General features: G+C 40.7%; 20 protein-coding genes across 29 annotated transcripts; 6 read left to right on the top strand and 14 right to left on the bottom strand.

Annotated features, from left to right (window-relative positions):
* The first annotated feature begins 4923 nt into the window (after nt 1-4923).
* Nucleotides 4924-6917, top strand: LOC108090631. Its single transcript, XM_017189410.2, has 4 exons — nt 4924-5202; nt 5269-5821; nt 5882-6348; nt 6408-6917. Exons 1-4 carry the CDS (start codon nt 5042-5044, stop codon nt 6754-6756), a joined length of 1530 nt encoding a protein of 509 aa, XP_017044899.1. The 5' UTR covers nt 4924-5041; the 3' UTR covers nt 6757-6917.
* Nucleotides 6918-6988: 71 nt separating this feature from the next.
* Nucleotides 6989-7584, bottom strand: LOC108090590. Its single transcript, XM_017189341.1, has 3 exons — nt 7426-7584; nt 7201-7365; nt 6989-7144 (listed from the first exon to the last, which is right to left on the bottom strand). Exons 1-3 carry the CDS (start codon nt 7582-7584, stop codon nt 6989-6991), a joined length of 480 nt encoding a protein of 159 aa, XP_017044830.1.
* Nucleotides 7585-7924: 340 nt separating this feature from the next.
* LOC122320866 (GATA zinc finger domain-containing protein 10-like) lies at nt 7925-10836 on the bottom strand. Its single transcript, XM_043209417.1, has 4 exons — nt 10695-10836; nt 9445-9507; nt 8711-9303; nt 7925-8432 (listed from the first exon to the last, which is right to left on the bottom strand). The coding sequence occupies exons 1-4, from the start codon at nt 10834-10836 to the stop codon at nt 8151-8153; spliced, it is 1080 nt and encodes a 359-aa protein (XP_043065352.1). The 3' UTR covers nt 7925-8150.
* Nucleotides 10837-11258: 422 nt separating this feature from the next.
* LOC108090617 (embryonic polarity protein dorsal) lies at nt 11259-21841 on the bottom strand. Its single transcript, XM_017189392.2, is given in 7 exon segments — nt 11259-12557; nt 12559-13350; nt 13418-13809; nt 13877-14055; nt 14378-14757; nt 20845-20918; nt 21734-21841. Coding segments are annotated over 5 exon segments (3006 nt in total). The 5' UTR covers nt 14740-14757; nt 20845-20918; nt 21734-21841; the 3' UTR covers nt 11259-11276.
* Nucleotides 21842-25008: 3167 nt separating this feature from the next.
* On the top strand, nt 25009-46311 carry LOC108090612 (outer dense fiber protein 2). Of its 5 annotated transcripts, XM_043209406.1 has the most exons (5): nt 25009-25401; nt 25455-25664; nt 25818-26107; nt 37655-37799; nt 39924-40030. In XM_043209406.1, the coding sequence occupies exons 1-4, from the start codon at nt 25171-25173 to the stop codon at nt 37761-37763; spliced, it is 840 nt and encodes a 279-aa protein (XP_043065341.1). In that variant the 5' UTR covers nt 25009-25170; the 3' UTR covers nt 37764-37799; nt 39924-40030. The 5 variants fall into 5 exon arrangements, with proteins under 5 accessions (XP_043065341.1, XP_043065342.1, XP_043065343.1 ...); XM_043209407.1 differs by lacking the exons at nt 37655-37799; nt 39924-40030 and adding an exon at nt 45230-46311; XM_043209408.1 differs by lacking the exon at nt 37655-37799 and having other exon boundaries at nt 39924-40009.
* Nucleotides 26100-27760, bottom strand: LOC108090611 (phenoloxidase-activating factor 2-like). Its single transcript, XM_017189381.2, has 2 exons — nt 27476-27760; nt 26100-27412 (listed from the first exon to the last, which is right to left on the bottom strand). The coding sequence occupies exons 1-2, from the start codon at nt 27644-27646 to the stop codon at nt 26267-26269; spliced, it is 1317 nt and encodes a 438-aa protein (XP_017044870.2). The 5' UTR covers nt 27647-27760; the 3' UTR covers nt 26100-26266.
* On the bottom strand, nt 39091-51964 carry LOC108090610 (protein bicaudal D). 2 transcript variants are annotated; one of them, XM_017189380.2, is made up of 8 exons: nt 50903-51963; nt 42427-42792; nt 42224-42361; nt 41241-42091; nt 40965-41182; nt 40654-40908; nt 40424-40598; nt 39091-40115 (listed from the first exon to the last, which is right to left on the bottom strand). In XM_017189380.2, exons 1-8 carry the CDS (start codon nt 51110-51112, stop codon nt 39998-40000), a joined length of 2331 nt encoding a protein of 776 aa, XP_017044869.2. In that variant the 5' UTR covers nt 51113-51963; the 3' UTR covers nt 39091-39997. The 2 variants fall into 2 exon arrangements, 1 of the variants encoding a protein (XP_017044869.2); XR_001771355.2 differs by having other exon boundaries at nt 40024-40115; nt 40286-40598; nt 50903-51964.
* A 1167-nt stretch (nt 51965-53131) lies between these two features.
* On the top strand, nt 53132-54486 carry LOC108090618 (small glutamine-rich tetratricopeptide repeat-containing protein beta). The gene has a single exon (XM_017189395.2). It carries the CDS (start codon nt 53241-53243, stop codon nt 54303-54305), a length of 1065 nt encoding a protein of 354 aa, XP_017044884.1. The 5' UTR covers nt 53132-53240; the 3' UTR covers nt 54306-54486.
* A 143-nt stretch (nt 54487-54629) lies between these two features.
* On the bottom strand, nt 54630-57611 carry LOC108090592 (apoptosis inhibitor 5 homolog). 2 transcript variants are annotated; one of them, XM_043209437.1, is made up of 8 exons: nt 57406-57611; nt 57151-57312; nt 56425-56958; nt 56161-56361; nt 55893-56095; nt 55647-55833; nt 55343-55582; nt 54630-55277 (listed from the first exon to the last, which is right to left on the bottom strand). In XM_043209437.1, the coding sequence occupies exons 1-7, from the start codon at nt 57472-57474 to the stop codon at nt 55343-55345; spliced, it is 1596 nt and encodes a 531-aa protein (XP_043065372.1). In that variant the 5' UTR covers nt 57475-57611; the 3' UTR covers nt 54630-55277. The 2 variants fall into 2 exon arrangements, with proteins under 2 accessions (XP_043065372.1, XP_043065371.1); XM_043209436.1 differs by having other exon boundaries at nt 54630-55582.
* Nucleotides 57612-57837: 226 nt separating this feature from the next.
* On the bottom strand, nt 57838-60434 carry LOC108090624 (conserved oligomeric Golgi complex subunit 5). Its single transcript, XM_017189401.2, has 4 exons — nt 60351-60434; nt 59663-60283; nt 58536-59606; nt 57838-58475 (listed from the first exon to the last, which is right to left on the bottom strand). The coding sequence occupies exons 2-4, from the start codon at nt 60263-60265 to the stop codon at nt 57897-57899; spliced, it is 2253 nt and encodes a 750-aa protein (XP_017044890.1). The 5' UTR covers nt 60266-60283; nt 60351-60434; the 3' UTR covers nt 57838-57896.
* Nucleotides 60435-60601: 167 nt separating this feature from the next.
* LOC108090623 (ragulator complex protein LAMTOR3 homolog) lies at nt 60602-61209 on the top strand. Its single transcript, XM_017189400.2, has 2 exons — nt 60602-60747; nt 60815-61209. Exons 1-2 carry the CDS (start codon nt 60704-60706, stop codon nt 61143-61145), a joined length of 375 nt encoding a protein of 124 aa, XP_017044889.1. The 5' UTR covers nt 60602-60703; the 3' UTR covers nt 61146-61209.
* Nucleotides 61210-61345: 136 nt separating this feature from the next.
* Nucleotides 61346-63906, bottom strand: LOC108090622 (glucosidase 2 subunit beta). Its single transcript, XM_017189399.2, has 2 exons — nt 62761-63906; nt 61346-62551 (listed from the first exon to the last, which is right to left on the bottom strand). The coding sequence occupies exons 1-2, from the start codon at nt 63776-63778 to the stop codon at nt 61908-61910; spliced, it is 1662 nt and encodes a 553-aa protein (XP_017044888.1). The 5' UTR covers nt 63779-63906; the 3' UTR covers nt 61346-61907.
* Nucleotides 63907-64101: 195 nt separating this feature from the next.
* On the top strand, nt 64102-65170 carry LOC108090593 (mitochondrial inner membrane protease ATP23 homolog). The gene is given in 3 exon segments (XM_017189345.2): nt 64102-64286; nt 64288-64828; nt 64907-65170. Coding segments are annotated over 3 exon segments (849 nt in total). The 5' UTR covers nt 64102-64179; the 3' UTR covers nt 65108-65170.
* A 1216-nt stretch (nt 65171-66386) lies between these two features.
* LOC108090620 (villin-like protein quail) lies at nt 66387-76608 on the bottom strand. Of its 2 annotated transcripts, none has more exons than XM_017189397.2 (7): nt 76122-76608; nt 69318-69527; nt 69050-69252; nt 68062-68974; nt 66996-68000; nt 66734-66931; nt 66387-66666 (listed from the first exon to the last, which is right to left on the bottom strand). In XM_017189397.2, the coding sequence occupies exons 1-7, from the start codon at nt 76146-76148 to the stop codon at nt 66553-66555; spliced, it is 2670 nt and encodes an 889-aa protein (XP_017044886.1). In that variant the 5' UTR covers nt 76149-76608; the 3' UTR covers nt 66387-66552. The 2 variants fall into 2 exon arrangements, with proteins under 2 accessions (XP_017044886.1, XP_017044885.1); XM_017189396.2 differs by lacking the exon at nt 76122-76608 and adding an exon at nt 71290-71812.
* Nucleotides 76609-77378: 770 nt separating this feature from the next.
* On the bottom strand, nt 77379-78273 carry LOC108090621. Its single transcript, XM_017189398.2, has 2 exons — nt 77835-78273; nt 77379-77713 (listed from the first exon to the last, which is right to left on the bottom strand). The coding sequence occupies exons 1-2, from the start codon at nt 78232-78234 to the stop codon at nt 77475-77477; spliced, it is 639 nt and encodes a 212-aa protein (XP_017044887.2). The 5' UTR covers nt 78235-78273; the 3' UTR covers nt 77379-77474.
* A 598-nt stretch (nt 78274-78871) lies between these two features.
* LOC108090616 (elongation factor Ts, mitochondrial) lies at nt 78872-80745 on the bottom strand. The gene is made up of 3 exons (XM_017189391.2): nt 80153-80745; nt 79684-79932; nt 78872-79540 (listed from the first exon to the last, which is right to left on the bottom strand). The coding sequence occupies exons 1-3, from the start codon at nt 80327-80329 to the stop codon at nt 79010-79012; spliced, it is 957 nt and encodes a 318-aa protein (XP_017044880.1). The 5' UTR covers nt 80330-80745; the 3' UTR covers nt 78872-79009.
* Nucleotides 79918-107149, top strand: LOC108090614 (dynein axonemal heavy chain 7). 2 transcript variants are annotated; one of them, XM_017189388.2, is made up of 27 exons: nt 79918-79953; nt 81102-81645; nt 81721-81945; nt 83772-83934; nt 84296-84529; nt 84587-86166; nt 86235-86357; nt 86638-86791; nt 87099-87845; nt 87909-88457; nt 88635-89081; nt 89141-89254; nt 89312-90825; nt 90965-91751; nt 91831-92013; nt 92217-92563; nt 92633-93472; nt 93543-93908; nt 98116-98403; nt 98465-98880; nt 98978-99156; nt 100316-101692; nt 101803-101811; nt 101895-101912; nt 101994-102366; nt 106385-106536; nt 106600-107149. In XM_017189388.2, the coding sequence occupies exons 2-27, from the start codon at nt 81110-81112 to the stop codon at nt 107104-107106; spliced, it is 12228 nt and encodes a 4075-aa protein (XP_017044877.1). In that variant the 5' UTR covers nt 79918-79953; nt 81102-81109; the 3' UTR covers nt 107107-107149. The 2 variants fall into 2 exon arrangements, with proteins under 2 accessions (XP_017044877.1, XP_017044878.1); XM_017189389.2 differs by lacking the exons at nt 101803-101811; nt 101895-101912 and having other exon boundaries at nt 102117-102366.
* Nucleotides 102391-106251, bottom strand: LOC108090615. Its single transcript, XM_017189390.2, is given in 4 exon segments — nt 102391-103735; nt 103738-105572; nt 105630-105867; nt 105944-106251. Coding segments are annotated over 4 exon segments (3603 nt in total). The 5' UTR covers nt 106176-106251; the 3' UTR covers nt 102391-102437.
* An 86-nt stretch (nt 107150-107235) lies between the features above and the next one.
* Nucleotides 107236-110822, bottom strand: LOC108090630. Of its 2 annotated transcripts, XM_017189409.1 has the most exons (5): nt 110768-110822; nt 110409-110687; nt 110256-110345; nt 109949-110183; nt 107236-109889 (listed from the first exon to the last, which is right to left on the bottom strand). In XM_017189409.1, the coding sequence occupies exons 2-5, from the start codon at nt 110683-110685 to the stop codon at nt 107360-107362; spliced, it is 3132 nt and encodes a 1043-aa protein (XP_017044898.1). In that variant the 5' UTR covers nt 110686-110687; nt 110768-110822; the 3' UTR covers nt 107236-107359. The 2 variants fall into 2 exon arrangements, with proteins under 2 accessions (XP_017044898.1, XP_017044897.1); XM_017189408.1 differs by lacking the exon at nt 110768-110822 and having other exon boundaries at nt 110409-110742.
* A 263-nt stretch (nt 110823-111085) lies between these two features.
* Nucleotides 111086-114078, bottom strand: LOC108090596 (cilia- and flagella-associated protein 91). Its single transcript, XM_017189348.2, has 3 exons — nt 113783-114078; nt 113493-113730; nt 111086-113439 (listed from the first exon to the last, which is right to left on the bottom strand). Exons 1-3 carry the CDS (start codon nt 114006-114008, stop codon nt 111186-111188), a joined length of 2718 nt encoding a protein of 905 aa, XP_017044837.2. The 5' UTR covers nt 114009-114078; the 3' UTR covers nt 111086-111185.
* Nucleotides 114079-120859: the final 6781 nt, after the last annotated feature.

Below are 120859 nucleotides of genomic sequence, written 5' to 3'. Positions count from 1 at the left end.
ATCTTTATAACGTTTGCACCGAAAAAAGATTCGACAACGTCTAAGGTCAAACTGAGTTATTAACTCAATTTTTGGCTTCTGTTCCATCGTCAGATTTTAGTCATTTAAATAAACACAAGTGCAAGCCAAACATATTGAGCAAAAATATTTGCAGTTAACATTGCCAATCGGCTGGAAATATTTCAATATTGTTGTGCATGAATGAAAATAGTATAATTTATTTCTGTTGGCTCACAGATTTCTGAACTAATAACAAAGTTTGGGTACCGCGTGGGCCGGTCTGGACCCGAAATGCATTTTGTGAGAAAATTGGCTGGCCACGATTTATGTCTATATAGAATTCCCAAAAAAAAATCAGCACCTGCTGACAAGGCAACAATAGTAAGTCAATGGGCTTATTATTAAGTCTTGATTTGTGTATCCTGTTTTCTAATCAATAGAAAAACATCAATGAAATTTCTCAAATTTAGTTAAATTTTATAATATTGCAACTATTAATATGATGCAGTATATAATACCATACAAATATGGTTTAGTTTTTGTATGCATAAATTTGCAATCATTTATTTTAGCTTAGGTTTTTCTATACTATTAATAGAAAATTATGCATTCGCGATCGTTACATTAATCACACTCTATTCTGTGGGGTAAATATGCTTACCCCATGACGTAGTAAGCTGCTCCAAAAAGACCAGCAGACGTCACAAAAATCCAACCTCTTTATTAAGCTTGTTTTATTCGCTCGCAGAAAAAGAGAAAAAGTGGAGAGAAGTCAAAAACCCGATGACCACTCTCCCCCAAACCCACTCCACCACCACATCCAAACAACACAGCCTGCAATTCTGGCACATGTGTGATTCAAGGTCATACGCGTAAGCGGGACATCGAAAGAGAGAGGGAGAATGGGAAAAAGAGAGAGAATGCAGACAAACAAAGCCAAGCCCCAAAGAAATCGAGGGTCTGATGGGGAAGGGAGAGAGGTGTCGTAAAGGCGGAGCGCATAGTTAAGCAACCACTTGTTGTTGCTGCCGCTTTTATTGCTCCTCTTCAGTCAGCCCCAGTTAAAGGCCAACATTTATGCACAGAGCAAAAATTATTATCGAGTTTTTATCTTCAAATTTCTTTGGTGTTTGATCTGTAAATAAAATAAAGATATTGACAGTTGCACTAATAGTATATATAGTATAACTTTTGAAGCATGTTTCTGTCTGTAGATAATCATTTGTTATATTTATTTACAACTGAAAATTTTTCAGAAGTTTCGAAATATTGTACTAAGCCCTGGCCTAGTATAAATTCAAATAACAAAAATGTTCATTTCTAAGTGATATTCTTTTTCTTCGGAATTGTTCGATAATAGAGTAAAGCCAAAAGGTCGTCTCTGCCCTCAAAAGACAGGAAAACAAAGCGTGTACAGCATTAAGATTCAAAGCATTCGGCTGGGGAACAATGGTGATAAGAAGCGAACGGAGGGGAGGCGTATCAATAACACGAGCAGAAAAAAATTACCAACGAGCTCGAAATGTTTGCCCAGCAGCAAAAACATGATAAAAGACGAAACAAAAAAAAAAACTGTCTTAACTTGCTACACCGAATTAAAAATGCTTTACTCTAAACAAGTGTTTCCAATTGCCCTCTTAGGAATTTAATGCATCCTTTCCTTATCAGTATTAATTATGGTATCTTTAGTTTGTGCATATAAGGTCGAAGAAGTCATAAAAATCAGACCAAACTAGATTCTTTGATTCCTGTTAAACAGGTTTATAGGTAAGAAAATAAACAATAAATATTTTAAAAGTTTATTGCCCTTTTAAAAGGATCACCTCTTAAAGTATTTCAGCAATCAAAATTAGGATTAATAATCATTTAAGTTGATGAACTTTTCCGAGAGTAGGAAAATACTCTTTGGACTCGCAAACTTTGGCGTGACACAAAAAGAAAACGTTAAGGTGAAATAAAAACCTGTCCGTCTGCCTTGTCTTGGTTTTTGGTTTTGCGGCACTTGATTGGCTTTTGGATTCCCCGAATCGTCGATGAATCATCGCCTTGCACACATGCGTATACGTAATATTAGCGGCTCACCAAACACAATTGTACCTCTCGCACACAAGCACTTTCAATTGGGGGCCTTAAACAGTGTGTGTTTTGGTGTTTGCCCATGCGGAAATCTGCTGAGAGCAAAACGATGAAAGAGATCACCAACTCCGAAGAGTGGGGAAATTATGGGGATTTTGTGATGCGGGGAGCATGGTTGCCATTCCAGTTCCCAGTCACTTTGCTTTGCCACATTACATAATTGGTAACTGCAGGAGTTCCGTGTGGCATGCAGTTTTTTGTTACCGATGATGTGGCTGGTGTTACTGTTGCATTTTGTACACTGGCAAAAATGGGATAAAATATTGGTCTACAAAACTTTAAATCACTTAACAAAAATATTAAAAATTATTAAAATATATTAAACTTCAGTTATGAATTTGGTGGACCCTAAACTGCCAAATGGTTGGTGATTAATATACAATGTTAAATTGAATTGCTGTTTATTAATATGTTTCCAAGAAAACACTTCTTCTCCCAGTGTACTCTTCTTTTTGTGACCATATCAAGGTTGTCTGATCCCAAGTCGCGGAGACAGTGACTCCACCATTTCACAAGTTAAGGTAACTCAGACGCAAATGGAGATAGACGGCACTTATTTTTTCTTTTGCTTTGCCATTTTCGAGAATAAAAAACAACATGGGCAAGCCGCGGCCACAAAATAACAAAAGCATACAGCGCAAACAACTTTTAATTAATTAATGTCTGAGCGAATTGTAAGGCGAGAGAAGCGAGTGGGTGGAACCGGGATTAAACTTATTGGCATTCTCACTGGAAGTGAGACTGGAACCGAGTCGCCAATTGCCGGTGCAATTGCAAGTTTTACTATTATTTGCCTTTGTGTACCTATGTCTGTTTTTTTTTTCCCCGGTCGCGGAATGTGAATTTGTTGTTCAAAGGTCAGGTTATGGCGCCTACTAGACTAATGGTGTTGCCTTTTTTTGTAAATGTAGTACTCAGTTTAAATCAAGTTTAAGCTAAAAAGTTGAAACTGTGGAACTTAATGGAATTCAAAGAATAATATAATGTAATAAAAATTTCCAAATTCCAAAATTCTACGAAATTGTTAAAAAAAACTTTCCAAAAATTATAATCTTGAAAAAATTTAAACCTTATTGTCTGTTCTACTTTAATCTGGGCGATAAGATACAAAACAACGATACTTTAAGCACACACACTTACTTTTTAAAATTTTTTCTTGGTAAAACTATATATATATTTATTTATAGTTAGGTAATTACAATTCTAAATGCCAATACTGTAACTAAATTGGTGCACTTTTTACCCACTCAATAATTCAATCACTTTCCCGGAATAATAGCAGTTCTAAACAGATTTTTTTATAATGACAGCCAGAATGAATTCTCGGAAGGGGAGGCGCGCGCCATTTCGATAAACTTGATTCCCGTTAACACGTCATTCTTTTCTAACTGGGCTTACAAGTAGGTCTTAACCGCAAAACAGGTCACCAGTTAATGACGTTGATTTGGTAAATAATCAGCGATGATTTAATTTTTGTAATTAGATAACTTTTTCCCCAAGACGTAAGCACCTGGGAACGGAGATCTGAATATGAGTAAGATCCCCAGAGACCTGTTTGGGCTTTAATGGATCTGCTGGGAGAAACCCAATTTCATTGATGTTCTGGCTTACGCGAATACGCTCTTAATTATTTATAAACAATTCGAAATTTTGTAATCGAACAGCACGATATTATTTATAGGAGGAACTTACCTAAATCAGAATTTCCAGCCGCGGCAATAATTCAATATGTTTTGTTTGTTTTTCGATATTTAGCTGAAATTTTCGAATTTTATGTTCGTTTGGAAATTTTTGTAATCACACACACACTCTCAAACAAACGCACTGAAACACTATTGGTATTTGATTTTTAAATTAATTTATTTAGTCTTATTTGTTAAAGATTTTATGAGCATATTCCGATTTTTATTTGACGTTACTTTAAAAAATTTGAAGAGGTGGATTTTCCGGTGGTTTTTGCCGAGGAGGCGAAGAACCGTTAGCCAGCAGCGACGAACCGTTAATGAAGCCGCCGACGCCTTGGCCAACTCGCAGAGTAGTCTTTCCCCCACCCCCCCTGCGTACCGCCCACCCAGCCACCCAAACACCCCCAAAAAAGCAACAACAATAGCATACAAAGTTGTCGTAGGGCCAAAAGCTTTTACCGCCTGCGCATATTCCCCCAGCGTGGTGAGATTCTTCGTAAAAAGCTCCGAGTGGTTAATTCCGTTTGAACGGACATTTGGCGCCCAATCTAGCGGAAATTGCGGTCCAGGGGCAAAAAAGCCACACAATGATAAAGCGGATGCCGCTACCGCATCCTCATATAAACGACGTGTGAGAATCCAACCGGATGTGTTGACTAAGTGGTTGGGGGTCAGACCGCGCAGCAGGTTATCTTTTTCTTTGATCCCAGTGTCTTCTTCTGGACGGAAATTAGTCATGCAGCAAGTCAAATGACTTCCGAAAATGATTTACTGAAACATTTTAAAAGAAACTTGATACGAATAAATATTTTCATATGTTTTAGACAAGAAATTTGAAAAACAATTAGTTTGAAATATTTCATATATGTATGTTTACTATATCCTTGCAGAGAAGAAACCGTTTTATGATGCAACCCTGTTCCAAAATGGGTTCGCTAAAAGTTCACCAAAGTTCACTAGTTTTAGGTCCAAAACATTTCTAATTATGATCCGATTTTAAAGTGGCATACCTCTAAAAGTTTGTATCTTTCATTGTAGTATCTTATATTTTACCTGTTAATTTTCAGTAGGCCTTCTCCTTGACTTCATTGGTTACTTGCTTGCTTCTTGTGCCAGAATTCAGTTGCCATATTGATTTCTGTACGTTTTCAACAAAATACAAAAGTTATTGTTGTTCCTTTATTGTTACCTTTCGAGTTGAACTATTCATTTTAATCACAATGTGGCCAAAAAGTCCTCGCATTCGTCAGGGAAACCAGACTGGCTTAACCGCAGTCCCCCAAAAGGGTTCGCCAAGAGCACTCTACGCAAAAAATCTTATTTCGGGGCAGGCAAAGAAACGTCGCATTTTGGGGCAGCGAAACTTGAAAAAGGAAAATGCGTGAGCTTAAGGATCAAGGATCTTTCTTGTTTTTAAGTAATATTAAAGCGTTAAATCTCCTTTTAGGTTGGCAGACAAGGAGAACAACAAGCAGTTGCTGAATAAATTACCCAATGCGGTGCTGCTGACTCCTTCGTCCTCTGACAACTCGCTGACACCCACAGTTTCCAGTTCGGGTCAGTCCAACTACACGGTCATGTCAAAGGCCAGTTTGCTCCGACAGCCCTCGTCCTTGGCCCCCTATTTAACCCTCAAGCGTCAGCAGACCTCGGCCTTAATCAACTTCCGGGTGCGCAAGTCTGTTTCCCAAATGGACTTCAAGGAGGCTCGTCGCACAGGAAACTATCGACTGGTTGCCCACGTCCCCTCGCCCACAAAGCAAATAAAGGAGCAGCCGCAGCAAAAAGCTGGAATCGCTGGATTGGAGGGCAATATGGCCAAGTTGGTGCTACAGGAGAATGGCCTCATTGAGGGACAAATGAGCTTCGTTGTTGGCCCAGATCAGGATGCTCGGGTAGCCAGCTTGAGGATCTTCAACACCATTATGTTGCACGCATGGCGCAGAAGGCGAGAAGAAGTGCGTCACCTCACCGATCAGGTGGAGGATTATAAGAAGAGTGTAGGTATTATCTAATACATTCAAAAACAATTTTAAATGATTTGCATTATTTATTAACAGTTTGTCAAAAATCGCAACCAGTTGCATGTCTACAACTCCCTCTTCTCCGTGGAAAAGCGTCGCAATGAAACACTCAACGATCAACTGAGGCAATCCTATCGTGATAATGCCCAAACTAAGCTCTCCTACGAGGAACTTAGCCTTATGCTAGTGCAAGTCAGAGCAGAAAAGGATAAACTGGCAGAGGAAATGGCAAGCAAAGATCAGGACATTGAGAACCTACAGGAGATTCAGCAGTCCCTCAAAAGCGAACTCTTTCACGTGAACAGTCAACAGCGTGAGCAACTGGAGCAATTAACCCAACTGCAAAGGGACTACCAGGAAAGCCAGTCTGCCCAGGATGAGCTGGTCCGTCAGCTGGATCTGCTCCAAATTGACTTGGCTCTCAAGAGGGACTTCATCGAAAAGCTGCGTGAAAATATGGTTAAGCTGGAGGATCTTAAAAGAGTATCCGATGATCAGTACAGGTATGAGAACCAGAATCATTTAATTAATTTCCATTTAAATATTATTCAATATTTTTTAGCGAACTGCTCGAACAGACTTTGAAACTGGAACGTTCGCTTGAAGAAAAAGAAGAGCAACTTGTAACGCTCCAGAATTGTTTGGCTGCCACTCTTGGCCAAAGGATCCGCCAGTGCTTCGCCCAAAGTCAAGTCTACCAACATGCCACCTATCGCATGCTGCACTTTGTGGCCCATTATATGCTGCCTGCCACCCCACCACCGCCCCCTTCTCTTCCAGGAGCGGTCAACAGGTTGAAAGGATTCTTCTCAAAGACCTCTTATAACGATTGTGAAAATGTTGTTGGGGTTGAAGATTTAAAGGGAGTTGATAAGGTCATAGAAACAGAGGATCAGGAGAACTCTATTTAATCCTTACCCCAAGTTAATTGTTCATTTGTTTATAGTTCCATTTACTATATACTTGATTTATAATATTTTTCTTTGTTTACAGTTGCTTCTCAAATCATTGTTTTCAGTATTGTTAAAAAAGTATTAATAAATAAACATTTTAGCACTACATAAAAGCAGGAACTGTAAGATAGTTAATCCCTTCCCAACTAAAAAACTTTAAAATATTCAAACTCAAACTTTGTCGCAGAAATTACCCATACGACAAGTGAACCCTCACATTGGCTCGAATTACGCCCGAAGATATCCAATTGCTGTTAAAGATATAATCGCCTTCAGGAAAGGGAAAGAATTTGGCGAACTGTTGTTGCAAGAAGTAAGTGGGCAACTTATCCACAATAATGTCGTGCTGAAAATAAACGGAGAATTGCTAAAAAAATAAAGAATTGATTATCGAAAACTCACATCAAAGGGACACGAATGGTTTATGTTTGAGTGCGGCTTAAGCAGGCCAAAAAGAAATGCAATCCAGGGATTTCCGATATCTGCTACCATTTTGCATCCATCAAAAGTCAAATTGTATTTAAACGGCAATATGCCATTCGATCGCTTAGTAAATGCGGCATTTATCTGCAGTTATTAGTACGTTATTATTAAGGTACGAATAATACGAATAAGGTCATTTCGCACCGAAAACTGATTAACTGGAACCTTATAGAGGTTATTTCTCACGGACAAATGCTTATAGGTGCGGTTCGTGGCTTTTATAAAGCAATATTGGAATTCGCAAAATTTCTTATCCATAGAAGTGCACTTTATATTTGTAAACTCCAAAAAACGACATTCCATCTTAAAATTTTAGAAGAAATGTTCAATATATTGTTAAATGTAAGGAATCTGTACTCACCGAATTCATTAGAAATACAATCAATAATATTGCACCTACCAGCTTAGTATATTGTGAAATCATTTTTGCTTTCGTTTCAACGGCTTAGATCAAAGTTTTAACTAGAACTGAAAACCAAATATCGAAAACAATTACAATGCCATTAGTTTCCAGTTCATTACTCGCAATTATGTTTCGTATGGTTTTTTCAATTTTACTATAATTGAGCAGTTAAGTTAAGCATACCCTCATTATATATTTCAATTAAAAAAAAGAGGGTTTCAAAAATAAAATTGTTTTAAATATACTGCTAAAACGATTAATTTATTCATATTTAAAAAGCTTACTTCATACAAAACACACATATTACATTTCGACTTAAGACTAGGCATTACAACACTAAAACAATCAATTAGACGACGACCAGGTCGATAGGCTTTAATTCTACATCATCATCATTGTGTTCATCCTACTGCCTCCTCAGTTTGCTCTGTTTGTATTGGGTTAGTTTCAGTTTTTAATAAAGGTATTACGTGGATATGGATAGGTTCGATATCTGCAGATCTTCCGAGTTGAGGCGCAGTATCTGCTGATCCTCTGAGTTTATGCGCACCAACTGTTCGCTGTCGAAACTTAGCAGATTGCTGATCGTGGGACCATTATCCGCTTGGTTGCCAGCGGCATTATTATTGTTATTATTGTTGTTGGTGTTGGGGTTTGTGTTGCTAGTCGCATTGTTGTCATACTGATGCATGGGCGGGACGTGTTGCTGCTGTAGTTGCTGCTGCTGGTGCAACGTGTGCTGATTGTGCTGTAATAAAAGAAATATAAAAATATATAATAAAGAACTAGGGATTTACTCGTACGGTTAAAACAAATACAAATGAAATTAACAAGATTTAATGTTGGCTATATTTCAAATTGAAGAAATATATTGAAAATTGAGTAAGCATTCTCAGTTCAGTTCATAATTGCAAACGTGCAGTAAATTAATATTTATAAATTGAAAAATGAACTACAATTTAATTTAAGAATGTTTTCAGAAATCTTATTACTCTGGGATTGGAAAAATTCCATAGGTAAACCCACCAGATGGTTTGTGGTCAGGTTCCACTGCAGATTGCTGCCGTTGCCAGGACCTCCGCCCGATGTGAGCAGGTTGTGCATGGTGAAGGGATTGTTGAGATTGCTAAGATTATTGCTGTTTGCATTGTTGCCGCCGTTGGCGGGTGTTGCTCCTGCCGCAGCTGCTGCTGCCACAGCTGCCACAGAGAACTTGCTCTCCCAGTGACTGGCTCCTGCATTGCCAAACGGATTGGCATGGAATTGCAATGCCTGTTGCTGTTGCTGCTGGTGTTGCTGATGTTGCTGCTGGGCAAGGACCTGTTGGGCAAACGGATTGTAATTGCTGCCCAGTTCGGTTGCCCCATATTGCTGTTGCTGCTGCTGTTGTTGCTGCTGTTGCTGCTGGTGGTGCTGTTGCTGCTGCTGTTGCTGCTGTGGGTGGTTGGGCGACATCATCTGCTGCTGCTGGGCGTTGGTGGGCGTGACCGAGGCGGCCATATTGTAGGGCGAGGGCGTACTGTTGTGATTGTAGTTGCTTGACGGCGACAACGGCTGCGGCGAGGGAGTGAGTTCAGGAGGCGCTCGATAGGAAAGGCCAAAGGGTTGAGGTGAGGTATCTACAATAAGGTTTAATACGTTTAAAGAAATACAATTACCAATTATATTACATATATGAACATTTTAAATTTAAAGTTCTATTTTTTAATTTAAATATTAATTTAAATATCAAACTAACCGTATAAATTTATAACACTCACCTCTTGGTTCCGTTTTGATGGGCGGTATGTTCTGTGCATTCCAGCAACTCATATTTGTTTGTCCTGCAAGCAGATCAAAAGCCAAATTTTAAAATAAATAAATATATAAAATAAAGAAAATAGCAAGTAAATAAACATTAAAATAAACAGTTAGGAGAATCATTTCACATATGCACCATTTAGTTTGATGCCTTTGAAAGGATTATCATCACCACTGTTTTTTTTAATTAAGCAAGTAACACAAAGCAACACACAAAGTTTAATAAAGCAATAAGCAACAAACGAAAAATTCAGCACACCAACAAGGCCTCAATTCAATAAACAAAAAAATAACAATCAATAACAAATATTAATTAATAATAGCTGGCAAAAAAACTAAAGAAATAAAGAAGGGGTTAAAATTTTGTAGCCAGGAAAATCCTACCTCTTAATAATATTTGAACAAAAAAATTTACCGAATAAACAAATCTTTCCAAGTCTATTAATTCTTTAAATAAACAAAATGTCATGCAGAAAATAAAAAATAAATCGACGTTAAAATATTTAGTAGAAACTTACTCAGAACTATCACAAAACTTCTTGGATGGAAAAGTCCTAGAGCAAAACTTACTTAAACCTATATAATTTCCATTTGAGTAAAATACTTTTCCAACAATTATTTTCTTTTAAACTTGGTTTTTCTGTTTTATTAAGCTACTATAGTTTATACAAAATATTTTTCCAAACTTGTAATTTATCATTATATAAAAATATCAAATATTCTTCGCATGTAAACGAGTAGAAAAGCGACAAAAATTTCATGTTGATTTCAAATCAATCTCTCATCCTTGACTATAATTTCGCCTATAGATGTAAATCAATATATAAATATATAGTTGGGGACTTCCTTCCCTATAGTAATCTCTTTGTGTTTTTTTTTTTTGGTGAGTGTGTGCATTGAGTGAGTGCTACATAATAGTTGCTAAGAGTCTATTCGATTAATACATCATCTGGGCCGATGACTTGTTAATTTAAGTCTTTGGTATACCGAAAAAAAGATCAAATATCAAGATACTTGACTAGGTAGGATTCAGTTAGATGGCTTGCATCTCAAAACAAGTTACCCAAGTGGATCCAAACACCCACGGGCACAAATATAATATCGACTCGGGGCCGAACGACACAATAGGGGATGGACAAATAGGTAGATAGATTGGGAGGAGACCGACACCAGTTTTTTTTTTTGTAGGAAATATCAACAGTCAACTTACTGCCACCTTGGTGGTCATTTTGCAATTGCTGTTTCTGTTGCTGTTGGAGCAGCAGGTGCATGGGATCACCGCCAGTCTTCTGACGTTTCCGCCTCAGGTGCGCTGGATCTATAAGACAAAATATACACACCGTGTTGTACATATAATCGGTTTTATGTTCGATTTCAATTTAAACAATATTCGATTCCATTTGGGGGAAATCTTACTCTACTCTGAAAATTGAGTGATTTCGCTTAAATACAATAGAGATATAGGTTGGCCCTTTTAATCGGCCACCTGGACAATAACAAATCTGGTTTGACCCATTTCGTGGGTTCTTTTTTGCCTGGTATCGCTTACAAAATATTCGGGGATACTTTTAGCACAATTATCAAATAGAAAACAAATACAAATTCTGGAGGCACCAAAGAGCAATCGCTTTGGTTTCCCCCACACAAGTGGCAACAGAATGGATTCTGGAAGGTAATTGCTTCCATTTTCCTCTGGCTTTCAGCCAACTTGCTTCGTTTTTTTTTTTTTGGGATTCGGTTTGAAGGATTCGTTCCCTCGGTTCGTTTGCCTAAAATAACAATTGAAACAAATTTAGAGGCCATTTGCCGCCGCCAGTCGCTTGGCCACCTCGTCGGGCGTCAGGATCTCGCCGGCATCCACGGGTGCATAGTAGGCGGAGGTCTCATCGAATTCACTGGCCGCCGCAAGTGGCGGAATACTCGTGTACAGGGCAAAGTGCTCGGCCTCGGTGAGATCCAGATTGGGATCGAGCTGGACATTGAAGTGGCCCTCGATGGAGCTGACCAAATTGTGCAGACTCTGGCGATCGGCGATGGCCACCAGTTCCATTCCACCTTCGCTGATTGGTATGTCAGCCAGTTGCAAAGCGGATGCAGTGCGTCTATCCAGTCCAGCTCCCACCGAAATCGTACTGGATTGCGAGTAGCCCTCGTTCCTCTGTGGCAAACTGTTGGCACTGTCACCTTTCAGCGGTATGTGCACCACATCGGCGTTCAGGTAAGCTGGTCTCTTTCCGGAAACACTGCTCACACTCCGGCCCACTGGCTTGGTTAACTTGGATCCGGGTTTCTTGGCCTTCACCGGACTGGACTTGGCCGGTGCCGGGGTGGAGATGAAGGGTGCCGCCGACTTGGAGGAGCGCAGGGAGGCCCGCATCGGATCCTGCATGTTGAAGTGCCCAATGCTCGGCTCCCGGCTGTTCGCCTTGGAGTCCAGCTGGGAGCTGCTCTCCTGTCCATGTCCCTGGGCCAAGTCCGGTTTGCTCTTGCGCCGCGAGAAGAGCTTCGAGAAGAATCCCGGCTTCTTCTGCCGCGGCAGCGTATTGAAGTTCGGATTCTTGGGACTCGGAGCGGGCGGGAGTCGCTTATTGAGCGGCGATTCAGCCGTCGATGGCCGGGATTGAACGGTATTGGCCTCAATCGAGCGATTCTCCGCATTGCTGTCCTGCTTGCGAATCCTCTTCGGCGGCAACGGCGGCAGCTTCTCCTCCTCCGGCGGAAATGGAACGGTGAGAATTGCCGGCGGCACTGGCGGAACTGGTCGCATTGGAGTCTCCGGCTTTTGGGATTGTGAGTTAACCTCAACGGGATCGTAATGCTGATGGGCATCTTCGGGTGCGCATTGCGACATGGGCGGCGTTGGTGGCATTATATCATCCATGGGTATGAGAACGGGATTCTTGAAGGCAATCTGCAGGCTGGTGTAGGTGGCAGCATCATCGAAGCTATCCTCCACCTGCAGAGGAGCACGTCCCTCGACGCCAGCCAACTCGTTTTGAATCGTATTATTGTACGTATCGCGTTGCACTTTAAAGTCCGTGTAGATCTCATCCAACTCGGCCACCGTTTCCAAAAAGTTCATCAAGGGTTTTATCGGTCTTGGATATCTCAAGGGCAGAATCCAAAACATCTTCTTCGGCCGTGGGACTTGGTTCATGGACCTGCTGTTCAATCTCGCTGGACTTCATCCACTCGGTGATCTTGTCGTTGGCCGTCAGGGGACGTGGCTCCAAGTGCTGACCAAGTTCCAGCTGCTCCAGCTCCCGCACCTTCTCATCGATTATGTGATCGATCTCTTTCTCCTGCTCGGATCGCAGGCGATGAGCCTCGGCTTCTGCCACGGCATCGGCCGCCTCCATATCCTCGGGAATGTGATCCGAGGTGTGATCGGGCAAATGATCCGAGGCCTGATCCAAGGATTGCTGTTTCTGCAGTTCCTGATGCACAAACTGCTCCTGCTGCATGGGTTCATCCAGCTGGAAAGATTGCTCTTGTTCCTGCTGCAAATATTGCTCTTGTTGCAAAGATTGTTCTTGTGGATATTGCTCCTGCTGTAAAGATTGCTCTGGCTGAAAAACTATATTCTCTGGCTGAGATTCCTGTTGATTGTAGTCCGCATTTACGGGCAGCTGATGCTGCACCTCCAACTTCGGTGTATCCAAATCGATGACCTCAATCGTTGGCGCCGGCGTCTCCCGCTTGGCGTCCAACCTGAGGACCTGCTGAAATAGATCTTCGTCGGGCTTCCGTTTGAGGTGCCGATGAAGATTCCAGAACGTGTGTTTACCTGAATCCAATGGCACGTACTCGAAGGGCAACGCCTCGCTGGTAACCCCGTCCGAAGGACGACGCAGTTGGACAAACACCTGATTGAATAAAACCATTTATGAGTGTTAAAATTTGTTAAAGTATATATAATAGTTAGCCCGTTACCTTTGCGGGTTCCGTGATGTCCAGGGTGTGATAACGGGGCGTCTTAAAGGTAATGGCAGTCTGCTTGTGCACATCGGTGTGCTGAAAGTCACCAAAGCCCTCCCAAACACTTTGGCCGTTCTTCTCCTCAAAGAATCGCACGGAGATGTCCTCCTTGGCCACTTTCTCGCACAGCAGGATGATCTGTGTGTTTCCCAGGACGGAGGCCGAGCAGCTGCACAGCCGGCAAATGACCAAATCGGACATGGCCTTCTTGTCGAATATTGGCTCGGAAACCACCGGTGGCAAAGGCGAGGTGAAGCGACCCTTCTCGGTCTCCATAAATACTTGAAAACACAATCGCACCGAGTTCAAATCAATACTCGAGGGCTGGAAACGATGCGAGAAGCCAGCTGCAGTTTGATAAAACAAAAATAGATTAATACTTTAATTGGTTAATCTGAAAGCAGATTGACTTACTCTTAAAAGGATCCACGCGGATCTGCTCGCGCGCCTTGAGCGCTGCCTCAATGTCCTTCTTCTTGACGCACTGGATTCCCAGATTGCTGAACACGGCTCGCATCGTCTCGCTGTTGATCTCCAGTGTGCAGACGCCCTTCTTGCAGCCCTCCTTGCCCACCAAATTGTGCGGATGGGGACTGAAAAAGGAGAACATATATTACATTCAAAACAAAAAATGTATAAAAGAAAAATATTCCAATTTAGTGCCATTTATGGCTAAAAAATTGCATACTGATGAGGTTTGTTCACTTTATTCATAGTTTGTTTTTAAATTTAATAAAAAATAAACTTTTTAATAATAATAAAATTTTTGTAATAAAGATACTGTTAACGTTTGTTCACTTTGTTCGAAGTTTGTTTTTAAATTTAATAAAAATATATATTTTTTTAATAATAATATAATTTTTGTAATAGAGAAAATGGTATCCAAAGTATATATATAAAATAAAGTCTACTCACCGATGCGGCGTATCCTTGGTGACACAGGAGACGACCACCACGGCGCGTCCCTTGTAGCCCACAATCTCGATGGTCGGATAGGTCTTGTTCTCCGAGGTGGAGTTCACACCCGGAATGGAACCCGCCGAGCGACCCTCGCACTCGTAGCGGAATCGCAGGGCCTTTCCGGCCGGCTGCTCGGTGATCTTCACATACATTTTCTTTCGCACATTTTTCGTGGACTGTGACAATTGCTGCTGCTGTTGTTGTTGCTGCTGCTGCTGTTGCTGCTGGGCGGGCAGTCCGTTGTAGTTGAGGCTCTGTTGGCCATCAGCCGCTGGATTCGACCCAGAAGCGGCTACGTTGTTCTGGTTGGGAAACATTTCGTGGCCAAATATTAACTGAAAGATTAAACCAAAAAAGATTTTCAAAAAAGGTTTCAAACACTTTATAAAAATTATTTAATATAAATCTTAAAATATTATTCATTTTTAATAAGCTTCTTGAAAAAAACTCTATGTTGCACTAGGATCTCTTAAAAGTATATATTTCTCTAAATAAAGATTTCTCGAAAGTACAAATATTTTTATTATTTTCGTTCTTTAAAAAAATCTATTTTACAAAATATCCTATCCATATGCTTTTTAATTAAGTTAATGCACTAAAATAGAATGTCTTCGAACATTTGCTGCACCTTTTTCAGATTTAAAGTTATGCCAAGCAAGAACAAATCCTTGGCAAGCAAATCGAAGGCCCCAGACAACGCCAGACGATGACGATGCTGATCAAAAATAAAGCCTCAGACTCGTGCTCTTGTTCGAACCACAAGCAGTTCGAAGTGATCTGCTATATGAGTAAGACTCTCCTAACCACTGACTATGACGAACCGAACAATGAAGCGTCTGGCAGAAAACTGAGCAAGTAGAAGACTCTGCCGAAGACCGATCGCAATCTGTTTATCCCCCTTATTTTTCTATGTGGGTGGGCGATTTTCGTGCTCGATGGACAGCCTTAATTGCACACTATTTAGGGGTCATTAGGCGAAATGTATATTTTCACAATTTATACCGGGATCTGATGCAGCTGCAGTGCAGTGGGTGTGCTGCATGTCCGTCTGCATCTGCGTCTGCGTATGTTTCCTTTTTGGCCGGGTCCGGCGGCCCCGGTCTGGTCCGGTATAGTCCGGCTAAAGCTCCGGACGCCTTGTTTAAAAATAACATTTTGCGTAACGCGGCCACAAAGCGACAAAAACTCTGCCTCCCATATATCAGGTAGTATACATATATATAGGTTGCCATATATATATATAGATCGCCTCGCAGACTGGCCTCCCCGGAGATGCGAGAAGCTTTTTATTTTGTTTCTTTTTTTTGGCGAGTTTGGAGCAATCCAAACAAAACATTTTTATCAATGATGGCGCGCATTGTCAACGATTCGTTTGCCGATCTTTGAAATGCGTACCGACCCATAAGATATAGACGGAGACTAAGTAGCTGTATGACCTCAGAGTTTATTCTCTGATCGTGTCTAGACATCGGTCTGCCGTGGGTAAAATACGTCAATGGCTGACAAAACTAACTAATGCCCATGCATTGGTCCGATCTGAACCGATTTGATCAGTGGGGGTAAAAAGCGGAAACCAGAAAACGTGTGCCAAATTTGTTTTTAAAAGATATACACACACAACCGCTAAAGGAAGAAATAAATAGCCTTACAAGAAAATATTCCCGAGCAAAGGTTGAACGACTTTCCACACTTGTACTTTATTCTACTAAATTATTTCCCACTTAATGGTTTTCCAACTAAACAGCTTAACAATATCTTTATAGAAATAGTCAGCATTGCTTCACAATTATTATCCCTGCGGTTTTCTAAGAATATGATGAAATAAGTCGACAGTTTCTTTATTACTATACTCATCAGCTGTTTAATCTTTAAGACGAATTTGTAAATACATATGTTGATTCAACCAACCAAAACAAATTGACTGACAACTAAGAATATTATAATGAGTATCAAAACATTTTTTTATTTTTGCGGTGAACGAACTTGATCGAAACAATTTATGTACATTGAAAAAGACAATAATCGTTGTAATTTATTAAAGCAAATCAATTTCAAGGACACACTTTTAGAAAAGCTGCCTCAAATTTGTTTAACATTTGTTTTAGCTTATCAAAGAATATATGTACACCAAAGACATCTGTTTTTTTTTCTTCTAGAGGAATTAAATTTCGCGATCGAAGTTTTCACAGCTGCCAAATGCCTTTTGTGCGTCAACTATAAATATGTCGATTATAAATCATGTTCAATGAACAATATTGAAAATTAAGTTAGGCAAAACGAATTCTATATCCTTTGAAGAAGCACAACAAGTAGAATAAATCAAAAGACATTCGCATGTAGTGTCAGTCCAAAATATATATTTAACAGAAAAATTCTTATTCGGTTTAACTCAGAACTATTCTACTTTTTGAATATTGGGGAAGAATTACGTCATGAAATAATTCGAATTTGGCAAATATGAAAACAGAATTGGGAAAAAGCCAACAAATGTAATGCGAATGTATCTTAGTTACTATATATATTACTCATACGTATTTATCTTGTTAGAGAATCGAGCGATAAATCACCTTTCACTTATCACGGCCAAACTTTGACGGAAAATGGTTCACAACACAGATAATGAATTTGAATAGGTTTTATTTTTTAATCAATTATAATGTCTTCTCTTCGATAACGGCACATAAAACGACCTCTTTAATAGTTCGTAGCTTGGTTTTTGAAACGATTTTCTATGTATTTCGTATCTATAGATTATTGTCGAGAGAAAATTTTCAATTTGGCGATACCGACGAAAACACACTCGAAAGCGTCTTGAGTACTCGGCTAATGTCTGAACACTGAACCGAGAAAAATGTTTTTGAGAAAAAAAAAACACAAAATTCTTTATGCACGCCTGCCAGCAAAAGTTTTGTCGTCGAGCTTTCTGCTATTTTTATTTTTCTTAATATTTTAAAAATGTATTTTCTTTAGAATCTTAGGTACAATGTACACCCGTACATGTATTTGTATCATGTCATGAATTTATTGCTTTTGCTTTCAAGGAATTTTCATTTTCGTCGAGTCAGTTGTCCCACTTTTCAGGAACCAATAAAACGGATAATGTGTTTACCGATGTCAATAAACTTTACTGGCAATTGTGTAAATACATTGAATTGATTGAAATCTAACCCTTTTTTATAAATGTATTGTAAATAGAAACTAATTACCTCAGTTCGTAATACAATAAACTTAAAAGCATTTACGATGCCGTATTTTAGTAATTTTTCTTTTGTACAAATAGGTTAAAAGCAAAGTTTTGTAACACTATTAAACATAATATTATAACTTATTTAATTATATAAATAACTTTTATTATTAACTTTTTATTGATACAATTTATTATCCATCACATTCAACGGTTATATTATATATTCAACCATGAAAAACTGAGTCACCTTTTATAAAGGGAAAAAAATCTAAGCAAAAGATGCAAAGGTATCTACAAATTACCATAAAATGCATCAACACAGGATTGTTTGTTGTCAGTGAATATAAACACATTTTTCAAGTACATTAGTATGCATTGAGAATATATAGTAGGCATATGGCTAAAGGCTTTAGGTTTTATTGGCATTTCCGTTTCCATATCCACGGCAAAAAAAAAAATAACTCGCCACTTGTCACCGTTCAATCCGCCTTGAGTATTTGGCGCCAGTTCAGAAAGCTCTCTAATGAGTTTGCCAGAACCCAAGTATACGATCTATGCTGGGCAGAGGATATATACGCTGTATGCCTCTGCCAAATGAATGGATGCAATATACTCGTAGAAAGAGATCTTTAATAACAAAATATTTCAATTTTGACTGGGCCACGAATTTCCACGAAATACAATGACTCACAATACAAATTTCTGGCTATATAGAACAAAATATTTGAGGAATTCGCTCGTGTGCCACCCACTGTTGGCGAAAATCATTCACCAACTACGTGACTTTCTCATTCAGAATAAAGAAAACAGAACGGGAATAGGTCAGTTACCTGAGTGATACAATCTCCTTATTTGAGGATATCAACACACTGGAAATTCCCATAATTATAATCGGTTAACCAATTGAAAAAGTCAGTGAGCGTAAAAGAGAAAACCTCTGCGCCAGAATCAATTTGTGTTCCTAGTTTATTGACGATTATATCATCGCCAACTAAGGTGCGATTAAAACCATTTTTAGGCAACCAAATTTGCTGCCATTAACGCCCATCAGATAGGACCTGCATACCGAAACGTTCAGACTGATAGCGCACAGGTGGGGAGCGTAGAAAAACCGAAACAATACTTTCAGATAACCAAAAATAAGATTAGAAACATAAAAATAGAACTCAATGACGGTAGCCCAAGAGTGAATTAATAGTTTGCCAAACTTTTCTACCGAAATCGGAATAACAGAGGAATTTCCGATACTTACTATATACTTTAAAAAATTTCAGATTATAAAACGCCGCCGGACAAACCCCCAATGGGCAATAAAATAGTTTTTTTGCAAGTATAAAATTGATTAATAAAAGAACGTTGTTCTTCTATGGGCTTCGTCGCTTTTCTGCCAGTTATGACTTTTTTTGGCAAATAATAAAAAGGTAAATAAACAGAAAAAAAATAAAAACGTTTCGTTTCGATCATTTAAAATGCTAATTTTATGCAATTTCCAATAGCTAAGACACACAGAAAAAAGTTCTTTTGGCGCCAGCACCACAAATTAAGATTAAGATCAACATCAAAGCAGCAGAAGCAGCCAAAAATTCCTTAGGCAAACGGGTTCCGCAAAACTCCAGACAGACAAATGTTTTTTAACGATCGTTGGCGTCAAGCAATTTACAGCTCAAATAAAAATAAATAACCGATATGCTGACAAATCGATGGAACTAGTTCCAAATATATTGTATATAGAAAATTTATTTTTTTAATTTTTACAAATATTATATTCTTATTGAGGATTACCAAATTTTTTTTAACACAATTACGATTTAACGCACGCATGTGACTACCTGCCAAAACGCCTATGATTTTCTTTACTATACTGATAGTATTCACGCTTTTATATCATTCGGTTCAAATCACTTTTCGTAGAATCAGAATCCATATTGATTGATGATTTGCATAAAGGGCCTTACCCAACGGTAGATCGTATCAATCATGACTTTGGTCAGGCATGCCGGGAAACTACCACTGGATATAAGGAATATCATCTATTGACTTGGCCTTAGATCTTTGTTAGCACACAAATCTCCACTCGAGCTTTGTATATCGCAGATGACTTGCTTAAAACTGGCGATATTTGCGCTTTGTTTTTCTTTGGCCCGAGACTCTCGATATTATGAGTCAGCAGCCGGTTTGCATTTAACTTGGCTGCAGTTTTTTGAAATTACACCGCATTATCTAAAAGCCTTTTTTCATAATTACCTGCGAATTAAACCAAGGACCAGTTAGCACGCATGACTAACTGATTTCATTATTTCATTCAGCGCACTCACAAAACACAATGACCGTTCTTTGTTGCTTAAAAATGTTACTTCACGGTAAAATAGTTTAATAGTTTCGCGACAAAAAATAGGAGACCGCAGGTCGAATCGAAAAAATATAAATAAAAATAAAATATTTTCAGCGCGAACACGTCCGCAAGCGCATCGATTCGATCTTAGAATGAAACAATTGAAAACCTCTCCGGCGTATTTGAACGGACGCAAAAATACAAAAAAAAAGTAAAACAAATGCAAGTGGCAAAAGCTTTTCCCCGAGCACCACCCCCTCTGACACCTACCCCCTCCGCAGCCCACTTGCTCCCAAGAAACTTTCATTTATGGCGACGTCGAAAAAGCCACTGCGACTGCGCTGCCATGTACACAGGTGTTTTGGCTATATTATTTAAGTTTATCGTTTGCATTCGCCGTATTATTTAATACGCAGGTGGATAATTGCCACCCGAAAAAATGGGGTTACACTGTAAAAGGAGTGGTCCTCAAAAATATTTCAATGAAATCGTATCCTGAAGAATTTTTCATTACTGAGTTTAATACTCTGGGAGCTACACACTTTCAGAAGGAAAAGTTTTTATAAGCAAAAGCCGGACTTTCTTGGAAACTGATAAAGGTTAAAAGTAGGAGAAAATATTGTAAGGTTATGTTTGATAAAAAAATAATATCAACGAGTGTTTTATAAAACACTTTCTTGTATATACATATGTACATAGATATTATTCCAATTAACGTCTAAGAGAAATTATAAGATATGTTTATTATATTAATAAGACTTTAAGATCGCAAACAAAGACTAAAATATAAAAACCCTTCTGGAAAGCTTAGGTTAGTCATTAGGATTTTCCACCGTATTAACTAAGATCATTCTATCAGAGTTTAGAATCAATAAATAAAGCAAGACTTCATAGGGGACTTACCTAAGTCAAGGAGTGATCTGAAAACGTTCTATATGTATGCATTGATCACCCGGTTTGCTAATAAAAACAGGCACCTGAAATTTAACGCGAACCAATTAATACACTTTGCATTAGCATTTGTTTTGTATTGTGTTATTTGGAAAATGGTGCCGTTATGTAAATTAGTTAAATGCGAAGCGATCGCAATAAGCCATTTATTTTTAGTTGAAAAAATGGCATTTTTAGAGTTAATGTTAACACACACAGTCACAAGCCATAGCAGAAACCGGTTTATTTATTATTTTTATATATAAATAATGTTTTCTTCTCTTTCTTTTGATTCTTTTTCTCTTTTTATTTTTGCGCGCGCACAAAGCGGGTGCGATAATATCGATAATAACAACAAAAACAGGCGATTGGGGGAGAACGGTTCGAACAGAAATTAATGAAAAGCTAAGAAATCGAAGACCGACGAAAGAGAGAGTGGGCAGAGCGAGAGAAAGAGAGAGCGAGGGCGCCGTGACGTCGTTTTGTTATAGGGAATTCCGGGCTTTATGCTGCTATGCGATCATCGCTTAGCTTTTGTTTTTGTTACTCGGTTTTTTAACTTTGGTAATTTGTTATAGCGCTCTTTCTCTCTCTATTTCTTTTTTTTTGGGTTTTCTCGATAGTACTACGATGTCTTTTGGCTAAATGGTCGATGTGCCGTGTAATCTAATCGGTAAAACGTTCAAGCGACATTATCAATACGTGCGCCGTGTTTTTCTCCGTTATAAAGGTATATAGACTCTTTTTTTTGTGTCACCCGTAATACCAAAGCAAGTGAAACTTGCTTGGCTCAATTGAATTTATGCGTTTTTATGCAGCTCTTTTACTTTTCGTTTTTATTTTTATCTACTGGTATTCCAACCTGCCTTTCGGACTTCGGAAGAGCACCAGAGAGCGTGAGCTTAAAGCACTGCGAGAAGGTAAATAACGCACGGTGGAGTTGGATAACGCAACCGATCTCGACGCGAGTCACAAACGATTTAAATTGAAAAAAACAACCATCCGACAAGAAGGCAAAAAAGCTTAACTTCCAATACCGTAGACGCCATTTGAGATACCGCAAGAGTCTCGAAAGAGCTTTCTTCGCACGAAGTTTCTGCCTCAATCTCTCCAAAGACTCGAGTGAAGCTCAAAAGAGAGACTTCCAAAAGAGGAATTACAGCGGAGAACGAATCATCAGCTGGCTCAGCTGGTCTGAGTCACGTTCGCTTTGCAAAATCCAATCCCGACTAAAGATTTCCGCTTACTGATTTCTTCATCTCCTAGTATTTCCATTTCCTGGGATTTTCTTTTATATAGAAAAAGAATCATTTTAAAATAGATAATCGCTATATAACAGTTCTCACCTTGTGTCGAAAAAAAATCGATTTTTTTTTTGGCTTTTCGTATAGATATATGTTTTCAGAATGTGCTCAACAAATTTCAGATCAAAATTTGAAAAAACCACGTTTTCGGACCTTACGGAAGTAATTAAAGGCGTTGGGGTTAACCAATCGTCATAAAATTTTTTTTAAATGTTCCTAATTGTTTCCTTTAACTAATGAACTGGGATTATCCAAAAATATTGAAAACTGTTTAATTGAGAAAATTATTAGTGAGAAAAAAAGCGCGAAAATCGAAATTTTTTTTTTAAAGCTAATAACTTTTGCAATTTTCATTTTTGTTTCTGGTCCTAGTTCATTTTATGCACATTACTGTACTTTTTAAGAATCTTTTTGGTTTTTGTGTTTCCGATCACCCGTTTTGGCTGAATCACTTCCGTAAGCGGGACACCTTTTTGCTGAAATGCTGCAACTGAGGATCGCCGCCTCCCGCCCCTTTTTTGATTTTTCAATTTTGAAATTTTTTTCGCAAAATAAATATGTTTTGAAATAAAGTTAAAAATTTCAACTTTTTATCTTTAACCGTTTTCTCAAAACAATTTTTTTTAAAAAGTGTCATTTTTCGGCTCTACAAGGTGAGAACCTGCCTTAAATGCTAAATCAATAAATCGTTGTTGTAGTTAAAGCGGTTGCAGGTTAATAGATAAATTGCATAAATAAAGCGGGTCAGCAAATTGGCAGCCCTTTATTAGTACCGAAATTCTGTCCATATTATAAAAAAAAGAAAAACTATAAACTTTTGGTTTCTAGTTTATTTTGTTACTTTTTTATATTTTAATAAAATAATTAAAAACAAAAATCAAGTATGAATAATTTTTATAACATTTTAAGATATACAAATGATTCGGCGCCATAATTTTGTTCAGTGCTTTTTTAGTGACTCATTTTTTGATGGCCGCCTGCAAAAAGCTTTTTCTGCTTTTATGAATGAATGAAGTACTTACTATCTGTGTGTGTGACTTTGACCCATCCACTTGCGACCCCGCTTTCTCCCATCCGGCTTGCCGGCCTGAATCAGCGTCCAATTCCTGGAAAAAGGATATTATCCTGCGCCGGCATTTGTTGTGGCATTAATTTTCAATGCGACAGGGTCCCAATGCTCGTGACTCACTTTCTCAGTGCTGAGAATTCCGAAGCAGTTTTCACTTTCCGCCGGGACGAACTTTAACATTTCAGAATACTACTTAATTAACGAAATTTGATAAGAACTGAATCATTTGTACGGAAGCTCTGAATCATTTGAGGTCACAAAGGATGACACCAAATTTTATGCCCTGGGTTTTACCGCATTTTTTACTTGCCGAAAATGATTAAAATTTAAAAAAAAATATTACTAAGTAATTTATTTTGTTCTATATGTACAATATATGAGACTCAAATGCTTGGTTTTTTCACTCGATTCATAAATGTATAACATAACAATGTATCTGACCTTATAAATGAAATTTGCATAAATATAAATATGCACAGGATATGAAGTAATATCCACACGGCACAGACCTAGAAATTACAAATGTAATTCTACGAAATTTGTATTACAGTCCCCCACCAATTGAATCTTTAAATCCAAATTTCCCGCAATTAACCTTATCGGAGATCAAAAAAACTAGCACGAAAGAATATCAAAACCCAAACTTCCCCTCACAAAAAATATACATAAATGCACATGAGCTAAGCCCAAATAAATAGAAATTATGTCAAATGTTTGTATTGAAATTCCTCAACGGTTTTTTATCCGAAATATGTAAAGGAGCGGGAATATGGGGCCTAAGTCAACTCCCAATGTCTTGATAGCACGAAGAAAGAACAACAAAAATTACACTCACTTAATGGAGCTCAGACATCGATCAAACAAAGTGGGAAAACTCTCACTCCTCGAAAAACCGACAGCCAATTGCAGAGGGTTTTCCATGAAAATCACGCGATATTCGTCCAGTCTCGCGTGGTAATTTTTAATGGGGTGGATCCTACCCCCTTATAAGCTGACACGTGCTGGGGCATTCGTTGTTTTATACATATGTATACCGGGTATACGACATTATTGATTTTTCCGGTTGTCGGACCTTTGCCTTAAACTCTTTGAACTTCCTGTGGCACGTGTCCTTGACAGCGGTAGGGTAACTAACCCTACATTGATGTGGTCTTCATTTAATGTAAAGGAAACATTGACAAACATAATATTTTATGACCATGTTAGCTTCGTCTAAAAGCTAAGAAAAAGTGTTTTCGCTTCCTCTATTTAAGTAAGATTATCTTTTTGGGTTACCCCCTTTTGGAAGTTATACTTACCATGCCTCTGCCTTAAAGACCTTGAACAAGGATTCGTGAACATTACCTTTTAAAGTTCAGTCAATACCGACTTAAGTCATAAACGGTTCCAGGAAAATAATATTAATTCATTTGAATGGTGATTATATTTCCTGTTTGATATTGATATATTTCTTAGAAATTACTTTTTATGAAAAAGACAAAACAAATTCAAGGAAATTTTTTAATTGTTCACAAGTGTCATTTTATATAACTTACCATTGAGGCAAAATAAAGGCTCGACTTTTTAACTATTGGTTTATCAATTAAAGGATATTTTATCGTCGTTAAAGTGCACCCAGCCGAAAATCCTTGAGTTCTAGTAGCATGTGCGTGCTAATCGCTAGTTAACCCCCGATAACCTTGGCCGATTCCGGGTATTTGTTGCGAAATAACCAAGAAAAGCAAAAGATTTCACTTTCGTATACTCAGGTGGCATTGATTAAAACTTCACAATGAGCAAGTTATTTTTTTTCAAATTTTCAAAAAATTAATGTAAAGTCAATTTTTTTTTTAGTTTTTTAGTTAACAACCAAGATTTTCGGTTGAGACTCGGTTTAAGCCACGAAAATTTAAGTTTCTTCTACATTTTTAAGCACTGGTGGATAAAATGGACGGAGAGGGAAAGGACAATTATGATTGCTCCTGTGATGAGAGCTTTTGGCCGAACAAAGATGAAGAAGAGAATCGGCAGATAATGTTGGCCCAACCTGAGCTCCTAATCCAGCGGAAAACGGATGCCAGTTTGAAGGTCTTCACCACGGTGATGTTGCACACGTGGCGCCAAAGAAGAAAGGAGGTTCGAGAACTCCAGGATTTTGTGCAGCGTCTCCAGATCAGCGTATGTGCTACAGATTTTCGCCAAAGAATATTTTTTATAATATTTATTAACAGTCGATGAAGTCGAAGAGCCAATTGCACGTCTATGGCACTTTAATGAGGGTGGAGCAAAAAAGAAACAGCGAGTTGCAAATGCAGCTAAAGCAATATGCGATGAGTATCGACAAGGAGAAATCCTCCTGCGAATTGCTCGCCTCTTCGGTGCGAAACCTCACAACCGAGAAACTTCAACTGCAAACGGATTTGGAAAAACGCAAAAAGGAGGTTAGTTTTGTAAGCCTTGAAACACGTCAGGAAAATATATGAAACCTGTTACCCTTTACTGACACACTTTACACAATACACACAGTACCTTAAAGTGTATAGAATATATTTTGATTCTGAATATATTTTGAAAATTTATCCCTATGCCAACAGAACGATAAGCTGGAGGAGATGTCAGGCGAGACCAAGAAGCTGCTCTTCACCGCCCGCTTGGAGCAATCGCAACTGCAAAAGCAACTGACTGACGAACAGCGAGCCAATCAAGACCTGCAGCTCGAGAATGAGCAGCTGCTCAAGGAGGTGGTCCTGGCGGAAAATAAAGAGGCCAAGTATATTCGTCTGAAAAACCAGTATGACCGAGAGTTGTCCAAGAAGGACGATCGAATTCGAGACCTTGGAAAGGACATTACTATGTTGGAAGAAAAGCTGCGAATACTCAAAGAGTAAGAATATTTTTTTATTGACAATCTTATTTCGTTGCGTTACACAAATATTTTATTCATTAAAACCTATTTGATCGAACTTTTATTTCTTTTGCAATTGCATTTCCTTTTCAAAGACCATATGATTACTTTATTTGCTTCAATTTGTTAAAGGTTCATCTAGACATTTGATCTGAATGTAAAACCTGACGAATTTTCCTGAATCCATTTATAAAACTTTGAGACTTCGGTGTACATTGCAGGGACGTCCTTCTGTCCGCAGCCGACACCCCAATTCACGATGCCGGCCTGCACATATTGTCCAGGGCTCTCATCTCCGCCAGGGCAGAATAGGGCAGATCCTCCATCGCCGACGCAGGCGTCCTGGTTTAGCTCACCTCCGGCGCAAATCGCGTTCTCAGGGACGGTAAAGTGTTTGCCCAACTTGGTGTGTCTCAACTGTTGCTCACATTGGTGATTGTCGATTATGGTCAAGTCCACTTTCTTCAGGGTGCTCGAATACTCTTGATCGTTGAACTTTATCTTTCCCCATCCGGCAACCGTGCAGCGTCGTCCTTGGAACGATTTGTTTGGACTGGCCACACATATAGTCCTGATGTGATCAGAAAACTCGAACGAGTCTTTTAAGTAGAGTAGCGCCAAGTTGTTGGCACCTGATTGATAATCAAATTTATCGTGAAGTAGCATGCGTTGCACTTGGCGCTCCTGATTTTCAAATCTCTCGTTTTCCGATGAAAGGTCCCATTCGCCAGCCCTGACTGTGAGGTCGGTCTCGTTCTTATCCACCAGCCAGTGAGCAACTGTCAGGACGATTCCTGGCTTAATCAGGGATCCGCCCGCGAAATAATTTCCATCGTTAAACAGAGCCACGGCCCAAGGGAACTGACCGGGCTTTGCTTGGTTAGCTTGGATGTTGTAGATGTTATACAATCCGTTTTCGTTGCTGATGCCACACTTGTTGTTTTTTTCAGAAAGTTGAGTGGGATTTTCTGTTGGCCAAGTATTTGTGGTAGGTAGTGGCTCGGGGTATTTTCGTATATTGTAAATATCCGGATAAACGTCTTGTTCTTCAGTTGGTTTTGTTAGAACGGGTGGATTTGTGGTAGGTAGTGGCTCGGGGTATTTTCGTATATTGTAAATATCCTGAAAATCGTCTCGTTCTTCAGTTGGTTTTATTAGAACGGGTGGATTACGAGGGTAATCAGATGATGGCTGTTGAACCCAATCGGGCTGAGTTTGAATTGATTGCGGTTGAACCCAATCTAGCTGAGTTTGAAATTCTGCCTTTTTGGACGAATAAATATTCTGCAAATAATAAAAAACCGATAACTTTAAATCTTATGTAAAATTGTTTAATTTTTTACTTACGTTTTTTAAAACTCCACAGCAAATTTTAGGCTCAGTGCATTTTGAATGGCGGTAGTTAAATATAGGGGCCTCTTCAGCACATTCTGTTGTTAAAGCACATTGATAATCACAGGCTTTGCCGATAAGGATGCAGCTTAGAAGAACAGCTGCGATTAACGTTGAACGTCCCATGCTTGGCGAATATGATTGAAGACTATTGGAGGAATCCGTCTTTTTTATACCTTCTCGGGAAGCTTAAGCTTATCAGCAATGTATATATATATATGTATATATACACGTTTTCCAAAGAATTCGTCCGCAATCTTTAAACAAAGCTTTGAACTTTTTGTTTTTTAATATTTCAATTATTGGACATTCGAATAAACAGTTTTTATTTTCATCATAAGAATCCCAACTATTATTCATAATGATTTTGCATGAAAGCTGTGGGTGTCACAGAAGACAGAGATCCTGACCAAGATTATATAATAAGGTCTACATGCGTTTACTAGTTCTTCTGTATAACTGTTACATACTTTTCAATCAATAGAAAATCTTTTCATTATACAAGTAAAGGTTATAAAAATTTTTAAGAGTATATGTATGTATGAATTTAAAAAGTTCATGTTCGTCGGTTCATGTACACAAGTCGACTGTGTGGTATTTCTAGGGAAAATTGACAACGTCGAGATAACAAATTTAATGTTCTTTTAGCAACAGCGAAATCAAACTGGCAGGGTTTTTTTGTTTAATTTTTTGTTATTTTTGTCTGGCTTTAGTAACTTTTTAATATCAACATCCTGCCCTTTGACCAAAAAATAAATTAAAAGCCATGTTTGGTATACTGCTGTAATTAAAACTAACATTTATAGAACCATTAATAACAGGATTTTATGTTGTGTAATTGTAAAAATTGCTTAGTTCCAAGATATATGCATGCATTTTAAGTAAAAACGGATGCGTTCAGTTTACTGTATTAATTAGACATTTTAAAAATAATAAAAAAAATAAAGCTTCGCTGTTTATTACCTATAATCACATACTTAAATTTTGCAGAATAACGCATAAATGGCATTAAAAAATCTGTCCAATCGTTGGAAAATCCCGACATAAATTAGCTTTAACTGCAAATGTTTATTAACCTCTGCTTAACAAATGTCGCTTAGTGTCATGTTTTGTTTAATGAATTCAATTCTTATTTTAATTTGCTAAAATATTTTGGGTTTTTTTTTTATTATTCCATTTTTTATACAATTAATTTTTGTTTTTCAAAACAAGGTGATTACTTTATTTGCTTCATTTTGTTAAAGGTTCATCTTGACAGTTGATCTAAATGTAAAACCTGACGAATTTTCCTGAATCCATTTATAAAACTTTGAAACTTCGGTGTACATTGCAGGGACGTCCTTCTCTCCGCAACCGACACCCCAATTCACGATGCCAGCCTGCACATATTGTCCAGGGCTCTCATCTCCGACAGGGCAGAATAGGGGAGAGCCTCCATCGCCGACGCAGGCGTCCTGGTTTAGCTCACCTCCGGCGCAAATCGCGTTCTCAGGGACCCTAAAGTATTTACCCAACCTGGTTAATCTCAACTGTTGCTCACATCGGTGATTGTCGATTATGATCAAGTCCACTTTCTTCAGGGTGCTCGAATGCTCTTGATCGTTGAACCTTATCTTTCCCCATCCGGCAACCGTGCAGCGTCGACCTTGGAACGATGTGTTTGGATTGGGCAGACGTATCGTCCTGATGTGATCAGACAACTCGAATGAGTCTCTTAAGTAGAGTAGCGCCAAGTTGTTGGCACCTGTTTGATAATTAAATTTATCGTGAAGTAACATGCGTTGCACTTGGCGCTCCTGAACTTCAAATCCCTCGACTTCCGAAGAAAGGTCCCATTCGTCAGCCCTGACTGTGAGGTCGGTCTCGTTCTTATCCACCAGCCAGTGAGCCACTGTCAGGACAACTCCTGGCTTAATCAGGGATCCGCCCGCGAAATAATTTCCATCGTTAAACAGAGCCACGATCCAAGGGTAATTATGGTGTTTAGAGATGTCATCAGAGCCACTCAACGCGTTTAGAGGGACAACCAGAGGCGGTGGAACAGTTATGACGGGGGGGATCCAGTGGCCAATATGTAATAGGAACTACTGCCGATGGGGGCTTAAAAATGTGCGGCTATAAATTAAATTGAAATAAAAAAAACTTAAACAAGACTACATCCAAAAAATTATACAAAAATATAATGGTAACGTAATAATTTGGTGGGTATAGAACAACAAAACTTCAGTCATGATTTAAGTTTAACAATTTGGTTAAAAATTTTAGGTTAAATTAAATTATCATAGCAGAGTTTTGATTCTACGGCAGTCTTCTTATACATACACTTCATTTACTTTAATGAACTTACGTTTGGCCATGGTTCGCTTTGTTTATTTGTTGACTCTATAATTGACTGTCAAATATCAATAATGTTAATTACAATTCTGCCCACAAATGGTATTCATACAAAACTTACTTCACAACAGATTTTAGGGTAAAAACATTGGCCATCTCCATTGCGATCTTGTGGCGGTCTTAGGCACTGATCCTCGTAAACGCAATACTTACAGGAATTGCCCAAAAAGACGCAGCTAAAAAAAATAGCTGCGACGAAATAGAACCGTATCATTTCGGTTTCAAAGAGAACTAGCAACGAAAGAAAGCTCTTGCAGCTTTTTATGCGAGCTTATCAGCTCTCGGTTATAAAAATAAATATTTTTAATGCATATTCAAAAGAAAGCTATAAATTTTTTTTCAAAACATCAACCTCCAAATGTACATATTTTTCATCAGAATGGCAAACTATGTACATCCCAGTTTATCTAGCTGAAAATTACTAAAGATGAAATGTTTTTAAGATTCGGCTCACGACTTAACCTTGTTAATTCTTTCCTATTTAAATCAACATCAGGCAATCTAGTGAACTGGAAAAACTGCGTGAGTGTACCAAGCACATGACGGTCGAAATCACGGAACTGCGACGGGAGGTCCACCGATCTCGCACAAGCTTCTTCAGCATCCTGGGGGACCCCAGTGGCCTCCTAAATCTCAGCGATATTCAAAGCCAGGTGATGGCTTTGTTCCAAGAAAGCCAAGTATGGGTCAAGTTTCGCCGGTACTCCTCTTACGTGATCTACATGTTTTGTTTGTACCTGATGCCCGGAATGCCAGTGACATATCACCACCAAAAATAGGTTTAACAAGGAAAATAAATATATTTAAATAAATAAATACATACTTATACTATTCATTGGAATAGGGTATGTCATAAGCTTTATCAATTTCTATTAATAAGTCGGATTTTATTAATTTTGTTTCTTTGAATAATAATAAAAAACAAAAATAAAAAAATTACTAAATTAAATACACTTTGGTAGATATTTCTGCGATACCCTGGAATGTCCTGTAGATAAAAACAAGATATGAACTGAGCTGCCTCTATTAGTTGATTGTTCAAAAATTAATGATAACTTTCTTTGTACAAACAAAACATTTTAATTTTAACTTAAGAGTGGCTTTATCATTAACAGGGTTAAAACATTTAAATTAATGTAGAGAATCGCTTCTTCACTCTAATTCATTTGATTAATGTTTAATAATATAAGCACTTTATTTGATATAGGTATGATATACAGCTTTTTATAGTTTTTCCACTTCGTACTACAAATTTCTTTTCTTGAGAACACACGACCTTCCTCGTTTCAAGCTAATTCTCAACCCTCCTCAACTTCTTATATTTCCCTCTCTTGACGTTCCCTTCTGTTAAACCTAATGCTAAGAATCAGATGTTCTGTTAAATCAAGATTTCTGGAATCGCTCATGCAAGATGGCAGTCCTACATTCGGCTATTCTGACAATTCATTCGTCCCGAATGACGGCGACCATAGTTTCATGTATTCCGCAACTGTGTTTGTCTTGATAGGACCTTCATCATCTCCAACCTTTTCCACGAGATATCTTCCATGTCTCAACTTGCGTGTAACGGCATAGGGTCCTAGAAACTTCTTCTTCAACTTCAAACCGGCTCCAAACTGCGTACGTTTGATAGCGACTAAATCCCCAATTTTATAGTCTGTTTCTGGTTTCCTAGACTTGTTATATGCCTTGCGATTTTCATCCTGAATCTTTGAGATGTTTTCCTTGGCTTCTCGACGAATATTTTCTTTTGCTTCTTGTAACTCACTTAAATAGTCTTCTTCCAGTAAATTTCCCAAATCAGTATCGTACTTAGTCTTCATGTTCATTCCAGTTAAGATTTTAAACGGAGATAGTTTAGTACTTCTAGGTGGTGAGGAGTTTATAAACTGTTGAACTCTTCCTACGTGTTTGTACCAGGCTTTCGGGTCTTCTGCACAAAGTTTGGTCAGTAGGGTGATGACAATCCGGTTGATACGCTCAACTTGGCCGTTGCCGCGGGGCACTCCTGTGGCTACTAACAAATGCTGTATATTGTTACCCTTGCAATATTCCTCAAAGACATTCGCTGTGAACGCTGTTCCTCGATCTGTTATCAAACGGCTTGGATTACCAAATACTTCCGATTGCCTTTGTAGTCTGTCCACGACCTCATCGGCGCCAGTGCTTTTGGTAGGATAAAGCCACACAAACTTAGAAAAAGCGTCGACTACTACTAGGATATGATTGTACTGCTTTTTGGTCAAGTCCATCGGGCCAACGTGGTCGATATGGTACGTTTGTAAAGGTTCATCTGACTTGTTTATCGTATTAAGATAACCCTCCTTTTTCCCATACTTCGCCTCACCAACTATACATTCTACACAAGACTTCACAATTGCTTGAGTTTTTCTATCTAGCTCTGGGATATAATAATCACGCTGAACCAGATCGATCGTCTTTTTGACTCCAAAGTGTCCTTGTCGGTGGGCTGTGCGGATTATTTCGACTTCCATGGCTGACGGAATTACGATAAGCTCTTTTATCGGATCCTTGTGAAGAATTTCGTGCTTCAGGTAGAAATCGTCATAGGTATTTGTCTCCAAAACTTTAACAACAGCCTTTATCCACTCATCCTGAAGTTGAGCCTGCTGAATTCGATGTCTGACAGAATCCTGGGTTAACAAGCAATGAACTCGGCTCAAGGCGTCGACGTGTTTCATCCTTGTGCCTGGGCGATGCTCAATAATATAATCAAAATCTTGCAAGAACATTGCCCAGCGAGCTACTTTTACGGGAACATCATTTTTGCGCATTGTCATGGCAAAGGCATTGCAATCTGTTATTATCTTTACCTTCTTTCCGAGCAAGTAAATTCTCCACTTCCTTAAAGCCTGTACTATAGCGAGTACTTCTAGCTCATAAGATGGATATTTCTCTTCAGTTTCTGTTGTCTTGCGGCTCATGTACTCCACCGGGTGATATTCTTGATCGACAGAATCTTTTTGCAAGAGCACAGCTCCGTATCCGTACATGCTTGCATCACAATGCACTTCTGTGGCACTCTTTTGGTCGAATAACTTTAATACTGGAGATCTGGATAAGAGTAGTTTTAACTGGTTAAACGATGCTAACTCTTCTTCGCCAATTTTAAAGTAAGCATTTTTCTTGAGCAGATTTGACAATGGTCTAGCAATAATGGCAAAATCCTTCACAAATCTCCGAAAATAGGAAGTTAGGCCAAGATATCGCTGAACTCCTTTCTTGTCTCGCGGAACTGGAAAATTTTCGACCGCCCACGTCTTTTCTGCTGACGGTTGGATTGTGGCATTTTCGACTATATACCCTAAGAACTGAACTCTTTTCTGTAAAATCTGACACTTCTCCCACTTAATGCGTAGACCTGACTCTTGTGCTACACTCAAAACCTTCTTAAATTTCTCCAGTCCTTCACGCTCATCTTCTGATGGAATTATCAGATCGTCCATGTACAAAATCAGAGTACCGTCTTCAATTAATGGTCTGAGCACCGCAAATATGTACCTCATGAACACAGCTGGAGAATTGGAAATTCCAAATGGTACGAAGCAGAATTCGTACTGTCCGCTTTGAGTGACAAACGAGGTATATTTTCTGGAACTCTCGTGTACAGGGACATGGAAAAATCCGTTTGATAAATCCAATGTTGTAAATACTTTTCCTTTTTGAAGCTTCTGCAGAACGTCGTCAATCAGAGCCATAGGGAAATTATCGCGAATAATCTTTTGGTTCAATTTCCGATAGTCGCAACAGAGCCGTTTAGTGCCATCCTTTTTGGCCACCAGGACAATGGGAGAGGCGTATTCCGAAACACTTTGGCGAATGATTCCTTCCTTGAGCCAATCCTTGATCTGCTTAACAACTTTCTCATTATCCTCGAACGGTAAACGTCTGGGTCTCTGGTACACTGGAATTTCATCTGTCAGGAGAATCTTCATTTCTACTGGGCTTGATTCAGGCTTCCGTGGCTGATATGTTTTAATTAACTCCACCACTTCCGACTTTAAATCATGGCACAGGTGAATGAGATCTAAATCTGGCACAATCTCTTCGTAAAAATCTGCTGTCATTAACTGATGAAACGTTTCTGTCAAGTCTGGTATAGTTGAAGCTTCCTCAGCAACATTTTGATAATCACTTTGATGAGTGATGTTTATCTCATTGTTTCGGTTAGAGTTATTAATTACTCGATCCTCGACTACAGTGCGATCATGAACATTTGCAGATGATACTTTATGGAAAAACACTCCCTTTGCTCCAATAGTTGCGTTTACGTTGTCCAAAACGTCACTGCCAATCACTCCTTCATAAAGAGTATCTTTGTCGCGGACCACATGGAAGCACATGTCAATGGCAACGTCGTCCAACTTCGTAGCAATCATAAACGAGCCTAAAGTGTAGATCTTTTTGCCCCCAATTCCAACTAGCTCCTTAATATTTGGTTTCAAAATGTCTGGATGGGTTCGCATGTAAGCTGTCTCGCAAATGGTACAAATATCGCTGCCAGAATCAAATAATGCCGTAATCTGACCGTTTCCAATATTTATGTTTTTGAATGCTCTATTGTAGGTCGACTGTGACAGTTGTTGATGGTTGGAATTTTCGCTTTTTATTTCCCTACGAGTCTCTCTGGTACCGCACTGATTTGCCTTGTGCCCTATCTGGTTACATTTGAAACATTTAATGCTTGCCTCCTTACAGTCCTTTGCGATGTGGTTGCTGCCGCCACATTTAAAACAGCGTCTTGTCTCTTGGATTGCTCTGTTTAACGGAATTTCAAACCTTGGTTTCTGCTTATAGCTCTGACTCGCACTTATCTTTTCATAAATCCTAAGTTTTTCACGGAACTCCTTAAGATTAGAAGCTTGGTATAAGCAGCTTTTATTTTGCTTTGAGTCTGGTATACCCTCTATGATATAATCGATGATGCTTTCCTCATCCAACTTGGACTGATTAGCCAAAGCAGTCATGCTGTAGAAATATTCAATTAAACTCTCTTTTTGAGTCTTCTTCCTGTTTTCCAGCAACTTGTGGACCTGTTTTGCTGTGAGCTTTTCCCCAAACTCATTTCTTAGGGCTTCTTTTAATGAATTCCAATCATTTATTCCTGGTTGGCTGCCTAAGAATAACTTCGCAGCTCCCTTCACTAACTGCCTGCCGTAAATAAATTTTTGAAGATCAGTCCACCCAACTGTAATAGAATTTAGTTCAAAATCTGTCAACCATTCATCGATATTGGGAGAACCGCTTCCAGTAAATGCAGAAAGGGAATCTTCAATGTCTCTTAGTGTAAACGCCATAGTTGAAGGAGTATTAAGTGTGTGTGATTCTTCATACACTGATGAGCCCTCTGAATGATCTAAAGTTTCCTCTGGGTCTATATTATTTCCCGCAAAATAGGATACTAGTCTCTGCTGTAACTCTGGTTTGTTCCCTGAACTTTTCAAATTCAATTCTTTTAGTTTATCTCTAAGCTCTGCAACAGAAAATCGTGTGATCTCTTCAACATTCATATTCTTCTTACTGAGATCTAACTCTTAAAACACTATTTCGACTGTTAATATTTTTTGAATACTTTTCTCTTAAAACTGAAGAACAATTTAAATGTGAATAATATATGGTTAAAGTTGCAATAAAGTAAGTTATATAGAAATTTAAATAAATGGCACAAGTCGTCAAAGAGTTTATACTTGCGCACTGCTTCTTTCCGGTCGTCTTTGTTGATGCACCCCTGGATGCCTTGACTGCTTGGGTTGTCGTTGCGATTTGTCTCGCAGCCGTTGCGCGCCTCCTGTTGAACTGCTTGCCACCTCTTGCCTTGATGTTGATGACGTCACTGCTCTCGTAGGACACCTCTTCTTGTACTTCGTCGCTTCGTCTCTTTGGTCGACTTCCTCTTCTGGTCTTCTTCAGCACTTCCACGTTAGCTTTAACCTCCTCAAGCCAATTTTTGTCGCCCTTAGCGAAGACGGATTAATGACGTCACCGCTTTTGTATCTCGCCTACGTTTAAACTTCTTTGCGTGGGTAGCTCCAGAATTTCGCAATATTTCGCACTACTTGATGGCGGTTGCAAAATATGAAAATTCTTTTCTCCTTTTGGCTTTTATCCTTTTCTCTGCTTTTGATCCTCGTTCCTCTTCTCTCGTCTTCGTTGCTAGTGCGCAGAATTTTCGCAATATTTCGCAATGCTTGATGGAATTGCGAAACACGAAAAATCTCCTTTCCTCTTTCTGCTCAGATTTTTCTCCTTCTCTCTGCTTCTGATCCTCGTTCCTCTTCTCTCGTCTTCGTTTCCAGCGCGCAGAATTTCGCAGTATCTCGCAATGCTTTGTGGAATTGCGAAACACGAGAATTCTTGTTTCCTCTTAATTTTTCTCCTTCTGCTCAGTTTCTGATCCTCGTTCCTCTTCTCACGACTTTTCTCGGCTTTTCTCTGCTTCTCTCTGCTTTGTGGTTGAAAAGTGACGCGACGCCTCCAGAATTTCAGAATATTTCGCAAAGCTTGATGGCGGTTGCGAAATATGAAAATTCTCTTTTTCTTCTTTAACTCTGCTGCATTAAATCACTTCTCTTCATAACTTCTTGCTTTTTCCTTTGGTTTTTCTCATTTTACTGCGTCAACGATGGCTTTTTAGCACAAAACTTAATGGTTTTTGTTGGCTGCATATCACGTTAACTTTCCACGTAGATTCCTCCTGGACGAGCCCCCAAATTTGTAGAGAATCGCTTCTTCACTCTAATTCATTTGATTAATGTTTAATAATATAAGCACTTTATTTGATATAGGTATGATATACAGCTTTTTATAGTTTTTCCACTTCGTACTACAAATTTCTTTTCTTGAGAACACACGACCTTCCTCGTTTCAAGCTAATTCTCAACCCTCCTCAACTTCTTATATTTCCCTCTCTTGACGTTCCCTTCTGTTAAACCTAATGCTAAGAATCAGATGTTCTGTTAAATCAAGATTTCTGGAATCGCTCATGCAAGATGGCAGTCCTACATTAATTTCCCGCAGCAAAAGAATGGGCAAATTGCTCGGCAATGCCGCGTGAATGGAAGTGTTCTGAACAGCAAATATATTACGAAAATCCGAAGCTAAGCTACAAAGTTACTTAACCAAGAAATTTTGAAAGTGGCTGACTCGGGCAACTGTCGTCGGCTTCAACACCGGCCCCGCCGCCCGTCCCCGCCCAATACGTGTTCCAGCCGTGGTGGCCGGAATCCGCCGGGGCGGAGGGGGCGACGGATGACTGGCGCACAACCGTGCGTCAATCGCCGGACAACCCGTCGTTATCCGGCGAAAGGCAGCGGAAAGCCAATCCGAACCAGATAGCCACAGCAATGCCAGGCAGAATTACTGGGAAACAAAGGTGTGACGGAGGGTCGGCACTGAGCAGATCTGATATACAGATGTTACCCATATATCGATCGATGCACAGAACAATCACAGAATACACTTCCAACTCACAACGAGTTTCTCCCTCTATTTATACCAAGCTGTTGCGGAATTCGCACTTGGGAATTATAACTTGTTACACGGCATGCAAGTAACACAAAAGGGGGTGGCTTATCCTCTCAACACTTGAATGCCTTTTAAACAGTGTAGAACACTAAACAAGCATAACTAGCCTTGCAAAGCGAATACAAATCACTTTTTGTGCATAAAAAAAATATTTAAATTGAAATTTAACATAAATATATTATTGATATCCCTCAGCGAGAATCGAACTCAGGAAAAAATTCAAGAGATACTAGTCGCGTACCCGATTTGCTCTCTGACGAAAGGTGGCCCGTACGAAATGGCAAGACTGTTATGCAAGCTGTGATGTACTGCTTACGTTGTTACGGGTCTACAAAAATTGGTAAAATTAGAATATATTCAAAAACAATATTGTTTTGAAAGATCCTCCCCAACAAAATGTAAAACTCAACTTCATATGTTTTGCTAATTTGTTTATTTCACATATCTTTCAATAATTATTTGTATATTTCATATTCATTTCTGGGTTATCCCTTGCACACTCGGTTGCATTTTTCATATGTCCACAGTTACCACTTGCAAAGTTAATGCAGTTTGCCGGCAATTTATCATAAAACTTACATTAAATATCCTTCAAATCTTAAATTCAATTGCTTTACTCTTACATTCATTTCACTTTCGGGAAATAGAAAACTATTTGCTTTGCTTCCGCTTTATTCTGTTTGGTTATCAATAATTTCTAATTGAAGTACTCTAGTCTCGAGTTATTTTACGATTTATGTAGTATGCATATTGGCTATCAATATTTTGGCTTCTTGTTGGATCGATGTATGAGTTGAATGTGATCTCGGACATTTGTTTGGACACATAACTTAAACTGAATTGTTTCATTCGTTCTTCATTGGTTCAGTGAGTTGCGTAAATAGACCTTTTTTTTTTGTTCGTTCGCAAAAAGGGACGGTAAAAATTACAATTAAAATCATTTGAAATATGCATGCAACTTGTTTTGTTCACTTTTCTTCTCGTTCGATATATCTACTAACTTTATAAATATATTTACAATTAGAGTGGTTCTGGCATATTGCATAATTTCTATAGGCAACTCCAATGAGTTAATATGTGAATGCATGAATGGACGTTGTGTGTATCAGCATGTGTGTCTCTGTGTGTATATCTGTGTTTAGTTAATATAAATTCAATTTAATGGCTCGGTAATTTACACAATATACGATCTTGTATATATAAATTTCATGTAGAGTATCGATCTCTTCCGATTGACAACAAAAACGACATAAACCCAAATAGAAGCAACCAGGTTGGGAGTTTTGTTTTCTTTTGAGGGATCTCGGGGATGGAGTAATTTCAAAACTACTACAGAAAGTGCTCTGGCTTTTAACACTACTTTCGTGTTCAATTAGCTACGATAATAATATCTATTTAAACTTTAACGCTTTGTCTCGCTATTTGTGTGTTGGTTAAGCTGCTGGTAATCACCATAGTTATTTATTTCTAACTTTAAAAATAAATCGTTTTAAGGCTGTTTGATCTACGCAAAATATATTTTTTTATGTTGCTAATGAAATAATAATAATAAATGAAAGAGGTTTTCTTTTTAAAAACTTTTAACAGAATTCCATTAAAACTAAATGAAAACAAATCACAATCCACCAGCATAATTTTTTTGTGTTGCAATTTATTAATTTTATTAAATAATAATGCACAAATCAAAAGTTATGTCTGCATAATGCTAAATAAACCACAAAAAAAACTAAGTTTTTCTTCCGTTGCAAATAATAACTAATTTCCTACAGTTTCTTCATTTCAGGACGGCCAAATACCGCACAATAATTACAAAAATCATCATCATTTAGAATCGTCTTTGAGACGTAGCCTGTTGCTACTCTAAGTTCAATGGCTGCCAGCCATCGGTATTATACATTCCGATCGAAAATCGGGACTTTTGTTCTTTACGTACAATTAGCGGCCACATAGTTTCAACTGGGCCTTGGAAAAATACTCTCGGTTATCGGGCAGGCCAATTAATACATGGTTCAGTTGCCAATATCAATATCTTTTGTTCAACATCAACTTATTTATCGTTATAGTTTGTCAATATTTTTCGCTTGCGCACAGCGTTGTTAACAAAAATCAAATAATCAACGCGAAATTTAACAAAACGCAGAACCAAATTTAGACGTCTTTTCATATAAAGTACGTCAGTTGTATGTAGAAAAATACAAATCGTTACGTTATTATTTAATCTTTTCCTTAATGTTTTTTTTAATTAAATTAATTGGACGTTTAAGTAACTAACCGTTAATAACCGTTCGCTGCTTCCTTGCCTAACACAAAACTTTCATCTAACTAAACTTTCAATAAATACAAATACAATACAAACAAACATAGTTTATAGTAGTTGGATAGAGCATGGATATAGCTTCGTTCTCGATTACGTTTGCAGTATATCTTGTGATTTTGGGAATCTCTCTCCTCTCTTCTCCCGCAGGAACTCCAACGAATTTACAACTTAAGCAAAGTATAAACCAAAGCCAGAAGTTTACGCTGCACGCTGATCTTATGTTAGAATGGATTGGCGTTGCTGCTCGCTGGATTTCTGCTCGAGGGTCGTGTACTGAAGGACGACTTGCCGCTGGTGCCCCGCTGGGCGGGCATTGGGCGACGGACGTGGCGCATTTCGCTATTCGGAGGGGAAAGAGAATATTTGTTAGTAAATTTATTGTATCGGGATCATTCACATCAGCGCACAGCGATTTTTTTTTAATTATGAGGTTAGGCGGATTCCAGCAGCAGGTTAGCAGGCAGGCGATCATGCAACATATTTTTCTGCCACTTCTTGCAGGGGCTTACCAATTGCTGGATTCTCAATGGGGTTTAAGGGAAAAAAACTGTGGGATAAGGAACCCTAATCGAGAAAAGGATGAATGTGTGTTTGATTGTGGCTGGGAGTGTTGATGCAGTTGACTTTAACGACCCAAGTGCACCCACCGGTCCATTTCCATCTCCTCGAGTCGCTGGGTGAGCGCCAGCTTCTGCTGGACAGCCAAGCGCAGCAGCTGGTTCAAAGTCTTCTTCTCCTCCTCGGCAGCCTCCAACTGGCGATTGAGATCATCCACCTGGGTCACATACTCCTCGCAGCGAGCCGCGAACATGGCACGCAGGCCTACAAAAAAGTTTTATTAGTCTATGTACTTAGTAAATAACTTTTAATGACGTACTGGAGAAGGTGGCTGCATCCTCCTTGAGAAGCCTGAGCTCATTACGCAACTTGGACATGGTGTCGCTGACAATGATCTTCTCGTTTTCGTACTTTGACTTGAGATTGGTGAGGGCCACCTCGGCGGTTTGTTTGTTTGACTTGAGCACGTTGCGCAGTGTTCCGATCTGTTCGCGCTTCACGGACAACAGGCTCTTTAGCTTGACTATCTGTTCCTGCAGCTCCTCCATCTCCTCGGTGTTGACCTTCTCGAGAGCTAAAAAAAAAAAAGAGTTTAATAGAGGTTTCAAATACTTCTTGCCATCAACTTACCATCGCCTCCTTCAGAGCGCACTTTGTGTTTGTTCAGATCGATAGTGTGCTCCACAGCTGTCTTTAGATACTTAATCTGATCGCTGACGGTGTCCACGTACTTCTTGATCTCCACGGAATCCGCCAGACCCTGCAGATCCTCGACAATTTGGGGCTTGGCAATGAAGACATCCGATTTGAACTGCGACTGAATGGCAGTCAGAGAATCGTTCTCGAAGCTGCAATGGAATGTTATGTTATAAGAGTTCAGTATGGATTGTAACTTTTATGACCTACCTCATGTCATCGCTCTTGTGGTCGAGCAGAACACGCGTTGGCGTTTCCCCGTTGACGGTGCACACCAAATGATACAGCTGGGCCAAATCGTCGCTTAAAGCCACCAAAGTACTGCGGGCTGAACCGAGACTTTGGCCGGCGTTCTGCGAGATGTGCGTGAGCGTTTGAACGTCGCTCTGCAGATCCAATGACTTTTGCTCCGTGGCCAGGAGCTTGTTCTTCAGGTTGGTCACCTCATTGCGCAGCGTGGTGGTGGCGTCCGTGTAGTTGAGTCCCTTCTGCAGCTCGGCAATGTCAGTCTTAAGGCCATCGATCTCCTTGGCGGAGAGCGTAAACCAATTGGCATACTGCGAGATCAGAGAACGCAGCTGCTGCTCCAGCTCATCCTTCTTCTGGTCGCCATCCTTGCCCTGCTCCTTTACGTCGATCTGCTTCTTCAACTGTACCAGAGCATCGACATGGGCCGCAAGAAGAGCCAGGCGGGACATGAAGTTTTGCAGCTCGTTTTGTGACTTGTCCAGACTCGTCTGCGCCTCCCGCAAGTTGGCCGTCAGATGGGTCTTCTCGCTTTCCATACTCTCCAGCTGCTTCTCCAACTTCTTCAGCTCGTTCAGATGAATCTCCGAGAAGAGATCGCACTTGGTGCCGTCGGGTGATTTTAGTTCGGTGCTCAGATCGGCCTCCAGGCGTTTAAGAGCAAGATTCTCCTCCTCACCATCTGAGTTATTGCTGGCATTGTCCTCCATGTTGCTGCGTATGCTGTACGCCAGGTTGCTAATGTGGTACATTGACTCGCGGTTCAAGTGACCATCCAGCTCCTTCTTGAGCGCATACTTCGCCTCACGTTCACCCTGATGGAGAATAAGGAGTTGTTGAAGTATTAAAACAAATTTAAGGAAGGATAAAGTATACTAAAGGCTTTTTTAAACATTACTGAATGAAGTACAAATATGAATTTAAAGCCTTTATGTATATTAATATACCTGCAAGGCCTCCAGCGCCTCCTCCATTTGCTTTTCGGCAATCTTCTTGAGATTCGCCAGCTCATCGACCTGTTGATTTAAAAGCTCAACTTCTTCGGTGAGACGACGAATCTCGTGTTTGGCACCTTCAAATTCCACCTGAAAAAATTGAAACAGAATATAAAATAAAAAGTTATTTTAAGTAAATTTCATCTATGGCTGACCTGTGAGCTGCGCAGGTTGGAGACCTGCTTCTGCAGCGATATGTTCTCCTCCTCCAGTTCCGAGTATTCGCTCAGCATACGCGTCTCGCGGAATTTAAGGTCCTTCAGCTCGGACTTGAGGCGCAGTCGATCCGCCTCGCTGTCGCTCTTGTCCCGCCCGAAATCCGAGTTCTCCTGCAGCATCCTGTCGCGCTCGTTGCGAACCCTTTCCAACTCGTGACGCAGTTGCTTGAGCTCGTTCTCCAGATCAAAGATCTGCATGTTGAGCGACGTCTCTCTGGCAGCGGATTCATTTAGCAGGGCGTCCTCCTGCTCGATGCCCGTCTTGTTGGTGACCTTCTGTGAGGTTTGGAACTTGGTCAGCGCCTGGAAAAATCCAAAAAAAAGTATGTAAAGCACGTGTCAGTATGCAGGGGGCGTAAATAAGTGTGCGGAAAGCAAAGTAATCATAAAAGTTTCCTGCCTGCCCACCGAATGCCAGCGATTTTATTGCATTCATTTGCATGTCCCACTGCACGAGGGTGGGAAATTGGGGGCGTTGGCCACTCGGGAGCTTTTCCTGCTTTTTCTGCTGATGACGCCCCGAGTATTTTATTTTTCATTATATACCCAACCATAGATGCTCTTGGAAAGGGTAATAGCAGTATGAAAAAAATTTATTAAAATGTTGATTAAATGATTAAATTCAAATTTAAACGCAGTTTACAATATTTTAGTTTATTGATTGGCGATTAAAGAAGATTACATTTCTTATAAAGAATAAAAATAAAAAAACAAAGAACTGTAATATTATATTTTTTAATCTGAAGATCTGTAGCATATTACAAAAGCTAACAGTGCATAAAACCTTTATTATTTATCTGCTTATCAAATATGCCAGTTGTCAAGATGCACCAATGGGAATATTCAATGCGTTGGTCCGCAATTATTGGATTTTGTTAATTGCGACTGTCTCGCTGTTGGTCGTGTTGAAATCGCCCATGAGCACATTAAGGGTAACGGCGGCGAGGGACACACCCAGGATTAAAAGCCACCAGCAGAGGTAAACAGGAATACAGAATGTTTATGGGGCCAGGCCAAGCCCTTAACTGGGCGCCGGAGACCCTCCTGTCCATGTGGACAGTCGGCGGGAGTGGGTGGGGGTTAGCGGGGGTTTAATATGATGGGGCATATAATCCTGTGGCGGCTTTAATTGAAATCTCAACCCCAAACGGCGGCGGCGCTCGTCTGGCATTTTCTGAATGGGGTCCATTTGGAGTACGTGCTTCACAAGTTCCACCATCATCAACATCATCATCATCACCGTCGTCATCAAAACTGTGCCCAAACAAAAATCTCAAGTGGTAAAATGGAATGACCACGATTCAGAGATTTGGCAAAAACGGAAACTGCATAAAGTTCGGGCGAAAACTTTCCTTCGGAGGTTTTCTCCTAAATGCTATGTAATTAGCAGGCGGCAAACAAATGAGTCTACGTTTCTGCAACGCATCCTTAACCCCTTGATAAGCTACCGATTTCCCAACTCTTCTACGCTTTTCCCTTTCTTAACCCTTACCTTATTCATTCCTAGTTTTTTGTAGCTGTATAATTATCGTTGGGCGACGTCAGCCGCCGTTTTCTTTTTGTCGTTTTTACAATCTCAATTTGACAATCACACACCCACAAAGTAAGCCCGAAAACCTCTCCAACCATCCAACCCACTTTGGGGCAAGTGCATTTCGTTAATTAGTGTAATCCAAAGAAGAAGCAGTGGGTGGGGTACTCTAAAAGAGAAAGCAAACAAAAGGCCAAGGCGGGTCCAAAGTCTCGGATGGAATTTCAGCTGCCTAAAGCTGTCACACCATCATGCAACTAAATTGCAAGGCGCCTCTTAAATTAGAAAGAGACAGACAACAGGGGGTTAAGAGAAAGGGGAGATGAGCGGAAGAGGAAGAGCCACTGTGAGATAATCACAGAACAAAGGTTCTAAAACGAGGGAGGCTTACAAAACCAAAGCAAGAGCTTTTATCTAAGGTATTGTATTACCACCAGTGTTTAATTTAATAAAACCGATTATTATGTGAAGATATTTCACAAGTCTACACAAGGATTACAATTAATCGGCTTATTTGAAATGTTCAACAACTGTAAGAAAAGTTCTGGGGCTTATCAGGTGTTTAATTTGATTAGTATTTTTTTTGGAGATTATTTTTCAATAACATATTCTAAAAAGAGTTATCTCAGACACTTAAATGTAAATAACAAATATATTTTTAAGACATACATTTTTAGATAGCGTTTATATATTCTCTCAGTGTTCCAGTTTGCTCAGTGACGCCATCTATCGGGCAACAGGCCGCAAACAAATGACGGCATAAACTTTATGCAAATTAGAAAAGATTTTTAATTAAGTTGGGTAAATATTAACACAGTTCACAGGGGCCAGAGACAAGAGCAGCGAAACCGCACTAGACTTGGCATAGGCCAGACACTGGGTCTGCTTCTTCTACCCTGCTATAGCCACCCACTCTACAACCTCCCCACCCCAATTTGTGTTTGGATTGTTTCACTGCTATGGCTGCGATTAGAATTAGAGACATCTAAGTGGTCTAAACAGAGAGGGTAGCAAAGGAAAGGCAGAGAACCCAAATATATCAAGTAAATATTTCAAAAATTTTAAAATTTTAAAATTAAAAAATTAAATTTAAATATTAAAACCATATATGTATGTAATTTGTACTCCCCAAAAAATATTATAAATTTAAAACATTTAATACCTATTTGTATAGATGGTATAATTGTATAGAATTTTTTTATTGTGCAGGGGCAAATATGGGTTGACTACTCGCAGTAGCAGAAGCAGCTGTTGCCATCAGTTCTCCGGATGACTGCAATGAAACTCCTCCTGGTCGGCGCCACTAAAAATAGAGCAGATTGCCCACATTATGACGACGATGAGCAGAATTTTGGAGCGCACTGTGTGAGCGAGAGCACTTAGGTGGCAAAGCCACAATATAAACAACAACTACAGCAACGGTTTCCGCCTGGTCACAAGAGTGGGTGGTTAAGTGGGTGGTTTTTCGTCCGGATTCCCGCTGGTTACTCCCCAATGCTGATAAAGTATGCCATGAATGACTGAACAGATTGTGGCAAGTGAGAAGGGCGAGGGCGGGGGAAAAGGTGACACCACGCCCAGTTCGTTAACTGGCAGCTTCACTCTTACGGAACGCAGTCAAATTTAAATGTGAAGCAGCCTGCAAATGCAATAATAACCATGTGCACAGAGCAAAAAAAAATCTATCTTAAAAAAAATTAGTTTGAAACAAACTTGTAATCTCGACAAGATCAATCAAAAAGTTGGCATACATATAAGATAACTAAAATCTAGATTTATGGGCCAACAACAAAAGTAAAAATTTACCTATCTTTTATCTTTTTGAAACATTTTTCGAATTTTTTTGAATGTACGCCTTTTGTAGGCTTTGCACAATTTTTATCCCAACGCACATGCGAACAATGAGAGCCAAAAAGAGAGAATAGGAAATGGAAAATGGAAAATGTGAGAAACGGCACATTTGTGGCCATCATGTCAATGCACGAGCTTGACACTCGCTCTGAATTTGAAATGTCGCCTAAAACGACGACAAAAGACACGGCGACCAGAAAAACGTCGAAAACTGCAGGCGGAAAAATGGGAAAAACCTGTGTGCGTGCTTTTGTTGACGATGCGGAAAATTTTAACATGGAAGCTGGCACAAAAGGACTCAAATTACGCTCTTAACGAAATGGGAATCCACAAAAACTAAAAAGCTTTGCAATTCGCACTAACAGGATACGCAGAAAATCCAGTTAAACTTAATCCCGCCCGCGGGTGTGACAACAATGGGTTTGAATTTTTAAAGGAATTTTAATACAGGATGACGTACTTAAATGAATATAATATAAATAAATATTTTGTAAATGAGAAAGATTTAAAAAGATTTTAATTGGGGTGATTGTATGCTTAATGCTTAATTCTTATGCAGTGTACATACTTTTTGAAAAAAAAGGAAAGTACAGGAAAACTAGTAAGCCAGCTACATAACAACGCTCGCAAGCATCATCAGGAAATGCGAAATGGACGCAGTGGGCCATGAGAAATCCTTGAAAGCGCGGAACTATAAACAGAAATAATAACCATTCGCTCGTGCTGCGAACTCCCGTGGATGTGTTGCATCATGCACATATAGTATACTCGCATCCGTGTACATTATCCTGGGCAAATATCTCGAGCGCATTTAACAGCCAATAGTCATGTAGAGCTTTCCAGGACGTGTTGATGGCGGCGGTTCATCCTTTTTGCGAGCTCATTGCATCTGGCAGTGCTCCAATTTCCCCCAGAGACATTGCATGGGGGCCAAAAAGTTTACGCAAATAAATTGCACCGTCATTATGCAGGACAATCGCAACAGCAGCAACAGCAGGAGGAGCAGGAGCAGCAGCAGGAGCTCCAACAACACGGTTCTCTGCTGTGGAAAACTGCAATTGTCACAACAGTTGCCCTGGCATCCTTGCCCAGATTTTCTCTCATCATCGTCACAAGAGTCTGTGTGTACTTTACATTTTCATTGCTGGCAATTCATAGGGGAAAATCGCAAAAGGAAATGCGAGGGGGGGGGGGGGGGGGGGTGGAATGGCCCCCCAGTTGGCGGGAAATACAACACTTTTTTTCCCACTCATTTCCTTTGCAGTCAGAAAGGCCAGACAGCGACGGAAACATGTTTTGTCAGTGCTCGAGCGCCGCATTTAACCCTTGCCAACCCGAGCCGGCACTCTTAACCCACCGATGGCCCCCTCCTCCCCTCCTCCCCCATTTGTGGCCGTTGCAGTTGTTCCTGTCTGGGAGTTGTTGCTTCTACTGCTCCTGCTGCCAGTTTGATTGCCATAGAATTGCAATTTGCGCCAAAAGAACAGAACATCAGTGTCAAATCATTATAATTTTTTTCCCTTCCCGCTCCTTTTCGTCCTTCTCCTGTGGCATCGTTTATCTCTGGCTTTTATTTTGCTGCTGTTATTCTAATTGTAATTGTCTGGCTTGGATTTTGAAAGGATAAACATTTGGCAGGATTCACAGGACCGTAAATTAACTTGGCAGTTAAGCAAAGTGTTAGAGGATTAAGATTATTGCTCTGATTCTCTTGAATTGTGTAATTTATGGATTATAAAATAAAGGAGCGCTGTTCACCATTCAAAAAACATATAAAAATACAACAAAAAAACATATTTTGCTGGGGAAATATTTTCAAAATTAAAGATTTCTCCTACAAATTTTCCCAAATATCTATAGCGCAATTCACAAAGGCCATGGAAAATAATGCCATTAATTATTAAATTTGTGTTGAAAACTTTTTGGGGTGGAAAGTAGCAAGTCAGGCGGCAGCCGCAGAACGTTGAAATACGCAGGACACGGGAATGTGACCACCGGACGACGGGATGTCCTTGTTGGTGGCGCTTTGCTCGCCATGAATTATGGCCGAAACCCCGCACCCGCACCCGCACCCAAACTCGGTGACATACATATGGGACAAAACAGGACCTCGCCCATATATGACCAACTGTACATGTGTCGCACTACTGCGTCCATCGTTCCGTTTTATGGCCCTTGTTTCGGGGCCTTTTAATTGCCGCAGTTACAATCGTCCTAACAACAACGTGTTTCCCTGCCCCTTTCCTCCTCCATCCCCCCTTTGTTGCACTAACTCTGTGATTCAGCTAACTGAATAAATTGCCAAATGTGGCTGACAGTTTCGACCGCCTTACGTCCCGTAAAACTGGGTAAATATTTGTTTTGCGGTAGTGCAGCTGCCAATTTGCAGTCACAGTGATTGCCCCAAAATTAGCACTTGCTGGATTGGATTTACTAAGAGTTATATTTGTAATTAAATGTTGTCAAATAGAAGGAAAAGTTCTTAATTGAGTAGGGAGGTCAATAAAAAGTTCAGTAAAGGAAGTGTTGACTTCTTTTGTTATTTTATGTGTGTAAATTGTTCATATATAATGTAAATGTGTTCGGCTGATTCAATTTAACAACCGATGCTACAATTTCAAAAATTAGCCCGTTGGCTTAGACTACGCATAATCGAAATTCTATTGCATTAGAGTTCCGTCGACGGGAAAATTTCTCGCGCTTGCGGCTCTTAGAAAAATATTCGATTAATTTTAGTAAGCTAATTTGCAAGCGTGGCTCGAAGACGGAAACTTTACCCTCTTTTGCTGTCCGTTGTCCCCGTTGATTTATGTCATTCCATGCTGGGTTCGCCCACGGCAAATATCTTGATTACAAGTGGAAATATGTCCCCCTGTCACCCCACTTCCCCCTTCTCCACTTTACCAACCCTTTTCACAATGTTTGCCGAGCTGCAGTTTGGGGGACACAAAATGCCCGCAGTGACGTTGTCGTCGACGTTGCGAAATTTTTTTTTAATTTTAAGCATCCATTAAAAGTGTGTGTGTGTGTTTGTGTGTGTGTGGGTGGAGTGTTCTTTTGGTCTCGCACTCTTTTTGTGTTCTCGTAAAAGTTCAGTTGAGTTCAAATCCAACAAGCTGGAAACTATCAAGCTGGGTAAAAGTGCAGCGCCACCTGTCCAACAATTAATTGGCAGGCTTTTTTGTTCTGTATGGCATAGAAATGTATGAAAATATGTACGCAAACCTATTTGTAAAACGTGTTTCCGGTTGGGTGTATGTGTGCAGGTGTTAACGCCCTCGTTGAGTTTAATTCCAGAACTTTCAACCCTCTGCAATGCAATTTTAACATGTAGCGTAATTACACTGGTTAATCCCCTGGGGAAGTAATAATAAATAGGGCTTAAACTCATATGGTGCGCGTTTTTATTTAAAATAACTTGGTAAACTAAAAGTTAATTAAAGGGGAAAATATTTTTTTAAGGCCCCCCGGTTAAAATAGCTTGCTTTTAGTCTACTCCAAAGGAATTTATTTGAGTAGCATAAGCTTGTTTAACAAAAAGGCTTAAACAAGCCCTGCCAAAATCAGCCTTAACCAACTTTTTCTTTAGCAACCGCTTTAATTGCCTGCAAAACAAAGAACTTGGAAAACAATCGAAAAAAGCCAAAGCAAGAAATGATAATAGACGGCAGAATGATTATGGTTTGTTTCCCCCATTTGATTTTCATCGAGGAAAGGACAGAACTTTTGCCTTTCGCCCAGCAATGCAGGTTGAGCCCACGAATACACAGCCAGTGGAAATTCCAGCGGAAATGCCAGGCGATGGCGACGACTAATTGGGGAGGAAGGGGTAGTAAAAAACCAGGGTAACGGGAGGTGGTAGTGGGTGGTGGGCCGTACATGTGGCGCTACACAAAGGTGCAAAACGAAATGGCAAAAATAGATTGGCCATGCTGCAATTGGCCAACAGAAAGCTGTAGGGGCTTTTGAGCCAAAACAATGTTTTCTTTAAGCCCAAGACAAATTGAGCGAGATCGGTGAAGACAAGAGAAAAGAAAAACAGTAAAGAGTAACAGAAAAACGGAGAAAGAGAACTAAAAAAGCAAGAGAAGACGAACAAAATGAGCTCACCGAGGCGTTTTAAGGTACCGCTATGCCCGATTACCTTATAACTACAGTCAATTTGCTTGTTTAAATAACAAAATTAAGTTCATAATTATTTTTTGTACTTCCTGATTATGCAAAACAAATACAAAACAAAACAAATAAGTTGAACAGATCTTATAAATAAGTTCAAGTTTTCAGTTTTTGTTTATTTGAGCAACAGATGGCGGTTCATAAAAAGGGGTACGACTGTATGTATACAGATACTAACAGCACGTGACCATATGGTCAACTTCCGATTCCAGCATCGGTGCAAATATTTTTGCTAGACCAGACATCAGACTTTATAAAGAAAGAGTACCCACAGATCGGAAGAGAATGTCAAAGAGAGCCAAATTGTCCAACAGGTGAGCGAGTTATATTGCCAGCAAGACAAATTGGTGGCGATTGTGGAAAGGTTTTCTTTGTCTATGTCTGTGCTTAAATCTGTGTGAGTACGTGTGTTGGCTAGTTGGGCGATAAGCGGCGATTGCTTGGAAACAGATCACAAAACTTAGCCACAGTAAATTGGAGTGGGATTTTTATCCATTCGAAAAATTTGTTAGAAAAAAAAAACCAAACAATTTAAATAATTTTATTCAAATAACAAATAAATCAAAATATATAAAGATATGCATTTGAACATTTTGTACTTTATAAATTCCAGTTTCATCAAAAATAATTAGACATCGAACTCATTGCTACAAAAAAACATTATTTAGATAACATTCACAAAAACACTATGTTATCATTGAAGAACAAAAGTTCTTGCTTAGACGACAATGTCATCATAACATTTTAAATTCCGATATATTTAACCCAACTTCCGATTTGAAAGGTAAAGAAAAGTTAAGCAACGGCAGGCACTCATTTTACTATACTTTTAAAGTCCTAAAGCCAATTACTCACCTCCTGTGTGATGTCCAGTTCGTGGCGTGTGTTGTCATAGAGCGTTTCCAGTTCCTCGCACTTTTGCTGCAGGGCGGACTTCTCTTCCAACAGGGACAACCCGTACTGGGCGGACTGGGCGCTGGCGGAGGACACTTGGTCCAGTTCGCGGGTGAGGCGCTCCACCTCCATTTGCAGATCCTGCACAGATTGGGCCCTGGGTTTGGCCATTATCCGTGCTGTTGGGACTGGACATGATGGATGAGGTGTCCTTTCCTAGTCGTGGTAAGGGGGACGTGGGGCGGGGGGTGGACGGTACAGCTGCCCGCGGGCGTGGCAGGTGATTTTGCTCGTTGTTCTTGTTGTCCTGGGCGGAATCTTTTCGATACGTTTTTTATTTTGGAGGGAAATCGATACAAGTCGATTTGTTTATGCCGGACGTTGAGTGAGTTTCTTTTTGTTTTTGTGCCTTTTTTCTGTCAAAACCCCACACTCACACAACTCCACTCGCGGTGTGCTTTTTTTCAGTGTGCGTGCGTTTCACCTTTTTTCTTTAGCTTGTGTGTGTAGAATGGTGTTTGTGAGTGGCTTTTCTTCTCTTTTTTCTCAACCCACAAAATTGTTAAATTAAACAGCACTTAATGGCCAATTAACCGTGCGCTTTTAACGGTAAATAATTCTGCACCAGCTCGCAATTTACTTAATATGCACGTAAGTCACACACACTCGCACACACGCACACTGCGGCGCTTAAAAAACAGTTGGCAGCAGAAAATCAAAACGCAGCGCAGGAAGTTGTTTCAATTAAGTCGAAAGAAACACTCAAAATGACATCACACAATTTCCCCTTTCTTTCGCTTTCGAAGTGGGAGTTGTGCCCATTTTCCCTGCGATTTTCCGTTTTTGTTTGCCGTCGTTTTACGTATGATCGTTGCACATTTGCGGAGTTAGCGGGACAGTTCTAGATTTAATCGGTTTTTTTATGGAGGCGAATTTTTTAAGCAGGTGCAAAAACAAAAATTAATCCGCAATCACGTCGATTCTTGGCAATGTTTGTGACGGAATTTCGAGTGCGACCGTTAGAGGTGGAAGAAACTTGATTTACTATCGATATTCTTACCATATTTTCCACCCTCAGCTCAAAAAATAAAATTTTGTAACAGCACAAAATTAACATGAATAAAAGTTATTAAAATAAACAGCGTTTTACATAAAGTTGTTAAGTTCTTAAATAAAATATAAATTCAAAACAAAAATACAGCATACATATATTAATACATGGAGGTTTGTTCAGCTCTAGCAATCGTAACTGAAAGCTTTCTCCAAATACAGGGCTACAAAAAATACTACAAAAAATATACTAAAACTGATTTCGTATAATATAATCTTGTACTTGAACCAATAACGAAAAACACAGGTTAATATGGAACAGGTGCCACGATATGTTGATCGTTAATGCAAATAACCATGTCTTGAAACTTGACCGTTAGCATGGCGATTTTGTCAAAAACTGGCGATAATTTTTTAATGAAATTCACCTAACAAATTGATAACTTATTACCACAAAGCCCATGGCTCTTTGGAACACGATCTTTAAAAGACGCTATTGTAATTTAAAATTTTAAGGCCTTTGTTTTGTGAAGAAGCTGTTAAGATGTAAAGATGTTGGTTCACATTAAAGAAATTTTCCTGATATATAAAATTCAAACATATACAGGACAACTCGATAATTTTTACCAAAAGTGCACAAAATATGTATTAAGGTTTTTTGGTTTTCTTCAAGCCCACGAAATTACAAACATCACGATAAATTATAAGCTAGTGTTTTTCGGTTATAAGATGCGCTACAAGATAAATCTTTAGAACAGCGGGTTTTCCAATTTTATCGGGGACTGTCTTAAAATGTTTGTTTTTAAATCTACTTATGCTGCATGCATTTTACCATGATTTTTACAATTTTAACCTAAAAAGTTCGAAAAAGGGTGCGTTTAACATGCATAACCTTGCTCTAATCATTTTATTGTCACCCGCCCTGAGTTAAGCAGAAAAAAATCTTATTCGCGCCTGCCAAGTTTTGAGGTTTTTTTGTGATAAAAAAAAGGCTCAATATTACGGCGCCCTTTCTTATAAAATATGTATTTAAAAGTTCAGAAATAACTTGTGGCAGACGAAAAATACCTTCAAATGTTAACAGTGTATGGATCCATTCTAAAAATAAAACAAAATTATTTTTATCGATATACACGCTGCTCTGGTCACACTATTAATACTTTTGACAGCTCTCTCACATTTCGCCTAATCACATTTACTTTTTATCCAATTCCAAATCGAGGGGATTACTGAAGCCAGAAGACACAAAATGCCGGACGCAGTGCAGCAGAGTTTTGTGCGGAGCTTCATTGACTACCTGAAGAAGCAGGTGGACGCGATGTCGCCTGACCAGAGCGAGAGCATCGAGGTTGCGATTCAGTGTCTGCAGGCGGCCTTTGACGTGGGTGATGATGTGGACGATGCGGCGCAGGACGCCGCCGCTGGCCAGGATCAGGCCACAACACAGAGCAGCACTTCGAGTGCCCCCGGCGGAGAGCCGGCGGCTAGCGGTAGCGCCAGTCTGGCACCGAAAAACATCGACATGTTTGAGCTCTTCCAATCGCTGTACATTGAACGCAACCCGGAATCCCTGGCTTTAGCTGATTCCATAAAGAACGAAGGCAATCGGCTGATGAAGGAATGCAAGTACAACGAGGCTCTGCTGCAGTACAACCGGGCCATCGCCTTTGATCCGAAGAACCCCATCTTCTACTGCAATCGTGCGGCGGCCCACATCCGGCTGGGCGACAATGAGCGCGCCGTCACCGATTGCAAGTCCGCCCTGGTGTACAATAACAACTACAGCAAGGCGTACTGCCGCCTGGGAGTGGCGTACTCGAACATGGGCAAGTTCGCCGAGGCGGAGCAGGCCTACACCAAGGCTATCGAGCTGGAGCCGGAGAACGCAGATTACAGGAACAACCTAGAGGTGGCCAGGAACGCCAGGAATCAGCCGCCGCAGTTGTCGCATGTGGCTGACAGCGTGAACGCCATGCTGGCCCATCCGACGGTTAGGAACCTGTTCGACAGGGCCGAGTTCGATCTTCAGCAACTGCAGTCGATGACCCAGAATCCCATGGTGATGAACACGATTGGCCAGCTGTTGGCCAACATGGGTCAGACGATTCCCGGCGCCGGTGGAGCTGCTCCTGGTGCTCCCGGAGCTCCTGGCAGTGCTCCGCCACAGGCTCCACCCTTGCCGAATGACATGCTGCAGATGTTGCAAAGCTTCGCCAGCCAACTGGTCGGCCCACAGCCAGGCGGTGGACAGAACCCGAATGGTAATCCCGGCAATGGGCAACAGCCAGGCAATCAGCCGCCGCCAAGCATCTAGTAGGTGAACAATCCCAGCCAGGAGCGGCGAAAACACATACACACAGATTAAGTTTTAAGCTGAAACTATAATTACTGTATTTTTAAAGTTTAAAAGGCTTCTATAACGCATATACATATATATTTTTAATAATGGTAATAAATATATCCATAAAAAACGCTGCGTGGCCTTGCAAGTGCAATTACTCGCTCTTCCAATCGAATTTTCCATGGGTGTCAAGTGCAAATGGATTACATAATTACCGTACTTTTTGTTTTAAATACATTTTTTTTATAATTTTTGCTTACTACCTTATAAATAGGTAAATAATTAAAACAAAGCGAATGTTGTTTAATGTTGCTTTTATTGAATTCAAGAAATGTATGCTTTCTGTGTGGTTTTTTGCTGATTTGCATCTCTACGTGGTACAATTGTTGAGTTGATTACATGTTAAATAAAAACTAAAAGGTTTAAAACAAGAACTCAATTTCACAAACACTTTGTGAAGTTTAAAAATTGTTTTCATCAAATCCGGGAAATTCGTGATTCCACAGACTTTAAACTTTGTTTGATAGATTAGATTGATATTGCTTCGTTCGTTCAACTGGTTATCGTAATAATCTTATATTTATGCATTTGACAGAATCGAAAGTTGAGCGTGATTTAAATTCAAAACGAAGCCAACATCCCTTTTAGGGGGAATCATATGAGTAGGGGACGTGGCGTTGTTTGGAAATTTTCACACGAATCGTGGCAAAAACATTTTTCACGAAAATAATAAAAGCAATGAGTGAGTGTATGCGAAAATGGTTGTTAAAATGTGGAATTTATTTTCCAAGAGAATACTTTGCGCTGCAACGAAACAAAAGGGAGAAAGTTACTTGGAAATCGGATGTTATACTCACCATCAATCTCGTGGAGAAGTAGATTCTCCTGTTTCTTTTAAATTCTGCACTCTCCAATCTCTGGGGTTTTTTTTTTTAAGATTATGGACTAGGGACAAACCATTCAAGTGAATTGTACTCGCTTCTGTTTTTCTGCATTTTTTTTTTGTTTACTTAGTACTTGTTGAATCGTCGATTTCTGTAGCCCCCACCGCCACCGCCGCGTTGTCTCGTCCGATTGTTGTTCCCATAGTTCTGGTTCACCTTGTTCGAATACTTTCCAGATGGCGGAGAGTAGAACTTCTGGTCGTTGGATGGCCGCGCCTTCTTTTCCGACTCCTGATCCTTTTCCTTGCCGTTGGCAGCTGCCTTTTCCCCAAAAGTAATGGGAGCATGGCGTTTACCAAGCTTTGTCTGCAAAAAATAATCATTAATATTTCCATAAAAATTAGGCGGGAAAAATAAACACTTTTCTTACCGATTTTGGCACAATCCAAGACAGCACAATATCATGTTTGAATATGGGCGGTGAGTGGAATAGATCGCGAATTAAAACGTTGATGTTTGACGTGGTCTTCAGCGCTGTCTGCTTAAGTTGGTTCTCCTCTGTCTTCAGCTCCTCCCCTGTCTTCCCCTTCAGCGCTTCCTCAAGTTTCTTAATATAACTGCAAAACAAGTAATAGAATTATTAATGCAACCAGTGACTTGGCTGGCTTAAACTTACCCCTGTGTACCCCTAGCTAAATATTGCAATCTAGCTCGAAAGTCTTTTAGCTTCTCTGCGTCCTCAACGAAACTTAAACTATTTGGATGGTTCTTTCCCAGCGTGTGCAGAGCGTACAGCAAGCACTCGGCGTGCGAGAACTGAAACGAGGGCGGGGTATCTCCCAAATCCTCATCGCTCAGCTTTGGCAAAGGCATGTATTCCTGTAACATTGTAAAAATACATTGTTTTAGTTTAAGTGCTTAAGTGAAAGGCAAAGTGAACTCACCAGTAATACATGGTAGACTGCATTAATGCGCTCGCTGGCATTATCCAGCTTGTCCGTATACGTTATCATCTCGGCAAATACCTTCAGTAATCTGAGTTGAATTTGATCTTGTGACACTGCAGTGGCAATCATGTTCCATGTCTTGATGGGCAGCAGTTTATCGCAAACATGAGCCACAAATGCTGTTGATTTTATGGTTTTCTATATAAATACCAATAGATTAGATTTTATAGTTTGCAATTCACTTGAATGTGTTAAACTTACCGAAAAGTACGGCGCCGCTGCAGTGGCACACTGTATAAATCGCTCCACGACCTCATCGTCGACTGCAATAATATCCGTATCCGTGTTATTCAGCTCCGCCTGTTCAGTGGCTAGTTTAACAAGCTCGGCGTGACCGGTGATGGTGCTCCCCAGTTTGGTGGCTCCCAGAATTGTCATGCACAGATGGAACTCGTCAGCGGTAACGTCTTGCAGTGCCTTCTTGATCTCCTCCACGATGTAGTCCTCGATTTCCTTGGTTACAACTGTGGGTCCCATGGTCAGCAGCTTGGTGGCAATGAACTTGAGACAGCGCTCCCTTGTAGTTTCATCCCCGGTGGTGATCTGTTGGAACAATCCGGTGACCGAGCTCTTGGTGTCCAGCTTTATGATAGCTAGCAGCGAGTTGTTGACCTGCTGCAGTTCCGTGGCGTCGTCCAGGATGAGCAGCTGGGCCAGAGTGTCGCCCACTCGGATCGTGGCGTCAGCATTTCCCTGACAGAGTTTTGGAAGATCCTTGATGGCCTGTCGACGGATCTGGAAGATTTTTTAGAATAGTTTTTGATTATAGAAATACTATTAATTATATTGTAAAAGATTAAGATTGTGGAGGACAATCGGACTTGATGATAGATTGAAGATTTTACAATTTTCTAAGCATTATAGAGGATTGTAGTACTTTTATACCATATGTTAAGGTTTAAAGGGCTTTAAAGGTACTCCACCCACCTGTGTGTCGTCATCTTCGCATAAATCAAACTGTGCATCGATAGCTGTGTCGGCCAAATCCGGAAAATGCTTGAAGAAGTTTCCGATGAACTGCGATGCCAAGCGTTTCTCCTTCGATGAGCCCTTTACGGCCTTAATTATTTCTTTATATTCCTCCACATGCTGCAAGAAAATAAAATATATATACATACAAACTTGACATTTCTGATATACAAAATCCCGTTTTTTGCGGCACGTTTTGCAATGGCGGCTTACCTCGGATATTTTATCACCCGCCTCCGACAGGATTTCGTAGCATTTGTACAGTCGCTCTATGTTGTCCATTTTCTTAACCGGTAGTCTTACTAGTTTCCGTGTTTTAATTGTCTCTTCAGTGAGTTTTACACCCTTTTTTCTAGTTAAAAGAGCGACACTGTTTTTTGGTTTTTCACGTTGCAAACAAAATGGTGAGCGAAAGTGTGACCGTTCGGCGAGAGGAGCTTAATGCCAAGAATAAAATTCCCTAAAAATTGACTATATATATTTTTTTCAGATAAGGCAGAAGGGGTTCGAAACTCGAATATGCTGGTTTCTCAAGATGCATTTTGGGTCACCTTTCGCACGCAACTGAAAAACATGCAAATGTGTGAGAATTTTAAAAAATTCTGAAATTTAAAATAATCAAATTTATGGAATCTCCCCAAGCAGTTTCCTTTTATAAAGTAATTTTATTAGCGTGTATAGTTTTTTCTAAATTAATTAAACGTTTATGGAATTGCTTTTAAGGCCTGCTCAAAGTACTCCACCATCATGGGGTAAACTTCATCATACTGCTGGATATTCTTGCGCCTGGCATTGTCCCGATACCTCTGCAATGCCCCCGATATGAGCTCCAGTTTCTCCCGCTCCGCAGTGTGTCCATCCAGCCATTCGATCAGACGCTCATTCGACCAATTGGCCGTTGTGTGTGGCGATTGCAGATCCGCTCCAGCGTGTCCGAAGAGCAGCAGCAACACAATATAGCTGGGCACCAGCGAGTCTTCTCCAATTGTCTGCTTCACCAGCTCCTGGGCCGTTTGGACGATCAGCAGGGACATGGCTCTTAGCAAACGCGACGGCTTCCCCAGTTCGGCGAGATTGGGGCAAAGGGGCTTCAAAGCTTGCTCCATGTGCTGGCAGTCCTGCTTCAAACGCTGTCTTCCCGCTGCGCTCAAAGGACGCAGGATGCACACGTTGTGCAGGAAAAGTTCGATGCAGCGCTTGGCTAGTTCGTGGCCGCACTTTGTGGTCATCTGCTTATCATCAAACAGGGCGATGTGATGCGACCAGGAACGGCTGACAAACTCCTAAAATAATACAAATTATAAATCAATAATCAATAAATCACTTACTTCAATCGAAATTACCTGTAATTCTTTCATGTACATCGAAGGACCCGTGGTGGATAACCGCTCTGAATTTAATCCCGGTTCCCTGTGCATACTCAGAATTATAATACTAATTGTCGTAATAATCGACTCCATAATCTGCTGCAGAATAGTGCCGATCAGCAGATCCGCCTGTTCCAAAGAGCGGGAAATGGTCTCCCTCGCCGTTCCCGGCGTCTTCTCAAATTGCACTTGAAGATCGTTTAACATGCGACGCACCGAATCCTTGTAGTAGTACAGAACATTCGCCAGCTGCGTGTTTTGCTGCTGCTGCAGGTTTGGCAAATCCACAACCTGTTTCGAATCAGCTCCCAGCTTAATTTGGGCCTCCAGTTTGGTGCACAATTCCTTGCCGCAAGCTACGAAAACACTCGCTATGGAGTTCGTGAGACGAGAATCAATCAGAGCCGCACTCAGTTCGGTTGAGGCGACGCGTATAAAGTTGTCTACAGTTTCGTTGCCAGGTAAATCGACTCCAGCCAGACAGGCTTTAAAGTTGGCCGCACATTTGCTAACGTAGCCCACTTCCAGAGGGGCAAACAGCTCGTTGTCGAACTGGAATTCCCCATTCAGACGCTGCTCCAAGCCACGAGCGGAGGTCAGAAGCTTGGAGAGACCCTCCTGAAGCGTTTGCGTCCCGTGCTGAGGGCATTCATCAAAGGATTTCCGCAGCAGTTGCTGCACCTGCTGCCAAAATCGCTGTGGGATGCACTGCTCCGAGGCCTCGGAAGTATAACCAAACTGATTGATCTGCTCCAGAGATGTTTTCAGTAGCTTGATCTGTGTACAGGTCTCAAAAAGTTCGTCGTAGAGCAGCCAGTGCAGTGACTTCCAGAACTTAGCCCTAAAGTTCTGGGTGGTGGTCAACTGGGGAGTTTTTCCCGGTCCTCGCGAAGGCGCTGGCTTGCTAACATTGTGTGAGGGCGACTTATTCAACACGGATATATCGTTGCCGGCAAAGCATTCTTTTAAGGACTGCTCCATGTCGGCGATAAAGGTGGCCAGCAGGTTGTCCAGAGACTTCTCCAGCGTATTAAAGTTCATGAAAATCTATGAGGGTTTCATAAGTAAATTGTATATGGTAATTATTTGGTTCAGCTACCCACCTTTAATGCATTAACCACTTGGTTTTGATTGCGTTCTTGGAGTCCCGTGACCAACTGCATCTGCGTGAGATTTCTTATTTTCTGACCTGAACTGATCACATAATCCCGCTCCTTCTGTATGAACTCAATGTCCTTTAGCTCCTTGTCTTCGATTAGTTGCCCGAGCTCGAAATGCAGCTCCGCCTGGCGCAGGACATCCTTGGTGCTCTTTAACTTGGCCGTGAGACTTAGGAGAGTTCCCGCTGACCGGAGTAGGTGACTGACATCGTGCAGGCGACCGAGCACCTGCGTCTGGTTCTCCACCTGCTGGTACTGCGTGTCCACCTGGCTTTTAAGCCGGTGTCCCGTTTCCCTGACCCGCTGCACATCCTCGGAAAGCGCGTTTAGTGCCGCATCGAATCGTCCTGCATGGGTGGCCTGCTGCAGGAGTGCTCCGTGCTTGTCCCGCACCTGCTGGTAAAGCTCCTCCTTAGTGTTCTGCAGTTGTTTCGACAGCTCCTGGATTTGCTGGCCAATCGTCAAGTGCGACATGGAAGCGGTGTAGTCGTCATCCGAAGTCGTCGCATTTTGGGGCTTTGACGCAACCGGATCACCAGTCACCATGATAGAGGATGATTTTATCTATAATTAGGGTAGTAAACCTGTTTAATTACACGTTTCTTTCTGTTAAATGGATCAATTTTATTACAAGCAAGATGTTTATTCCACGCAACCAAAAGCGGCCTCCAATCGATAACTTTTAAAGGGAGTGGGTCAATTTTTTTATAAAGGGGGTTCATATTTGGAATCCAGTAATTTAAAGCTACAAACATCTTCACCAGAACAAAAACACTTATTTATAAACAAATCTAGGACAATTGTTTTATAGTTTACCGTATCCCGTTATTTTTTGAACCCCTTAACTACGCCCCTGTGCTTTTACTTATCGATTGTCTTAAATCAGCTGTTGCTCAGTTTGTTTTGTGTAAATAATTGGATGCGGAGAAAAAACTTATTTTTATTATTTCAAGTCCGCTGTTTTGACTCTTTTACACTCTCTCCATGTCGGACGACATCAAAAAGTATTTAGATGGGCTGCTACAGAAGTTAGTATCCCGTAAAAACTAAGTTTGCTGCCGAACTAACTTGGGCGTTTTGCCTTTTACTTTTAAGGGTCAGCGGCCTGTATGTGATTCAGATTACGGATCGCGACGGAGTGCCCCTCCTCCGAGTCAGTCAGGAAAAGAACGTGGACTTTGCCCTGATGCCCTCGTTTATTCCGACATTCACCACTGCCTGTGACCAGGCGAGCAAACTGGGATTGGGGAGGAACAAGACTATCATCTCCATGTACTCCAATTACCAGGTGGTGCAGATGAACAAACTGCCGCTGATCCTGACTTTTGTGGGGGCGGAGAACTGCAATACGGGCCACATCCTCGCTCTGGAGCACCAGGTTGATGGTTATCTGGAGGACATTAAGCTCGCCGTCACCGAGGCATAGAATTAATCTAAACTGTAATATGCATATTTTTAAAAATTACTAAATGTTTATACTTTATTGAAAAGGAAATGTGTTGGGATGTTTTTTAAACGACACCTGGTGAACATAAGATAAAGAATGTAAGTCCTTTTCTTAATTGAACACCAATATTGTTTTGAAACCATGAAGAATATTTTTTTTCAAAGTACCAAATGTCCACACTTTATTCAAAACGAAACTTCATTTTTTGTTTAAATGCACACATTACATTGATTTACTTTATATAGAAACTATTGTGGGTATTTTTATATCACCTATATAATCTTTGTTACATTGAAACATCTTGTGCTCAAATATTACAAAATTAAGTATATTTAAAACATGAAACTTAAAGGTTTTCCATGCTTGGTCTTTACATATAACATCAATACTTGGACTAAGCAAGGGAATGACTTCAACAAAAATTCCGTAATTTACTAAAGTACATTCCAAAAACTCCCGTCCTTTGATATTTCAACACTCAATGTGCTCAACTATAATTTTTTTTTTACAAATACTAGGTGTTTACACTTTATTCAGAATGAAACATGATGTACTTTTTGCTTAAATGCATACACTGAATTAATTTGCTACAATTCTTGATGATTTTCCTGCAACAGCTTGGGAATGATCTCGACAAAATTAATATTCTCCTTTAAAACTAAAATACAATCCCCAAATCTCTGATTTTCGTATGCCAAGCACACACATTTCTGTTAGGCTCATATTTGATTGTTGATCTTTTCAGAGTTCGTCGTGAAGGTTTTCGGACTCCGCTTGGAAAGCTTGGCTGTCGCAGGCGGCGGGAGTTTCGAATTCAAAGTAATATTCACAGCGATTGGGTTCGCTGACGGCAGTGATTTTGGGTTCCAGAGCACAACTGATGTTGATAATGGCCGAACGGTTTGGACCATTCCAGCAGGCGGCTCCATTGGAGTACTTTTGCTGTGAGAACTTCTTGGGCTCTCCGATCCACTTATCCCAACGACCCAGAGTGGTCTCGGATCCTCCGCTCCTTGGCTTCTGCGAGGCACGATCGAAGGGACAAAGAGTGTAGACATACTCCCGATCCTCGAAGTTGTAGCACTGGCCATCGTGCACAGCCCACTCCTCGGTCAGGCCGTAGCCCTTTTCGTTCTGCTCGTCGATCTCCTTGACCTCCTGATCGATCTCGCGCAGGCTGCGTTCCACTTCCTCCAAAGCATTTCGAGCCTCGTTGGCCTGTTCAATTAAACGCAGAGTCTCCGGATCGTAATTTGGCGGCGTGGCTTCCTCGACAGCGGGAGAAGCTTCGCCCACACCAACATCGGGATCCTCGTCATCGTATTGATCCTCTTCGCCCTCTTCATCAGCCTCAATCTCTTCTTCACCAGCCAGATCAGCTTGTTCTGAGAAAAAAAAAATAAAAATTTAAGTCGCTTAGCACAAAAAAACAAAAAATTTTTATCTTGCTCAAATGTTTTGTGAACATGCAAACAATAAAGAAAAACAAATAAGCTTCAAACTGATCAAATATTGACTCAATTAAACCCATCTGTATGAAATTGCAAAACGAACGTAATGTTTGAATATATGAAACAGGGAAAACTTTTCTTACCTTCGCTTGTCTTGGGTGGCGTGGGCTGGATAGCTTCGGTGTTTACCTCCGCTTGCTCAGTCTCAGCTCCTGTCGTAGTTTCCTCCGGCTGCGGCGGCTGGAACAGACCCTCGGCCAGCATTGCCAGAGGTTTGATCCTTGGCCAGGCGAGCGTAACGAACGCATCGAGATCCACACGTTCGCGTTCGTCCAGGAAGAACTTGGCCTCCTCGACGGTAACCACGCCGTTGCGATCCCTGTCCAAATTCATGTCCACCATCAGTTCGGTGACCTCGACGAAGCCATCCTTGTTGGTGTCGTAGCGCACGAAGCTGAGCGATGCCTCCTGGCGCATTTGTTGTGGCTCCTGCTCGGCCTGTGCGGTTTCCGCATTCAACTCGCGCTGCTGCTCCTTGAAGATTTCAAGGGCCTCCGCTTCCAGAGTCTCGGCGTTCTTCTTAAGTTGCTCCTTTTCGGTGCGCAGGAGTTCCTGTTCCTTGCGACGCTGGTCGAGCTCAAGGCGGCGGGCTTCCCGTTCAGCCTTCAATTGCTTGCCACGGGTTATCATTTCCTGTCGCCGCTCGGCACCTTTTTTGTGCAACTCCGCCTGGTTTTGCCTTTGAATTGCGGCCGCTGCTCCGAGTTCCAAACAAGTGTTTGGGCAACCGACCACCTGTGACTCATCGCTGCCGTCGCAGCAGTCACAGATTCCGTCTTGCACCTGGGAACTGGGTATATCCACCGGCTGGTGGCCCTTGTTCAGGCAGTGGAACTGACCATTGGAGCAGGCGGAGGTGCCCGGCTCATCGCTTCCGTCCGCACAGTCGCAGAAGTCGTCGTTGATGTGCGTGAAGGGGATGGTTTTGCTGCCATCCAAACAGCTCCAACTGTTGTCGCCCGCTCGTGGCTGGTACAGTGAAGACTTTGCCAGTGAGACTCCCAACGGACGTGGAACTTCGCTGGCTAAAGCTGCGTTTAGGACCAGCAAAGCCACCACGAGCGGTACTAGCACCATTTGGCTGACTTCCAAGCCTTGCATTTTGGCGGTAATTGTTGCTATTCCTAGTTAATCTCCTAGATTGAGTTGCTGGCCAGTTGCTGTAAGTCTTACGTGGAATTTGCTATGGTTTTTTTACGAGTCGTAAATGCCGGTGTAGGACTAGCGATGGCAACATTGACAACTATCGATAACAAAAGTCAAGGGCGGATGCTAAAATCGCCCAGAAGGGTTTAATTTGAATATAGTACGTTGATATTCAACCAGTGATGAACGTAATGTCTATATTTTGTTAATAAGAGTCTTTATTTCAACAAAACTAGATAATAGAATACTTGAACCCCCTGCTACGCCACTGTCTGTTGCGTTGTGTGGCAACTCTGTCCAATCAGCTGCCGGTTTGTTATTTAACCAAATTGGAGAGGCAAAGAACTCATAAAACAATGGAATTTCTGACTAAAGTGTGGGCCAAAGAGGCACCCAAACCTGTCGAGATCGAAGCTACCACTAGCACAGCACAGAAAAAAAACAAATCCGCCGCCAGAAAAGCCAGCAACAAGTCAAGAATCCTCTCAAGAAACCAGCACTGCCCAGAAGGATTGGGGTTATGACTTGTATCCAGAAAGGAGAGGGGAGACCTTCAAGCCCAAATGGACGAGGATATTGTTTGGCATGGAGGGCCAGGAAAACATCGATCGCTTCAAGTGCGAGGAGAATGTTTATTGGTGTGTTAAGAACGGTCCCCTGGTGAAACTGATGATGGGAGCACTAAAAAGCTCAGGTTGTCCCATCGATCTGCGCCGGCACATCTCCTGCGAGGTGTGCGATCCCTCGGTCACCGGTGGCTACGATCCTAAGCTCAACCAGATCGTGGTCTGCCAGAACATGGCCAAGAATAAGAGCATGGTCCATGGCGTCCTTACCCACGAGATGATTCACATGTTCGATTATTGCAATAATGACATGGACTTCCGGAACGTCGACCACCTCGCCTGCACGGAAATCAGAGCGGCGAACCTGGCCCATTGCTCCTTTTTGAGCGCCATGTTTCAGGGAGATGCCTCGCCTTTTAATGTTAAAGAAGCGCATCAGGTGGGTGATATTAGTATATGATATTTACCATTTAATCATTACATATATCATTATATTCATCAACATTTTCATTTTTAGAACTGTGTAAAGTCCAAAGCTTTGGCCTCAGTACTAGCTGTACGCAATATATCAAAAGAAGATGCCATTGCTGCCGTGGAACGAGTATTTCCCAAATGTTATGCTGATCTGGAGCCCATTGGCCGGAGAATCCGTCGCAACTCCACGGATCAGCAAAAAGCCTACATGGAAGGGCCCATGTATGGCTATGATGTATATTAAATTGTAATAAATAATTTCGTTTTTAAGTGCCTACGCAAAAAGTTAAATAAAACTATGTTTTAAGCTTTGGGTTTTTGAATGTCATGCTGCCAGACAGAATTAAATTTTAGGCAAATGGTTGGATATTAGTTAAATTTTGTACGATTAACCATGAAAATGTATCAAGTTCAAAAGAAAATGTTGGTTATTAATTAAAACCAAACTGTATATATAACCCACTATTTAGGTTGTCGATTTTAGTTAGGAGTTTGAAATAAACCAAAAGTCATGGAGGATTGTGAAATAATCGGAGTGATATTTGAAATGATTGGAGACATGCTGTTCGGCTGTAAGTTGGAGGATATAGGAGAAGTGGAACTGGACAAGTAATACGAGCCAAAATCACTTTTTAACAAATATTAGTATAAAACTTAATATAGATTAAATTGTTAAAACTAATTTATTTTTGCAGCTGACAGCTCTTCTGATGATGATTACGACTCTTCGACCACATAAAATGCATTTATAAAACTCTAAAGAAAATTAAAAACCATCAATTTAATATAAATTGTTAAATAAATCGAGCTTAAAAAATAAAAACAAATAATTGACCATAAAAAAGGGTATATATACTTGAAAAGAAATCAAAAACCAAAGTTTTATTCAACAATATGGACTGCTGTGAGCTGCCGGAAATATTTTTGAGTTTTCTCAACGACCTCTTCTTCTCAGACATAAGTAATACATATTTGTTAAACATTAACAAATAGGCCTGTAATGATTATTATTTTTTGTTTGTAAAGCTGATGAGGAGTACTTCGGTGATTATTACGACAACCAATATTGAAATAATCACACGATTGCGGTGTAACAAAGCAAATAAATTTGATATGAGCATTTACCTTTAAAAGCTTTTCAATAGGCATAATATACTTTAGTATTATTGACCCAAATCATGCAATGATTTCTGGTTCGAATTAAGTCCGAATTTAGCGTGCGTTTTGGTCATGGCTCATTAAAGGGGTCTGGGTCAAAACTGCTCCCGAGCAGTAATACCATTATACTTTGTTACAAAACGTTAAGCACAGCGGACCGAATATGTTTTGGGATCTCCTCGGTGGAATTTTCGAGTTCATCTTTGGGCTCCTGTTTCCAAGTAAGTTTTTGGTTAATTAATAATTATTTTTTGTTTTTTTGTAATGATTCAATTTGGTGCATAGGTTCCGGCAGCGGTGATGAACCAGATTCTGAGGAAGTGGAAACAACTTAATCGACTACAAAAATGATAATTTTCATACTCTTATTGATTCGCAAAAGTTCCATGTTTTCGCTTTATTATATCTACGTAAAGTGTGTATATTTAACATAAATCGCTTCAACAGCTACTATGTCTTCATAGTATTCATTAAAAGTGAGGAATATATACAGTGCGCACTTGTCAGACGCATTTCAACAAGTTCCAAAGCTCAAAACAATTTGAATTGCTTTTTCAGCTCCATTTTTTTCCACTTGGGCAGCTCGTCAAATTCGTAAAATGACATTTTAAAAACAGAGACAAAATCGTCGTGGGTGAGATGAACCTATAAAGCAGAAAATAACGTTTAGAAAAGCTATAGGAAATAATTATCTTTTTTTGTTTGGACAAACCTCTCTCTTCAGGGGATTTATTTCCGGGGGTAGCATGTCCATTTCCTGGACGAGTACGGTCAATGGATACTTTTTGTGACCATCAAAGTCCTTTTGCATGTTGTTTAGAAGCAACGCTGAACCATCATTTGCAAGGCTACAGGTTTTGGGCACTGCATTGCCCAGATCCTTGCGCATTTCCTCATATGATAAAAAGTTCTAAAAAGAAATATAATCAATACAGTGTAATTAAACTCCTCGAAGCTTAAATTCACACTTTTACCTTGCCGTAATCGTTCTGCCAGGACTCAAAGAATCCCTTGAACACATTTGGCTCTTGGAATTGCCTGACGACAGCCAACGCCGTGGCTGATCTGCGTCCGAAGGGAGCATTCTGCACGTAGCTCTGTGCAATTGCAGTGTAGCGTTCCTGGTTCAAAGCCTGAGATCCCAGCCAAACGTAAGTGAGGGTTCCAGTGTCCAGGATATAGGTGCAATCCGAGCTGAGATCCTGCTGATCGAAGCCGAGTATCTCCTCGTACCTCAGCGTGCTCTGTTGCCACCAGACCATGAATAGTTGGACCGGAGGTCTCGGTTTACTCGGTACACTGGTGTTCAGATAGCAATTGTTGCTGAGGGTGGGTGATATGTTGCCACCATTCGAGCTGCCATTGCACATGCTACCGGCTCCACTGCTGCTGCTCGTACTGCTGGAGCAGGAGTTTCCATTCCCATTGATCACCAGGGTTTGGTTAAAGTACATGGCCACCGATTGCCAGAATTCCTTGCTCTCCTTGCCCTCGAGAACCAGTGAGCTCTCTCCCAAAAGCGCGCCTACAGATTTCGCCATTTCGCGGGCATCGCCAGTGCTACTCTGTCCGCACCAAACCCAAACATGATTCGTTTTGATCACATAGCAATCTTTGGAGCTGATCGATGACAAAGGAGTCTCTTCCACAGCCTTGGCATTGTAGCTGGCATCGCCGTAAACCTTCAACAGAAAAGTATCCTCCAAGACGTTCCCAGTTGCGCTTCCGTTGTAAAGCATTTCGCTGCGTTGGCCTCGCATGATAATCAGTTTTCCCTCGAAGATCTGAAGGAAGTGCGGCGGCTCATCGAACTCATAAAGCTGTACGAACATTTCTGGCTCCTTGAGAGCATCGAAATTGGCCTTGGCAAACTTATCTGCTCGGGAAATCGATTCGGCAGAGGCCTCCGAACCGTTCCACTGGTAAATTATGGTTTTAATGCCCACCGAGGCAAGATCTGCTGGAACAACAGTGGCGCACTAAAAATATAGTTTATGGGTTAGTTTAAATATGATACATGTGTTATAAGCTCATCCTCACCTGCACACTGTACTTCACCACATAGCTGGCATTCGTGGTGAAGACCACCGTTTTGGAAGCAGGCAGTTCCTGCACCTGATCTCCCCAAATGCGATACAGTATCCTTTCGCCCCTTCCATCATCAACGAGCTGTGTATCCGCTGCCATTTTTGGACGCTCGCATAGGGAATGGGCATCTAGCTTGCCGAACTTTGTGGACACCGGCTTGTGACCCCTGGAGTTCTCCTGCCAGATGTTCAACCAGTTGGCAAACAGTCGCTTAAACTCCACCGGTTCGTGACCCTCCAAAACTCGTACGACCAGCGTGTTATCCGGATACTTCTTCTTTTTCACGAATGCCCGTCCATTTCCCATGGCAGAAAGAGCATCCGCTTGGGGAGCCTGAGCTCCAACCCACAACCAAATGCTCTGGCCGTAGTTATCCAATAGGTAGACGCCATGGGCATCGCTCAGATCATCCTTTGCCGGCATTCCCACATCCAATTGATCCAGATGCAATCGGCCTCGCTGATTGCACTTGTAGATCCGGAACTTGTTGCTATTGTAGTCGGCATATTCGCTGACCAATTGGCTGGCCTGGCAGACCATCCGTTGCTTGAGCGGCAGCAGGGAGTTCCACAGCTCTTTGTTCTCCTGCGACATTGCCTGTTCGTAGCCATCGTCCACAATTGTGATGGGCGATCCACTGCAGTGCTTTTGAACCCAAGCGAGGCCACTTCGTCGCTCGATTCCCGAACTTGAGCGACCGATCCATACGAAAATGAGGCTCTCCGTTTTCAAGACCATTATGTAATCCGAGTTGAAGTGCGACCAATCAATGGTGGCCAACTCAATGGATCGCAGCCATTTGCGGGCGTGCAGTTGGTAGAGGCGTGGCCTTTTGGGGGCGTTTAAAAGGGCTCCCGAGCGAACGCTGTAATATAAGTAATAATTATTATTTTACATACGAGAAAAAACAGTTTATTTATTTGAAATCACTTTAACTTACTCGTAACCCTTCTTGAAGTAAGAAAGAAACCTTGCGCTCTCTAAATTCTGGGTCTCCCTGTAAATAGACGATATGTTTCCCAAATAAGAGTCCAGCTCCTGGATTTTGTGCACCACATTGGATCGATTCTGCTCGCTGACATTCTTGCCCAGCCAGTAGTGAATATATCGCTCCAACACCACATTCGACTTCTGTTCGCGTGTCTAAAATAGTGTAAAATATTCATTAGAAATTGAGGTAAACAAGCTTATCAATAATATTTGCTTACGATGGTTTCATGGTTGGCATAATGACCCGGCAAACTGGCTGCGTAGATAATGTAGGCGCAGTTATCGTAGAAGGTTCCATGTTGCGATCGGACGACTGCCTCCAAACGATCTTCGTCGATTTTCCAAAGGGCAAAGGTTATCGCATTTTTTGCCACCTTGCGGAATGTGGCATCTACTTTTAAATCGGGAATGGTGTTGGGACGGACCTCCTGAAATATTATAATAAATAAATAAATAAACTTTGTAATGGCAATAACCTTTATATTTTCACGAATATAATTAAAATTGATGAAGGAATACAATTTATAATTTGAATAAACAGATACTAAATGAACTTAAATGACTTTTGTGGGCAACAAAACTACCAATTTAATTTCCATTTCTTGGGCACTCCTCTTTCTTGGTTTAACATTAAGGTGTAAGATGCATTAAGGTGTAAATCTGGTTTAATTTCATGTACAATTATTATTTTTTTGCTCCTATTTTGGCATAGCCTCTGGCAGGCTGTTCGAACAAGCATTTACCACTAAATTAAACACCTTTCAAACGATCCCCAATTGTTACTGTCATGCGACACTTTTCAAAGACCAACCAGAAACACAAGAAATAAATTGATTTTGTTCAAATAACAAAAAAAAAAAAAAGAAATAATAAAATGGAAAACCGAAATCGAAACCCGTCTGGGGAAGTGCTCTGCATCCAATTGGTGGCAAGTGATAGTGAAAACCGAGGCGGGCGTGAGCCACATTTAAACCACATTGGTGTTGCATCCAGTTTTTCGTCGTTGGCCGCTGGCTGTCGAACATTAAGTTTTTATTTATTTATGGAACGCAGCAAGGTGGAAAGCGGTTGCCAACCATCGGGTGCATGTATATATTTATATAAATATATATATATATCAACTGATGCCTACATCTTCATCTCGATGATCTTGGCTAACGGTTTGGGGGTCATTAGGCTGCCTTTGGCTAATTAATGTTTTGACTCAGAGAGCCATTTCATTTGGTCGCTGTGATTACACTGACGTGCTCAGTGACCAAAGACAAGTTCACGCTTCGTGTGGCAGAGTCTGCTACACCCACAAAATGACATTTCGCAGAAATCACAATAATGACTGCTGGCTTTTTCTGGGCTGCTCATAAATAAGCAATGCATAAAATGCGCTGCACCACACATAACATGAAAACATTTTAATTGTCGCCTGCAAATGGCGAAATAACTCGGATTACTTTTGATTGGGGTTGGGCTAACCAGGTTTTCCAACTCTCTGTCTCTATGAATGATTGATCTTCGCTGTTGACAGCCAAACTACATTTGTCATAGTCACACAAAAAACAAACACTGAAAAACTGGCACAAGTAAATTTCCTCTGCCAACTGCAAATTATAACAATTTTTTGCTGCCTTTGTTTTTTAAGTTGATGGCCCCCAAAGAGACTTTCACAGTCGCCAATTAGCGACATCAATCGAAGCGAAAGCCTATCAACGAAATGTTCTGAATAGAGTGTCAAAAATAAATTTAGATATCCATCTATCTTAAGTGAAGCTCGGCGTGAATAATCCAACGTCAGCTTTTTACTTTCTTTATAAAGAGCTATTAGTTTGATGGATGAAGCTGAACAGTTTAATTGTTTGCCATCGCTTGCTTTAAAAGAGGGTTCAATTTTGGAACAATGCCAAGCTGAATACTGTATTTTACTAGTTTCTACTAGTTTCATTATTTATTAATTTGCCCCGCAACAACTCTACCGAGAAATCTTTACACGATCTAACCAAACTGCACCATCAGAAACCAAAATTATTGTAATTGATAAACAAATAATCAGCAGCTCGTAATTAACAGCATAAGCAAAACTGGCTAAATAAACTTGTCCGGGGTAAAGATCGCGCCAAGATGGATGTAAATATAGGAGAGCTGATGGGAGAGATTGGGGATTCGGGGTGGTATGCATAATGAAAAGCCTGTAGTTACCGTTTCTTTTGGTGACAGCGATAGCTCCATGTTGGCGGGTCTCAAAAAACCCGCGGATGTATCTGTATACATATCTGAAAGATGCTTTCAAGCTGCCTTGAACTAGTTTTGTTTCTCTCAATTTGATGGCAATGCCAATTGGAAGCCGGCAAGCGCGGCTCAAAGTGAAATCCTTGCGAGTTTTTCCCCAACGCTTTTGAAAAGCGAATGCCGCACACTCACTTCACACACACGCAGCAGTTGAAAAGCGGTCGATGGAAGTTTCACAGGCTCTCAAACAACGATCATAAAAATATTTGCAAAAATTTTGAATGGGTCTATAGATCCCCGAAACTGAGCCGAAATTAAGAGTTAAACTGAAAGTAAAGCCAAATGCTAGGCTGGATTCGATTCGATTCGAAACGGTTTCGATTCCGTTTTCCCAACTCTCGCGGCTCGAGTTTTTCCCCGCAGAGGTTTTTCCTCGAGACTCTTGGCGAACGCGTCTTTGCCAGCAGAAAGCCAACTGCAGACTGGTCGCCTCGAAATGCCGCGCTCCAAGTTTATGGCCAGGCCAACAGCAGCTTCGAGCCAAAAGAGCAAGTGGGAAGCTCCGCGACTGTGACTCAGAAATGAATGAAAATTATCAGTTATACTGTCGGTTTTCCTCTCCGCCGACCTCTCAAAACGCGAACTGGCTGAGAAAAGCAGAAAGCGCAGCGCGGCTTTTGTTGCGGTTTCTTGGCGGTGTTTTCCTCGGTCTTTGGCCAACGGAACCCAACTCTTGGCTCTGGGCAAAAGGCCAAGAGGAAGTGCTGGCAAAAGGGTCTTAGCCAATTCTTACCGGGTGTTTGCTAATTCTTTCTATTAGCTCTCAGCGGGCAGACGTTTACTTTAAAGTGGGTGATCAGGTTCTTTAAGTTGGGCGATCCAGTTTGATAATGGGAGGTTTAAATCTTTACCAATAAATATTAAATTAATTTCAGTACATTTTAAGATAAACAAGCTTTAAAGTAATATTTACTTATATCATTATTCGATGTTGAATTGCTACTTTCAAACTTAAACAAACTATAGGAAACGATTTGCATTTTTGGTGTTATGCTTGTGCTTGATTTATTATCTTTATGAATGGAGAGAGTATTTATTCTTCTACCTTTTTGGCTCAACTGTATCACTTTTTGTCCAACTCCACAGTGTGCTGCACTGGCATTCTCCACAGGCAATCAAGCACAAACAGTATCGGTGTTGTATATACTCCATCGATTTGCATCTCTCGGGTTTCCTTTCCAGCTTTTGTCAACCGAACTGACGCGCTCGACTGGCTTGAGTCTTCACTTTTATGATTTATGCTTGGAGACTGGCAGACGGGCATTTGTCATAATCATTAACAGCCAACGGGGAATGGGAATCGGGGGATTGGAGAATGGGGATTGGCTATTGGGAGTCGGAACTACAAACTCCCCCGGAGGAAAGTGTTTGAAATTATTTCGGGGGAATAATTTGGCAGCGATTTGTTGAACAACTCAGAGCCTCGAGTTCGTCTCAATTAAGTCGAAAATGTTTTGTGTATGACTCGGTAATGAGTCGAAATGGTTTTCCAGTGTGTTCCAAAGCGTGAAAGACACTAATGGTTTTGGCCCAGAGAACCGTGTATCTTGGTATCTGCGTATCCACCTATCCGCATCTTGGCAACACAATGCGATGCCTTTCAAAAAGAAAATAAAAACACAGCTCTCTTTGTTGTCCATGTTTCATGTTTCCATGTTTCCATTTTTTTTTTTTGCCCCCAAGTCTCTGGCCAACTCAAAACTCTGACAAGTTCAATCAACCGTTGAGGTTGAGGCGTGAACTGGGGAAATGGCGAAAAACAAAAATGAAAGCAATTGTAAAATGAAAATGTAAATTGTAAATGTGCAAAAGATACAACATACGTAGATCCGAAATGCAAAGCATTTTCCTTCAGCTGAAAATGTGCGACTTTTAGCATGATGGAAAATGCAATTTACGATTTATGATAATTACACACGTCAACCCGCACAGCAAGACAAAAAAAAAAAAAAAAAACGACCGGGCAATTGACTTTTCCTATTACCAAAAGCCAGCAAACAATCAAATTGTTTGCCTTTTGTTGCGGTGGTGCCAAAACGCCAAACACATTAAGACCATTTTGTGGCTGCCACACGCGACATTTACGTAAACAAAAAACAGAGTCGGTAAACCGAAATGCAAACATAAGACATTGCAACAGGGCACACAAATGCAACATCGACTTGTGGCATTTTCCGCAACTGCCAACGGGAAACGAGCCGGGAAATGTACCGCTTCAGACGTTTTTTTTTCTATTTTTTATTGTTTTATTTTTCCTCTAGCGGTGATTGTGCCAATGGATCTTTGGTCTTCTCCAGCCATTTCATTAGCCACAACTGAAGATGGCCACAGAATGGCAAGCATGCTGCTCGAAGTTGATCTTCGGGCTATAAACAGCCCACATTAATTGCCCACCGATCCAGATCCAGTCAAAACCACCAGCTGACTCCTCTCAATGGTCTTTTGCTTCATGGGAATGGCCTGCACTTCTTGTGGTTTAGGCCATGATCGATTTACAGCCAAGTGCGCCAGTTGCAGAAGTGTAATAATAATAATAAAGTACTCTTAAAGTGCAAGTTTTACTATTTATTATTATTATTATTATTATTGTTAAATAGTAAAACTTGCACTATTTATGAGTAATGTAGACATGAAAAGAAACACTAAAATAACTTTATTCGCACATTTATGACAGAACAATTAATGTTTGCAAGATTAATTTCTTTAACTGTTGATAGAGACATCTAAATTTGAGATTCTTGGCACAGATGAACTGTTAAAATTTTATTAAAAGAAAGTTTAACATCATGTATCCTAAACCATTGATTTTTAGGTTTAAATTCCTTAAACCAGATACCCATTTTAATAAAAAAATCTTTAAAAATGTAACCCAAGAATATAATTTCCTCTCTTTTAATTGTTTTTTTTTAAGACCAAAAGAAAGCAGTATATCAAATGGTAAAAGCAGGATATCAATAACAATAACAGGTGTTTTGGCTGGCAGTGCTTTTGATTTAGCATTAATAAATGGTTAATTAGCTGCGATAGGCGGGTCGAATGCCGGCGACCACAAATCAAAATGTTTTTGAAAGGCGTTCGATCTTTGGATTGAAATTCGAATTGGATTTTACGCTGGTACAATTGATTCGCTGCAGATTTCCCGTAGCTGCTACCGCAGATGATGATGATTTTCCAGTTTTTCTCTTTCTGTGGTTTTTCTCCTCCTATTTTCGCTACTTGTAATAACAATTTGGAATTGTCTGCTTCCCACGCCGAAAAGCAAAAGCCAAAGTAAAGTGTGGGTGAATTAAGCACGAAGAGTTCAAAATAATTTCTTCATTGAATTCGGTGGGGAAGGGGAAAGTTGAACAACAATTGCGATGGAAGCTGAGCATTTGGGAGCCATAAACAAACGCCGCCTAACGGTTGTTTAACTGTTATTTAACATGCAATTAACCCGGCGTTAAATACTTAAAACCAAAAAACTGAATAATGCAAATGTAACCAGATTTGGTTCGGGTTCAGCTGCGCTGAGATAATCTCTAAAAAAAAAAAAACAAAACTCGGACTACACGCAGATGTGCTGCAATAACTTTCTAACTAAGGGGTCATTCGTCTTAATTATCACACAACTGGGAAAAGCTCAGCTCAAGAAATATTCATTAGGCAGGCCCTTAAAACAAAGTTTCAACCATAATCATATATTTATACCACCGGCAGCCTCTGAAACATTGTCCATTGACCCATTTGCATTTGGCCAAGTCTACTAAGATCCAAGAAAATTAGTGGGGGAAAAGCCATAAAAGAGGAATAAAGAAAGCTGCGGATGGGTTGGACCTACAGTTGCGTAGAAATAGTTCCCACCTTTATGGTTTGTTTGGCTTCGAAATCCCCTTCCCGGGGTTCGTGTTTATGCGTAGTTCTCCCAACCCAGATGGTCTGTTCTTCATTCTGACATTTAATCACCGGAAGCTATCTTCAAGCATCTCCAGAAGCCCGCTTAATTACGAAAATCTCTTTCGGGTCTCCACATTTCTCTGTCTTCCAGTCTTCCAGCTGGGCGCCAGATTCATATTCAGATAAATCCATTTGCGTTGTGCATTTCATTAGTTTTGGATCGGATTCATTCAAATTGGTTCACCATTTCCCGTGTTATGTGTTTTCTTTGTTTGGCTATGTTATGAATTCGCCAATTAGACACGTCTCTTGTCTACCGCCTGTCTTCCACAGATATGGTAAATTGGAGCCCCCATTATGTTAGATTGCGGCGAACGGGAAACTCTACTATTTTGGGTGCTCTGATTCATTTGTTTGTCTTTGTTCTTCGCGGGAAAAATAGTGATATAATTAATTGATTTGAAGCTGTAAGGTCGACAGAATTGATTCGCTTTGAGGGAAAAACAAAACCCCGTAATATTTGGTAGTTGATATGATACATAAGGGTTTTTGTATAAAGAGTTTAAAGAGGATCCCATTAAAATGAATATGAAAGTTTGAAAAACAACCTAAGAAGAATTGGCAAGGTTTCAACTTCGGATTGGCTAATTATTCTTATATTCATAAAATGCATACTAAATATGGTTTTTTTGTTAACTGATCGATTTTTGATTAAGATTGGTTATCGATTTCTAAGCTAACTACAAAAGTATCTGCAATCGTTAGCTTGAAGTACCCAATCCACTTACCGCACAAACATTTAATTAATTACTTCACACCATAAAAAAGGTGTAGACACATTTAATCACCTTCTGCTTGCAACTCACCTGTTTGATGAAATTAAACGGCGGCATTTTGTGGTCCAATTTGCGGCTGCTGCAATGCAAATTCAATCTAACGTGTGTTCCAATCAAAACAATTTAGCTGCAAATGATGTTGCGCCGGCGCTTTTTGCAAGTCCAAAATTTCTGCAATTTAATTAATTTTTCGCACCCAAGTGGACCGTGTTTGTTGTGTTTATTGCTGTCACCTTTTTGGAATTCTCTTTATTTGGCCGCTTTTTTTGCAATTTGCTTTCGCGTGCTTTTTCGCGCGATTTACCGTTAGGTGGAAAAGAGAGCGCCAGAAGTGATAACGCGTTTAGCTGTTGTTTTTCGCGCACTTTCAAAACAAATTAACCCGAATTAACGCAGAAGCGGAAGTTAAACAAAAGGATTCGCCTTATCCGCTGATCCGTCGCTAAAATGTTAAACTTATTTCGTGAAAAGTCGGCTTACGACTGAACGTGAAAAACTTCAATTGAAGCGGCGCGTCCAGATCGCCGTACATATGTACATACAAACAGACTTATGTACGGTGTACATCGGATGTTATATGTACATACATATGCTTCGCTGCCGACGTCGACGTCAGTGAATGTGACCCTTTCAAGTTCCACTTTTTGACCATGGCCAACATATTTTGGGGTATACTCGACAATTTAAACAGCAGAAACTATTATTTAAACTTTACAAGGTGTTTGTACGCTAACAAATTAAGCAAAAAGTTGTGTAATTGCAATACATTAGCCGGGAATGCTGCATGTGGAAAGTGCGACGGGTTGTGGAAGGTGTGTATTTATACAATGACAGTTGCCGTGCAACATGCATGTGAAAAATGGCTAAGATTAAATAAAAAAAACGTTTGTTGCGTTTTAATCTGGCTGAAAAGTTAAACATCTGAATTGCTAATCTTTCAGATGTTTATCTAAAAAATTTATTGAAATGTGAAGAAAAAAAGATTATGAAATAGTCTTATCATTTCTAATACATATTAAGTTACCCAAACAATACTTTGTAATGTTACTTTTTTCCCAATTTTGTCAATCGTAGTTTTTTTTACAGGGTATCACCGCATCGAATTCCAAAGTACCATTTCTGGTGAACAAGTTCTGCGCTCCGCTGCTCGCTAGTGTCAAAATGCCGGCCGCTGCGCTGCAGACATCACCGCAGTCATAGTATTTAGCCATTCAAAACCCATTCTAAGCCCCCCACCATCATAGTCATACCCATAAACACGGAGGGTTCCCAGAACTCCCCGATGGCTTTTGTTGTTCTCGTTTTTTATTGTCATGGAGCTGGCGTTCGCGGAGAGGTGTCGTCGCCAACAATGCGGAGATGGACAACCCGGATTCCAGGGGACTACTCACTGGTGGGGGTGCCCTCGTAATGGCCTCCGTTGGTCTCCTGATTGGGATTGTCCTTCTCCAGAAGCAGGAGGCACTCCTTCACCGTTATTCTCGCTTGGGTAATGTCCCGCTGAAGGCGCTCTTTGGGCGCCCGCAAACCTATCATTGTGGGCGGCAAATTTGACCTCATCTCGGCCAGGATATTCAGCAAGTCGGAGTACTTATCCACTATATTGGCATTGGCATCAAGAGCTGAAAAAAATTATGGATTGCTGAAGAAAATGTAGATATAAAAGGTATAATAAATAATGTAAAAAGGACTTTTAAACATGATTTACAATTCCTGCATAAACTTTTATTCCCAATCTCTTACTTTTAGATGTTGGCATCATTCCGTTCAGACCGAAATCAAGCCCACCTCTACCGGAGTAGCCGCCCCCATTCGACATGGACATGATTTGCAGCTGGGTCTGCATGTACTTGGTGTACTCCAGTTTGGCCATCACCTCCTTGTATTCACTTGCATATGCGAATGCAGCAGCGTTTTGCTGCTGTTTGTTGCGTTGCATTGCTGCTGGATTCGCAGAGGAAGAACCCACTGCTCCTCCTCCATTCACTCGGGTGATCTCCACTCGCGGCTCCTGCTGTTTGGCCACAGTTTCCGGATCGTTGGACATTGGTTGCTTCTCCTGAGTCGCGGATCGATTGGGCACTGCTGTCACGGTTATGTCGCTGTACTTGGAACGAAAGGATTCAATATCCAGGTAGTCCATGCTGGTAAATCAAGATTCATCAAATGATTAGGTGGGTTTGCTTTTCGATTTGACATTTAAACTGACAGGCCTACTTCGATATTTATATTAAGCCGGAAAAGGTTAATGTGTTTAGATCCCTTGAAGATTTGCTTTATTTTATGAGTTTAAATAATAGAAAGAATAATAGAATAGAAAGGTTCTCTACACATTCTTGTTTATGAAATCGGATCACCCCCAAGACGATAAAAGTTTATTTTCTTGGCCAAGGAAACGCATTGTACTCCAATTACAACTTGAAACCCCATGCACGTGGCTCGACAAACTCATTAAGCCGGTGGATGGATGTGCAGAAAACGGAGCACTTCACTTTAGTATTTTGGTGCCTGTTTTGCCTTTACCCCCAAAAAAAAAAGAACATTTCTTTCTTTCTTTTAGGCTATCGCATGACGAAGCGGGTAATTACCGGCTGCAGAACAAAACACGTTCATAAACAGTTCATTCTGCTGGCGTTGTCCATTCCATTTCCCCCCTTTCCCTCGCCAAAAGCCGCTCAAGCGTGCTTCCCGTTCTGCGCAGGCGCACGCAGCGAATGGCAGCGATCACCCCAATCTTTTGCCATGACTCATTTGAATATTCTAAATACAAACACAGACTGTCTGATCGTCACTGGTATTATTGTACTTGTTTTACATGCAAATTTTGACCAGAACTTTGTCCAGAATTTCGGCTTTAACAATCTTCGGCTGGTGCGTATTAACAATTTAGTGATCTAGAGAGTCTGCTTATTGGCTAGTTAATTGCTGCTCTGGTGCTGGGAGCGGATGATCGCCTCCAGACTGCGTTCCGTCTGCTCTCCGCACTCGAATCGATGGTAGTCGACGATCTCGCAGTTGTGCTCTTGCAATGCTTCGCCCACCGTCTTATCCGCATCCAAAAGGTACTCCTGGTGAATTAGGCACGTCTCATCGTCCTTGTTCTCGGCTGGCTTGTCCTTGTCGTACTCCCCTATCTTCGTCGGCTTCATGCCCACAATCTGCTGGCAAATGCTCTTGTGGAACTCGAAGTCCAGCAGCTTGTGATCCGATCGGTAGGCCACTATCGCTCCGTATTTGCCCACCTGGGTGATGCCCTCGGTGGTGCCCACATTGGTGGGTGCCGGGTGAGCATAGCCCACCAGTTTCAGATCGTTGTTGGCTTTGAAGCACAGGGCTCGTCGAATTGTGGCATTTTCGCCGATGGCGCCGATTAAAAGGGCCAGGTGGTCACCCAGGGTTCGACCCTCCTCGGTGCGCAGGTTTTTCAGGGCGTCCGCATCGAAGCCAAGCTGGAAAGGATATTCAAATTGCAAAATTAGCTAGTTACTGGTATTTAAGAAAGGGGTTTAAACCGGTTTTGTGAATTGTGAGGGAGCCACTATACTATAAAGTATCATATAAGTTAAAGTTATTATTTAATAACTAACTTTACCTTCCACAGATCTCCATCAAAGTCCGTCAAGTCCGTGTAGTGAAGGCACATGCAGGCAACATGGTCGACGAACCGCTTGAAGGTGTCGTTCCTGGCCACAAAATCCGTCTCGCAGTTAAGTTCGACCATTGCACCGCGGTTGCCGCGGATGAGGACTCCAATCAGACCCTGAGCGGTGGCTCGATCTGCGACTTTGGTGGCCTTGGACCAGCCGAGAGTTTGGGCCTGTTCGTGCAACCACTTTTCAGCCTGTAAAGTAAGAGAAAATAGGTAAGTACGATTGAAGAAAGTGACTATAAAGCGGGTTGTAAACGATGAAGAGGCTGTATAACGATTAAAGTGGTTACATGGTAAATTAGAAAGGAAAACTTTAGGGTAATATAAGATCGCAATAAAACAAGAAACTATTACAGGTGAAATGGTTATATCTTTAGTGCAAGTTCTACAACCAATTTAATAGATGACCCACCAATCCGACATCATTGTTGTGCTTTTCCAGCGCCTTCTTGCAATTGGCAAAGGTGTAGCCGGTCTTTTTCCTCAGTGCCGCCAGAGCACTCTTCTCCAGACCTCCAGTTCCTCCTGCACCGGCGTAGAGCTGCCGCGTGGAGTGCAACGCACGTGTGAAAATCCTTCCAAACAACATTTTCCCTAGCCGAAACTTTTAAACTAAAACTTAAGGTGTTTTTCTCGGGATGATTTATGTGGACTTGTTGATCTTTGCCTGCTGCCACGGGCAACGCTCCGGTGTTTATTTTTCCGACCTGTCGTTGGGTTTCCCAGTTGGTTGCCACGAAAATCAATTCATTCCAAACAACTGGAAACGTGTGAGATTTGCATTTGTTTTCAACTACTTCGTGTGTTCGGATCGAGCCAGTTAAATTAATCGCGTTGCGGCGCGAATTAATCCAAAAGGTGCGCGGTGCGTCGATAGGTGAACGACAGGTAAGTCGGTTGGTCAGTACTTTCTGATTTTGTGTACGGAGCGGCAATTAATTTAAGGGTACACGAAAATTTTGACAATTTTCCGGGTTGCACAATTCTATGAGTTAGGGATGGCAAAAAAGCCGGCATGTCGCGTGTAACGAACAGCTGTTTGCCGGCTATCGATAGTTGCGGGACTATCGTTTGCTAAATGTCACTTAGCAGGGACCACAACATCTTTACCGCTTACAACCGTTTCGGAACGGTAAGGTACTTTTAAAATTTGAATAAAGGTAAAAAAAAAACTAATTTTTAGACTAAATGTTTCTACCTTTAGATGCAAATAAAGAAACTAAGCAAAAAATTTCCAAAACATTTCCAAAGCAAATGGTATTCTGTTCACAAAATTGACATCACTTATATTCAACTGGGTTTTCTTTATAAAATTTTTTATATATTTCAAGTTTGTAATTGAGGCTCCCTTCGCATTTCAGGCTGCACCATGCAAGGCAGACAGAATCCGAATCGGGAGATCAGCATCCCAAGCTTCACGTCCATATGCGGTGCCCGCCGCCTGTGCGACAAGCAGAAGATGCTGTACACCCGACCCAAGCCGGATGTCCTGCAGAGCATCCTGCAGTCGAAGGCCAATCCCGAGTACAAATCCCGACGCCTGTGGTACGAACTGAACATGCCGGAGTGCGCCAGCTCCCTGCTGGATGGTAAAATGCAATCCGATCTGCCCGACAATATCCTGTGCCTCAAGACAAGGACTGGCCAAAAGCGCCAGAAGAAACGCGACACCGCGGTGGCCAAAGCGAATTATATGACGATGCGTTTGGAGCGAGAGCACTTCCGGCGCAAGCTGGTGGAGCTCATCCTGCACATGGACGACGATCAGGATCCGGAACTGGCCGCCCAGTGCGCCGTGCCCTTTCCCGATCAGGAGGAACGCGAGGTCCTGCGGTATTACTACTATATTAAACACGGAATTGACACTATTCACGTATCTCCATTGAGTAAGAAGATACTAAAAAGGTGAGCGATTTTATTTTGAAATTTGTATTGTCTTTAAAAGATGAAATATTTTTATAAACTGATTTATATTTACAGGATAACCGATCTTGTGCCGCCATTACTTTACAAATGGCAAACTGCCCTGAATGAAAATATAGCCGAAGTTCGTGCGGATTATGTTTTTGCCATGAAAAAAGCCGTTGTGGACTTCGTCCTGCGGCACACGGTCCTTGATCGACTGACCAAGGAAGGAGTGGGTGGGAAATTCGATACCGCAGAGCGAAGGGAAGTCCAATCAATGACCAACTTCTGGCGTTATCGGTAAGTTTTTATTGGCAATCAACACTTAATTATAAATATACCTAGCTTTTGTTGGGTTGCAAATATGAATTAGTTTACCTTACTTCATTTAGAAAATTAGGTTTGATTGCAATTTGCAAACCAACAAATTCTCCAATCAAAACTTTCCCTCAACCAAATTGAGTTTGGAGGGTATGCAACTAATAATGGCTGCCACTGAAATGTGTAAGCTTTCCTTTTTTTCATAAACTTTTAAACAATGCGTACGGGGGTAATATTAAAGTTAGAACCTCCCACATGTTTTACCATATGTGGGAGATTCAAATTTTTTAATTAAAATAAATTGTTGTGAAAAGGGCGGCAGGCGAAATAAAAAAAAGATGGCAAAGAAAAGTTGCCATAATTGAATGCGAGTGGGTTGTAACTTCTTCGTGCCCCGTGCCCCTTTTTTTTCGCATTTTGGGAAAAGCGTGCAATTGACATGCAATTACACCCAACCAAACACTCGAGCATCAAGGCTCACGCCCCCACATATGTTTACGGATGCCTCGGCTTTATTGTGGATTAAAAACCCAATCCGATTTTATTTTTTTTTTTTTTGCGAAATGAATTGCCCTTTGAGTCGACAGGGCGCGAAATCTTATGAAAATAACTTCCTCAAGCTTCAACCCGCTGACAAAGTTGCCTTGGCATTGGGGAGTAAAGAAAAGAGAAGGAAAAGAAAAGAAAAGCGTTAAGAAAATAAGGAAAATAACGAAAGTCGTGCGACATTATTAAAAGCTTCTTGCAATGGGGAGAACGCGAGAAATCGCTTTGCGGCGTGCCAAAAACTTTTTAACCGCACTTTCTCAACTACAATGCCAAGGAAATGGAAAAGTGGAAAATGCTGGAGCGGCGGCGGAAGCTGCAGAAAGTTAAGTCCTCCTGTGTATTGGTTTGACATTTGATGAGCAACAGCCAGCTGGAGACGAAGAAAATGCCGCCGCGGCCCAGAGATTCGCGCTCGACATAAATTGCAAAAAGGATATGCTTAAAAATGAATTGAACTTGTTTGTGACACCATTTGGGGGGCGGGGGATTTTTTTTGGAAAAGCCATAAGCCATCATCGCATTCTCCGGTTTATCAGTGCTGACTTTCTGTCTATTGTGAAAGTATCTGAAAACTTTCGCTATCCCTTTGTCTATTTTAAAAGCTGAACATTGGTTCACCATCTTCAGTAATGATTGATGGTTTTTTTATGGGAGATGATAAATAAGTTAAGTAGAGTTGGTAATTGTCTGAGAAGTAGGATATAAATGGGTTGTATTTACAGAAAATATATAGATTAAATCTTTGAACATGTTCATGCTATTTTTAGCTTTTCAGATAGCTTCATTTAAAGTGTAATACTTCACAAAAAAATAAGATTTTAACCTCCTTATATTTCTTAGAGGCTTTTTCAACCCCAACACCTTGTGTGGTTGATGTTGAACTTCTATTTAGTGGATTCTGGGTTCAAAGTAGGTCGAAGGCTTATCGATATCCACGTCCGCGTGAGGTTTGCTAATTTATTGCCTTCGAGCATTTGGCATCATTAAGGAGGGCCTTTTCGGATGCTTTTTGTGGTCGGGTGGTTGCCCGCTGGGTGTTCCATTGGTTTGGATGGTTGGTTGGTTGGTTGGATTGTTGGTTGGATGGTTGGGCGGTTGCGGTTCCCTGCACTGTTTAATGGGCTGTGACGGAATAGCTGGAGTGAAAAGTTTTCCCTTAGTCTCGAGATAATTTGCATAAAAAGACGCTACTAACTGCGGCCTCCGCCTTTGCCATCACCTCATCTCATCGCCGTTCCATCGAATCTATCCAACAGCTACGACGAGAATCGCAATGTCCTGATGAAAACGCTATTCTGCATACATCGGAGTGTGGCCAACATCCTGGAGCTGTGGAGCATGAAATACAAGGATAAGTCCTTCATCGACAGCAAGGAGCTGAGCAAATCCGAGACGCCGTTCGCATTGTTCTCGTTTGTGGTAAGATTTTCATGAAAATATGAAGGAAATTTATACCTACTTAATATAATAGTATGTGAAATTAAAATAAATTCCCGACAAAGGAGTTTCATATTCACTACTTATTATTAACACAGCTAATGGAATAAATTCAATTTCAACTGAAGTATTTATTATAAATTAAAATTTATTACAAATTCTTATTTGTATATTTTTATCTAATTCAATAATAATTTTTTTGGGCATATTTACTACCTCATATTAACACAGCTAATATAATAAATTAAATTTCAAAACAAATATTTATTATAAACTAAAATTTATTACAAATTTTTTTTTGGATATTTTTTTCTAACTCAATAATTATTATTTTTTTGGGCAGTATACATGTGGCTCCCACATCGACAGTGGAAAAACGATGCTGGAGGAGAGTTGGTATGGCGAGATTCACTCGTCGCTTCTAAAGGCCAGCAAACGTGGCCAATTGCCGGATATCCGGCGTTTTACATTGGTCAAGAGGTTTTTCAACTGCGTGGCCGCTTTGATGACCCAACAGCTGGAGGATATATGCATAAGGAGTTTGAAGGACTATGCCGATTTCATTTGCGATTATGGGGTATTTCATATTTAAAACGGATGTTAGGATATTAAATTAAACTAACTCATTTTGCAGCATTCAAATCCTGGCTTTGAAATATCTGTAATTCTGGCCGACGAGGATACGATTCAATTTAATCCAAGTTTTTCGAAGGTCCAAAGCGAACTACTTCGGGTTATAGATTCAATCTTACTGAGCATCCAAATGTTGCCTCGTATTGAGAGCAAACTCTACACCGATTTAGTTATATCCAAAAAGATATTCCTCACACCAACTGTTCCGGATAGCATTGTTCAGGAGACGAAGAATCGGATTTGTGCCATGTTGGAGGATCAGCGAATTGGACCCGAGTTGCGTTTGCAGGACTTTGATCCCTTTATTGATCTAATAAATGGAAGCGATGCGGAGCGAGTGGGCAACTTCATGGAGAGCGATGCAACCTTCGAACAATATGCTGAAATGGTTTACGAGTACAAGGAGAAGGAGGATCGCATCGCCAGGGAAGTGTGGGCCGTCATTCGAATGGGTTTCTACGAGTTCCACAGGGACAAGTTCATCACTCACCTGGAAAGTTTGTGCAGACAGTTGCAACTGGATTTGCTGGCCAGAATGGTCACCGATCAGCAGGCGAGGATCACTCGATTGGGCAAGGAATACGATGCTATAGCCAAGAAGGCTTTAACTGTGCCAAAGGATACAGCTGAGTTGATGCAACTGAAGGCTTATGTGGTTCATGCTGAGGAGAACTTGGTGCCAGAAATGGAAGCCAGACTGAAAGTGAACATGGGTGAAATCTTGTGGCTAATGGATCACACTTTGTACTCCCCATTGGAGATTAAAAACAACAGCAACTCCTTTCAGTGGTATTTGAAACTTCCTTCTATTTTCGAGCAACATCGCGCCATAATTGCCGAGAAGGTAATCGAATACCAGGAGCTGCTCAAGAAACGCATCGAATTATTCCGCCGAGAGTTGCAGAATTACTACGAACAAGTGCAAACCTACGATACTTGGGGAGATATCAAACAACTTTCGAGGTACAAAAAGCGAGCTGGAGTATTGGATCAACGTTTAGTTCAGGCAATGGAAACCATTGATCAAATAAACGAGGAGGAAACCTCCTACGGCTGGGATCTCTCACAATATCCAGTGCGAAAGAAGGCCCACGATCAACTGAAACCCTACAAAACGCTCTTCGACGCTGGTCAGGATTTCATGGACAAGTACGATCTGTGGATGCACTCGCAAGTGGGATCCTTCGATCCCGACGAGATCGATAGCGATGTGTCCAACTTCTATCGCATCATTCAAAAACTGGACAAACAGATGGGCGATCATCCCATGACAATGCAACTTATTCAGGATGTTAAGGCTCAAATTGAGGCATTCCGAGAACACATGCCTATTATCAATACTCTGGGCAATCCGGGAATGAAGGCTCGCCATTGGGAATTGGTTTCGGAGATAATTGGTTTCCCCATCAAGGTTTCACCGGAACTGACGCTGGAGAAGATTATCGAGTACCAACTGGACGAGTATGTGCCCAAATTCGAGGCAATTTCGGAGAGTGCCACCAAGGAGAACAATTTGGAGAGGGCGATGGCCAAGATGGTCAACGAATGGGAGGGCGTCGAGTTCTCCATTTCGCCCTACAGGTGAGTTGGTCCCATTTTGGTGATGAAAGGATGTTGTGTGTGGGCTGTAATTGAAATGTCTCCCGCAGGGATTCCGGTACATACAAGCTGGCTGCCGTGGACGACATCCAAATACTGTTGGACGATCAAATCATCAAGACGCAGACGATGAAGAGCTCACCCTACATCAAACCATTCGAGGCGGACATTCTGTAAGTGAATTGCAAAACAAACTTCTACTTTGATGTATTTTTAGACATTTTCAAAGTTCAAATAGGTTTTGTTTTGCCTTTTGCCGAATAGTACAAATAGTTTTTGTTTTCTGCGTAAATTCTATACCAATTATCTTGCAATCAATTTGTAATCATGTAGAGCAACAAGGACTCGCATTAGTCCGTCCAGTTGTTCACCTTTTTGTTGTTTGTTGGATGGCCGTCAATGTCGGAAGCAGACAGGTCACACACATGGCTAACCTTTGTTGTCCTTTTGCAGGAAGTGGGAGGCGAAGCTCATGCTGCTGCAGGAGATCCTGGACGAGTGGCTGCGCGTGCAGGCCACCTGGATGTACTTGGAGCCCATCTTCAGCAGTCCGGACATTCAGCAGCAGATGCCCGAGGAGGGGCGACGATTCAGTGCTGTGGACAAGGTGAGTTTTGCCTTGGAGAGAGTGCCTTTAATGTGGTACTTTAATCACTGGGAGTGATATTTAAATATAATTTGGATTTATTGCCACAAAATAAAACAAATATCTTTACTATTAATTGATACCTCGTAATGAAGTTCTTATTGCCTATTATTATAATAAAAGTCAGCAGTTAACACCATTTATTTTATTTATTTTTATAATAAAAGTGTTCCCCTGAATTTTCATTGTTAAAATCTTTGTTAAAATAAGAAAAATGATTTTTCTATCATAAAATCATTTACTAATAATTAATCATATGCCTTAACAGATATGGAAGGAACTAATGAAGCAGGTGGCCCAGGATCCCAAGGTGATGGTGGTGGTCCAAATCGACAAGATGAACGACAAGCTGAAGAAGGCCTACAGTTTGCTGGAGGTCATCCAGAAGGGTTTGAACGCCTATTTGGAGAAGAAGCGACTGTACTTCCCGCGATTCTTCTTCCTCTCGAACGACGAACTGCTGGAGATCCTCTCGGAAACGAAGGATCCCACCCGTGTCCAGATCCACTTGAAGAAGTGCTTCGAGGGCATCGCCACCTTGAATTTCACCGAGGAACTGGACGTGACCGCCATGCGATCGTCGGAGCGCGAGGAAGTGGTTCTAGTGGACGTGATCTCCACATCCAAGGCACGAGGTCAGGTGGAGAAGTGGCTGCTGGAACTGGAGATCGACATGAAGAAGAGCGTTCATCACAAAGTGGCCGAAGCCTTCTACAGCTACCACAAAATGTTGCGACATGTTTGGGTTTTATCTTGGCCAGGTCAAACTGTTCAGTCCATTTCGTTGACTTATTGGACTCTGGAGATCACCGAGTGCTTCGAAAGCGAGGAGCCCAAGGAGAACCTGGCCAAATATCTGCAAAAGTGCATCACGCAAATCAACAAGATTGTGGATTTGGTGCGCGGCGATCTAAATACACAAAATCGTATTACTTTGGGTGCATTGGTGGTGTTGGATGTTCATGCACGAGATGTCCTGGCGGAGATTGTGCAGAATCAAGTGGAGGATTTACAGGTGAGTCCTTAAATTAAATATAATTTTCCATGGAATTTATTTAATTTTATTATTATTTTGTAGGACTTCCAATGGCTCTGCCAGTTGCGCTACTATTGGGAGGAAAATAACCTGGATACGAGGATGATAAACTGCTCCTTGCCGTATGGCTATGAGTACTTGGGCAACACTCCTCGACTGGTGGTTACTCCTCTAACAGATCGTTGCTATCGCACCCTGTTTGCTGCTCTGAATCTTCATTTGGGCGGAGCTCCAGAAGGTCCTGCGGGAACTGGCAAAACGGAGACCACAAAGGATCTGGCGAAGGCTGTGGCCAAGCAGTGTGTGGTGTTCAATTGCTCGGATGGCTTGGACTATTTGGCTTTGGGTAAATTCTTCAAGGGATTGGCTTCGTGTGGTGCCTGGTCCTGTTTCGATGAGTTCAATCGTATTGATCTTGAGGTGCTATCCGTGGTGGCTCAGCAGATCCTGACTATCCAGAGAGGCATTAACTCGGGCAGTCCCACTCTGGTGTTCGAAGGAACCACTTTGACTTTGGATCCCACTTGCGCCGTTTTCATCACCATGAATCCCGGTTACGCTGGACGATCCGAGTTGCCTGATAATCTAAAGGTGAGTTTAAAGATTACCATAAATAATCCATATACTAAAAGAAAGATTTTCTAAATATAAATATACTTGAATAGACAGAAATAGTTATATTGGCACTTGATTATCTATTTCAGAAATTTGTTACCTTTTTAGAGTGATTGTAAAATATTTTTTTTTTAATATTTTTCTCATTTTTAGGCCCTCTTCCGATCGGTGGCCATGATGGTGCCGGATTATGCTCTAATCTCTGAAATCGAGTTGTACTCCTATGGTTTCCTGACTGCCAAACCGCTTTCCATTAAGATTGTGGCCACATATCGTTTGTGTTCAGAGCAATTGAGCACCCAATGCCACTATGATTATGGAATGAGAGCTGTAAAATCGGTGCTAAAGGCAGCTGGTGCGCTAAAACTTCGCTATCGTGATGAAAATGAGGATATTCTAGTGTTGCGCTCCATCAAGGATGTGAACTTGCCAAAGTTCCTCAACCAGGACATTCCCCTTTTCCAGGGCATCACCTCCGATCTGTTTCCTGGAACTGTTTTGCCCGAGGCTGACTATGATCTCTTCAATCGATGCACACAAATGGCTTGCGATAGACAAAATAAACAGTGCACTCCTTTTGTCCTGGAAAAAGTTCAGCAGGTAAGGGAGTTTATATAAGTAATCTATAGTATATATATTTCAAACTCTTTCTTTTGCAGCTTTATGAGATGATTGTGGTGCGACATGGTCTTATGTTGGTGGGTTATCCATTTGGTGGCAAGTCAACAACTTACCGCCTTTTGGCAGAAACCCTAGAGTGTATGGAAAAAACGGTGGGTTATGGATACCTTAATAGTTTTATAATTGTATTACATTTTCTTAATTATTAGGATGGTTCCGAGAACAAAGCCATTTACACAGTTATCAATCCAAAAGCCATTACCATGGGTCAATTATACGGACAATTTGATGCAGTTTCCCACGAATGGAGCGATGGAATCCTGGCTGTCAACTATCGCATCTTTGCCATTTCCGATTCTCCAGATCGTAAGTGGTTGATTTTCGATGGACCAGTGGATGCCATTTGGATTGAGAACATGAATACTGTCCTTGATGATAACAAGAAGTTGTGTTTGATGTCCGGCGAGATTATCCAATTGTCGAACACCACAAATTTGGTTTTCGAGCCCATGGATTTGGAGGTGGCTTCGCCAGCCACTGTATCGCGATGTGGAATGATCTATTTGGAGCCCAGTTCGTTGGGTTGGGAACCTTTGGTGGCCTCTTGGAAGAATACTCTTCCCCCAGCTTTCCACACAGTCAGCAAGCAACTTATATCGATGCTAATCTCACGATTTTGTCCTATTCTTCTGTACATTCTGAGGAAAAGTTTAAAGGAAATTGCACCCACTTCGGATGCAAACTTAATGGTCAGCTTGATGAACTTCTTCGAGTGTTTCATTGACGACTTTCGGGATGAAAAGTACGTGGCCAATGTCTCGGATTTGGATTTCAGAGCTCAGACAGAGGGAATATTCCTGTTCTCTTGCATTTGGTCGCTTGGAGGAGCTCTAGATGCAGATAGCAGGGAAAAGTTCAATATAATATTCAGAGCTCTGATGGAAAAGACATTCCCACAAAGTTTGTACGATACATATGGAGTCACTGAGGATCTTTATGTGGAAACCCTGCCCAAACCATTTATATTCCCGATACCCAAACAAGGATCGGTGTTTGATTATCGGTACATAAAGGAGGGAAAGGGCAAATGGAAGCCCTGGCAGGATGATGTGAATTCCGCTCCACCGATTCCTCGAGATATTCCCGTCAATCAGATCATTATACAAACCAACGAAAGTGTTCGCATTGCAGCTGTTTTGGATCTGCTGAATCGCCATGGAAAACCCATTATGTTATGTGGACCCACAGGAACGGGAAAAAGTGTCTATGTGATCGATTATATGCTAAAGAAAATGGATCTAACCGTCTATAAACCTCTGCTGATCAGCTTTTCCGCTCAGACATCCGCCAATCAAACGCAGGATATCATAATGTCCAAGTTGGATAAGCGGAGGAAAGGAGTTTTTGGTCCACCTCTCAACAGTCGATTTGTGATCTTTGTGGATGATGTTTCTATGCCTCTAAAAGAGAACTATGGAGCCCAACCTCCTATTGAATTACTGCGAATGATGCTCGACCACATGATGTGGTACGATCGGAAAAACATTGTACCCATGAAGCTAATCGATTTGCAGATGATTGTGGCCATGGGACCTCCCTCAACTGGAAATACAGTGACTCCCCGTTTCCAGCGATTTTTCAACGTAATATCCATAGATGATTTCAACAACGATATATTGAATACCATATTTAGTAAGATTGTGCTGTGGCATTTGGATACGAGGTAAGAAAGGGATTGGTTTGGTTATTATTTAAAAACTTAATAAATCCAAAACTAATCCTTAAATCTAGCTTCGGTTTACCGAAGATAACCCTTTTTTAAATCAGTATATAATACCTTATTCCCAATCAAAACCAACCAGGGGCTTTTCCAAGGAGTTTGATCCTTGCATTGACGAAATCGTGGGCGCCACAATGACCATTTACAATGACGCCAAACTGAATTTGCTCCCCACGCCGGCAAAGTCGCATTATCTGTTCAATCTGCGCGACTTTTCCAGGGTGATACAGGGTGTCCTGCTGTCCGTTCCCGAGGCCACCGAGGACGTAAACTCGATGCGTCGCCTTTGGGTGCACGAGGTGTTGCGTGTGTACGGGGATCGCTTAGTGGAGGATGCCGATCGCACCTGGCTGTTCGAGAACATTTGCAGCACGGTCAAGGCGTCCTTCAACACGGATCCCACGCGGCTGTTCGGTCGGTTTGTCGAGAAGGATAAAACGCTGCAGGAGTCCGATTTCAGGCAGTTGATCTACTGCGATTTCACAAATCCCAAGGCGGACACGAAGAACTATGTGGAGGTGCAGGATTTGGAGGAGTTGCGACGGGTGGTGGAGGCCTATTTGGTGGAGTACAACAACATGTCGAAGAAGCCCATGAATCTGGTGCTTTTCCGCTTCGCCATCGAGCATTTGTCGCGCATATGCCGCATCATAAAGCAGCCGAGGAGTCATGCTCTGCTCATCGGGGTCGGCGGATCCGGGCGCCAGAGCTTAACTCGATTGGCTTCGCATATATGCGACTATGAGCTGTTCCAGGTGGAAATCACGCGATTGTATGGGCCGTACGAGTATCACGAGGACATCAAGGCGATCCTACGCAAAATTGGGGCATCCGAGATGCACGGCGTGTTCCTCTTTACGGACGTTCAGGTGGGGATTCGCAATTGGCAATCGGACTGTGTCCTGGGTCCTTTTCCTTGGTCTCGCTAACTCTTCTAGACTCTTGCAGATCAAGGACGAGTCCTTCCTCGAGGACATCAGCAACCTGCTCAACTCCGGCGAGGTTCCGAATCTGTTTACCAACGAGGAGAAGATCGAGGTGCAGGAGAAGATGGCCCAGATCGACAAGCAGAGGGACAAGGCCGTCCAAACCGACGGAAGTCCTGTGGCCCTCTTCAACTTTTTTGTCACGGTGGGGTCACCTAAAAAATTTTTAAATGTTCATCTGATTTATTAGATTACTCACAAAGTCGCAAGAATTTAGTTCAAGCCTTTGGTTGATCATCGAAATGTTCCATTTTTAAGTAACAGATTTCTAATCTAAAAACTTTTAGGATTTTTAACAAACTTTAACATGAATTTACCCTCTTAATCTATTAATATTTCCCACCACAGACCTGCAAAGATCAGTTGCATATTGTTTTGGCAATGTCGCCAATTGGCGATGCTCTGCGCAATCGCATCCGTAAATTCCCCTCGATTGTCAATTGTTGCACCATTGATTGGTTCCAATCTTGGCCAGAGGATGCTCTTTTAGCCGTGTCCACTCGTTTCCTGGCCAGCGAGGATCTCACTGCTTTGGAGCGTCGCACTGCCATCGATATGTGCATGGATTTTCACACCTCCACTCAAGAACTTTCGGCCAAGTTCTTCTCCAGATTGCATAGGTACAATTATGTGACACCCACTTCTTACCTGGAGTTGATCCAAACCTTTAAGGCGCTGCTGAGTCAAAAGAGAAAGTAAGTTGTTAATCCTTCGAAAAAGAAAATATGTAAGTAATAATATATATATTTTGTTACCTCTTTCAGCAACATTACAAATAATCGCAATCGCTATTTGACTGGAATTTCCCAACTGGACATTGCTGCCCAGCAAGTGGCTGTAATGCAGGAACAACTGATTGCCTTGGAGCCCAAATTAAAGGAAGCCTCGGAAATTGTGGCTGAGCAAGTGGCCAAGGTGACGGCTGATAGCAAACTGGCTGAGGAGCAGCGAGAGATCGTCAAACTGGACGAAAGTGCGGCCAAGGAACAGGCTGCTGTTGCCCAGGAAATCAAGGATGAATGCGATGCCAAACTGGGAGAGGCTCTTCCCATTTTGGAATCTGCCTTGGCAGCTCTGAATACTCTTACCACAGCGGACATAGCGGTGGTTAAGACCATGAAGAGTCCTCCAATTGGCGTGAGGATCGTCATGGAGGCAGTTTGCATCCTAAAAGATGTTAAACCCGATAAGGTTCCAAATCCAAGTGGCTTGGGTACTGTGGAGGATTATTGGGGTCCCTCGAAGCGTGTGCTTAGTGACATGAAGTTCCTGGACAGCCTGCTCAACTTCGACAAGGATAACATTCCCGTCGAGGTGATGAAGAAGTTGGCACAACGCATTCTCAGCAACGAGGCCTTTGATCCTGATAAAATTAAGAGTGCTTCGACGGCTTGCGAAGGTTTGTGCCGTTGGGTTATTGCTCTGACCAAATACGATGTGGTGGCCAAGATTGTGGCGCCCAAAAAGTTGGCTCTGGCCGAAGCTGAAGCCACATACAATGCGGCTATGAAAACTTTGAACGAAAAGCTGGCCATGTTGGCCAAAGTGGAGGCGAACTTGGCTGCCATTCAAAAGATTCTCGATGAGCAGTTAAGGCAATATGGGTGAGTCTGCTAGAGAAGTTTTATATAACAAAGTATTAGATCCCTAATTAATGATCTTTGTTCTTTATAGTATTTTACTGGCTGAACACGAGGCTTGTACCAAAAAACTACAGCGTGCTCAGGAATTAATTTCTGGTTTGGGCGGCGAGCGAACTCGTTGGTCAGAAACGGCCAAAATGCTTCAGGCCAGCTTTAAAAGTGTAACTGGTGACGTGCTGATCTCATCGGGAGTGGTTTCCTATTTGGGACCCTTCACCATCGACTTTAGACTAGATCAGATTCGCAAATGGGTAACCAAGTGCCTCAACTTTGGTGTAACCTGCACACCCGATTTTCAACTTGCTGTTGTTCTTGGGGAACCAGTGGAAATTCGATTCTGGAATATTTGCGGCCTGCCAACGGATGCTTTCTCTGTGGAAAGTGCCATTATGATGAAGTGAGTAATACATTTTTATGACTAATTTATTTGTTGGAGGTTTTACATATCTTAAAGAATTTGTGTTATTTATTTTATAATTAATGACAGCTTCATTTGAATTGATTTGAATTACCTAACAGAAAATAATGTGCTATATAAGTATTTTACATATTATTATTTAACAAACTTAATGATTATGGTTTCATCTTTCACTGAAATATTTTGAAACATAAGACTGCATGATATTGTATTGCAAATGCACAAATTCAATTTTATCCGCGTGGCTCCCTTAACCACAAGTTATGACAACAGCTGGCACTGCCCCTCGGAAAATCCCCCGTGGTGATCGCTAAGCCAGCTCGCATCAATTAAACAACCTGACACGGTAATTAAGGGTCCTGCCTTGCCTGTCAGCGGCACGAAATTTCCCCAAATCCACGGCTTCTGTATGTGTGTGTGTGCGTTTCTTCGTTTTCTAATTACAAAACATAAAACGTTAGAATTCACGCGTATTAGGAAAATTAAAGATACGCCTCGTGCTGAAGCGGGTGGAAAGTGGAAAAGTGAGGGAGAGTGTGGGAAAAACACCGGATGCTGCACGGCACCGCGAACTGGAACTGAATTTGGAAGGGGACTTCAACGGGGGAACGGGAAGCGGCGAATGGTGAATGAAAACAGTAGCTGGGGGTAGGTGTTTGGGCGGAAAGGGGGTGGGGATGGGAAGGGGGGGAGGGGGGAGGGATGCATGGGCGCATTAAGCAGCGTACCCGCATGTGGCCGAAAGGACTCGTTGCCAGGACACGCCATCTCGCTCGGTGGTGGCTGCTGTGCCCGCCAAAGGTACAAAGGGCACAATAAATCGAGATGGGTGCACAGTGGAAAAAATTATAGATCTAAAGCTAGATAAGAAAGAAGGGTTCTATAAGATAATTTTTATGGTTTTTTTTTTTTTATTAAAATATATGAATAATGTTTTGGTATATGGATTCATACTTTGGTAAATAACATAACAACATTACATACTTCAATATAATATTTATGGGTCCTTTTTAACTTAAATATTTAATTATGTTATATGGATAATTTCTTACATATTATGTTGATTTAATTTTGATGGCAATAAATCATAAACAGTTAAATTTATGAAAAGGTAAATTTCATTGTAAAGAGCGAATGACAGAGACAATAACTATTTAACCATTTCAATAATACATACTAAAATTTGTTAGTGAAATAGTCCAAAATATTTCAAAGTTGTTAATGCTTGAAATGCACTTTTTAGTTCTTTTGTTGCCTTTTTATAAATAATCCTAAAAAGTGTAATGATTTATGGGCTTTTAAATGCGAGAAAATAATTCTTTGATTTATGGCCTGGTCGTTTTTGCCAAACCCACAATTTTTTGTAATTTCAGAATATATATTTTGTATTGGTTTATACAATTTATAAACCTATTTCCCTCTGTGTGAAGGGCCGTGTTAGGTGTAGTAAGGAGGGAGGCTGGCAGGCAGTGTTTTCATGTTTGATGCGTGTATTACGCATCTGGTGGGTTTCTCGGAGGTCAGAGGACCGGGAGGCCACATGCCACTCCACGACGCTCGACGGCACTCGCAAGTCGATTTAATAAAGGAAATTCCTGGCTGCTTTCCACGAAAGTGTTCAAAGTAATTTGGAGCATGCCCGAAAATACCTGAGGGGCCGCCGGGTCTTCGAAAAAGGGAGGAAAATGCGGGCAGGACAACTCCAGGATGCTGTGTCCTGTATAAGCAATTGATTAATGTGCGCCCATAGCGGATTAGGTTTAATTTTTACCCAACTTACAGGGGTAGCTGCGAACGCGATAGCAAACATCGATTGCATATCCTTGGGGATTTACCCTCTAGTTTCGGGCCTTTCTCTATCCTGTCTATATAGACGAATTTGTATTTGTTCTTGGCAAATATCCGGAAAGCCAGCAGGGTGGCTGGAATGTTGTCCTCACTATTAACATTCATTTGCTTAATATTTCGGTTGACACGTAGCACATATGGTGACCTCGTCGGTCCTGCAACCTTGTCTTCCTTGGCATCGTAAAAAGCTATGGCTGTATATTGGGGGTATCAGGTGCGGTTGTTTTCCGCTTCAGGTTTTTAGGGCGTTGTGTAATTTGAGGCGCATGTCTTTGATTAAATAATGTTAATTTGAAAAAGGCAAAAACAATTTGTAAATGTCGGTTTGACTCGTCCTCGGCGTTTAAATATAAGGCTTTGACAAGGTTATAGGGTACATGAGGTTTTTCATTGATATAAAGTCGAGTCCCGATTATTCATACCCCGCTCATTCTCAAAATTTCCAAATTTTCAAAAAATTAATTTGCTAAATTCTAAGTCCATAACTTGTCTAATTTTAATCCGATTTTGAAGTGGCATACCTCTAAAAGTTTGTATTTTAATTCTCTAACAAACTGCATCATTAGTTAATTTTTTATTTTGATCCGATTCAAACGCGGCATAACTCTAAAAGTTGGTTGCCCGAAAAACTGCATTTAGTATATGTTAAAGATTTTTTCAATTTTTATTTCGGTAAGTCAAAGTCCTAAAAAATGTGATTTCCATGCCATTACGAAATGTTCGAGGTCGAGTGTATATTTTTTATAATTAGTTATATGTAATGTATGTATATAGAGTACTTTACTTTAGTTGGTCAAAAGTTTTTATTGGTGCTAAAATTCTTCCTAATCGCCTTACTATAACTCCTCCCTTTATATTAAACCAATCTCGCTGAAATGTATACAAAACAAAACAATCAAAACAATTCTGTGCGAATAGTTGGTTGTTAAAAGAATTGTCATCTTTTTTTTGTTGTTTTTAAAAGTAAATCCCCAAACTCCATTCAACAGATTCTCAACCGGCTTACAATGCAAGTTGCATCGCATTTTTAACTGTATTCTAACTATTTGCCGGGGAAATTTCGCTTTTATTTTGTGACAAAAAGTTGCATCCTCTCCAATCCCAGCTCTTCATCCTTTCCTGGCGACGAGCTCTGAACTTTAACCGGTTTCCACATGGCAACAGAGGACTCCCGGAGACCCCTGCTCCCAATGGGACGCCATTGTACTCCGTATCCTGGCAAATCGCATATGGGATTTTCGGTTGGAATTCGTTGTTTAAAAATTGTTGGGGCTCTTATTTCATTTTTCGGCTTTTTTTTTTGGATTTTTGGATATGTGCCGGCTGTGGCGACTGCGACGACGAAGGCATATTGCTCTTTTGTTTTTCCATCAAATATTTTTCATTCATCAAGTTTTCAATTTACAAAAATGTTCATTCATTCGCACGAGCAATTTGTATTCGGTGTGAATTTGTCATGTGTTGGCTGCTCCTGCTGCAACTTATTGTTGCTTTTCGCCGCTTTCTCTATTTATTTTTTTTTGTCACTCCCAATCCTCCTGTCCCCGATTTCCACTCCCACTTATTTTTCCACGCTGGCTGTGAGTTATCGCATCAGCCATGTGTAGTATATATAGTGCCTGACACACACCCAACAACCGCAATCGAAGTATTCACACATATGTATATATAAATGTGCGCTTAAATATATTTATACAGCAAATCAGGGGCTTGGTCCTCGGGGCAGTGATTTTAAGGGGGTGGCAATTGTCCTAAATAAGTTTTCTATAAAACATACCTTATATAACAAAAACATAGATAATCAACTTAAATATTCTATATTTTTTGGAATATTTAATATTACGAACAACATAAGCTAACAAAGTTGTATACTAACCGCTAAGAAAAGTTTAATGGAGCATTTTTTTTCTTTTATTTGTATAATATATATTTTAATATTTAAAAAAAAAACCTTTTTTTCTGGGACCCTGTTAAAAGTCCTTTTGTAATATAGTTCTGTTTGTGGCTTAACGTTTGCATGATGTATTGGCGTATTTGAAGCCAGGGCTTTTGCCCCCATTCCAAACCCACAAAACACACTCACTGCGAATACATTCAAATAATGCGAACAGAAAATATATTTCTATAGCATTATTTACGCTTATGAATTATTGACGTAAATATTGAATGTGTGTTTATGCGGTATTTTCTTTTTTAATATTCCAACTTCAACTAAGTGATGAGCTCGTTGCGGTGGCCCCATTGTTGTTCCCTGTTGACAAATTGCTCGCATTTGTTATATCGCTTAAAGTACAAATGTTTGGCGAGGATATTTAAATGGTTGCTTGTTGCTTCGCAGAAATGCTCGTCGTTGGCCTTTAATGATTGACCCACAAGGACAGGCCAATAAATGGATCAAAAACTATGAGAAAAACAACAAACTCTGCGTAATCCGGCTCAATCAGGCTGATTACACTCGTGTCATGGAGAATGCCATCCAATTTGGTTTGCCCGTGCTGCTGGAAAATATTGGCGAGGAATTGGATCCCGTTTTGGAGTCGGTGCTTCAGAAAACGCTTTTCAAACAGGGCGGAGCTCTTTGCATTAAATTGGGCGACTCTGTGATTGAGTATAATCATAATTTCAGGTCGGTGAATAATTCACTTTACATCTGTATTCAGAATAAAATGGTATTAAAAATATTACAGATTCTATATGACAACCAAGCTGCGAAATCCTCATTATCTCCCAGAGGTTGCTGTTAAGGTAACCCTTCTTAATTTCATGATTACCACTCAAGGACTCCAGGATCAATTGTTGGGCATAACGGTGGCCAGAGAACGTCCTGATTTGGAGGCGGAGAAGAACAATCTAATTGTCCAGGGTGCTGACAATAAACGGATGCTAAAGGAGACCGAAGATCAGATTCTGGAAGTGCTCTCATCAGCTGAAAATATTCTAGAGGATGAGACGGCCGTTCAGATATTGAGTTCAGCGAAGGCTTTAGCTAATGATATTAGTGAGAAGCAGGTAATCACCGAGGCCACAGAAAAGCAGATAGACATAGCCCGATTGAGTTATGTGCCGATAGCTGAACATTCAACTATTTTGTTCTTTACTATAGGTAAGAAAAACTTTTAACTTGAAGGAATATTAATATGAAGTTTTGCATTTAGTTTCTGAATATTTATTAATAAATTATTATTTTAATTGCCTTACAGTGGAGCTGGCCAACATCGATCCCATGTACCAGTACAGTCTGGCTTGGTTTGTCAACCTGTACATGTCGTCCATCGATAATACGGAAAAGGTGGACGACATTGCGGCACGTTTGCTGGATCTGAAGAATCACTTCACCTACAGCCTGTATGTCAACATCTGTCGCAGTCTCTTCGAGCGTGTGAGTGCCCATTGGATAAACCCAATTATCATCAAACGCCGGTCTATCCTGTCCGCTTGTCCATCCGCTGGCCAAGTATCCGCTGTCCAAGTATCCTGGACCTTTAGCCTCGTTAGTCCCGTAATTGCGCATAATCTGATAATGTGACATTTGAAGCGTGGTCCTTTGCGTTTCATTTGCTATGTGGCTGAGCATCGTGCTCAGCTTGACTTGACTTGACTTGACTGATTTTAAATAATATTTAACACTCCGCCACAAGTATGTGCACAGTACTTCGAGGCCACTTCAACAGACAATGAAGTTAAAGCTGTTGCAGCAACTGAAAACTGAGTGGTTACAGTGGCAAACAAAAATTCATAATAATCAGTAATATTTGTATATATCAATTAACAAAATAATTTTTTAAACTTTCATTTAAATTCTAGGAAATATAATAGTTTTTAGGGTACGGATATCCACTATTCTTTTCTTTTTAGCGTATTTTTTAAATTTAATTTCCTTAGTACAGTGTAATTGTTTATTCTTTTGTATCCACTGTGCATCTGCTCGAATAATGTTATTACATTGCCGGTGCAATCAAAGGATGTACATAGCCAAAGGAAGCCTGGGCAAAAAGGAAATCATAAACCAAACAAGTTCTAGCCAGCTTTATGCTGTTTTCAGTCAATTATGCCCTGGCCTTTCTCTGTCCCCTGAACTTTGGCCCCTGTGGCGACCCTGCCATCAGCTAACCTTTGATCCCCAGCTTTTAATTTTCTTGTGCAGCAAAAAAAAAAAAACGAAGTGAATTGCTATCAGAAAAGCAGCATCGCCGTTTGGTCTGGGAAGTGCTTTGATTTCGATGGGCAGCAAACCTTTCCCTGTAACCCATTTAATGCGAGAGTGAGCCTCTAAACTCTAACCCGGAATGAACCCAATCGCATCACATCACATCAAGTCCCTTACTTATTTATACACTTAAAGAAACTACTACTAAAAAGAATACCTATTTGTATATACAAGCATTTAATTTGCAATTTGTTATTTCATAACTTTTTTCGCTATTATTACTTTTTTGAATTTTATAATTTGGAATTGAAACCCCAAAAAATCTCTTTCATAAATTATATTTGATACTATTTAATCGAAGTGTAATGAAATGTTCTGACCCTTTGAACAGGATAAGCTGCTGTTTTCCCTCATATTGAATATCAACATGATGAAGCACGACAATCGGATTGACAATGCCGAATGGATGTTCCTGCTGACTGGAGGCGTTGGTCTGGAGAATCCTTTCAAGAATCCCACCAACTGGCTGGGCGTCCAAAATTGGGATGAGGTCTGTCGCCTGACTAATTTGCCCAATTTCAAGGGATTGCGCGAGGACATCACCGACAATGCGGCGCAGTGGAAGCCCTTCTTTGACTCAAAGTCACCGCAGGACAACAAGGACATACCGAAAACCTGGGACAAGCGAATGAGTGTTTTCCAGAAACTTTTGCTACTCCGCGTCTTCCGGCCGGATAAATTGGTTCCGGCTGTGTTGAATTTTGTGAGCCTAGAGTTGGGTGAACGATTCGTGGATCCACCGCAGTTCGATTTGATGGCCTCCTTCGCCGACTCACACTGCTGTGTTCCTTTGATATTTATCCTGACTCCTGGTTCGGATCCAACGGCAACGCTTTTGAAATTCGCCGAGGATCAGGGCTTTGGCACCAATCGATTGTTCTCGCTGTCCTTGGGCCAAGGTCAAGGACCGATTGCCATGAAAATGATCGACGAAGGCGTCAAAATGGGTAACTGGGTGGTGCTCCAGAATTGCCATTTGGCAGCCAGTTTTATGCCTCTGCTGGAGAAGATTTGTGAGAATCTCCTGCCGGATGCTACACATCCTGATTTTAGATTGTGGCTTACTTCTTATCCCGCGGATCATTTCCCAGTGGTGGTTCTGCAGAATGGCATCAAGATGACCAATGAACCGCCGAAGGGATTGCGATCCAACATTCTGCGATCGATGATCAGCGATCCGATCAGTGATCCCGAGTGGTATGAATCCTGCACTCAGCCAAGGATCTTCAAGCAGCTGATCTACTCGCTGTGCTTCTTCCATGCGGTTATTCAGGAGCGGCGATACTTCGGTCCGATCGGTTGGAATATACCCTACGAATTTAACGAAACCGATCTCAGGATATCCCTGATGCAGTTGAGGATGTTCCTCAATCAATACGAGACGGTTAACTACGATGCATTGCGGTATCTTACGGGTGAGTGCAATTACGGCGGAAGAGTTACAGATGACTGGGATCGTCGCACGTTGAAAACCATTTTGGATAAGTACTATTGCCCAGCGGTTATCGATCTGGAGAAGCCATACTACCTCGATGAGACTGGTTTGTATTACATTCCGGTTTTCAAAGAGGTGGATTTGTATCTGAACTTCACGCGAGAGCTGCCGCAAATCTCAGCGCCAGCCATCTTTGGCTTCCATGCCAATGCGGATATCATGAAGGATCAAAAGGAAACGGACATGTTGCTTTCTCACACTTTGCTCACTCAGGTGAGTTTTTTCATAGGATAATATAATAGTAGCTTTGGTAGCTTGTATCCATATTGTTAACAACATTGCTTAATAATGTTGCTTCTTTTTTGCTTGCTTTTCCATAAAAGGAACGTTGGGTAAGAGTTTTTAGTCTACTTTTTATACAAAGACACTCAACATTTTAAACTTTTTTACTGTTTGATTGAAACACTACAAATAGGACCTTTATGATCGACGCGTAAGTTTCGGATAAATAACTCTTTAACTTTTTCTACAGCTATTTAATAACGTTTTTTATTGTAAACACGCTGCGCTTTAGAAATTGGTGAAACAACAAAGGGTTTATGTAGAAACGCTTAGTAGACGCTTCCCCGAAAACCTTTCCCTACCCACTTATCCTACCTGTCCTCCCTTCCTTGCCCTCTATCAATTGCCCCTGAAGGATACGAGTGCCTCCTCCGATGACAGTGGTGGCTCAAAAGCACTGACTCCCGAGGAGGTTGTCACCAATGTGGCCACCGATATCCTGGATAAGTTGCCCAAACTATTTGATCGGGATGCAGCTCTGCTGAAGTATCCTACTTTGTATCATCAAAGCATGAACACGGTTTTGGTTCAGGAAATGGTGCGATTTAATGTCCTGTTGAATACGATTCGAACCAGCCTCATTACGCTGCGAAAAGGAATCAAGGGTGAGTAATCTTAAAAAATTTATTCACGATTGAATATTTGTATTTTTACAGTCACTTTAATACCAATATAATTATTCAGTGTCAAGGCCTTTATTTGAGTCTTGTAAAGTATTAGTGGGCAAATTATCATCACTGGTTCGAGTTGGGATAACTGCATCCAGGGGATTGTTGAAGTGGGAGCCCAAGGAACCGAAGTGCCTTTTATTCTCGATTTGCAGATCATCTAGGGAATCGCTTCCTGCATTGTTAATGGGTTCCGCCTTGTCACTGAATCTAGGTTTCAGATCACTTTGATTTGAAAACGACGAAGGTCTTGAAGGTTTAGCATCTTCAACAACTTCTTCAAGAACAGCTTCGATTTCGGGTTCCATTTTGGGTTCTAATTTGGGTTCTATTTCGGGTTCTAATTTGGGTTCTATTTCGGTTTCTAATTTGGATTCTATTTCGGGTTCTAATTCGGGTTCTAGTTTGAGTTTTTGTTTGAGTTCTAGTTCGGGTTCTATTTCGGGTTCTAGTTTGTCTTCGTCTTTTATTTCGTCTTTAAGTTTGAGCTCTTTTTCGTCTTCCTGAATAGTTTGAACTTCTAATTCCACTTCCAACGCACTCGAATCAATGGGTTTCAAATCCTCTGGAGTTGAGTCAATATCGGCTCTCAACTCCTTGGGAGTTGAGACCATGGGTTCCGTTTGCATAGGAGTTGAACCCCCATGTTTCAATTTATTTTGACTTGAATAAGCAGAGACGAGTTCGTCTTCAATATTAAACGATTTCATTTCTGTTAAATTCATTCTTGACATGGTTGGCGCCTCCAATCGGTGAAATGATACTTTTGGACTATCAGGTCGGTTGACCTCGACTGATTTAATTTCTGTATCAATTTTATTTTCCCCAAGCTCCTCAACTAATGCTTCCTCCGCTAATTCCAAATTTTCATCATCGTATTCCTTAAATTCCTCAGTGGGAGCATTTCTTTCATTACCATGGGGCAGCACTACTCTATAGCCTCTACCTTTTAAATCATTCAAGTCGAAGACTTGTGAAACATCTAAGATGCTTTTAAGACTGAAAATTTCACTTTGCGCAGCTTCAAGAGGCTCAACTGTATCAAACATTTGGGATCTTATGAACTCATCGCTATCGGACGCGTCATCTGGTGCAGCATTATCGAGGTTTATCAATGGACTTGTGACGTTGTCACTTTTCATTTTTCTCACCAAGGACATCGTCTGTTTTTTCATTAAATTCGATCCTGAAAGAGAGGGTATTTTTATGGAGCTGACATCTTCCATTTCTCGAATGTTGTCCGACAAATGAATGCTATTGTGAGAAACGGTCGTATGAAGACAAACTAAATCTTTTGGTTGAACGGGGGAGGGTTTTCCATGTTCAACAAAATCTGTGCAAATATGTCGGAAAATAGATCGTTGTAGTTTTCGATTACGATGCGTTCGTTTTCCTCCAGCCAACGTCTTCCCGGAACTGCCTGTCGAATGAGTTTTCTTATGATGGCTTGAGCTTCACACCACGAAGCCTTTTGTGGGATTTCACTTTCACTATCCGTGGACATTAGATACAGATCATTATCAATAAGGCGATCAATGAGATCGCTTGTTAGTGTGCTTGCTATATCAAATGGATCCAGTTCCATCCAAACTTTTGGAAATATAATGTCCTCCACTATGTACTCCGCTATCAGATTCTTTTCATGTTGCTGGAGAACTTCTTCCATATTGGGAGAGACCATATCTTTGAGCATCAGTCGCAGAGGAACGTAAGTGAGGGGATTCTGGATTTCCTTGAAACTCTCTAACCATCTCTCGATATCCTCATCGATTTTCTTGGCCAGTGTAACAACTGAATCTTGTGCCTCGTCCTCGGCGACATTGTACATATCTGAGCTCAAAATGTTGGCAATGTACTTATTGGAGATCTCATTGTTGACGACATTGCAATGCTGGAACAACTCCTCGTACATCATACGCAAATCGTTCTCCTTTTGCCTTAAACCAGCCTCAGCTGCCTCCCTTCTCCATCTCTCCTTCTGGGCCAAGATCGTGAAGAAGTGCAGTCTACGCAATTCGGAGAGACGAACCATCTCCTCCGAGAGGAACTGCATCACCCATCCAATGTAGGTGCCCTCGTAAATGTTCAACATATGCTCCATGTCCTCGCGCTTTCTATCGTTATTGATCGTTGTCAATACGGTTTCAGAATTTCGGATTCTTTCCCTCTCAATAAAGGAGGCGAACTCTTCAATACGATCCCTTTTCTTCACAAAAGATTTATACTCTGATCGTATTTCGTAGAGATTGGTTAAGTAATGCAGAGTCATATGAGATCCTGCCCTTTCTGCAACGTGCTTTCTTCGCTTTCTCAGACATTTCGGCTCTTCTTTTTCCCTGGCCGCCTGAGTTCTGAGACCTCTTAGGCTTTCGAAGAGCTTTTGCAAATTGTCTTCCTTGGTGAAGTTTCTTTCGTATTCTTGATCGTATTGCTTGGGCTTTGACCAGTCTTTCAGCTTTCTGAATGGACATTTTAGGTTACCAATAGTGACTCGCTTCTCCAGTTCATCGATCCTCATGTCGAATGCCTGTTGTTGAGTTTGTGATACGAAGTTTCGACGAGACGGATTCACACCGTATCTCATGAGTGGAGCATAGAATTCGGAGCACGGCGATCCCAATTCCATGGGACTCTGTTTTACCCATTTCCTTGGGGTATTCGCGACCTGGATCTCCAAACGACGCATTCCCCGCTTGAATTCTATATCGTTTTTTCGCAATCCCGCCTTTCGGCGCTCTTCGATTCGCTCGCAGGCCTTTTCAATTCGCGACTTTGATGCGGCATGCATCTCCTTCTCCCTTTTGTCAAACATTTTTATGACGATCTCGAGTCGCATCATCTGGCACTCCTGGATGTCCTCCTCCCGCTGAATCCACTGCTCCCATTCGAAGGCTTCCAAAACATGCTTGTACTTGGTTTTAAAGGTCACTGCTCTGGCTTCATGAAGTAGTCTTTGAAAATGTTTTTTCAGGGCATCGCTAAAAGCCCAACGTTTTCTAGCCCGCTCTAAAACCTCGACCTCATGAAGTCCAGGTTTATTTGCTTCAGGCAACACAGATGGCAGGGAAAAAAGCTCGAATGTATTTTCTTTGTTTTCAAGTAAAACTTCTGGCAAATAACTTAAAGTCTGAGCAGAAGATTCCCTGGAAAAAATTTTAAGATAAAGACTTTGCTCTTTAAAATGTATTTCTTTCGTTTACCTGTAAAGCGTCTGAGTGACTTGATCCTTAAAAGGTCGCCGGTCTTCATATTTAGGAAAGAAATCGCACTTATGCTTCAGTTCCTTTTTCATTACTACTCTGGGACTTAACTTGCATTCATGGGTATTAACAGTCGTATCCTGTTCGGTGAGAAAATAAAATCCTGGGGCCTTAAACTGACATTCACTATCCGTGCGAGGCAATATTCCGACATTTCGCTTTGCTGGATCATTTTCACCTATAAATAAATTGATTTAAAATCAATCAATCAGTTATTTTCAGAGAAAACTGATGGAATTTGTAGGGATATATACCTCCACCCATCCTTAGATCAGGCAAGCTGGTAATCAAACATGATGATAGGTCGTTTTCAGTCTGCTCTTTAGTTTTCCTAGAACATTTTTCCTGTTTTGTATGTCTGCCGAACTTGACATGTTTAATTTTATCCTGTCCTTTATGGGATTTAACTAAGGTTGAACTACTTCCAGGTTTGCTTAATTTGTCTTGATTTACTTTATTTACTAATTGCGTACTATGTATTGGCATTATAAAAGTTCTATAGTTTTATGGTTTTTGATTTGTTCTATTTTTTTTATTAGTTTCGATTGTAGTATGGTGTGTGATTAAGGGTAATGTGTCAGCAAATGAGTTGCATTTTTAATTAATTTGCTCTAATATTTTACATTGCCTACTTAGTTTATTAAAAAGTGTTTCGCTCCTTATTATACATATTATTTATGCACTTTTTTCCACAGGATTGGTTGTCATGTCTGCCGCAGTTGAAGCTGTTTACAAATCAGTTTTGATAGCTAAAATACCTCAAATGTGGGCGTCAAAATCTTATCCAAGTTTAAAGCCCCTTGGAAGTTATGTGAATGATTTTCTGCGACGCCTTGAGTTCTTGCAGGTGAGAACCGAAATTCTAATAAATTTAATAATTTTTTTTAAATGAAATATTTGTTTGTCACAGAAATGGTATGACCATGGAGCTCCCTCAACTTTCTGGCTCTCTGGATTTTTCTTCACCCAAGCCTTTTTAACCGGAGCTCAACAGAATTATGCTCGAAAGTATGTGATTTCCATAGATTTGCTGGCTTTTGACTACGAGGTTCTTTCGCTGGAGGAATCCCAAGCAAAAGGTATTTCCAGTCCCGAGGATGGAGTTTTTGTTTACGGAATTTTCCTGGAGGGAGCTCGTTGGGATCGCACCGGAAAATATCTTGCAGAATCGCGACCAAGGGAACTGTTCGATACAATGCCTTTGATTTGGTTGAAGCCCCTCAAGCGAGTCGATCTACCCGAGCGTCATAATTATCTGTGTCCAATGTACAAGACGGCGGAAAGGAGAGGAGTTTTGTCCACCACGGGTCACAGTACCAATTTCGTGGTGGCGATGTTGCTGCTCTGCAATCCCCAAACTCCAGTTTCCCATTGGATAATTCGCGGAACGGCACTACTTTGTCAGCTCAGCTTCTAATAATTGCAGATTTAACCGAATAAAATATATTTTTTAAGTTCTATTTGAGGCTAAAATAAACTAAAAGTCTGAGGAATGGCTTACATAAACACTACAAAAAATAGTCGTACAAATTTTTAATTATTTTGTTATATGCTCAATCATATTTATTTATTTATGTTGCATTCTGATATAAATTCCAAAAAAAACCTCGCGTATGAAAGTAACGAAAATCACCGTTACCCAAGAAGTAAATATCGGAAACTTCAGGAAATTATCTGAAATTGAAGAGCTGTGAATCCTTGGAGATATAAACAACTCCTTCTTTGTCCTCTTCCTCTGCCTCGGCTTCAATATCTTCGTCGTCAATTGAGGTTGTTTGATAATGATCGGTTTCCGCATATAATACTCCGCTATAATTTAGTTCATCACCTTCTAGATCTTGAAGTTCATATTCTGGCTCTTGAATTTCTCCTTCTACTTCATCTTCTAATTTAAGTGATTCCGCTTCTGCTTTAAGTTCTAAGTCTTTAGTAACTTTGGTCTCCGCAAAAATTGGTTCAACACTTTCATGTTTATCCGAAACCCGTAATTCGTCTGGATTATCAAAAAATTCGGAAATGTTAAGTGTGCTCAGGATGCTGTGTAGGTTAGGATCTGATGCGGTTCTCCTGCGAATCGTGACATCGGGATTTACAAGCGATTCGCTTTTGATGAAGCGTTCAGGTAAATCAGAATCATCATTGCCTTCTGGGAATTGTTCATCACCTTCCAATTTCTTGGTTACCTTGTCCTGCCTAAACTTCTTAATTAGAGAAAGAAACTGACTTCGCAAAAGAGTTGTTTGTTGCAGAGAATCGGAACGAGAGGCCGGCTCCTCATGGAACATTCTTCTGGGACCAAGGGGTCCAAAACTATCATATGCTTTACTTTTGCAAAGTGGCACGAGATCGCATGACTGAACCGGTGGCGGATTCTCAATTTTGGCAATGATTTCGGCAAAGACATCGTCGAGCAGACCGTTGTAGGTTTCGATGGCAATCCTCTCGGTTTCCTCCAACCATCGCCTGCCAGGAACCGCTTGTCGAATGAGTTTCCTTATAATGGCATGGGATTCGTACCAAGACATCTTCTCCTGACTGTCGGGTTCGCTGTCGGAGGAGAACAAATACAAATCGTTGTCGATGAGGCGATCAATCAAGTCGCTCGTCAAAGTGCTAGCTATATCGAACGGCTCTAGTTCCTGCCAAACTTCTCCAAATATCACATCTTCTACAATGTACTTGGCAATCATAGAGTTTTCATATCGCCGAAGTACTTCATTCAAGTCGGGGCAGACCATGTCCTGCAACATCAATCGTAGTGGTGTATAAGTGAGCGGAGTTTGGATGAGCTTGAAGGACTCGAGCCACCGTTCTATATCCTTATCAATTTGCCTTGCCATTTCGGTAACATCTTCGGCCGTTTCGTTCTCGATCATATGACCAATATCGCTCGCCATGATCGTATCGGTATACTTTTCACCCACTTCCCCGTGAACCACATGGCAGTGCTGAAATACCTCCTCGTAGACCATTCTCATGCTGTTCTCCTTCTGTCTTAAACCAGCCTCGGCCGCTTCGCGTTTCCAGCGTTCTTTTTGCGCCAAAATACAGAAGAAGTGGAGCTTTCGCAGCTCCTTCAATCGTTGCATTTCATTGGAGAGGAACTGCATAATGGTGCCAATATAACTGCCTTCGTAGGAGCTTATAAGGTGTTCCAAGTCCTCTCGTTTTATCGTTGAGCTTCTCTGCTTCTCAGATTTTCGTGGTTGCCTCGAAACTGCGGAACTCGTAGCTTGCAACTTCTTCAATGTGCTCGGAACAGAATGTTCGGTGAAACGAGTCTTTCTGGAGTTTATATTGTAATGCAGATAGGAATCGTCTGAATCCGAACTGGAATGTTGCCGTTCTATACGCAATCGTGTTTTCAGACACAAAGGTGCATCTTTTGCCTGGTCTTGTTGGGTTCTCAAAGTTTTCAACGATTCGTAGAGCCTCTGAAGATTGCCATCATTGCAGAAGTTCCTCTCATACTCCCTGTCATATTCCTTCGGCTTGGACCATTCCTTCAGTTTGCTGAATGGACACTGTACATTTCGCATGTTGACCCGCTTCTCCAGATCATCAATTCTCATATCGAATGCTTTTCGTTCGGTTTTCGATGCAAAACTTCTTCTGGCTGGATCTACACCATGTCTGATCAGAGGTCCATAGAACTCGGAACAAGGAGAACCTAATGCTTGCATGGGACTCTGCTTCTCCCACTTTCTGCAGGTTTTGGCCAACTGAATACTTATTCGACGCATTCCCTTCTGGTATTCGACTTCGTTTTTGCGCAAATCCGCTCGTCGACGTTTATCGATGCGTTCGAACGATTGCTCGATTCGAGTTTTCGAAGCGGCGTGCATCTCCTTCTCCCTCTTGTCAAACATTTTGATTACGATCTGAAGTCGCATCATCTGGCACTCCTGGATGTCCTCCTCCCGCTGAATCCACTGCTCCCACTCGAAGGCATCGAAAATCTCCTTGTACTTTGTTTTCACACAAACTTTTCGTGCCTCAACTAGACGTCTTTTCAGGTTTGTCTGGAGGGCTTTACCAAAGTCCCATCGTTTACGAGCTCGCTCCAGAAACTCGACTTCATGTAATCCTGGTGGCTTATCGCCTGGCAGTAATTTAGCCAGCGTGAAAAGCTCGAGGGTTTCTGATTTTTCTTGATTCGCTAACTCCGGTAGAAAGGCCAAGGTCTGAGCAGAAGATTCTCTAAACGGAAAGACATACATTTTTATGATTTTATCATCTGATTTTTTTCCCTAACAAACCTGTAAAGTGTTTGGGTGGCCTCATCCTTGAAAGGACGATTGTCCATATACTTGGGAAAGAAGTCACATTTGTTTTTCAACTCCTTTCTCAAAGGCTTCGAGTTGAGCTTGACTTCTTGAGTAGCAAAATCGGAGTGCACTTTTTGGAGGAAGAAGATTCCAGGTTCCTTAAACTGGCATTCACTATCGGTTCGAGGCAATGTTCCCACATTTCGCTCTGCAGGATTGTTGGCACCTAAGAATTAAGAAATTCATTTAGTAAACATATTAATAAACTCATTAGACTATTAATAATATAGGAACCCACCGGCTGGCATACGTGAATTGGAAGATTTTAATGGGTTTTTACCATCTGCTTGAGGTTTCTCCGCAAGATTTTCCGCTGCATTACTGCCACCTTAATTTTGTAAAAAATTGTATGTTAAGTAAAGACGAACATCCGACTTTTGGCTTGACAAACCACTATTTAATCTGGTATCCGAGGACTTGGTAATTAAACATGACGTTAGTCCTTGTCCAATAATTTTATCATTATCTCTGGATCTCGTTGAGTCTCCAATGCTTCTCTGCTTAGAATGGATAAATGTAACTCTTTTTTTTTGCCGCAAGGTCTCATCTTTTTTTGATAAAGGTGCTTGAAGAACTGGCGTTGAGTTGATGGGCCTGAGCTCTCGGTTTTCTCGGATAAATTCAAGGATACGTTCCTTTCTCAAGAGCTTGTCTTTTGCTGAAGGCATTTCTAGAATAAGTATAGTATATTGTAAGGTGTGTGTTCTTATTTGATGTGTTTTTGTGAATGCAAATAATTTTTGCTCTCACTTCTTATGTAAGCCTACTGGGCTTTAATACTATGTGTGCACCCTTTTCAGCTCAAGTTGTTTTGTGTTGTGCGAAATATTGGGTTAGTCAGTTAATCGGAAGCTAAAATAATTCGCTTGGCAACCAAATTGCTGCTAGGGAGCCAACATTGTTTGTTGGTCAATCGATAGGCCCCAATTGGACAAATAACACAAATAATAGTAAGTCATTGCTCCCGTCACCTAAATTCCTTTACATAAGTGGGATTTATTGGGGTAAGTCCGCCTTAAAGAATTCCACCGCACAATAAACGCTTTGAAAATAAATAAAACAATTAAATACTTACAGAAATATATCAATCAACTTTATTAAAAATATATATAAGAAAGCCTAGTTGAAATTATATTGTAATCCAAGATTTTGTTCTTCATTGCTTCCTTTAAAGTAAATATTCCACCAGATTCTTGGAAACAGTATCTGCACTTTCATTTGCACTTTCATTTTTTGATTTCTGCGATCCTTGCGAAACATAATCGAATGGCCAATGATTTGAATCGTCAGAAGAGGAGCTCATTGGTTTGTAATTGGTCGCTTTGCTTTCCAAGGAAACTTCCGGAATTCTTCTATAATTATAATGCACCTTTTTATCTGCTACAAAATGCTCATTCTCACGTTTTTTTTTCTTGACAAGGGTTAAAAATTGGCTAGTTATTAGTTCACAATTTACTTCAGATAGATCCTCTGATGGTCGATATTCCGAATTCTTGCTTTCGATCCTAGTGTTTTCGCCAGCTAAAAGGTTTTCGTGCGAAAACGATACTCTAAGTATAACTGGTTCGATGATTGGCGGATTATCCCTTTTGTATATCATCTCATTAAATATATCATCCAGCAGGTCATTGTAGTTTTCGTAAACGATCCGCTCGGCCTCTTCCTTCCAACGTTTACCGGGAACCGATTGTCGAATGAGTTTTCTTATTATGGAATGAGCTTCAAGCCATGAAGTTTTCTGCTCAGCTTCACTTTCACTGTCGGTGGAAAAAAGATACAGATCGTTGTCGATGAGGCGATCGATTAGATCACTTGTCAGAGTACTGGATATATCGAAGGGTTCCAGTTCCTTCCATACTCTGCCGAAGATCACATCCTCCACTATGTATTGCGCAATCATTGTCTTCTCGTAACGCTGAAGGGCAGCATTAAGATCTGGGGAGACCATATCCTGCAGCATCAGACGCAAAGGGACGTAATTGAGAGGATTTTGGATGAGCTTGAAACTTTCCAACCAACGTTCTATGTCCACATCGATTTGTTTGGCCAATTCGGTGACCGATTCAACAGCAGCATTTCCAGCCATATTCTCCACATCGGCGTCAAGAATGCTGCGGATATACTGATGGCTTACATCCTGGTGAATCACTTGCGATTGCTGGAACAGCTCCTCGTAGAGCCTTCTCATGGTGCTCTCCTTTTGCCGCAAACCTCCTTCGAGTGCCTCACGTCGCAAGCGTTCTTTTTGGGCCAAAATTGTGAAAAAGTGCAAACGACGCTGCTCCTTTAAGCGCACCATTTCGTCTGTGAGGAATTGCATCATGTAACCAATCAAACTGCCCTCGTAGGCGAATATCAAATTCTTTAAATCTCTTTTCTGTTCATCTCGTCTCAGTTGTTGAGCGTATTCAGCTGATATTTGATTTTTCTGCAATCGAAGATGCTGTTTAAACGCTTCATATAGAGAGGGTGACGGCGAGGGACTTTTGATTTCGCCAGCCATTTCATAAAGATTTTTATAACTCTTAAGGGGTTGTGCCATAGTTCGTCTCGGTTTTGTTGGTTCATAAGGCATCATACGGCGTATCTTAAGACATTTGGGCCTTGGCTTGCGATCTTCGTAGGCGGCCCTCGAAGCCCTTAAAGTGTTGTAGAGCTTATCCAAATGTGTTTCATTGATGAAATTGTTCTCGATCTCTTGAACCCGTTGTTTGGGCGCTGACCATTGATTTAGTTTGGCAAAAGGACACTCTACTATGCGGAGATTTATTTGCTTTTCCAGTTCATCGATTCGCATGTTGAATGCCCGAATGCCAATGGACGAGGCGAAATTGCGACGAGCTGGATCCACTCCGTATCGAATGGGTGGAGCGTAGAAATCGGAGCAAGGTGATCCCAAACCGACCATGGGCGTCTGTTTCACCCATCTTATAGATGTTTTGGCCAACTGTTTGCTTATACGCCGCATGCCACGTTGGTACTCGACTTCATTTTTATGAAGAGCCGCCTTTCTTCGTTTCTCGATGAGCTCGCATGCCTTTTCTATTCGAGTTTTGGATGCCTGGTGCATTTCCCTCTCCCTTTTGTCGAACATCTTGATCACGATCTCCAGTCGCATCATCTGGCACTCCTGGATTTGATCCTCCCTCTCCAGCCACTTCTCATACTCAAAGGCATCCATCGTGGCCTTGTATTTCTCAATGCAGACTTTTTGATTAAATGTGCGTTGTTTGGCAACATTCATCTTGAGTGCCTCCAAGAATTTTCGACGCCTGCGGCATCGTTCGAAAACTTCCACTTCAAAGAGGCCCGGTGGTTTATTTCCGGGAAGAATCGATGGAAGTGTAAAAAGTTCTAGAGTACGAGCTTTGTCTTTTTCATCGATTTCTGGTAAGTAGGCCAAAGTTTGCGCTGAAGATTCCCTATAATGAAAAGGTAATCTAAATCCCGTCTGTAATTAATAAATTTATATTACCTATAAAGCGTTTGAGTAACTTGGTCCTTGAAAGGTGACGGATCCTCATATTTAGGAAAGAAATCACACTTATTCTTTAACTCCTTTCTCTGGGGCACAAGTGGTTTTAGGAAAACTTCCTGTTCGGTTTTATTTGTGTTTCGGCCTTTAAGAAACAGAATACCCGGTGCATTAAACTTGCATTCCTCATCGACGCGCGGCTGTTTTCCCGTTTCCCGTGCAGCGGGATTATTTTCGCCTAGTAAAATTATATTTTATTATTAAGAATTTATTATTATGTTATTACTCACCAGCAACCAATCGCAGATCACTTGATGGAGTCGCGATCAAACATGATGTTAGATTCTGCTTCGTAGTTTTTTCTTCATTTTTGGGTTTTTTTATTCGGCTAGCGGCTGTTTTTATCTGTTGCACTTCAATAGGCTTGGTATCCCGATTTTCTTGAATAAATTTCAGTATCCGTGCCTTTCGTTCCTCCTGTAATTGAACTTTTTTCCGTTGCTTGCGGTCTGGCATTTTTAAATTGAATTCTTGGCCTAATTGTTTTAATTTCTTCGATATTGATTTAATATTAAGCCAGTTTTTATATGACCTACTTGGGTAGATGTATTTTAATTTATGATTTTTTTTTCTGTTCAAATAAGTTATGTTCTCTTTTTAATTTATCTTACTTCAAATAAATATGAAAGTTAAAGAATAGGTCTTAAAATATAACGTATATCCACCTAAAGGCTTTATTTGGTAGTCTAATTAAAGATTGTTTTATATTTAGACTTCATAATGAATAAAGTCTTCCTTTATCAATTTGGTTAATAAAAACGTGACCCAAATGGGATTAGCTCATCAATATCAATTTGAGTCATTGAAATGGCCAACGTTATTCCCGCAATCTGCAGGAATCTTTGAGCTGGGAAAACAGGGGAAACACTGAGATGTATACAAATGACCTCAAATGGGTTGCGCTCCTTAAAAACCCACCCACCGCCTCGACAGGACGTTAATCATTTATTATCCGACATGTCTGTGATTATTTAGCTTTTTGTCTTGGCCCGGCCATATTTCATTTTCTTTGCAGGCTTTAAATTTTTTAAGTCATTGAGGATGTTCCTTGGATCCCTTGATTTTCCTCCGGCGAGAGTGCAACTAATTTTGTGTAATAATTTATGAGCCAAGTTTTCACGGGGGCTTCGGCAGGAGGGGAAATGTTTTTCGATAAGAAGTGCTTTTGACGATTAAGCGCAACACTCAAGCAAGTTGTGGGGCGTAAATTGTTGTTTCTCAGTCCCAGCCCAAGAGTTTTAAGCATTGAGGGTTCTTTTGTGGGCAATTTAAGGCTATTCTTGTTGGCCAAAAACTTTTCTTGAAAAGCGAGAAGCGAATGTATTTGGGGGAAAGCTTGAAAAGTTGACCCATTTTGACAGCTTCACAGATTGCCAACTTTTAATTGGCATCAATTTTTATCAACTACGTAACCGCTGCTCAACGGTGCAATTGAGGACTCATGTTCGTGCTTAGCAGGCACATTAATTATTCCTTGAAAGCCTCATCTCCGTCCAATTTTCAGTACTCGTATCCCCGCCTGCACTTTGCCATTAATTACCTTTGCTAAGCATTTGCCCATTTATCAGACTTTCGGTTCTCGGTAAAGAGTACGGGGCCATGGCCTTCTTTCTGTTGCCTGCGTGACCCCATCAAAAATAATGATGCTAATTAGGCACCAGCATTTTTGCTGATCATTTAAACCGATTAGAGCGAACGTTAAAATCTGCCCCGGGCAATCCTAGAAAATCAGGAGACGTCCCGTCCCACTCGTTATTCTATATTTACGCTACGCAATGGAAATCCCAAAATAATCTCATCTTATATTTTTCTTTTTATCTTCTTGTTTTATAGAAAAAAATTTTTTTTTTGGTACTTGCACACAATTATTTTTAGGCTGCTTTAACAAATAAATATAAATTTACTTCAAAAATGTTTTGCATTGTCAGAAGAGCAGAATTTCCCGGCGATTTTATTTTTAGTTATATAGTATACAAAATGCACTATAATGAAAATTATTTGTAAGTTCTCTCACAAGATGTACGCTTAATACAGTAAACTAATAAAATCGGAATGTTTATTTTTCGAGAAAAATTAAAAAATAATATTTTTATAATTATAGGTAGCCCTAAAAAGAGGTTTCTAATTTTTTTTTAATCAAATAGTTATTATTAATATTTCACATAACAATTTTTTTTATCTTCATTAGCAGTTAACAGTTATACCGCATTTTAGTAAAAAAATATTTTTTTTACTGCTCATTTACAACTGATGCTTACGTTTAAACTTTACTGTATTATCTGATGCACATGCACATCTTTACCAAAAGTTTGACGTCATCTTTATTTGAGCTGTTCGTTTTAGTTGTTGCTGGCAAACTGTGTGTATACCACACAAACGGTTGAATTTACCGAAGCAACTAGCAAACCGGTTAGTCATCGTTCGGCGTTTGCCAGTGCAGCATGTTTGACATCGAACTGAAAGAATTGCTGGAGAGCTGGGGCTTTGGCCACTTGTTCCCATTCTTTACTGGTAAGCAACATCAAACAATTACAATTATAATATATATTAATGGTTATAAAAACAACAAACATGTAAGACAGAGTTAATGTATTTTTGCTTCCTTAATTGCTCTGAAAGGCTGCAGATTTCTGTTGTTTGTATGCATGAAAGTAAACATCGCTTGTACATGCTTACGTAGCTACATTGTGGCCAAGCATTAAACCCCACTTTCTTATTTATATTACCATACTATTTAAAAAACAATTATTTATATCACCATAGTATTTAAAAAACAATAATTGTAATATAACATGTTTATTCAATATGTTAAATTAATTACATTTATTTTTAAAGCTGAAGAAATTACGGTAAAACGACTAAGTTATGTCACAGAAGTCGACCTGACATACATATTTCGCAATTCTAAGTTGGGTGAAAAAATTGAATTTCGGCATCATTTAACGGAATGGAAAAGGAAATCAGTAAGACAATATTTTATTTTTTTATTTTTTTCGATGTAAAAAATATATATTTTTTAACTCAAGGGTTGTGAAAAATGTATAAAAAAGGACGCAGATTTAGAGGGAGATGATTTTGGTAAAGCCCAATCGAGCTCATCTTCATGCACATTAAAAAATATATGGACCTGCAATAAAGTTAATTTGGTATGTTCTTTTGTAAATATTCAGTCTTAAAAACTCTAATGAGTTTTATTGTAGGATCTTGACCTCATTCTAAGTGAGCACCCCACTGGAAACTATGTCCAACGAGCATTGAACGAGGGAAATAATCTCAACGATGCAACTAGAAAAATATTAATAGAAGCCATTGTTACGTATATTATTAAAAATAAAGTGAAGCCAACCAGATCGGACTTTGAAAGAATTTCGAGTGATATAGAATCTAAATTTAATGATGATAAGGTAAATACATTTTTCCATTACATGTATTGCTTACAAAAACTTATATTTTATTCTAGAAAATCTACTACAATAATGTTGGACCGCGGGCAGCGGGAAGGCTCTATGACAAATATTACAACACATTAAAAAAATTAAAGAAATGTGGGGAAATATTTGATTCTTCTGCACCGAAAGTTGCACAAAACCACGAGATTACCATTTCATATGAAGAAGGTAGACTGAGTTTAAATCAATTGTAAGATTTAATTAAAAATGTTTTTTTTTTTTTATAACCAGAAAATGAAGCTTATGAATGGCTAAAAGTTAATAGTGAGCCTTGGCCAGAAGTCTTGGAAAAGTGGCGAAAGTGCTACAAACCGCGAAGAGAGGACATCCTAAGTGCAGAAGGCCAAGATGCAGTTTATTATGTTCTTAACCAATGGCCTCAATTTGCCAACCATTTGGGACATAGTCTGGTGTGTACAATACTTGTAAAAAAAATCTAAATAATAGGTCTAAATTGATCTTTTATGTATTAGGTGGAAATTGACTTTAACCTATTATACCCACTATCAACTTCCCTAACGCAAAAATGGGAACCGTTTAGAAACAAAATCATCCCAATATTGAATTCAAAATTGACAGATTCGATCGATATAAATTACTTGGAACAAGTCAGCTCTCAGGCTGAAGGTCTGTAGATAGTTACAATCGTTATTTTTATTTAAATAACATGATCGTTTTATTAATAGGTTCCGATCTACTTCTTGCACTTCTACTGCATGTTCTAATGCGTCCAAATACGAAGCGCAGAGCTCGAGATCAAAATTTTACTAAACTAGTTAAGGAATCTCAACGTTCGTTTATAATTCAAGGATTAACCAATAATGATGTCGAAAAAGATATTGAACTCTTAAGAACTTCTCTCTATAACCGCGGTGAAAGTCTGCATCCTATTATACTTGCAGTTGGGCAGAATTTGAGTTGCTCAAAATATTATCTGCTCTTTGATGATATAAAGTATTCATTGTTTAGTTTTCTTAATGTATTTGATATATGTTTTAAGCTGTTTCACGTTTTACATCTTAAGTATCCTTCCGATTGCTTTGAGTTTTGGATGTTTGTTCAGAAGTATTTTTATGGAATACATTTAGAGGATGACAAGGTGTCTTCTAATACATTATGTTTAATTAGTGACCTAAGGTAGAGGCTTCGAATTTCTTCGTTGAAATTAAAAACATAATTTTGTAAAAAAAGAATTCAAAATATTCTTTAATGCTTGAAGAACCTTTTAAATATAAAATAAAACCAAACCGTTATTTTTTGTGATCTTTATCAATTTGCCAATATTTTTTTTCTTGGTAACTTAAGAACTTGTGAAAAGCTAAAATGAATTAATTAAAATCGGAAAGAAGACGAGCCACCCTCGGGTAGCTGAAATTAGTTTCTTCGCTTGGTTTCCTCGTTTTTCTTATGCTTCCGTGTCGGGGAAGCTTTCCTATTTTCATTTTCCAAATAATGCGTATTTATGAGTAAACAATGAAATTATATTTACTTTTGCTGTGTCAATATTTGCATGCAATTAATTTTCCCAGCTTGGATGGTGAGCAGAATAAGCGAGGGCCGCCAGCCAGCCAGCCAGCCAGCTGGCATAAACCATGACGAGCAGTGAAAAATCAAACCAAACGAAGCGTGGAGCGGGGGCAAAGTGCCGTAACGTGTGCAGAGAGTGCCGCACTTTCCCGGATCCTGGAAAAACCCAAGCCCAGACCCAGACCAGGACAGCCCATCCCATCCCAGTACAGCAGCAGCCCACAACGAAATGCCACACCCACAGTGTCCTAGCTGCCGGGTCTGCCGCAATTTACTTTAAAAGTATTGCTAACGAAGGAATCGAAGACGAGTGGCTTGCCATCGACTTTGTTGTTATTGTTGTTGCTGTTTCTGTTATTTTCGTATCCTGACGCTGATGATGGGCGATGATAACGAGATGCTCCGCCGAAGTTTGCCAAGTTTGCGGCGCTTCCTTTGGCGACGCATCCTTTGTGGCCAGGACTCGCTGGCAAGTCGCCGGAAAGTTCGGGCTAATGCCAAGCACATTTTGCTTTCCCTTAAAAAACTTCGTTTGCATGCTTTCGACTTTTTTAATTAAATCTTCGGCCAGAAGACAAATAGAATTGGCCAAAGTACGGCTGAATATTGGGTTATGTTGGCAAAAAACCAACACCAATCTCCTTTCAAAAGATGAAGCCATTAAACTATATCCAACTCGTTTCGTTTAATGGCCAGGCCGTTTAAATTTTCAGGCCTCGCCGAGAAATAACAACAAGAACAGGGATCTCAGGACTCGCTTGGCTTCATTTTATGTTATCAAAAATATTTTCGGGCACTTAAATTAATTTATAGCCAAACGAACCTCCCCAAAAGAGCTAAATATCATTCTATTACCGTTAAGGGCTGGGGTTTAATACGCTTCTTATCAGTAGCGTAACAAAAGGAGCTCCAAAAATAATCAAATTTGTGCGAAATTTCGGATCTAAACGGTGGATAATAATATGTTTATTAAAGCCCTTCAGTATATTGATTGGAATATTCGTTTGCCTTCATTAATTTCAATTTAATTCCAGCTTTAGCCAGGCTACACTCGCCGGTTACAAAAACTTTTCTGACTACAGCCCTGTTTTTGGCTAAATTAATGTGCTAAGCGCAAAAAATTGTAAATCAATATATATTGTAATGCCCAATGGTTGGGTATACTCTATAAGAAGCTGATGTTTTGATTTTGTGAGTTAGTTAAGTTAACAGATAAGGCTGCAAAATATATAACTAAAATATAAATTTTACAAATTGGACTTAAGGTTTGAAATTGCTTTTATGATTTTTGAAAATATATTTATTTTTATGTTAAGGGCTTAATAGTTCAAGGAATGGAACTTAAGGGTACAAAAACTTCGGTTAATTCCCGCTTAGCTTTTCCTATTCCCTTATGTTGTGGTTTTTTCGGGATGTTGGCTTTTGTGTCGTAAAATTTATGACACGAAATGTTTTGGCATTACTTTCGGGCGGTTTATCTGCGGCCATGTAGCACTCGAAAAGGTAGGCGTCTCGTTAGGCGTGGCATTCGGTGGTGCCAGCCCTTTCGTTGCTTTTTATTCTCGATATGGGACAGGCATAAAAAACAGCGACCATATTTATTTATATATATATGAACATTTTTAGATTTATGCACAGAAATTTGCATTTTTTTATGCTCCTTCTGCTGTTGTGAATTGTTTGGCCGTGGAAGGGATTGGGATTTGAGATTTCCATAGATTTTGTCGGCCGGCCATCCACGGTTTGCCATTTATCAACTACTTCGCTGCGGAGGCAACTTTTTGGGGCCAAACATAAAATTGCACTTATGCAGCAGCAGTGAAGCAACCAATCTAGCCATAACCAACCAGCCATAACCAAAAACCAGCCAAGTGCATGTGGGTTGCTGCCCATAATCCCAGTCCTTTTTTGGGATACCGAACAAAAAAAAAACTATTCTCGCATTCGAAGCGCACATCTTGAGTTGCTTATATGATTGGGTGTTTGTGTGTGTGCTTTTCAGCCGGGGAGAGTAGTTTTGGCCCATCCCCGGATGGCAGGAAACCGCATAAATTGCTTTAGCACCAAAGGGATTTGTGTCAAAATCAGACCAAAACAGCCAGTTGAAAGACAGAAAGAAGCCTTCACTCCGCTTATCTGAAGTGCTGTCTATAAGGAAGGAAAATGTGTCTATGGATTTATGATGAAGAAAATATTCCCTTTCAATAGTTAGATGGAGAAAGTTAGTGAGTTAGAAAGTTGGTTTATGACTTAAAACGATGAATCTTTTTAAGGTAGCTATCATCTTTTCAGATTTCATATATATATATATAATGTAATATAATATAATAA

This window comes from Drosophila ficusphila, unplaced genomic scaffold, assembly GCF_018152265.1.
Source record: "Drosophila ficusphila isolate 14025-0441.05 unplaced genomic scaffold, ASM1815226v1 contig_127, whole genome shotgun sequence".
NCBI classification, from domain to species: domain Eukaryota; kingdom Metazoa; phylum Arthropoda; class Insecta; order Diptera; family Drosophilidae; genus Drosophila; species Drosophila ficusphila.
The sequence above is the reverse complement of the archived record's forward strand: the minus strand, read 5'-3'. Positions and strand labels throughout refer to the sequence as shown.

What these genes read in the sequence shown, in the direction of transcription:
- LOC108090631 (XM_017189410.2), top strand. Translation starts at nt 5,042, where the DNA reads ATGTGGCCAAAAAGTCCTCGCATTCGTCAGGGAAACCAGACTGGCTTA. An exon ending in TGGAGGATTATAAGAAGAGT is followed by an intron (nt 5,822 to 5,881) that starts GTAGGTATTATC and finishes ATTTATTAACAG; the next exon opens with TTTGTCAAAAATCGCAACCA. An exon ending in GTATCCGATGATCAGTACAG is followed by an intron (nt 6,349 to 6,407) that starts GTATGAGAACCA and finishes AATATTTTTTAG; the next exon opens with CGAACTGCTCGAACAGACTT.
- LOC108090590 (XM_017189341.1), bottom strand. Translation starts at nt 7,584, where the DNA reads ATGGAATGTCGTTTTTTGGAGTTTACAAATATAAAGTGCACTTCTATG. An exon ending in TTCCAGTTAATCAGTTTTCG is followed by an intron (nt 7,366 to 7,425) that starts GTGCGAAATGAC and finishes TAATAACTGCAG; the next exon opens with ATAAATGCCGCATTTACTAA. An exon ending in ACCATTCGTGTCCCTTTGAT is followed by an intron (nt 7,145 to 7,200) that starts GTGAGTTTTCGA and finishes GTTTATTTTCAG; the next exon opens with CACGACATTATTGTGGATAA.
- LOC122320866 (XM_043209417.1), bottom strand. Translation starts at nt 10,836, where the DNA reads ATGTACAACACGGTGTGTATATTTTGTCTTATAGATCCAGCGCACCTG. An exon ending in AAATGACCACCAAGGTGGCA is followed by an intron (nt 9,508 to 10,694) that starts GTAAGTTGACTG and finishes ATCTGCTTGCAG; the next exon opens with GACAAACAAATATGAGTTGC. An exon ending in CATCAAAACGGAACCAAGAG is followed by an intron (nt 9,304 to 9,444) that starts GTGAGTGTTATA and finishes ACCTTATTGTAG; the next exon opens with ATACCTCACCTCAACCCTTT.
- LOC108090612 (XM_017189383.2), top strand. Translation starts at nt 25,171, where the DNA reads ATGGACGGAGAGGGAAAGGACAATTATGATTGCTCCTGTGATGAGAGC. An exon ending in TGCAGCGTCTCCAGATCAGC is followed by an intron (nt 25,402 to 25,454) that starts GTATGTGCTACA and finishes ATTTATTAACAG; the next exon opens with TCGATGAAGTCGAAGAGCCA. An exon ending in AAGCTGCGAATACTCAAAGA is followed by an intron (nt 26,108 to 30,410) that starts GTAAGAATATTT and finishes AATCAACATCAG; the next exon opens with GCAATCTAGTGAACTGGAAA.
- LOC108090611 (XM_017189381.2), bottom strand. Translation starts at nt 27,646, where the DNA reads ATGGGACGTTCAACGTTAATCGCAGCTGTTCTTCTAAGCTGCATCCTT. An exon ending in GCTGTGGAGTTTTAAAAAAC is followed by an intron (nt 27,413 to 27,475) that starts GTAAGTAAAAAA and finishes TATTATTTGCAG; the next exon opens with AATATTTATTCGTCCAAAAA.
- LOC108090610 (XM_017189380.2), bottom strand. Translation starts at nt 51,112, where the DNA reads ATGGCCAAACCCAGGGCCCAATCTGTGCAGGATCTGCAAATGGAGGTG. An exon ending in CACAAGAGCGATGACATGAG is followed by an intron (nt 41,183 to 41,240) that starts GTAGGTCATAAA and finishes ATTCCATTGCAG; the next exon opens with CTTCGAGAACGATTCTCTGA. An exon ending in GAGGAGATGGAAATGGACCG is followed by an intron (nt 40,116 to 40,423) that starts GTGGGTGCACTT and finishes CCCTCCGAATAG; the next exon opens with CGAAATGCGCCACGTCCGTC.
- LOC108090618 (XM_017189395.2), top strand. Translation starts at nt 53,241, where the DNA reads ATGCCGGACGCAGTGCAGCAGAGTTTTGTGCGGAGCTTCATTGACTAC.
- LOC108090592 (XM_043209436.1), bottom strand. Translation starts at nt 57,474, where the DNA reads ATGGACAACATAGAGCGACTGTACAAATGCTACGAAATCCTGTCGGAG. An exon ending in CGGGTGATAAAATATCCGAG is followed by an intron (nt 57,313 to 57,405) that starts GTAAGCCGCCAT and finishes ATTTTCTTGCAG; the next exon opens with CATGTGGAGGAATATAAAGA. An exon ending in CAGCGGCGCCGTACTTTTCG is followed by an intron (nt 56,362 to 56,424) that starts GTAAGTTTAACA and finishes GTATTTATATAG; the next exon opens with AAAACCATAAAATCAACAGC.
- LOC108090624 (XM_017189401.2), bottom strand. Translation starts at nt 60,265, where the DNA reads ATGGTGACTGGTGATCCGGTTGCGTCAAAGCCCCAAAATGCGACGACT. An exon ending in AAGTGGTTAATGCATTAAAG is followed by an intron (nt 59,607 to 59,662) that starts GTGGGTAGCTGA and finishes AAACCCTCATAG; the next exon opens with ATTTTCATGAACTTTAATAC. An exon ending in TGTACATGAAAGAATTACAG is followed by an intron (nt 58,476 to 58,535) that starts GTAATTTCGATT and finishes GTATTATTTTAG; the next exon opens with GAGTTTGTCAGCCGTTCCTG.
- LOC108090623 (XM_017189400.2), top strand. Translation starts at nt 60,704, where the DNA reads ATGTCGGACGACATCAAAAAGTATTTAGATGGGCTGCTACAGAA. An exon ending in TTAGATGGGCTGCTACAGAA is followed by an intron (nt 60,748 to 60,814) that starts GTTAGTATCCCG and finishes TTTACTTTTAAG; the next exon opens with GGTCAGCGGCCTGTATGTGA.
- LOC108090622 (XM_017189399.2), bottom strand. Translation starts at nt 63,778, where the DNA reads ATGCAAGGCTTGGAAGTCAGCCAAATGGTGCTAGTACCGCTCGTGGTG. An exon ending in GCCACCCAAGACAAGCGAAG is followed by an intron (nt 62,552 to 62,760) that starts GTAAGAAAAGTT and finishes TTTTTTTCTCAG; the next exon opens with AACAAGCTGATCTGGCTGGT.
- LOC108090620 (XM_017189396.2), bottom strand. Translation starts at nt 71,361, where the DNA reads ATGTATACAGATACATCCGCGGGTTTTTTGAGACCCGCCAACATGGAG. An exon ending in TACTTCAAGAAGGGTTACGA is followed by an intron (nt 68,975 to 69,049) that starts GTAAGTTAAAGT and finishes CTTATATTACAG; the next exon opens with CGTTCGCTCGGGAGCCCTTT. An exon ending in TGGTGAAGTACAGTGTGCAG is followed by an intron (nt 68,001 to 68,061) that starts GTGAGGATGAGC and finishes CTATATTTTTAG; the next exon opens with TGCGCCACTGTTGTTCCAGC.
- LOC108090621 (XM_017189398.2), bottom strand. Translation starts at nt 78,234, where the DNA reads ATGGACTACCTGGATATTGAATCCTTTCGTTCCAAGTACAGCGACATA. An exon ending in AATGATGCCAACATCTAAAA is followed by an intron (nt 77,714 to 77,834) that starts GTAAGAGATTGG and finishes AATTTTTTTCAG; the next exon opens with CTCTTGATGCCAATGCCAAT.
- LOC108090616 (XM_017189391.2), bottom strand. Translation starts at nt 80,329, where the DNA reads ATGTTGTTTGGAAGGATTTTCACACGTGCGTTGCACTCCACGCGGCAG. An exon ending in ACAACAATGATGTCGGATTG is followed by an intron (nt 79,933 to 80,152) that starts GTGGGTCATCTA and finishes CTTACTTTACAG; the next exon opens with GCTGAAAAGTGGTTGCACGA. An exon ending in TTGATGGAGATCTGTGGAAG is followed by an intron (nt 79,541 to 79,683) that starts GTAAAGTTAGTT and finishes TATCCTTTCCAG; the next exon opens with CTTGGCTTCGATGCGGACGC.
- LOC108090614 (XM_017189388.2), top strand. Translation starts at nt 81,110, where the DNA reads ATGCAAGGCAGACAGAATCCGAATCGGGAGATCAGCATCCCAAGCTTC. An exon ending in ACCAACTTCTGGCGTTATCG is followed by an intron (nt 81,946 to 83,771) that starts GTAAGTTTTTAT and finishes TCTATCCAACAG; the next exon opens with CTACGACGAGAATCGCAATG. An exon ending in GAGTATAATCATAATTTCAG is followed by an intron (nt 98,404 to 98,464) that starts GTCGGTGAATAA and finishes AAAATATTACAG; the next exon opens with ATTCTATATGACAACCAAGC.
- LOC108090630 (XM_017189409.1), bottom strand. Translation starts at nt 110,685, where the DNA reads ATGCCTTCAGCAAAAGACAAGCTCTTGAGAAAGGAACGTATCCTTGAA. An exon ending in GGATACCAGATTAAATAGTG is followed by an intron (nt 110,346 to 110,408) that starts GTTTGTCAAGCC and finishes TACAAAATTAAG; the next exon opens with GTGGCAGTAATGCAGCGGAA. An exon ending in CAATTCACGTATGCCAGCCG is followed by an intron (nt 110,184 to 110,255) that starts GTGGGTTCCTAT and finishes CTTAATTCTTAG; the next exon opens with GTGCCAACAATCCTGCAGAG.
- LOC108090596 (XM_017189348.2), bottom strand. Translation starts at nt 114,008, where the DNA reads ATGCCAGACCGCAAGCAACGGAAAAAAGTTCAATTACAGGAGGAACGA. An exon ending in TGATCTGCGATTGGTTGCTG is followed by an intron (nt 113,731 to 113,782) that starts GTGAGTAATAAC and finishes TAATTTTACTAG; the next exon opens with GCGAAAATAATCCCGCTGCA. An exon ending in GTTACTCAAACGCTTTATAG is followed by an intron (nt 113,440 to 113,492) that starts GTAATATAAATT and finishes TTTTCATTATAG; the next exon opens with GGAATCTTCAGCGCAAACTT.